This window comes from Ovis canadensis, chromosome 17 (genome assembly GCF_042477335.2).
Source record: "Ovis canadensis isolate MfBH-ARS-UI-01 breed Bighorn chromosome 17, ARS-UI_OviCan_v2, whole genome shotgun sequence".
In the NCBI taxonomy this organism is placed as follows: Eukaryota; Metazoa; Chordata; class Mammalia; order Artiodactyla; family Bovidae; genus Ovis; species Ovis canadensis.
In genome coordinates, this window is record NC_091261.1 from 81,495,784 (window position 1) to 81,627,899 (window position 132,116).

General features: G+C 61.3%; 6 protein-coding genes and 3 long non-coding RNA genes across 21 annotated transcripts; 8 read left to right on the plus strand and 1 right to left on the minus strand.

Moving 5' to 3' along the window:
* The first annotated feature begins 1,417 nt into the window (after positions 1-1,417).
* Positions 1,418-6,974, plus strand: LOC138422841 (glutathione S-transferase theta-4). 2 transcript variants are annotated; one of them, XM_069558364.1, is made up of 6 exons: positions 1,418-1,768; positions 1,849-2,894; positions 3,785-3,872; positions 4,378-4,528; positions 5,441-5,617; positions 6,671-6,974. In XM_069558364.1, exons 2-6 carry the CDS (start codon positions 2,783-2,785, stop codon positions 6,866-6,868), a joined length of 726 nt encoding a protein of 241 aa, XP_069414465.1. In that variant the 5' UTR covers positions 1,418-1,768; positions 1,849-2,782; the 3' UTR covers positions 6,869-6,974. The 2 variants fall into 2 exon arrangements, with proteins under 2 accessions (XP_069414465.1, XP_069414466.1); XM_069558365.1 differs by having other exon boundaries at positions 1,608-1,768; positions 4,414-4,528.
* A 657-nt stretch (positions 6,975-7,631) lies between these two features.
* Positions 7,632-17,324, plus strand: LOC138422838 (glutathione S-transferase theta-1). 3 transcript variants are annotated; one of them, XM_069558361.1, is made up of 5 exons: positions 7,632-9,890; positions 12,057-12,144; positions 13,326-13,476; positions 16,507-16,683; positions 16,868-17,324. In XM_069558361.1, the coding sequence occupies exons 1-5, from the start codon at positions 9,674-9,676 to the stop codon at positions 17,060-17,062; spliced, it is 828 nt and encodes a 275-aa protein (XP_069414462.1). In that variant the 5' UTR covers positions 7,632-9,673; the 3' UTR covers positions 17,063-17,324. The 3 variants fall into 3 exon arrangements, with proteins under 3 accessions (XP_069414462.1, XP_069414464.1, XP_069414463.1); XM_069558362.1 differs by having other exon boundaries at positions 9,516-9,924; XM_069558363.1 differs by lacking the exons at positions 13,326-13,476; positions 16,507-16,683.
* Positions 8,609-10,521, minus strand: LOC138422844 (uncharacterized). The gene is made up of 2 exons (XR_011250037.1): positions 10,347-10,521; positions 8,609-10,043 (listed from the first exon to the last, which is right to left on the minus strand). It is a non-coding gene; the product is annotated as an uncharacterized lncRNA (long non-coding RNA).
* Positions 17,325-17,763: 439 nt separating the features above from the next.
* Positions 17,764-24,571, plus strand: LOC138422842 (glutathione S-transferase theta-3-like). 6 transcript variants are annotated; one of them, XM_069558369.1, is made up of 7 exons: positions 17,764-17,963; positions 18,897-18,935; positions 19,224-19,628; positions 20,997-21,084; positions 21,561-21,711; positions 23,679-23,855; positions 24,157-24,571. In XM_069558369.1, the coding sequence occupies exons 3-7, from the start codon at positions 19,517-19,519 to the stop codon at positions 24,346-24,348; spliced, it is 720 nt and encodes a 239-aa protein (XP_069414470.1). In that variant the 5' UTR covers positions 17,764-17,963; positions 18,897-18,935; positions 19,224-19,516; the 3' UTR covers positions 24,349-24,571. The 6 variants fall into 6 exon arrangements, with proteins under 6 accessions (XP_069414470.1, XP_069414468.1, XP_069414472.1 ...); XM_069558371.1 differs by having other exon boundaries at positions 17,769-17,824; XM_069558370.1 differs by lacking the exon at positions 17,764-17,963 and adding an exon at positions 18,676-18,804.
* A 546-nt stretch (positions 24,572-25,117) lies between these two features.
* On the plus strand, positions 25,118-28,206 carry LOC138422843 (D-dopachrome decarboxylase). 2 transcript variants are annotated; one of them, XM_069558374.1, is made up of 3 exons: positions 25,118-25,692; positions 26,046-26,221; positions 27,981-28,206. In XM_069558374.1, exons 1-3 carry the CDS (start codon positions 25,462-25,464, stop codon positions 28,051-28,053), a joined length of 480 nt encoding a protein of 159 aa, XP_069414475.1. In that variant the 5' UTR covers positions 25,118-25,461; the 3' UTR covers positions 28,054-28,206. The 2 variants fall into 2 exon arrangements, with proteins under 2 accessions (XP_069414475.1, XP_069414474.1); XM_069558373.1 differs by having other exon boundaries at positions 25,383-25,710.
* A 2,694-nt stretch (positions 28,207-30,900) lies between these two features.
* Positions 30,901-105,444, plus strand: CABIN1 (calcineurin binding protein 1). 3 transcript variants are annotated; one of them, XM_069558376.1, is made up of 37 exons: positions 30,901-30,965; positions 37,668-37,725; positions 38,188-38,280; positions 38,647-38,760; positions 39,163-39,297; positions 39,450-39,630; positions 41,438-41,567; positions 42,587-42,736; positions 43,818-44,104; positions 44,943-45,111; positions 46,747-46,883; positions 47,476-47,693; positions 48,379-48,457; positions 48,879-49,066; positions 49,703-49,843; positions 50,665-50,859; positions 56,319-56,555; positions 56,684-56,840; positions 59,675-59,790; positions 61,375-61,536; positions 62,224-62,430; positions 62,519-62,664; positions 64,186-64,447; positions 65,333-65,593; positions 66,620-66,771; positions 67,969-68,144; positions 73,852-74,034; positions 75,376-75,707; positions 80,932-81,045; positions 98,079-98,242; positions 98,465-98,561; positions 98,961-99,635; positions 101,208-101,282; positions 102,521-102,767; positions 103,954-104,097; positions 104,806-105,032; positions 105,122-105,444. In XM_069558376.1, the coding sequence occupies exons 2-37, from the start codon at positions 37,723-37,725 to the stop codon at positions 105,263-105,265; spliced, it is 6,498 nt and encodes a 2,165-aa protein (XP_069414477.1). In that variant the 5' UTR covers positions 30,901-30,965; positions 37,668-37,722; the 3' UTR covers positions 105,266-105,444. The 3 variants fall into 3 exon arrangements, with proteins under 3 accessions (XP_069414477.1, XP_069414479.1, XP_069414478.1); XM_069558378.1 differs by having other exon boundaries at positions 67,969-68,057; XM_069558377.1 differs by having other exon boundaries at positions 48,903-49,066.
* Positions 93,686-96,276, plus strand: LOC138422847 (uncharacterized). The gene is made up of 2 exons (XR_011250039.1): positions 93,686-94,252; positions 95,260-96,276. It is a non-coding gene; the product is annotated as an uncharacterized lncRNA (long non-coding RNA).
* Positions 105,445-110,703: 5,259 nt separating the features above from the next.
* On the plus strand, positions 110,704-114,876 carry LOC138422846 (uncharacterized). Its single transcript, XR_011250038.1, has 2 exons — positions 110,704-111,264; positions 113,240-114,876. It is a non-coding gene; the product is annotated as an uncharacterized lncRNA (long non-coding RNA).
* Positions 114,877-116,121: 1,245 nt separating this feature from the next.
* Positions 116,122-123,463, plus strand: SUSD2 (sushi domain containing 2). 2 transcript variants are annotated; one of them, XM_069558380.1, is made up of 16 exons: positions 116,172-116,288; positions 117,970-118,177; positions 118,353-118,504; positions 118,935-119,102; positions 119,556-119,730; positions 119,873-120,074; positions 120,285-120,370; positions 120,467-120,735; positions 120,809-120,952; positions 121,048-121,206; positions 121,504-121,752; positions 121,864-121,939; positions 122,042-122,136; positions 122,271-122,447; positions 122,640-122,742; positions 122,878-123,463. In XM_069558380.1, the coding sequence occupies exons 1-16, from the start codon at positions 116,213-116,215 to the stop codon at positions 122,900-122,902; spliced, it is 2,364 nt and encodes a 787-aa protein (XP_069414481.1). In that variant the 5' UTR covers positions 116,172-116,212; the 3' UTR covers positions 122,903-123,463. The 2 variants fall into 2 exon arrangements, with proteins under 2 accessions (XP_069414480.1, XP_069414481.1); XM_069558379.1 differs by having other exon boundaries at positions 116,122-116,288; positions 121,864-122,136.
* Positions 123,464-132,116: the final 8,653 nt, after the last annotated feature.

Below are 132,116 nucleotides of genomic sequence, written 5' to 3' on the forward strand. Positions count from 1 at the left end.
GCCCAGGAAAGGAATAAGGCGTGCGTGGCTGGTCTGCCTCACCCGCCTGAGAAGGGCCCCTGACCCAGAGAGCTGGGCCCTGAGGCAGAGAACAGGCTGGAGTCGTGGCAGGGCTTGCTAAGCATCCTAAGTCACTTCAGTCTGGTCCCACTCTTTTCGACCCCATGGAGTATAGCTCCTCTGTCCATGGGATTCTCCACGCAAGAATACTGGAGTGGGTTGCCATGCCCTCTTCCAGAGGATCTTCCCGACCCAGGGATTGAACTCGCGTCTCCTACACTTCAGGCAGATTCTTGACTGGCTGAGCCGCGGGGGAAGCCGTCATGGCAGGGAGATCTCTGGCGCCCCTTGCCCGCAGTGTGGCCATCCTTTTATACCCGAGCCTCAAATACCAGATGGAGGCACGCCGGTACCTGCCCAAACTGCAGGCCCGCGCCCTTGTGGATGAGTGCTGGCCCGGCAGCACACGGCCATCCAGCAGCCCGCCACCAACAGCGACCTGCGCAAGGGGAGCCTCCGTGCCGCAGCCTGCAGGCTTGGGCAGGAGCTGTTTTTTTGGGGGGCTCTACAATCACTGTAGCTGGTGACTGCAACCCTGAAAGTGGCTCTTCCAAGGAGACGCTAGCTCCTTGGAAGAAAAGTTACCTAGACAGCATCTTAATAAGGAGAGACGTTACTTTGCCAACAAAGGTCTGTCTAGTCAAAGCTATGGTTTTTCCAGTGGTCATGGATTGATGTGAGAGTTGGACTATAAAGAAAGCTGAGCACCAAATAATTGGTGCTTTTGAACTGTGGGGTTGGAGAAGACTCTTGAGAGTCCCTTGGACTGCAAGGAGATCCAGCCAGTCAGTCCATCCTGAAGGCAATCAGTCCTGAATATTCACTGGAAGGACGGATGCTGAAGCTGAAACTCCAGTACTTTGGCCACCTCATGCGAAGAGCTGACTCATTGGAAAAGACCCTGATGCTGGGAAAGATTGAAGGCGGGAGGAGAAGGGGACAACAGAGGATGAGATGGCTGGATGGCATCACCGACTCGATGGATGTGAGTCTGAGTGAACTCCGGGAGTTGGTGATGGACAGGGAGGCCTGGCATGCTGCGATTCATGGGGTCGCAAAGAGTCGGACACGACTGAGAGACGGAACTGAACTGAGGACCCCCAGGGGGGTCCTGTCTTCTTCCCCAGGCAGACATCACTAATTTATGACGTTTCATTATGTCCTTTCCACACGGAGCAGCAACGTCACTATTATATGCCCTTTGGATCTTATCTTGGTGTATTATTATTCTGTCTTATTGGCAGTTTCAGACAGCTCCACAGTGTGGGTTAAACCCTCTCCACCCAGTCACCAGTCTCAGAAATACCAATGCGTTCATTTAAGAGTACTGCCAGCATCTTTCTGGCCTTTCCAACTTGCCAGAGATGGAGTGAAATGCATAGCTTTTCTCAGAGCCTGAATGAAACCTTGGAATCCTGAACACAAAGCCCCAGAGGGCCTCGCTGATAAGTGGCTGCCAAGGGAGGGGTGGAAAAGAGCTGGGAGGCTTCCAGGGCCCTGAGATAAGCCGCCTCCCCTCTTCCTGGCCCAGTGTCTCCTGCCCCTCTTCTCCTAGCAGCCCGTGGATGCTGTGCAGGTGGAGCAGCTGCTGGGGAAGCTGACGCCCGCTCTGGGACACCTCGATCAGGAGCTCCTGGCAGCCAGGCCCTTGCTGGCCCCTGGGCAGGTCTCCCTGGAAGATCTGATGGCATTCACGGAGCTGATGCAGGTGAGGTTCTCCTGCCCACTTGCCCCGGGGGTGCTATGGGCGCAGGCTGAGCCCAAGCCCCAGCTGCCCTGTTTCCCCAGCCCGCTGCCATCGGCTGCGACCTCTTCCGAGACTGGCCCCGGCTTGCCGCGTGGCGGGCCCGTGTGGAGGCTGCCCTGGGTCCCGAGCTCGTCCAGGAGGCCCACAGTCGTGTGCTTCAGCCTCAGGAGACCCAGGGGGACCCCCAGATGGCCCAGAAGCTGGCGCAGCAGGTGAAGGAGCAGCTCCGCTGAGGGCCGGCCATGCCCCTGTGGTTTGCGGGCTGCAGTAAGCGTGCTGTGTGCCCGTCACTAGTCTCCAGCCTTGCTCTGCTCTAGTCAGTGGGCTCTCCCGGTTTCTAAACGGTCTGGGAATCTCCCCAAGTCGAGCAGCTCAGAGACAGCAGCACTCAGGCCCCCCGCGTGACCCTCCTCTGCCTCCAGGTGCTGGGTCCAGGTGCCTGGCTCTCGGGCGCGGCTGGTCCCAATCCAGGCTGGAAGCTTCTGAGCTCCTCTGTGACCCCTTGAGTCCCCGCTGGTGTCACCCAGTGCCCTGACAACCCACCAGCTTTTGGTTTCTTTCTCTGCACCCATTTCTAGCCACAGTTCAGGCTAGACACCCCGCAACCCCCCCACCACCACTTCTGGAACCTATAATGCCCCTTTGGTCACTTTCTGCCGTAAAGGCCTGGCCCCAGGAGTTCCTACACGGAAGCCCCTCTCAGACACGGGCCAGGGGCACACACATGCATGCCCCCAGGGAAGGGAAGGGCAAGTTCACAGCCACCCCGGGGGTGGCTGTGGGTCTGTTGCTGAGTGTCCTCACAATCCTTCCCGCTGTGAGCATTCCAGGCTTCTGGGCCTCATGGCGACACCAAGAGAACAATGAGCTCCGGAATGCAGGGCGCCGGGCCCGGGTGGGCGGGCACGGGGCCAGGGCACAGGCTGCAGTGGGCTGCGTGCGGCTGGGCGTCTGCCAGCCGCGGTGGGGCCCAGCATGGGCCTGGAGCTCTACCTGGACCTGCTGTCCGCGTCCTGCCGCGCCGTCTACATCTTCGCCAGGAAGAACAGCATCCCGTTCGACTTCCAGTTTGTGGATCTGCTGAAAGGTGGGCACCTGCGGCTGCCCGGGTGGGCTGGGTGCTAGGGCAGACAGGATGCTAGGTCAGGGGTTCACAGAAGTGGAGGCCGAGGAGACCCGCCCCGCACGCACCCACGCCATGCCCCACCCAAGTGCACAGAGGGAAGAAAAGCTTCCTGGTGGGGGCAGCCGTCCGCTCTGTGTCTGCCCCGCCCGCCTTTGCCGTTCCCCCGCAGAGTCTTCCTCACTGTGATGAACGGGGGCAGGGTGTGGGGCGCAGTGGGAGCAAGAGGGGTCCCCGGGCTCTCGCCCAGCGCACCCGCCTTCTCCGCTGCCCAAGCAACTGCCGATCAGGGCGGCCGGGGTCACAGGAGCATGAGTACTTATTCCTCACCCACCGGCGCCCGCACCTGTTCCCTAGCCCCCCACCCCCGCCCCACCCCACCCTGACCCCCGCCAAGTGTTCAAACCTGCCCAGGGCGACTCCCCAGGGCCCGGGTGAGGGTCATGGCCCGGGTCTCCATCACCGCCCCGACCTCAGAGGGGGCTGCAGAATCTCCGCTTGCAGAGCCTGGAGGGGGCGGGAGGCCTGGAGCTGGGATCCAGGCCCCCAGGGCTTCTGTGGACTCACAGGCTGTGGCTTTGGGCCCAGAGCTGAGGGTGAGGGCTGGAGGCCTCCAGCTTCCTGGAGCCAAAGGGCCGCCCTGGCCGCAGGGCCTGGGAGGGCGGCAGCGCGCCGGCCTGGCCCCTGTTAGGCTCCCTGGTGTGCCTCCTCACCTGGGGGCGGCGTGCTTCTCCTCTGGGGCGCAGCGTCCCCTTCTTGGGAAGATGCACCAAGAGGCACTGTTTCTGTCTTGGGGGGCCCCGGTCTCTCGTCCCTGGGGTCTCAGCAGCCTCAGAGCCTCCTGCCCCGCTCAGGTCACCACCACAGCAGGGAGTACATCGAGATCAACCCCCTGAGGAAGCTGCCCAGCCTCAGAGACGGGAAGTTCATCTTGTCCGAAAGGTAACTGTCTTCCCGGCGCTCGCACCCTGAGTCTCCGCTCCTCCTGGGGGAGTTTCCCACCCGGCCCACCTGCGCTGCTGATTGCTGGCTTCCTTTTACGCGGGACAGTTCACACGCAGCGAGGTAGAGCAAGCACTAGAGAACCAGGGGCGTAAGGAACCCAGGACCCACCCCGGCTCCATCAGCGGTCCCCTTGGGCTCATTGTACATCACCTGGACCCCGCTCAGCTCCCCTGCCTCCCGGCCACCCCATCCTTCACCTGCAAACGTTTAGGAATGACCTCCCCAGGGACTTCCCCACGTGCTCTGCCCTGTCTGAGGCCACCCACCAATACCCCCTTTCCCCGCAGGGCCCTCGCTGCTGGGGGTGGGCTTGACTGCCTTTCCCGAGGCCTCTGGGCTCAGCCCCCTCCAGGAGGGAAGCTGGGGGCCTCTGGGCGGCGCCGGGTGGCCGTCGAGCAAGGGTGGGCCAGCCTGGGGAGCGCCCTGACCGCCCTCTCCGCAGCGTGGCCATCCTTTTCTACCTGTGCCGCAAGTACAGCACCCCCTCTCACTGGTACCCGCCGGACCTGCACATGCGCGCCCGTGTGGACGAGTTCATGGCCTGGCAGCACACGGCCATTCAGCTGCCCATGAACAAGATACTCTGGTTGAAGGTGAGGGGGCCACGACCGGGGCTCAGGCAAGCATCCCCCCCCACCCCGCTCTGAGCCTCATTTCCGCAGCGCCCTCTCCTGCCCACCTTACAGAGCTGTGGGGGGGTATGACACGGACCACTGGGTAAGAAAGAGCCTTATAGGGACGAGGGGAAGGGCACCCGGGAGGGGCTGATGTCACTCAAGCCAGGATAGGATTCAAGACATTTCATTCTGAACTGGAGGGATCAGAGCTGGGAATTCCCCTGCGGTCCAGTGGTTAGGACTCGGTGCTGTCACTGCCGGGGCCCGGGTTCAGACCCTGGTTGGGGAACTAACATCCTGCAAGCCTCGAGCTGTGCAGTGGGAGAAAAAAAAAAAAAAAGTGAAAGGGCCCGTAAAGACCGTCATATTTGAAGATGACAAATAAGCAGTCCACGTGCCCCTACTTCTTACGCTACACCTGTGGCAGACATGACCTATCAGTCACAGGACTCTTTCCTGCTGGGACCTCGAGTCCTTCCTTTCAGTTTTTTAATCTTTTATTAATTAACCTTTTGGAGCTGTGCTGGGTCTTAGCTGGAGCATGCAAGGTCTTCGATCTCTGTGGCAGCGTGGGGATATTTAGTCGTGGCACACGAACTCTTAGACGCAGCATGTGGGATCTAGTTCCCTGACCCGAGATCGAACCTGGGCCCTCTCTTCATTGGGAGCTCAGCGTCTTAGCCGCTGGACCAGGGAAGTCCCTCACATCCTTCTGAACAAGGGCCCTAGGCGACTTCTACCCACTGGAACTGCCAACGGAGGCGATACCACTTTACGTCCTTGGTACTGTCCACCACCTCTCTCAGCAGGCAAGGGTCAGACGGGGCCTCCAGAGGCCTGGAGGGTCAGACGGGGCCTCCTCTCCCTCCCCTCCCCCACCCTGGGCAGCTGCTGATCCCGATGATCACGGGTGACGAGGTCCCAGCTGAGAAGACGGAGCAGATGCTGGCGGAGGTGAAGAGCAACCTGAAGCTCTTTGAGGAAAAGTTTCTGCAAGACAAGATGTTCATCACTGGGGACAACATCTCCCTGGCCGACCTGGTAGCCCTGGTGGAGATGATGCAGGTTTGCAGCGGGGGCAGGCAGACAGAGCAGACGAGGGACTCCCCTGCAACCGTAACTTGCAGAGAGGCTGGAGAAGGGGGAGCCACGCCTGGGTGCCTGGCCTTGACCCGGGGCGAACCACAGGAAGCCCACGTGTTGAGCCAGGGAGGATGGTGGTCGTTAGTGCTTCAGGAAGAGTCCTACATGGGGATGGGAGCTGGAGGGTGAGCCTGCTCAGTCAGCCGGGATCCCAGGGGCCTCCTCCTCCCAAAGGACCCTCCAGGAAGAGTCCAGAGGCTTCCAAAGTGTCCTTCTGACCAAAGTGCCCCTCTTTTCCAGAGCTCCAGTCAGGGCAGTTGGACAGGGCCGCTCCCTGGCTTTGGGCCTAAGGGTCCATCTGCTCTGCAGGGGGGGGACACTTCTGGGTGGGGGACATTCACGCAGCTTCTGTGTGCCGGGGAGGGTGGGCTCTTCTGACCAAGCTGGTGTGCAGGATGGAGTTGAGACCCTGGCCAGTATGAACAGTGGCCACTTGGGTCCTTGGTCAGTGGCAGTACAGACCAGTACAGGGAGGAAAGAAAGTCCCAGTCTTCCTGTCCCACGTGGTGCAGTCCCCTACGCTTCAGCCCACACCCACCCCAGACATCGTGGGCTCATGTTTCTTAGGCTGCGGCTGGGTCTCTCATCGCAGTTCCTGTGCTTGATCACAGAGGGAGGTTCAACACAGGGAGAAATAACTGAATTCCTCCCGCCTCCGTCTGGGGGCAGGGGGTTTCCATGGAAGAAGGCAAGACCCCTGGGAGGTTTCACACTGGAGAAGTGGGAACCCCTGGGTCACGGGCCCCTCTGAGAGGGACTCAGGAGCCGTGGAGCAAGACCAGCGACAAGAGAGCCACTCAAGGTCCTCCACCCCCGCCTCCATCTGTTACATGACCTGTGAGCCCTGGCCAGGCCTCGGAGGTCAGCAGGCTCACTGGCCGCAGGGGCAAATAGGGAGAGCCTTGCGGCTGTAGGCGGGGCCCAGGTGGGGCTGGTCCACAGGCTGACCATGCCTTCCTCTCCGTCTGTCCACAGCCCATGGCCAGCAACCATAACGTCTTCCTCAGCAGCGCCAAGCTGGCCGAGTGGCGCATGAGGGTGGAGCTGGCCATCGGCTCCAGCCTCTTCTGCGAGGCCCACGACCGGCTGGTGAAGTTGGCGGAATGGGACTGCTCCACGCTGGACCCGATGGTCAAGGAGAGGATCGGCAATTTGCTGCAGAAGTTCAAGTAGAGGCGGCCCACCCTGCGGGCCTGGCCTGCTCAGCCCCCGGAACCGCTTTCCTTAAGGGAGACGCTGAAATTCACTGCTTCTTTGCCTAATAAAGAACTGAAACAACCCCCGTGGCTCCCGAGCCCAAGACGCGCCTGGGGCTGGGTGGCAGTCGCGAGTCCCCTCAGCTTCCAGAAAGAACTGGAGGATGAAAGGCTACACACGAGTAAACTGTCAGTGTGACAGCTGATGACTTTAGTGATCACCTTCACTAATGGATAGAATAACGAGATCGGGGATCCTGCAGGAAATGGCGGTTTTAGCCACATTCTGACATTATCGGGGAACTTCCCTGGTGGCCCCGTGGCTAAGACTCCATGCTCCCGACACAGGGAACCCAGGTTCCATCCCTGGCCCGGGACCTAGATCCCACGTGCCACAACTAAGAGTTTGCTTGCCCAGACTAAAGACCCCTCATGCCACAATGAAGATCGGAGATCCCACTTGCTGCAACTAAGCAATAAATATTTACCTTGCTGCAGCCAAGTAAGTAATACAGTTTTAAAAAATAAACCCATCGGCCTGCCGGCTACACGCAGCACAGCACCCGCAACATAAGATGCATGATCTTCTAGAGAGTGCATGCAGTAGTCTTCAGGACAGACCCTGGGTGAGGTCATAAAATAAATCCCGAGAAATTTAAACTGACTGAAATCATATGATGTGTGTTTTCTGAACACCGTGGAATGCAATGAGAAGTCAATAACAGGAGGACAACTAGGAAATGAAATGCTTTTAAAAATGCATTTAAACAACCAATGAATCAAAGAAGAAATCACAAGGGAAATTAGAAAGTACCTTAAAGAATTAAGCACACAGCAGACCCAAACTTAGGGGAGGAAACAGGGCTGAGAGGCCACTGAATAGCTGTGAACACATACGGGTCTCACCCGCTCCAGCACTCTTGCCTGGAGAATCCCATGGACGGAGGAGCCTGGTGGGCTGCAGTCCATGGGGTTGCTAAGAGTCAGACACGACTGAGCAACTTTACTTTCACTTTTTGCTTTCATGCATTGGAGAAGGAAATGGCAACCCATTCCAGCGTTCTTGCCTGGAGAGTCCCAGGGACGGAGGGGCCTGGTGGGCTGCCATCTATGGGGTCGCACAGAGTCGGACACGACTGAAGCGACTTAGCAGCAGCAGCAGCATACAGATCTCAAATCAACAACCTAACTTACACCTGGAGGAAGTAGAAAAAGAAAGGCAAACTAAACCTATAGCCAACAGGAGAAAAGAAATAAAAAAGATTTGAGTGGAGACAGAGGATAGAAAAACGAGAGAAGATCAGCGAATCAAAAAAAAAAAATGGATTTTTGAAAAGGCTGCCATTCTCCGCAAGACCCTGGATCAAACTTCACTCACAGCATGTAGGCTGTGCTTTTCTCAGTAGACAGGTGCTATTTTTTTTGTTGTTCCTGGTAAGAATAATTAACTACTCAGCAAACTGCGCGTGTGCCACGTGGTCCCGTTAACTATAGTCACCACGCTCCATAACTTATTCATCTTGGGTACTCAAAGCTTTCTACTCTCTAACCAGTGTGTTGCCAAACCCTGTCTCACCCCAGCCCCTGGTAACCACCGTTCTAACCCCTGCTTGTAAGAGTCCCACTTTTTAAGATTCCACACAAGTAAGATCAGGCAGTATTTGCCTTTTTGTGTCTGACCTTTCACTTAGCATAATAACCTCCAGGTCCATCCATGTTGTTGCAAATGACAAGATTTCCTTTCTTAAAGCTGAGTACAAGAGTCCTCGATACGTGTGTGTGCTCAGCCACGCAGTCACGCCCGACTCTGCGACCCCGTGGACTGCAGCCCGCCAGACTCCTCTGTCCGTGGGGATTCTCCAGGCAGGAATCCTGAAGTGGGCTGCCATCTTCCTTCTCCATCTCAACACGCGTCCGTGAGTAATCTCCAGATTTTCTCCATCCACTCACCCCTTAACCGACACTTAGGTTGTTAGTCTAGCTTGGCCGCAGTGAACATGGGGTTGGAGGTGTCTGTCTCTTGGAGATCCTGTTTTCATTTTCTTTGGATATATGCCCAGAATCAGGCTTGCTGGATCTTTCCCATCATTTTCAAAGATGGAGAAACAGAGGCCCAGAGGAGGAAGAAACACACTCAGAGAATGAGACGGAGGCACTGTGCTGGGGGCAGGAAGACCTGTGTCAAATTCCAGGGGTGCGCTGGGGCAAGGGAGTGAGTGCTGAGGCTTTGCCTCTTGGTCATATCAGGCCTGAGTGTTCATTGGAAGGACTGATGCTGAAGCTGAAACTCCAGTACTTTGGCCACCTGATGTGAAGAACTGACTCCTTGGAAAAGACCCCGATGCTGAGAAAGATTGAAGGCAGGAGGAGAAGGGGATGACAGAGGTTGAGATGGTTGGATGGCATCACCGACTTGATGGACATGAGTTTGAGTAAGCTCCGGGAGTTGGTTGATGGACAGGGAGGCCTGGTGTGCTGCAGTCCATAGGGTCACAAAGAGTCGGACACGACTGAGCGCCTGAACTGAACTTGCCTCTTGATGGCGCCGGATGTCTGCAGCTTGGGGCCAAGATCGTGGATGCTGGAGTCGGACTTTCTGGACCCCCTTCGATGTCTTCATCCCTAAGGCAGGAACTTCTGACACACGCCGCAGCCGGCACGAGCCCTGAGGAGGTTCTGCTCTGTGACCGGCCCGCCTCCCCCAGGGGGACCTTCCGGAGCCCCCGCCCCGCAGACCCGCCGGGCGCCGGCGATTGGACCCGAGCGCGCGGCCCGAGCGCCTATGGGGAGCGGCGCGTGGGGGGCGGGCCGAGCGCGGCCCTGCGGTCTGGGCCCCGGGCCGCTGAGTCCCGTGTCCCCTGCGTGGCGAGGCCGGTCAGCCCCCGCCATGGGCCTGGAGCTCTACCTGGACCTGCTGTCCCAGCCCTGCCGCGCCGTCTACATCTTCGCCAAGAAGAACCGCATCCCCTTCGAGCTGCGCACCGTGGACCTGCGCAAAGGTGGACGCCCGGCCGGGGTTTGCGCGAGCGAGAGGTGGGCGTGGGGAGGGGAGGTCGAACGCTGCGCAGGGCAGCCCCTCCCGAGCCCCACCCGGCCTGCGGCGGCCGCCAGGAAGAGCGGAGATTCGGGGATCCCCAGACCTGGCTGGGTCCCTGCAACGAACGAGAGGAGTGGAGGGCTCAGTTGAAGCAGAGTAGAAGAGCCGGGGCGGGGTTGGGGGCGCGCGGCGCATGAGGAATGGAGGAACCTGGCGAACAGGGGCTGCCGCTAGGCGCAGGGACAGGGGCTGGGTGAAGAGACAGGGGCGCGAGGAGAGGAACGGGGGCGCTTGGCGGGTGAGGCAGAGCGGGTCCCTCCACTGTGGCCCAGCTGCTCTTGCTCTGGCCCCGCTGCCCTGGGGGCACCCCCGCCCCCCGCCCCCCCTTCCTTCCTCCTCCTGCTTTGCCTGAGCCTACCTTATCCTCTGTCTCACTCGTTCTTAGAAGGCGCAGCCGACGCTGGGGATGCGGAGAGCAGGAGGGGGACTGCGGGGGGCGGGGGGGAGGGCATTGATGAGCCCTGCACACTTTGTACTTTCTCTGGCAGATCCCCAGAGTCCCAAGGGCACAGCTGGCATGCCAGGGCAGCTGAGGGTAGGGAAGGCAGTGCTCCCGCGTTGCTAGTGCGGGGCGGGGGGTGGGGGTGGGGGGTGGGGGGTGGGGGCGTGTGGGGGGCGCACAGAACAAATCTGGCAACTCTGCAGGGCTGAGCCTTCCACCCAGCGCCCCCAGCTGGGTGAGGCTCGCCTGCCGTTCTGCCTTTGTGCCAGCTTGTCCCGAGGCCTGAATCGCCATCTCGTCCAGCCTCCTCAGGGGACGGGCCCCCTGGCTTGCCCAGCGGTCACCTCTGCAGAGTGTGGGGTAGGGGAGACGGAGTGGGCACAAAGAGGCGTCCCAGCCAGGCTGTCCCACAGAGGGTACTGCAGGAGGTGTGTTTCGCCAGGAGAGGAGGGGAGGGTCCTGGTGAAGGGACAGTCTGAAGGGTGGGGGGAAAGGGAGGAGAGAGGCTGGAGAGGTGAGGCCGTGGGGGACAGCAGATGGCTTTGAGCAGCTTTGCCCGCTCCTGGGGTTCTGGGGAGCCCCTGAAAGCTGTTGAGCAGGGGCAGCAGTGATGACCCGTGCCCCCCAGAAGTTTCTCTCTGGCTGCATCTGAAGGGGCCAAAATCACTCACTCGAGCTCAAGCAGAGGCCAGGGTCCCAGGGGACTCTGGGCTGCACCTTTCCGGGGAGCTTCAGTGGGACCCTAAGAACAGGGCCAGCTTTGTTCCTGGTGCCCAGGGCGGAGTGAGCAAGGGGACGCACAGGGTCCAGGGGACGTTGGCTGCAAGTAAATGGACACCCCCTCATAGCTCAGTTGGTGAGAAATCCGCCTGCAATGCGGGAGAGCCCGGTTTGATTCCTGGGTCAGGAAGATCCCCTGGAGAAGGGATAGGCTACGCACTCCAGTATTCCTGGGCTTCCCTGGTGGCTCAGCTCGTAAAGAATCCGCCTGCAATGCGGGAGACCTGGGTTTGAACCCTGGGTTGGGAAGATCCCCTGAGAAGGGAAGGGCTACCCACTCCAGTATTCTGGCTACTGTGTAGTCCATGGGGTCACAAAGAGTCGGACACGATTCAGCAACTTTCACTTTTCAAGTGGACGCTAGGAAGAGGCCACTTGTCTGTGTTTGGGAACCTATCCTTAGGGTCCACAGGGAAAGTGGCATTGAGAGGGCCAGTCTCCCAGTCCCTGCAGCTGGGACACCCCCAGACCCCATGCGGGAGCCAGTGATGCTGGCGATGGTGAAAAGGCAGAGGGTGGGAGTCTGCGGGCTTGAGCAAGGACAGGCCCTGCCCTGGATGGAGCTCCTTAAGCTCTGTTTTAGGGGGGCTCCTAGTGGGGGAGGTTGTGCCCACAGGAACTTGGCAAGGGGTGTCGAGCTCTCTTTTGCACCAGCTGGCAGAACCTCCCAATTCTCCCACAGCAGCCCCCGCCAGCCTTTCCCGCACCAAGAGCGGCCAGGGGCTGGAGAAGGGCCATGAAATTGTGGTTGGGGCCTTTTGAGGGGGGTGGGTGCAACAGGTGGACACAGCCAGGCAGGGCGGGGCATTTTCCTCCCCACTATGCACCACGCTGGGCTCTCCGCAGGCCAGCACCTCAGTGATGCCTTTGCCCAGGTGAACCCCCTGCAGAAGGTGCCAGTCTTGAAGGACGGGGACTTCGTCTTAACCGAGAGGTAACTGGGGCCCCAAGGTTGCTGGCAGACCCCACTGGAACCGTCTCGTCCCTCCGAGGTGAAGGGCCCTCGGTCCAATATCCCTCAGAGGGTCAGGGCTGGACTCCTGGCTCCTGCCTGCCCACAGTTTCAGTTCGCAGAGACGGTTGGGAAAGCAGGCACCTTACGAGTCATGTGGTGGTTGGTGAGAGGGGATTCCCGGGCAGGGGGGCAAGGCAGGGCAGGGCGGTTCATCTCCCAAAGGGCTGCCCCCTGGCCAAACTTGTACTGAAGTCTCCCGGCGGTCCCATCTCTGGGCTGCCCTTCCCTGGGAGGACCACCAGTCACATGGACATTTGCCGTCACAGCAGGGACCCTCGTCTTCCTCGGAACTCCCCTGCTGGGAACAAAAGGAGAAAAAAAAAAAAGTGAACCGTTTAGCTCAGTGCGGCAGCAGGATTCCCAGTAGGGAGCTTGGTCCGGGAGCAGATACAGAGGTTTTCCGCTCCTTTGGCTGGGGTGCCCAGCCCCCGGGGTACCCCGAGTTCCTGAAGGCCTTCCCAGTGGCCCCGAATTCCCACATTCACTGTCCTTCCGGATCAGCCCTGCCATCCCAACACCAAGGCAGCCCAGCTAACCCAGGGCAGGAGGGGGGCTGCAGGAGCCTTGTCTGTCCCTCTTGTCCAAGATCTCACAGCTCCCACACCCTCCTGTGTTTCCGGCAGGATGCTTCAGGGAGGACAGAGGGGCGACAAACGATGAAGGGATGGCAGGAAAGCCTTTCTGAAGCATCAGGCCTCCTGGGGGTCTGAATGTGGGATGATGAGAGTGGATGCAGGCTGGAAGGAACTGGAAGCAATTGAGCTTCTGCAATGCTTTGCTTTGGTGCTGACTCCTCCAGGAAGCTCTCTCTGGTCCTCCCGTCAGAAACTGTGCTCCGAACTTGTGGCAGGACTCACCGCGGAATTTAGCCCGGTGATAGGAGCTTGCCTGTTAGCCTCAGGGAGACTCTCAGCTCAGCCTCCAAAGACTGTGTGCCCTGGGCAAGTCCCATCCTTGTTCTAAAGCCTGGCTTCCTATTCTGGAAACAGAAAATAGCCTGGTGTGTGGTCAGGAATATTCAGGAAGGGACTCTGTATCAAGCCCCGGCTCAGTGGGGCCCCTGCCCGCCGCCCTCCAACACGTCCTCCCCTCACCCGCAGCGTGGCCATCCTGCTCTACCTGGCCCGCAAGTATAAGGTCCCCGACCACTGGTACCCTCAGGACCCGCAGGCCTGTGCCCGTGTGGACGAGTACCTGGCCTGGCAGCACACAGCCCTGCGGAGAAACTGCCTCCGAGCCCTGTGGCATAAGGTGAGATGCTCTCCCCGGGGAGGGGGGCCGGTGAGGGCATCACCCCACAAGGGCACGGAAACCTCACATTCTTCCTTTCAGTTTAAGTAGCTTCTGTTGACCTGGCTTTGACTTCCCAGTTCTTTCCTCTGTTTGCCCAAGCTGCCATTAAGCCCGCCTAGTACATTCTTTGTATTTGAAATAAGTGTTTTTTTCAGTTCTAGAGATTCCATGTGGTTCTTTTTTAGAGTTTCCATTTCTCTGGTGAAATCCAACCTCTGCTCACCCGCTTGGTCTACCTTTTCTTCTAAATTCTTTAACGTATTGATTCTTATAATAGTTACTTTAAAGTTTTTGTGAGCTAATTTCAGCCCCTGGGTTTTCTGTGGGTTTGTTTCTATTGGTTGTCTTTTGCCATCTGGATTAGGGGTCACATTCTCCTCTTTTCCTCTTTTTCTTTTATATTTTGGCCACACCATGAAGCTCATGGGATCTCAGTTTCCTGACCAGGGATTGAACCTGGACCACATCAGTGACGTCGAATCCTAACCGCCAGGCCACCAGGGAACACCTACATTTTCCTCTTTCTTTACTTGTCTTATAATTTCTTATTTCTTCACACAGTAATTTCTTGCTGTGTGCTGCGTGTTATCTAAAAGGAGAGTGGACACGGAGTGTGCTATAAATGCCTGACGCGGGGCTTGCACTTTCTTCTATCAGGCATCCCCGGTGGGAGGTTCGTCTCTTCCAGCTAATAGTCAGGATTGGGGCTGGGATGTGGCTTCAGTTACAGTTCAGTTTCTCTCTGGTTTCAGAAATGTCTTGAGGGTGGAATCAGGTTGCTCATTTTCCTCCAGCAAGGATTTGGAATCTAAGCTCCAACTACAAGCAAGAGATCGCTCTGCTTCTCAGCCCTGCCCCAAGTTCCCCACGTGGCTGCTTCATCAGAAAACTCCCAGACAGATGGCAGGCTTGCACCGCGACCTGCTTGGACCCCAGGGATGAACGTGGCTTACCTTGGGAGGGTTCATGCCCTCTGGAATTTAGCTCATTTTGTCCAGTGCTGCCCAAAAGTAAAGAGTGAGACACATATGTAGTTTAAAATTTTCCAGTAACCATAATTAAAAAGTAAAAAGAAACAGTTTAATATATTTTACTTAACCCAAAATACTCAGAGTATCAGTGGTATGATTTTGGCTAATAAACACGTGAAAATACGTTCAGTATTACTAATCCTTAGGAAAATGCAAATTAAAACTATAATGAGGGGACCTCCCTGAGGTCCAGTGTTTAGGACTTGGCCATCCAGTGCAGGGGGTGAGGGCAGGTTCGCTCTCTGGTTGGGGCGCTAAGATCCAGTATGGTTTGCGGCCAAAAAACCAAAACACAGAACAGAAGCAGTATTGTAATAAATTCAGTAAAGATTTTTTTTTAATGTCTATAATGAAATACCACTTCCTCCCTGTTGGGATGGCTGTTGCAGATAGATAGGTAGGTCAAGGATTGCTTGCTCGGTCGTGTCTGACTCTTTGTGACCCCGTGGACTGCAGCCCACCAGGCTCCTCCGTCCATGGGATTTTCCAGGCTGGAGTGGGTTGCCATTCCCTCCTCCTTCCTGACTCAGGGTCGAACCTGTCTCTTGCATTAGCAGGTGGCTTCTTTCACCCCTGCACCACGTGGGAAGCCCAGACAGATAGACAGATAAGCAAAATAACAAGTGTTAGGGAGGATAAGAAGAAATCGAAACTCCCGTGTGCTTTTGATGGGAATGGAAAGGGGAATCGCTTCTGTGGACAAGGCATGGTGGTTCCTCAAGAAAATTAAAAATGCAATTGCCATATGACCCAGCAGTTCCACTTCTGGGCGGATACCCAGAATAACTGAAAGCGGGATCTCAAAGAGATGCTTGTACCCACGTTCACAACAGCGTCATTCACAGTAGCCAGAATGTGGCGGCAACACCGGTGTCCATCAGCAGTGACGCCTGAGTGCCCCTCAGGGCTTCCACTCATGTTTTCTGCCAGGAGTTTTACTGTTTCCGGTCCTATGTTTAAGTCTTTAGTTCATTTTGAGTTTATCTCTATGGTCTTAGAGAATGCTCTGATTTCATTTGTCTTCATGTAGCTGCCCAGTCCTCTCTGCACCACGGATGGAAGAAACTGTCTTTTCGCCCTTGTATATTCCTGTGTCCTTGGTGCTGGATTAGTTGGCCAGAAGCGTGTGGGTTTATTTCTGGGCTCGCTGTCCCTTCCATTGATGTGTGTCTGTTTCCTGGTGTGTATTTTACATTTCACGGCACATTTCATCTCAGACCAGTCCTACTTTAAGAGCTCGGGAACCTCTGTGGCTGGTGGTTTCCATATCAGACAGGCAGGTTTAGGCTTTACTCTTTTCTACTTTTTGCACTTTCTTTTATTTTTCCTTTTTCTTTTAAAGTTCTGTATTCTTTTATGACTTAAAAAAAACACACACAAGGTTATTTTCTTTCTAGCGTCATCATGGTGGGTTTTCCGTGTTCTTCTCAGAGGTGCCCTCCTCCTTTCTGAAAGTATATCTTCAATTCTGGGTCACCAGTTTCATTGTTGTGTCTTCTATCATTTGTGATATATATAAGAAAAGAAACATTAGGGAACAAAAACCAACTGACCTCTTTGTCGCCCGTTCCCTTCCTGAAGTCCGCCCCCGCTGCCTGCCCCTTGCGATCTGGTTCAAGTCCTTTCAGTTCATGACCTTGTACATTATCGCGTTTATGTGTAGCCCCAAAACAGCGCTTCGCTTTGAGTGCTTACAGTTTTACATAAACTCTCTCAGGTCATTCTGCAGTTTGCATTTTCCCACGGTGGTGCAGGCGGATGTAATGCATTTTTTTCTAACTACTCTATAGCGTTTCCTGACATGAATAAATCAGAATTACCCTCTGATGGTCCTTTATAGTTAAAGACCTTATAGTTATATTTAAGGACCGTTTACATCTAAAGTCTCAGGTGCTGCCCTGGAGGTCAGGTAGGAATGCCGGCCCCTAAGCCCCCACTCTGCCTGCCTGCCCATCAGGTGATGCTCCCTGTTTTCCTGGGTGAGCTGGTCTCTCCTGAGACGCTGGCGGCCACACTGGCAGAGTTGGATATGGCCCTGCAGGTGCTTGAGGGCAAGTTCCTCCAGGACAAAGCCTTTCTCACCGGGCCCCACGTCTCTCTGGCTGACCTGGTAGCCATCACGGAGCTGATGCATGTGAGTGGTGTGGGTGGTTGGGGGGAGGATGAGGCAGGGGGGTCCTGGGTGGCGCTGAAGTCCTGCTCACACCATGCCCCTGGCTGTGGGACCCTGTGGAGACACTTTCTGGAGTTCCATGGCCTCCAGACCAGATTGGTGTTGCGATATGTGGTCACCCATCCCGCCCCCTCTCTCCCTACAGCCCGTGGGTGCCGGCTGCCAAGTCTTCAAAGGCCGACCCAAGCTGGCCGCGTGGCGCCAGCGCGTGGAGGCAGCGGTGGGGGAGGCCCTCTTCCAGGAGGCCCATGAGGTCATCCTGAAGGCCAAGGACTCTCAGCCTGCAGACCCCACCTTGAAGCAGAAGATGCTGCCCAAAGTGCTGGCCATGATCCAGTAACCCAGGGAGCTGCGCCTCTGCTCTGCCCTTGGCAGTTCACGGAGCAGCTTCATTTCTGCTGTCCCTTGGGAGGCAGACCTGGAGAACAGGCGTGGCTTGCCTGCCTGAGTCCTCTGCTCCTGGGGCCAGGTTCCCACCCATCTGTCGCTGGGGCTGCAGAGCCACAAGGAGAATGGCACACCCAGACCTCGTCTCCTTTCATCTGCATTTTCTTTCCAGTCTGGGAAATAAACCTGGGCTCAGCCTGAGCCTTTGCTTCTAACTCCGAGGTGTGCTTTATTTGACCTTCCATCTGTCCTGGCTGCGGTTTTGGCCTCTCTTTGAGAGACAGCCGGCTGCGCAGGCCCGGTGGATTAGCTTTCCGCAGACCGGTTGTCCAGAGTGAAATTAACCAATGCCCTGCCCTCCACTGGTTCTTCGACGAGGACAGTAGAGGTAGCAGGTCTCCAGGTGTGTTGGGTGCAGAGTCGCCTACACTCTCTTCGCAGGGCCAGTCATCCTTTCAGCACCAAGCATTGTGAATCACGAGTCCTGCTCCGACCCTGAGAGGGTGGTGGGAGGAGACGTCAAACAGCAGCTCCCCCGGTCAGGACTCGGTCAAGTGGGGCCTGAATTGCCACACCTCGGAGCTGCAGAACCTGAACACGAACGGAATGCTCAGATTGCATTTTAGAAAAACATTCTGACTGGTGGTGGGGGTTGGACTGGAGGGTGGCCAGGGAGGAAGCAGGGAGATTGGATATCGAAGTAGTGCGGCCAAACGTGAGTTATGGTGGAGGTCAGTCCCCTGGAGGGGGTGGAGAACATGGCCCCATCCAACCTGGAGAAAGTTCTCTCCTGATGGGATAGATCGTTCTTAAACTGGGAGCCAAGGGCCCAGGAAGGCCAAGCTATTCTCAAGGTTTGTTTGTTTTTTTTTTCTTTCCCCCAGTTGGGCTTTCTCTGAATCTTGGGTTTGGGGAATAGGTTTGGGAATAGTTTTTTTTTTTTAAGTTATTTATTTGGCTGCCCTAGGTCTTAGTAGGTCTGCAATACAGGAGATGTGGGCTCAATCCCTGGGTCAGGAAGAGCCACTGGAGGAGGAAATGGCAACCTGCTCCAGTATTCTTATCAGGAAAATCCCATGGACAGAGGAGCCTCTCAGGCTACACAGTCCATGGGGGTCTCAAAAAGTCAGACCCGACCAGCACAGGCACTCACAAGTCTTAACTGCATCTCGCAAGATCTTCAGTTGTGGTATGTGGGAGCCAGTTCTGTGATCAGGAGTGCAACCTGGGTGCCCTGCCTTGAGAGCAAAGAGTCTTAGCCGCTGGACCACTGGGGAAGCCCCTGGAAGTGGAGTGAAGCGAAGGCCACTCAGTCGCGTCCGACGCTTTGCGGCCCCATGGACTAGCCCATGGAATTTTCCTGGCCAGAATACTGGAGTGGGTAGCCTTTGCCTTCTCCAGGGGATCTTCCCAATCCAGGGACTGAACCCAGGTCTCTCGCATTGTAAGCAGATTCTTTACCAGCTGAGCCACAAGGGAAGCCTAAGAATACTGGAATGGGTAGCCTATCCCTTTTCCAGGGGACCTTCCCAACCCAGAATTGAACTGGGGTCTCCTGCATTGCAGGCAGACTCTTTACCAACTGAGCTATCAGGGAAGCCTGAAGTCCCTGGGGACACGGGTTTTTTCACCTAGGAGACTTGCTTAGAGGAAGAAGGCATCACAGCCAAAGACCTCAGGAGCCCCAGGCTTGAGGTTGGAGGGGTTTGGCCCTACAAAGGAAGTGGGAAGATTCCGGGCCCACCCACAAACCTCATAGATGGGTCTCACGAGGCTCTGTTTTGCAGGAGGGAGACGAAGATTAGCCGGGAGCGTAAGGAAGCTCGGTGAGGGGCGGCTTCCTGAGGTGGCGATCTGGTCTTTGCTGGGTGCGGAGGACCACACGCCCTCCCCCGCCTCCACCCTGGGCCGTGGGCCCCCCGGGAGGCTGCGGCATCTTCCACTCCTCTCTGTGTTCCTGGGGACTCTGACGTCCCTCCTCTTTCAGCCCCCGCTCTGAGGGAGGAGGTGGCCTGGGCTAACCCTTTGACCCTAAATTCACCGAGTGTCTGCTCTGGAAGCGCCCTTGATCTCGTTCCCCCAGTACCCCTCCCGTCCTGTTCCATTTGACGCAGGTTAGACACTGCTGTTCAGGTGAGGGGACTGACACGGCGGAGAGACACAGAGTCTGTCTCCTTGAACCCTGCCGGGCAGGAAACGGAGCCCAGCTCAGAACCCCGCAGAGGGAAGGCGGGAGAGCGAGGCCGCCGCTGATTGGCCCGAAGTTCTCCGGCGCCGTCCAATGGGCGGGTAGGGTGTGGCCGGGCTCGGGTACCAGGAGCTGCGCACATCCCTCGGCTGGGTGACCGGTGGAACCTGCCCGCCGCCGTTCCTGTCGTGGGTCCTGCCCGCCGTTCCCGCCCCCGCCATGGGCCTGGAGCTCTACCTGGACCTGCTGTCCCAGCCCTGCCGCGCCGTCTACATCTTCGCCAAGAAGAACCGCATCCCCTTCGAGCTGCGCACCGTGGACCTGCTCCAAGGTGGGCCGGACAAGCAAGCAGGCCCGGGAGCTGGGTGTCCCTGTGGCCCCCGAGTCGGGGGGCCGGTGCAGACGGACTCCCGTCGGAAACCGTGGCTTCGGCCATCGGTTGTGTATTGTCCGTCTTTCCCTTGCCTAGTGAATACCAACCGTTCTTCACACCCAGGCTAAGGGGGGACAGAGCAGGTACATAGCAGTGCCGGGTGCGGCCGGGGTTGGGGCGCGGCGAAGCAGTGGAGGAAAGTGGAGAGACGGCTCTCCATATCACGGCTCGGAGAAAACAGGACGCGGCCTCCTGGTTCTCAGCAGCCGCAGCCCCCATGCGTGACTGCCCAGAAGATTGTTCGCCTGTATCTGGCCTCCGCTTTACTCCTTCCTACCTGTGCCAGCCTAGGTCCCCTCCACTTGGGCAGAATCCCGCGGAGGGAGCAGGGCTGTCACCGGACCTTAGCAGGAGCTCTGGATTCAGAGCCCCTCGGGGCAGGCTGGGAGCGACACCGTGCTTGGCTGAGTCTGCCCGCCTTCTGCCTCTGGCGCCCCAGCCTGAGCCACCTACTGCTCTGGTGCCACCTTGCTCTGCCTTCTCAGTGATCCTTGGGATGAGGGCCAAGCACAGAGGCTGTTTCTGGAGGGAGAATAGATCGTGGTGATCCTGCCCACAAGGGAGAAGGAGCAGAAAGGCCCGCAGGTGGTCTTGTAACCAGGCTGGGGTCCTGTGACCAGGCTGGAGCCCCGCTCCGCTAAAGCCTCCGGCTTCGCACTCACTACTGGGCGTCCCCTCCACACAGGCCTGAGCTGGTAGTGGTAGTGGAAGGCCTGCAGTATGCAGAAGTGAGCCAGACCAGGGGGCCCTAGTGGGGAAGGAGTCTGGAAGGTTTGGCACAAGAAGGAAAGAGGAGCAACCTGCAGGAGGCTGAGTGGCTGAGCAGGTCAGGCATTGCTGGTGAGAGTGAGGTTTGCTCAGATCTGGGAACAGCTGTGTGGACAGGTCACCCAGTTAGCACAGAGAGGTGGGGCTCTGCAGGGGACAAGCCTAGAGCCCAAGGAGGGGGCTGGAGGGCCTGATGCAGGGATGGAGTTGACCGGGGCTGGGGGTTTGCGGCTGCAGAAACCCACCCTCCCGTCACTCTGCCCAAGCCCAAGTTGGGATGCTCCTTGGCCCAGGTCCAGAGCAGGTGGACACGGGAACAGGAACCTCTGGTGGGCTCAGGGGATGTCACCCCCTGACCAGCGGAGTGGCCTCCTCTTTCCTGATTCCCCACCAGGACAGGGACCCCAGAAAGTTGGTGGCTAGTTGTTGGGGTGGGAGTGGACAGAGATCTTAGAGGCCTCACAGTTCTCCCCACCTGCCTCACCGGTCACTCCACAGGCCAGAACCACAGCGATGAGTTTGTCCAGGTGAACCCCCTGAGGAAGGTGCCAGCCCTGAAGGATGGGGACTTCACCTTGGCTGAGAGGTAAAGGGCCCCTGGGCCCCACCTGTCGGCCATCTGTGTGTCCACCGTTGATGGCTTGGCTCATGGCTTGCGTGTCCCAAGTCCCTGTTCCGGCCCAAAGGGTGGAGAGTGGTTTGAAGTGGGCAGAGGTGCCCAGGGCTCGGAGGGGTGCCTGGCCTCTCCTGGCACTGCCTGAGCTCCGGAGACTGGGGGGATGGCACTGGAGCCCTCTGCAGCCCCACGACACTTTGTTTTCCCCTCGGTGCCGGAGACGCTAGATGGCCCAGTGTAGGCCTGAATGGCCCTGGCTGCCACCTGACCCCTCTGGGCCTCGCATTCCTGCTTGTGTAACAACCAGGAAGACGCTGAGATGCTCCACCCACAGGATCTAGGGAAAGACGTGTGAGGTCAGGGCCAGGCCTCACCCAGGGCCTGGTCCCTGTGGAACGGCGGATGAGTGACTGGGGCATGTCCTCTGCACCCCCCGTTTCCCCCAGTGTGGCCATCCTGCTGTATCTGGCCCGCAAGTATGAGGCCCCTGACCACTGGTACCCCCAAGACCTGCAGGCCCGAGCCCGCGTGGATGAGTACCTGTCGTGGCAGCACACGGCCCTCCGGATGAGCTGCACCCGGGCCATGTGGCAGAAGGTGAGCCCTGGGGCAGGGAGCCCTCCAGGATGATCAAGGAGCCAGGCTCTCTGTTGAAGCTGAGAACACTAAATCCTAGAATGCCAGAGAGGCTCCAGGGCAACGGACTTGTTTCCCAGAGAGGAAACTGAGGTACAGAGCCCGGGAATGACTCCCCCAAGGTGTCTTATCAAAAACACATTTATTTGTTGAGTTGTTTTCGGCTCCGCTAGATCTTCCTTGCTGGGAGCAGACTCAGGGGCACGGGCTCCAGGACTCGCGGCTCGCAGGCTGAATGGCCCTGAGGCACGTGGAGTCTTCCGGGACTGGGGATGGAAGCCGTGTCCTCCCCTGCACTGGCAGGTGGATACTAAACCAGGGCTTTCCTGAGCCACCAGGAAAGCCCGCCGCCCTCAGGTCTTGATTGCCGAGTTGCTGGAAATGAACCCTCTGCTTTCCCGCACATGTCACACTGCCTAGGAATGTTGCCTCTTGTGGGAAAAGCATCAAGCCCTCGCTTTGCCACACATGTACCTTTCAGATGGAGAGATGTTAAGTGACAAACCTCAAAGTAGGAAGAAATGAGATCGTCACTAAATGTTGATCTAATTTCTGGGTATGCAAAGATTGATAAGCCTAATAACAGTGAGAGACTTAAAGAAAAGACTTTTCAATTTTATACAGTGAAATCTGTAGACGAAGTGGAAAAAAAAGAATTAAAGCCAGCAAAAAAAAAACCAAAACAACACTGGGGAAAATCTTGGCAAAGATATGTTAGAAAGAAGTAACATTCTTGATATTTAAGATGCTCTTAGAAGCCCATCAGACAAAGACAGGAGAAAAACGGGCAGAGGAAACCAGCAGAGATGTAGCTGAAGGACAGAGAGAAAGGGGCAGTAAGTGGATGAAAACATTTAACTTCAGTAAAAACCAAGCAAATGCGCGTGAAAGGAGCATGCAGATACCATTTTTGCTTATCAAATGTGCAGAGGCCTTTGCCATGAGCCCTGAGCCATGATCAGCACCCAGTACCCAGCGGTCCTCCTGTGTGTGTGAGGGGCTGAGCACTGCGCCTGGGCCCTCAGCAGCGCACTGAGAGCTTGCAGTCCTAGCACCGCGCCGCCAGGGAGTTCCATCTTGGGGCCCATTTGGCCCAAAGAAAGTTTCCATAGCTTTAAAAGCCATGGGCTTCCCTGGTGGCTCAGTGGTAAAGAATCTGCCGGCCAGTGCAGGAGACTCGGGTTCAGTCCCTGGGTCGGGAAGATCCCCTGGAGGAGGAAAGGGGAACCCACTCTTACAATCTTGCCTGGGAAATCCCATGCACAGAGGAACCTGGCCGCTGCCTACAGCCCATGGGGTCGAAAGACTTGGACACGACTTAGGGACTCAACAATGACAATAAAAGCTGTGGCTGGGGAGGCAGCCTGGTGCATTTGAGGGCCGAATGGAGAGAAGCTGAGGAGAGTGAGTGTAGATCTTTGCTATTGAGTGTGGTCCATGGGCCGGGAGCAAGACGGTCATCTGGGAGCTTGGCAATGCAGAGGCTGACCCCACCCAGGTGCACTGATTAGGAGCATACACCTGAAGCACATCCTAGAGGGATCTGCAGGCCCATTCCCACAGACTCCCATCTGAGAGGCCTGGGGTGGAGTCGGGGGTGGTGGGAGCGTGGGAGAGGATGGCTGCTGCTGTGTGTTGAGACCTTTGCGGGGAGGGGGCAGTAGGGAGTCATGGCAGGCTTTACGCAGGGAGAAGCTACAGGCAAACTGGGATTGCAGAGGGGTCCCTTGGCTGCCTGATGTGAGGACCCAGGGAGAGGTGGAGGCTGGCCATGCGTGAGTCAGCGATGAGGCCCGGGCTGGTGGTGGCCGTGGGCGGGAAGGGGTGACGGGAGTGAGGAGAAATGCCCAGGATGGCTGGCCAACAGGATGAGAGCCGGAACCAGGCCGGGCCCTAGGCAGACGCTGAGCCCTCTCTCTGCCTGCCAGATGATGTTCCCCGTGTTCCTGGGCCAACGGGTGCCCCCTGAGACACTGGCAAACACTCTGGCCGAGCTGGACCGGTGCCTGCAGCTGCTTGAGGACAAGTTCCTGAAGGACCAGGACTTCCTGGCCGGGCCCCACATCTCAGTGGCGGACTTGGTGGCCATCACCGAGCTGATGCATGTGAGTGCTATGGGGCAGGGGGGCTGCTGCGCAGCGGGGTACCCTGGGAGGGAGCCCGTGCACCAGCTCACATTGCTCTTTCTGGCTGGGGGCCCTGGGTGGGTCACGTCCCCTCTGAGCCTCAGGGTCCTCATCTGTAAAAAGGGGCCTAAAACCCCACCCTACAGGGATATTGAGCAGTTTCCTGGTGTTTTCTCTAGTGGCAGAGGCGGGGAAATCCACCCAGGGGATCCCTAGGCCAGGGGCGGCCTTCTGCTTCCCCTGGGCACCTCCCCCCTCCAGTCAGCTCCCTCTCCTGCAGCCCGTCAGTGCCGGCTGTGACATCTTCAAAAGCCGGCCTAAGCTGGCCGCATGGCGCCAGCGCGTGGAAGCTGCGGTGGGGGAGGACCTCTTCCGAGAGGCCCACGCGGTCCTCATGAAGGCCAAGGACCTGCCTCCAGCAGACACTGCCGTGAAGGAGAGGCTGAAGCCCTTAGCGCAACTGTTCTTGTAGTGGGTCCCGGCGAGCCTGCCACGGCACTCTAAGAAATGGCGCTCCCTCCCCTCGGCTGTGGGCCAAAACACGGCTCCGCTCAGAGTCCGGGCCACAGTGCTCTCCACACACCAGCCCCACATGCCTTCCTCTGTCCATCCGCTAACTTCACCCTTACCCCTTGCACGCTGACTTCCATGTGAACTCTGGAAAGAGCTCCAGTAAACACAAAAGTGACCCTGGCCCTCTCTTGTTTGAAAATTTTCCCTGGTTTCTGCCCTGAGGCTAAAGGACAAAGGGTGAGTGCTTTAATATGCCCACTTACATAAAGTTTTAGGTATGTAGTTGGAATCGTTCATATACACCCACGCAAGTTCAACGACCTTTGCTATTTACAGTTCTAACAGCTTTCCAACGCTGATGAAAGTACCACGTTTGGCCACATCAACAGACATCCACATGCTCAATAACAGCTTTTGTTTCACCTCTAAAAAATACAGGGTCCCGTAAACATTGCTGGTAATTCGACCGGGGCTTTGGCTGGCTATCACCACCCCCTGGTGGGCGATCCTTCACCGTGAGGCAAAGTTGCCACAGGCACAAGAAGCCACAAGGGTGTTTTTGTCCGTGGGTACCAGGCAGGGATGCAGTGAACCCGAGGGTCTCTGCCCAGCCCCACTCGAGCCCCCAGGCTTCACCTGGTCTGATCAAAAGAAGAGCGTTTTAGCACGTCGAACGTGAGTTGCCCGACGCAGAGACAACTCATTCAAAAAAATTTTAATACTCCGTGACGATGTAGCATTGTTAGCGTGGAGCCTGGGGATAGCCCCTCCGGGTGTGTGTATTTGGGCGTGTTCAGACCTCCACCTAAATATTAGCCAAAGCGCTGGAAAGCCACAGGGGACAGGAAACCGCGGCCAGCACCGCCGGAGCGGGGCGCGGGCGGGGCCTGGTGTGTGGGCGGGGCTCGGCACGGCCAATACCTCGTTGGGGGCGGGGTCACAAGGAGGGGGCCGGGCTACCACACTTCCGGAACTCAGCGCCAGCCCTGGCGGCGGCTCTCTGCTGAGACCCGGGGGGGGGGGGATGTAGCCCAGACAGCCAATCAGGGGGCGCTGAGTTTCTGTCCAGCCAATGAGGAGAGCAGGTTTCCGTGGCGCCCCGCCCCCCCTCCCCGACGCCCGACCCTCAAGAACACAGACCCGGACCCCGCGCCTCGTTTCTCCCCGGCGACCGTTCGCACCCTTCCCGCTGGACATGCCGTTCGTAGAGCTGGACACGAGCTTGCCCGCCGGCCGCGTGCCCGCGGGGCTGGAGAAGCGGCTCTGCGCGGCCACTGCCGCCATCCTGAGCAAGCCTGAGGACGTGAGCCTGCGCTGGGGAGTACGGGGCGGGGAGGAGGCTGGCGGACCGGGCTCGGGCTCTATCTGCGACCCCGCTTCCCCAGCGTGACCCCGACTCTTCCGCGCCCGCCCGCCGCCAACTCGGTCCTCCCGCACTCCAGGGCCCTGCGGCCCCGTCCGCAACACGTGCTCCGTGTCGGCTTGGCCAGCCGTGACCCCGAAGTGACCTCCAAGGACCCCGACCCGTGCCCCCAGCCCTGACCCCCGTGGAGCTCGCGCGTCTGCACCCCGCGCTCCCTCACCCCGCGCTCCCCAGGTCCTCAGCACGATCCCCGCCTAACGCCGGCTTCAGGCTAAACTCCCGTGTCCCCGCAGCGCGTGAACGTGACGGTGCGGTCCGGCCTGGCCATGGTGGTGAACGGCTCGGCGGAGCCCGGCGCCCAGCTGCTCGTCTCCTCCATCGGTGTGGTGGGGACGGCCGAGGAGAACCGCGGCCACAGCGCTCGCTTCTTCGAGTTCCTCACCAAGGAGCTGGACCTGGCCGAGGACCGGTGCGTAGGGGGGGCAGGGAGAGGACCCTCTTGGGACTGCTGTGCCACTGGGGGCCGGGATCCCACCTCAGGCCCCTCCTAAGTTTGGGGGGAAAATTAATTCCTCACGCTGGACAAGAAGGATCTGGTGCCGCCTGGGCCCTTGACCCCATGGGCTGGTGGACGGCCCACCTTGAGAGTGGTAGTGGAATTGAATGAATTCCTGGCTCTGCAGTGGTGCCTGTGACACCTGGGCAAGGTATGGCCTCTTGGACCTCCGTGTTTCCATCTGTGAAATGGGAAGGCTCCCCTTTAACCACTCCTGGGGGCACTGCATGGGACAACACTACTGTACCTGCCTTGGCACCTGACAGGGCAGAATGTTGCCACCCCGGCAGAATCAAAGCCACTTATCATCTGCCCTCAGGTTTTTCCATATGTTGGGAAAACAGGAGTAATCTTCTAGAACTTCTCTAAGCTGGACCGGAGGAATTCTGGGTCTGTCCTGAGGCTGTGACCTTTGGGTCCCATGCAGGTGGGGGAATCCAAACAAACCTGGAATCAAACCATGTCTGGTCTGTAACCTCTTCTCTGAATAGAGAGGCATGGATCAATGGTTCCCAAGAAGCCCTCGGTGACTGTTTTCCAGTCACTCAGTTGTGTCCAACTCTTTGCGACCCCATGGACTGCAGCACACCAGGCTTCCAGGCCCTTCACCAGCTCCTGGGGCTTGCTCAAACTCATGTCCATTGAGTTGGTGATGCTGTCCAATCATCTAGTCCTCTGTCATCCCCTTCTCCTGCCTTCAATCTTTCCCAGCATTAGGGTCTTTTCTAATAAGTCGGCTTCTAATAAGAAGGCCCCGTGGCTCCCAAACCTGGGATTCCGTGGCAAGGTCATGGTTTCTTCTTGGGTGAAAAATATTCCCAAGCCGAGTCTATGCCTATGAGGAACTAACTGCATAAGAATCTTGAAAGAACCTTTCAGAATGGAGCCTTTGTTAGCCCAGAAAGAGTGGGTGAAGAATGGTCACTTCTGGGGGTGCTTAGACCTGGTCCTTAATCTGGGGAGCCATAAGAATTCTAACAATGATAAGCAACCTGTAATTTACCACATACCAGAGATTTGATAGGTAATTCACATGCATGACCCCATTTGATCCTTAGAAGTTTTGTGCCTCTGTCTATAGCCCCCATGTGGACATGCCATCCCATTATGGGGACATCTCATCCCACAATGGAGATAGCTCCATTATGCCCATTTACAGATGGGACGGGATGACTGAGGTTGTCACATATACCTCCTTGGCCCTAGGTTATCCCAAGTATCCTGTTTCTGCACAAGGAACTTCCTGTCACTTCTGGGAGAGGAGCTCATTCACTCATTCCACAGATAATGTGGGGAGGGAGGTGGTTATGCCTGGACCCCTTGAGCCAGGCTTTGCAAAAACAGGGGCTGGGATACTGCACATGTGTGCTCCTGGGGGCCTGCAGTTTGGGAGAGAGAAGGCTCCCCGTGAACCCACATACAGTGACCACAGAGGCTGCCTGTCTGTCCCGGGTGGGTGATGACGGTGTGCAGCCACCATTCCACCCGACATGCCCACTGCCCTGTCCGGGGTTTGCGGAGAGTGTTCATGGGGTGAGACAGGCTTGCAAAATGCCTGGTGGGGCTAAGGCAGGCTCTTTGGAGCCCACAGTGGGTATGTCTGGCTGGGGGATGTTAGAATGTAAGGCGTTAGCCGAGGAGCTGATGACATGTTTCTCTCCATCTCCTGAAGGATAATGATCCGCTTTTTCCCCTTGGAGCGCTGGCAGATTGGCAAGAAGGGGACAGTCATGACCTTTTTATGATTGGCGTGTAGGGCATCCAGGGCCTCTGAGCTGACAGCCCTTCCAGAGAGGCCTCCTGGCAGTGAGGGCCTGGTGGACACCAGCTTCTGGCACCTCCGTGTGGTTCTCTTCCCCATCCTCACAGCAAATAAATTAAGAGAGCTTTGTCTCAAACCTGACTTCTCTACTTCCCTTTGCCACTGCCTTCCCCCACCCACGCCCCCTGGCATTCTGGGTCACTCTGGACAGCAGGTTGGTTTATGAGGTGGGGACCTTAAGGGAACCTGGGAGGTGGGATGTTCCTGTCCTCAGGGGCTGTGTTTCATGTCTTGTATTTGGCTGCTGGAATCAGGGTGGAGGGCTTCTTGGAGTCGCTCCTCTTCATGCCCCTGTTCAGGCTGGTGGGGAGCGGCAGGCAACTGGTCCAGCCTAGGCCTTCCTGCAGACTCTGCTGACCCGACATTCCTGTCCTCAGCCTGGGCTTCAGGGCCCTTCCCAGGGCATTGCCAGACTCCCATTGTCTCTTGTGAGTCTTGCTGAGAATTCTCTGTAGCAGTGTACCTTGTAAGATCCACATGCCAAATGGCAAACCCAGAAATGCAGCCTCTGCTTCTGGAAATGGAATGAATCGAATCTTGTTACTGCCCCGGCCCCTGCTGCCAATCTAAAGCCCATATCATGCTTCTGTGTTGCAGAGGATGCGGGGGTGGGGTTGGGGTGGGGGGTGGAGGTGTGGCATGGAAGCCTCCTTTTCAGCTTTCTTCCAGATGCAGAGTTCACATCTCTGGGCGATACTTTCCCTGACCCCTTAAAGCTTTGATCATTCTTGTGCACCAATGAAATACCAAACTGATTTGCAGTCTGCCTGGTTAATAAGTTTCCTAAGGAATGTGCCTGAGCCTACTGAGCCCACCGTGTTTACCTGGCCACCGCTGTTGTTCAGTGGCTCAGCTGCGTCCAACTCTTCGCGACTGCGGCCCGCCAGGCTTTCCTGTCCTTCACCATCTCCTGGAGCTTGCTCAGATTCATGCCCACTGAGTCCGTGATGCCATCCAACCATCTAGTCCCCTGTCATCTCCTTCTCTTCCTGCCTTCAATCTTTCGCAGTATCAAGGTCTTTTCTAATGAGTCAGCTCTTCTCACCAGGTGGCCAAAGTACTGGAGCTTCAGCCACAGCGGTCCTTCCCAGTGAATATTCAGGGTTGGCTTCCTTTAGGATGGACTGGTTTGATCTCCTTGCAGTCCAAGGGACTCTCAAGAGTCTTCTTCAGCACAATTCAAAAGCATCAGTTCTTCGGCCCTCAGCCTTCTTTATGGTCTAACTCTCACATTCATACTTGACTACTAGAAAAACCGTAGCTTTGACCACCACTGAGAACTTGTTAAAAGCTACAGTTTGGAGGTCCTACCCTTGGCTCCCTGTCCCAGCTGTCCCTGCACTCGCTCCTCCTGCCAGCATGGATGTCCTGCTTCCCAAAGGGGCTCAGGGAATGTTTGTGGGTTGGAGGTAAATGAGTGGTTGAAGCACTCAAGGAGGGATTCAGGCCTAAAACCTTTCCAGGACCACAAGGTAACAGCATCCAATCTGGTCTCCTCATCAGTCTCATCCCCATCAGTGAGTGAGGTCATCTGTTTGCAGTGAGGACTGGCCCCTCCACCCATTTGGGCATCAGGACCCCCCATTTTGCCCCTTGATAACACGGTCCTGCATGAGACTCCTACATAGCCTGCACTGTTTCTCAGCACAAACCTTTGCTACACAGCTCCCTGCTGCTTGGATCACCCTCCCCACTTTTATTCAACTTTCTCTTCAGAACATCTTTCATGATACAACTCCAGGGGTGAGAGCTGTATCCAAGGTTGCAAGTTATCTCTGAAAGTTTGAAACCATCTGTTTATGGCCTATTTAAACCCTCCCACTACCACCACCTCCCACCAGGTTATGCCCAAAATTAAGGTTGGTAATTATTTTTGTACTTCCTGGCATATCAATAAAGCTTTATTATACCTAACTGTCTACGAGTTCTTCACCATGATTTTACTGAAGTCAAAGCGAAAGCCATAACATTCGTACTTTAAATCCTTCTTGCTGGACTCAGGCCTCTGTGAATGTCAACCAGTGTGAAGCCCCTTCCTAAAACACGGAGCTGCCAAGACTGTTGCCCCCTAAGTCCCAGGCCCCGTGTCGGAAACCCTTCAGATCTGCTTGTATATTGCGGAAACGGATCCTTGGTCAGTTTCATTTGTTGTTATTCTCTCCCATTCTGAGGGCTGTCTTTTCACCTTGCTTATCGTTTCCTTTGCTGTGCAAAAACATTTAAGTTTGATCAGGTCCCACTTGTTTACTTTTGTTTTTATTTCCCGTGAATCTAGGAGGTGGGTCAGGGAGGATCTTGCTTTGATTTATGTCATCAAGGGTTCTGCTTGTGTTTTCCTCTAAGAGTTTTATAGTTTCTGGCCTTACATTTAGGTCTGCCCTTTTATCTTCTGCGTCAAGAGTTGCTTGTATCTGTGCCTCTTAGGCTTCGGGTAACGTCAATGAGGATGCTCTTCCTTCCCCTGTTCGCTCTAAGTGTCCCCACGTCGCCGCGGTCTCCACAGCACCTGTCCGAAGTCTGAAACAGTAGTGCGTTACTGTTCCTACTGCGCAGGGTAGTTACTGTGCAGGGCCGCGCGCCTGGCCCCTCCAACCGGGCGCCTCCTAGGTAACAGGACTGATGGGAGCTGGCGCCGAGTCCGCAGCCGCGCTCGGAGCTCTGCGCAGGGCCCCGTCCGCAGGCAGCTGGGGCCCCGCGCGCCGGACGGCGCGTGCGCGCTCTGTGATTGGCCGGCGCAGCCGGCACCTGAGCCAATGGGAGCGCACCTTGTTGTCAGGCGCGCAGCCGGCCGGCGCTGGGGGTCGGCCGCCCTGGCGGTTGCTGTGGAGACGGCTGGTGAGCCCGCGGGCGACGGGGTTGGGGCGCGACTCTAAGGGCTGGGGTGGGGGCGGAAGCCTGAGGGGCGGCGGGCGCGGGGCCCGGCCGGGCTGGCGCCAGGGCTCCCCGAGGAGAGACCGAGGCCGGGAGCCGGAGCGGCCCGGCGGGGGCCTCTTGTCAGCTCCCTGCTCAGTCCGGCGGCCTGAGAGTGGGGGGCCTCGCCCGGGGACGGCGGTCGCGGCGCAGGGCCCCGCGCTGAGCCCCCGCCTCGCGTCCTTCCATTCCACCTTCGCGGCGGTGCTGCGCGGTGAGCGCCCCTTGCGGGTGGTGTCGCGCGTCCCCGGCTCCCCCCGCGGCCCGGCGGCTCCAGGCTGCAAGCCGCGGCCGCCCCGCCGCCCCTGGGCCCGATCGAGTCTCCGCACCGTGGCGGGGGGCGCTGCGCAGGCGGCTCTGGGGCCTCTCACTTCTCGGGCGCCTGGGTCACTGCAGGGCGTGCTGTGTATGCGGCTTCCACGCGGCTGGGCTTCCCTCCGTGTTGACCCTTCTTTTGGTTGTTGCTTAAGCCGTGTCCGACGCTTTGCGACCCCATGACTGCAGCACGCCAGGCCTTCCTGTCCATCGCCAACTCCCGGAGTTCACCCAAACCCATGTCCATTTGAATCGGTGATGGCATCCACCATCTCATCCTCTGTCGTCCCCTTTTCCAGTTAGCCGGCCTCTCTTTGCGTTTTTATAATATTATTATTTCTTGTGACTATGTGTATACTTACAATGATATAAGTACTTGGGGGCTCTACGTTGTCTAGTACTTGGGACACAGCCAAAGACAGTATGTAAGAGCGGGACAGTGTTTCTATAACATTTTATTTAAGGACACTGAAGTTTGAGTCTTATGTAAGTTTTTCCCGAAGTTTTTCAACCATTTGAAAATGTAGAAATCATTCTTTGCTCACTAGCCCACTGTTTTGCTACAGCCCAAGAGCAGAGAATGGTTTTTACATTTTTAAATAGTTGAAAAGCAGACTCAAATTAGGTCCATCGCCCCCCGCCACCCCCCATCCCTAAGACTGGGAATGCAAGATCATGTGGTAGCTCTCTCTTTAGTGTTTTAAGGAACCTCCTTACTGTTCTCCATAGTGGCTGCACCAGTTTGCATTCCCGCCAACAGGGTAAGAGGATTTTCTTTTCTCCATGCCCTCCAGCATTTGTTGTTTGTAGACTTTTTAATGATGGCCGTTCTGATTGGCAAGTAGATGGGGAAACAATGGAAACAGTGAGAGGCTTTGGTTTGGGGGGGCCTCCAAAATTACTGCAGATGGTGACTGCACCCATGAAATTAAAAGATACTTGTTCCTTGGAAGAGAAGCTATGACCAACCTAGGTAGCATTTTAAAAAGGAGAGACATTACTTTGGCAACAAAGGTCCATCTAGTCAAAGCTGTGGTTTTCCCAGTAGTCATGTATGGATGTGAGAGTTGGACTATAAAGAAAGCTGTGCGCCAAAGAATTGATGCTTTTGAACTGTGATGTTGGAGAAGACTCTTGAGAGTCCCTTGGACTGCAGGGAGATCAAACCAGTCCATCCTGAAGGCAATCAGTCCTGAATATTCATTGGAAGGACCGATGCTGAAGCTGAAGCTCCAATACTTTGGCCACCTGATGCGAAAAACTGACTCATTGGGAAAGACCTCGATGCTGGGAAAGATTAAAGGCAGGAGGAGAAGGGGACGACAGAGGATGAGATGGTTGGGTGGCATCACCAACTCTATGGACATGAGTTTAAGTAAGCTCTGGGAGTTGGTGATGGACAGGGAAGTCTGGTGTGCTGCAGTCCATGGGGTTGCAAAGAGTTGGACACGACTGAGCGACTGAACTGACTGAATAATTAGTGATGTTAAAGATACTTTCATGTCTCTTTTGCACGCTTAGTCCCATCCGACTCTAGGACCCCACACTAGGCTCCTCTTTCCACGGGGATTCCACAGGCAGGGATACTGGAGGGAGTCACCATGCCCTCCGCCACGGGATCTTCCCAACCCAGGGATGTAACCCAGGTCTCCTGCATTGCAGGCGGATTCTTCACGGTCTGAGCCACCAGGGAAGCCCCATGTGTCTTTTGGCCGCCTGTAGTTTTATTTCTGGCTGTGCTGGGTCTTTGTTGCTGTGTGGCTACTTTCTATTTGCTGTGCACAGGCTTCTCGCTGTGGTGGCTTCTCTTGTTTTGGAGCGTGGTCTCTAGGTGCCTGGGCTTCAGCAGTTGCGGGCTGAGGACGCCATGGCACAGGCTCGGTCGTTCTGGCACGCGGGCTCAGTTGCCCCGTGGCATGTGGCATCTCCCCCACCGAGGACTGAACCTGTGTCCTTGTTTTGGAAGCATGGAGTCTTAACCACTGGGAGATGTGTCCAGCAAGTCCTGTATGTTTTCTTCGGAGGAGTGTCTATTTAGAACTTATACCTATTTTTTCATTGTGTATTTTTCGATATTGAGCTGTGTGAGGAGTATTTGTATATTTTGGAAATTAATTCGTTGTCAGTTGCACCGTTTGCAAATATTTTCTCCCATTCTGTAGGTTGTCTTTTAAACTGCACTTAGACTCGGAGAAGGCAATGGCACCCCACTCCAGTACTCTTGCCTAGAAAATCCCACGGACGGAGGAGTCTGGTAGGCTGCAGTCCATGAGGTCGCTAAGAGTTGGGCATGACTGAGCGACTTCACTTTCACTTTTCACTTTCATGGATTGGAGAAGGAAATGGCTACCCACTCCAGTGTGGAAAATTGCAACGATGATACAATGAGTTTCCAAATTCCTCCCCCTCCCCCCCCCGCCCCCCCCCCCACCTTCCCTAACTTTCACATCTTATATAACCCTAGTGCAATTGTCAGTAAAAGGAAACTCATCCTGATACAATATTATTAACTCAGCTGTCACTTTTCTATGTAGTTGCAACCCTAGTCCTTAAAGTTCAGTTCAGTTCAGTCGCTCAGTCGTGTCCGACTCTCTGCGACCCGATGAATCGCAGCACGACAGGCCTCCCTGTCCATCACCATCTCCCGGAGTTCACTCAGACTCACGTCCATCGAGTCAGTGATGCCATCCAGCCATCTCATCCTGGGTCGTCCCCTTCTCCTCCTGCCCTCAATCCCTCCCAGCATCAGAGTCTTTTCCAGTGAGTCAACTCTTTGCATGAGGTGGCCAAAGTACTGGAGTTTCAGCTTCAGCATCATTCCTTCCAAAGAAATCCCAGGGCTGATCTCCTTCAGAATGGACTGGTTGGATCTCCTTGCAGTCCAAGGGACTCTCAAGAGTCTTCTCCAACACCACAGTGCAAAAGCATCAATTCTTCAGCACTCAGCTTTCTTCACAGTCCAACTCTTACATCCATACATGACCACAGGAAAAACCATAAAAGAATGCTCAAGCTATCACACAATTGCACTCATCTCACATGCTAGTAAAGTAATGCTCAAAATTCTCCAAGCCAGGCTTCAACAATACGTGAACCGTGAACTCCCTGATGTTCAAGCTGGTTTTAGAAAAGGCAGAGCAGCCAGAGATCAAATTGCCAACATCCGCTGGATCGTGGAAAAAGCAAGAGAGTTCCAGAAAAACATCTATTTCTGCTTGATTGACTATGCCAAAGCCTTTGACTGTGTGGATCACAGTCAGCTGTGGAAAATTCTGAAAGAAATGGGAATACCAGACCACCTAACCTGCCTCTTGAGAAATCTGGATGCAGGTCAGGAAGCAACAGTTAGAACTGGACATGGAACAACAGACTGGTTCCAAATAGGAAAAGGAGGACGTCAAGGCTGTATATTGTCACCCTGCTTATTGAACTTCTATGCAGAGTACATCATGAGAAACGCTGGACTGGAAGAAACACAAGCTGGAATCAAGATTCCCGGGAGAAATATCAATAACCTCAGATATGCAGATGACACCACCCTTATGGCAGAAAGTGAAGAGGAACTAAAAAGCCTCTTGATGAAAGTGAAAGAGGAGAGCGAAAAAGTTGGCTTAAAGCTCAACATTCAGAAAACGAAGATCATGGCTTCCGGTCCCATCACTTCATGGGAAATAGATGTGGAAACAGTGTCAGACAGTATTTTTCTGGGTTCCAAATCACTGCAGATGGTGATTACAGCCATGAAATTAAAAGACGCTTACTTCTTGGAAGAAAGGTTATGACTAACCTAGATAGCATATTCAAAAGCAGAGACATTACTTTGCCGACTAAGGTCTGTCTAGTCAAGGCTATGGTTTTCCCTGTCCTTAAAGTTATTCAGTGTTTTATTAACTTCTTGGCCATGCTGCTGCTGCTAAGTCGCTTCAGTCGTGTCCGACTCTGTGCGACCCCATAGACGGCCGCCCACCAGGCGCCCCACCCCGTCCCTGGGATTCTCCAGGCAAGAACACTGGAGTGGGTTGCCATTTCCTTCTCCAGTGCATGAAAGTGAAAAGTGAAAGTGAAGTTGCTCAGTCGTGTCCGACTCATAGCGACCCCATGGACTGCAGCCCACCAGGCTCCTCCGTCCATGGGATTTTCCAGGCAAGAGTGCTGGAGTGGGGTGCCTACTGTTTGTCTAATATTGCTCATTTTAGGCTTGTCTGCTGTTTTCTCGTGATTAGAGAGAAGTTATGCATTTTAGGCCAAAATAACACAAGCATGTTCTACCTATGGGGTAAGATTTTAGAAATGTTCATATTTTGAATTCTTTATTTTCCACTACGAATATATTCTGTTACCTGTATACATTTTGTAGAGACAGGCATAGGTATTCTAATGAAGTTTCCTTCTATTTGGCCACATGAAATGTCCATTTCTCCCTTACGTGTCCACTGAATCGGTAGATATGTTATATTCCCAAATAAGATGCGTATAAAGTTCCTAGAATTTGAAGAAGAAATGTCAGTGTTCTCCCAGATACCCTGGGATGCCAGGCTCTATGAGGTTAACTCCTCGGATGATTTTCGTATTGATGCAAAAATAAATAGTTGGATTTAAAAAGATCTGTGTTCTGGGCGATAAAAATCCCTCTGCACGTGCTCCGGTTTCTCCTCTGCTCTTGCTCCCTACCACGCCCCTCCCCCCGCCCCTCCCCCCGCCCCCAGGCCTTTTGGTGATCACAGTGTCCATCACAGCGTAGTTTATGGTGAAGCCACCGTTTCCAGAGCTAATGAGCAGCGTGCTTTACTTGTTTAAATGTAGAAACCAGGAGATGAGATAGCTATCGAGCTAGTGGGGCGGTCTCCCTTGCCTGTGAAGGAGATTGTCCTTCCTCCTTCCTTGTAAGGGCCCTGGAGACCACAGAGCCCATGTGGAGGTCGCAGCTGTGAGCTCTGCTGGCGGGAGTCGTGGTCACGCATTCAGTCCCTGCCCAGGCTCAGTTACACTGCCTGCTGGGCCCACGTGGGGCTCTGTGCTGACCCCCGGGTGGGCCGTTTCCTGGCGCCTCGCTCTGCCCTCCCTGGAGCGTTTGGTGGTGCTGCATCGGCTGGAGCCCGGTGTTGCCCGGCACCCTGCTGCCCGCTGGAGGCCCCTGAGGGCTCAGTTCTGTGGGCTTCCCCCTGGGGCGTGCCCTCGGCACCCCTGCCGCAGTTAGCCTCCTGCCCTGTCTTCCTTTAGCAGACCCCACAGGTCCGCGAGTGTGGGCGTGTCCACCCAGCTGTGCACCCCCCAGCTCTGTCCCCTCCCCCTGAAGGGGCCCTGTTCCGGCAGGAGCCACCCCGCCAGGCCCTCTCCCTGGCCCCGCCTCTCTCCCGCTGCTGTGGCCTGGTGGCGTCTGCACGGGCACATGAGTGGGCTCGGCAGCCTGTGGCCTCGGTGGCGGCTTTTTTCGGTGGCTGTGCCCTCACGGTGCCCGCGGGGGGCAGCAAGTGCTGCACTGTGGTCTGTTTCACGACTGAACAATGACCCAGTGGCTGTCCGGGCAGCCCACATCTTCTGTGTCCATTCGTCAGCTGCTGGGCCTGTTTTAGGACCGAATGATAACCCAGTGGCTGTCCGGGCAGCCCACATCTTCTGTGTCCATTCGTCAGCTGCTGGGCGTTTGAGTTGCCCCCACCTGGAGTCCGCCGTGCAGAACGCTGCTGTGCGCATTCGAGGGCGCGCTTTGCTGTGGACGCATCTCCGTTTCCCTTGGGAGTGGCCCCTGGCACTCTGAGCAGCTGCCGCTGCCAGTAGGCTTCGCTGCTCTCGTTCCCATCTGCAGGGTGTGAGGGTCAGATTTCGCCACGTCCTCACCAGTCTGTGAAATTTCTGCAGATTTCATACTGGTCTGCCTGCCTCTAAGTTTTTCCTTTGTATTCTGCATGGTTTTTTCTTTCACATTCCCCTCTCGCCCTCCAGGCCCCTGCCTCCCCACCCTACCCCACCCCCGCCTGCACCCCAGTCTCATCGCAGGCCTTCCTCCTTCACCTTCCCCATCTGGGCGGCTGACCTGGTCTCTACCTGCTGCCTGTGTTTCCATTTTATTCACCTTTTGAAGAAATAACTGTTTGTCAGTCTACTACTGTGCTGAGCTGTGAGCCCCGGGGTTGTGTCAGGCTCTCTCCGCCGTGTCCCCAATTGTCTGGCCAGGGCGGGCGCTCTGTCCCTAGGCCAGGGGCTCCCCAGGTGGCAGACTGCTGAGCCGTCCGAGGCACGCTCGCCTGTGTGCCCGGTCCCCGGGCCCGGCTCTTCCTGGCCCCCTTCAGCCTGTCCTGCTCCCTCCCCCAGGAGCCGAGTGGGCTGGCCCTGCCCACCTCCGCTGCCTGTGCCAGAGGCTCCAACCATGGTATGTGCTGGTGCTCGGCCTCCCTCCGGGGGGAGGGGCGGGTTCTTGGGGGCCCTGAAGGCTGTCCGAGTAGGGCTGTGGGCACCTTCGAGGGTGTGGGTGTCCGCCCTCCTGTGGGTGGTCGGCAGGACCGCATCTCTGTGGCAGAGAGACACAGCCCGTGTCATTGGAGGCTGTTTTTCTGGTGCCTGGGTCTTCTGCTGCGTCAGGCCTTTCTTGGGTGTCCCCAGCCTGGCCCTTCTGTAGTGGACACATTCCCTAAGCAGGTTGGCGTGGTCCCTTCAGAATGCTCCAGGTCCCCTTTTCCCTGGGTGGCCACCTGCCATTCAGCCCCACATCTGGGTAGGCCTAGCTGTTTGAGGCCGAGTATGCTACAGAGAGCTGTGCGCCTTGTAGGTTATTGATGAGATGAGCCATGTTTTATCTAAAAGCAGCTCTTCTCCCTCACACCTCTGCCTCTAGATTCGAATCGCAGCCTTGAATGCCAGCTCCACGGTCGAAGATGATCATGAAGGAAGCTTTAAAAGTCACAAGACCCAGACAAAGGAGGCACAGGTATGTGGTCACGGGCTCCTCTGCAGCTGGCCCTGGAGTCTCCTTTCCCTCCTGGGCTCTGGGCTGTTCTGGCTGACGTGGCCACCCCCCAGAAGGTGTCAGCGGGGCTCCTGGAACCTTGGCCTTGCTCAGGCCGAGCCCTCGGCTTGCTGCCTGCTGGTGCCCGGACTCAGCTGAGCCCACCTTGCTTGTGTCCACCTGGGGGGCCGCTGAGCAGTGAGCCCCTGGGAGGGTGGGGCCTCAGGACCGTCTCCACCGCAGCGAGACCGGCTCACACGGTCTGGAGTGCAGCCCCCACACGCACGGTCGGCTTGAAGAGACACACCTCTGCGCTCTCGGAAAACGCTTCCCGTCTTGGCTTTTCAGGAAGCAGAGGCTTTTGCCTTGTACCACAAGGCCCTGGACCTGCAGAAGCACGACCGATTTGAGGAGTCCGCCAAGGCCTACCACGAGCTGCTGGAGGCGCGCCTGCTGAGGGAGGTGAGTGCGCCGGGCTTTCCCACGTGCGGAACGCCCTCCTTGCTGTGGTGCTCCAAGGTTGGGCGAGTCCAGAGACGCGCGCGTCACAGTCTGCCAGCTGCTGCGCTCTGTCCGCTCTCAGCTCTCAGCGTGGAGGCGGCCGTGTGGATGGCTCAGGGCCTCCTGTTTTGGGAAGCGGCAGAGCACATGTAATGTGGGCAGGGGTCTGGCCTTTCTCGTCTGTGTGCTCAGAGCTGGGGTGGGGGTGGGGCTGTCCTTGAAAGACCCCCAGGGCCACACTGTTCTCCAGTGGAGGGTGGTTCCGGACTGGCCCCAGGCCTGCACAGAGGCCGGGGCCCTGCTGATGGCCTGCGGAGGCTTAAGGCCTGGCTCTCACTTTGTGCCTCTCTGCCGCGTTCCCAGGCGGTTCCGTCTGGCGATGAGAAGGAGGGGCTGAAGCACCCTGGGCTGATGCTGAAGTACTCCACGTACAAGAACCTGGCGCAGCTGGCCGCCCAGCGGGAGGACCTGGAGACGGCCATGGAGTTCTACCTGGAGGTGCTCCCCGCGGGCCTCAGGCAGCCCCTGGTGGCCGCGTGGCTCCCCAGTCATCCCTGGGCACTCTGGGCAGCGGGGATGGTGCTGTCCCCTCGGACGCCTGCTGGTGAGGGCGGGGTTCACTGAGCACGCGTCTGCGGCGCTGCTTGCAGGCGGTCATGCTGGACTCCACGGATGTCAACCTCTGGTATAAGATTGGACACGTGGCCCTGAGGCTCATCCGGGTGCCCCTGGCTCGCCATGCGTTTGAGGAAGGGCTGCGGTGCAACCCTGACCACTGGCCCTGCCTGGACAACCTCATCACTGTCCTGTACACCCTCAGCGACTACACCAGTGAGTGGGGCACGGCTGAGTTCTCCTGCGCGCTGCGTCGGCATGCGGGCGGGTGGGCGGCTTGGCTGAGCTCGGGGCCTGCGCTGACGCGCAAGGGCTGTCTGCCCAGCGTTCAGGGGAAATGGAGGTGCGTTTGCTTCCCCGCTGTGCTCTGCTCGCTCTCCTCCTCAGTCGTGGTCTGCCGCTGGCGCCATGGTGGGAAGACGGCTCCCTTCAGCCTTCCCTCCAGCGCCGCTGCTCCTGCCCCAGGCCTGCTCTGCCATTTGCTAATGGGCGGTCTGGTGGCTGCAGTCTCGCTCCCAGTGCCGGAAGCTCGCTTCCTCCTCCTCGCGGCTTAGCATCCCCCCCAGAGCAGCGTGGCTGCTGGAAACACCTGTGCCAGGTGGAGCCCCGTCTGCCTTGTGGCGGCGCCCCTCGCTGCTCTGCCTGGCCCTCTGCTCTGCAGGGCACACATGGCCCCTTGTGGGCCATCCCGAGGCGGGCGCTGACGGGGTCCTGGGCCTCATGGCGGCTATGCAGGAGGGCCCTGGGCAGGACAGGGTGCAGGGTGGCTGGCCTTGGGCACAGACGCACACCAGCGCCCAGCCTGGGTGAAGGTTTCAGCCGGGAGCTCCTGGCTCTGACGGCTCTTCCTTCCCTTTCCAGGTGTGGGTGGGGCAGGACAGGGTGGCGGAGGCTGGGAGGCTGGGCCTGCACCGCTCCCTGGCTCCGTGTGCTCGAGCCTGGTGGCAGGGGCCAGCTGCTGCTCCCTTCCCTGTGGTCACTGCCCAAGGCAGCCCCAGCCTCTCTCTGGGTCCCCAGAGCCCGCTCAGCCACCCCTGCCCCTCCAGGCAGGGCCGGCATGTCTTCGCGGCCCCCGCTGTGGGCCTCTGCTGTCCTCTCCTCTGCGCGGCCCGCGGCCTCCGCCTTTGGGCCTCTGCTGTCTGTCCTCTTCTCTGTGCGTCTGGCACCGCCCGCTCGCTCACAGGCTCTCCTCCGGCCGCGGACCCTCGCGTCGCAGAGTGTGTGTGCGTCTGTGGCCCTCTGTGCGCTGCCCGTTTCCCCGTTTTGACTCTGGCGCTTGCATCTTCCCTGTCTCCCTGGGCTCGTCCTGGAGCTCGAGCGCCCCCTGGAGGCCCGGCCTTCAGTATCTTGCCATCTCTGCGCCCCGGCTCAGGCTCTGCACTTGGTAAACCCATCTTGAGCGGAAGACGGCCCTGGGCACTGAGTGGTGTGTGTGCCTGTGAGGGCCGATGGGCATCCCTGAGCCGAGGAGGCAGGCCTCCCTCTGCTGCGGGCACAGCAGCAGAGGGCCTCTGTCTTTCTCTCTGCTCCCAGCCTTGCCCTGGGAGCCGGGCTCTCCTTCAGGGGGTGGCTGGCAAGGGGGCCCGGCTCTGTCCTCCCTCCGGCCCTCCATCCTGGCTTTCCTCCCCTCTCCCCGCTCTGTCCTCCTCTGCTCATTCCTGATTAAGTGCCTTACAACCGCACGCAGCCTGGGGAGCTGGGCCGGGCCCTGAGCCATCCAGTCCAGAGCGGAGCGAGCTGGCAGTCGTTTGCAGGCAGCTGGCCCCCTAGGGTGGGTTTGCTAGATCGAAGGTCTGTGTGTGACGCCCCCCTGTTCCCCAGAGAGGTTGCCCAGCCTGTCCTCCCCTTCCGGCAGCCTCGGGGTTACTGTTTTCGGAACTGGTTCCTGATCGGACGGGTCCGGGTTCTGCCGCATCCTTGTCCTCCCGGCGTCTCTTGGCCCCCAGAGCAGGGCCCCTGCCCTGGCGTCGCTGGCGCGGCCGGGGCGCCGGTGCAGCCTGAGGCCGTGCCTGTCTCTCCGCAGCGTGCCTGTACTTCATCTGCAAGGCCTTGGAGAAGGACTGCCGCTACAGCAAGGGGCTGGTGCTCAAGGAGCAGATCTTCCAGGAGCAGCCGCGCCTGCGCCAGGACTCCCTCCGCATGCTGCTCCAGTGGTGGGCCGCTCACGCTCTGTCCTGCCCGCGCCCCTGCTCCGCGTGCTCAGGGCCGGCTCTGTCCAGCTCGTGCCCGCCTTCCCCTCTCTGAGGCTGGGCTTTCCGCGCTGCCCAGCCCGCCTCTGACCCTCCCTGCTTGCCTCTGGGAGGGGCCCATGCTCAGTAGCGTTGCCCGGGGGGGGCCCTTTGCAGCCTGACCACCCGGTCCTCCTGTCTGCCTCCCCGGGAGGAGAGCGGGCCCGGGCCCGGCAGCTCTGGGCCGGCCCTGCTGGCCCTGCCCTGTCCGCCTCCCTGGCTCCAAGGCGCCCTCGCTGGGGTCGCCGCCCCTCCCTGGCCTGCTTGCCCGCCTCTGCCGAGCTCTGGCTCCCAGGCCCCCCTTGGCAGCTTGCCGAGCTCGGGCTGCCTCCGTTGCCACTGTCCCCGCCCGTGGCGCCAGCTTGGCCCCACTAGGGGTTAGCGGTCTTTTGTCCCAGTGTTTATGCCTCAGGAGACCACGTCTCTTATTCCCATCCATCCCGAGAGGCTGCCCTTCTTTGGGGAGGTGGGTGATGAGCGCACGAGTGCGGGGGAGCCCTGCAGGGAGGGGCCTCCGCTGGCAGAGGTGTGTCTCTGGGAGGCATGCCAGGCCTCAAGCTCCTGCCCTTGCTGTTGACTTCTGTCGGCTTTGGTGAGCTTGGCTGCTCTGAGGGCTGTTTTCAGGTGGGCAGTATGGGGTAGTGAAATCCTTATAAGCTTTTCAGCAAAGGATGAGAGGAGCGTGTGGTTTTTCTGCCGTCAGCGTCGTCCTGCTGATGCGGGTGAAGGCCCGCTGCCCAGTAGTGAGCAGATTAAAGGGCGTTAGTCATGCTGTGTACGTGGGTGTTGAGAACGCTAATTACTGCCCTTTGCAGCCCAAGTGCTAATTTTGTTTGTGGGAAGAATTAATACAGATTGCAGGGTATTAACTGCGTGCCGGTGTGTAGGATTTGCACCGTGGCTCTGATGTGCCCCGGTCACGCCTCTGTCCCTCACACTCTCAGTGACATGTCCATCCACGAGGTGTCAGTGAGCGCAGCTGAGTCGCAGGCCATCGTGGATGAGGCCCTGGGGCTGCGCAGGAGGCGGCAGGCGCTGACGGTGCGTGAGAAGGAGCCGGACCTAAAGCTGGTGCAGCCCATCCCCTTCCTCACGTAGGTTGTCCGGGGTACCAGGCGGCCGCTGGGCCCTGCATGGGTGGAGATACGGGGCACACGGGCAGGTGACCGCAGGACACGGGCTGGGCCTCCCTTGCTGGGGTTCCCTCTCTCCATGCTGTCCTTGATCCACCGCCTGCCACACTCCTGCCAGCCCCTCTCACCGCCCACCCGAGGGGAGAGGGAAGGTGGACGGGGGCCATCAGGGCTCTGAGGGGCCAAGAGTGGGTGGGGAGCCCACCCCCCCAGGGCCTGGCATCCTGCTTGTGAGTCCATGTTCATGACGGGGTCACGCTGCTGCATGGGTTGGAGAGGGTTTAGGGCCAGAGCTGGAGTCCAGGGAGGAGTGGGCGTGGGTCAGGCAGAGGGAAGCCTGTGCAAAGGCCCTGCAGCGTGCGGGCTGCGGCTTTGTTTGCAGAACTGAGCGAAGCTACGCAGGTGAGGGTGTGTTGGGCAGGGTGAGGCAGTGAGGTGGGGCAGGCAGCACCCTGGTGACAGGTGGAGGCCTTGGTTTTTAGTCAAAGGGCCTGGGAAGCTGGTCAGGGATGGGTGGGTGGGTACCTTACGCCACACGGCGTCATACTGCAACACAGCATGGCACGCAACACAACACGGGACACGCAGAGCACAGAGCAGCAGACAGTGAGCAGCGCAGCCCAGGCCGCGCCTCAGCACAACACGACACACGGCACGGCTCCTGCACGAGACACACGCGTGCTCGGGCTGTGCCCAGCGGGCTCCGGCCCAGCAGCTGTGGGGCCCCTTTGGAGCACACCCCTGTCAGTAGCCCTCCCCCAGGAAGTCAGACGAGTGGCCGCAGGGCGAGGCCACCAGGCGGTAAAGGCGGGACCTTGCTCAGAAGGGGTTATCACTTGAGCCCGCAGCTGCCCCTGCCTGGTGGGGCTGAGATGCCTTGGGGCTCTTGCGGGCAGTGTGGAGGGTGTGGGCTCCGCTCCAGCCCAGCGGCTCCACCTCGGCGGTCAGTCACCCCAGCCCCCCGCCCTCATGGGGACGGCGGCCTGGGCTCTGGGCTCCCTGTGGTGGGTGCTGAGCCCGCGTGGTGACCTTCTCCCTGCAGCTGGAAGTGCCTCGGTGAGAGCCTGCTGGCCACATACCACCACCTCACCACGTGCGAGCCCCCGCGGCCCAGCCTGGGCAAGAGGATCGACCTGTCTGACTATCAGGACCCCAGACAGCGTCCCGCGTCCCCCGAGGAGGCAGTGCCTGTCAGTGTGCTCCAGCCAAGCCCTGCCAGTGCCAGCCCTGCAGCCTCCGTGCCAGAGCCCGTGCTGGCATTCACCCCCGTGGCCACGGCCAGCTTCCCGCTGCACAGCCCCAGCCTGCTGGAGACGGGCGTCCCCACCGGTGAGCGGGCCCCGGGGAGGGCTTCAGGGGGCCCTTCTGCTGAGCGGCAGTGGGAGCTGGAGAGCCCCGCCCTCTCCAAAGGCCGGGTCCTGCCGCCGCCCGGCCCGTAGCAGAACTCGGGGCTGCTGGTCAGCCTCCCTCAACAATGGGGCCCTGGGGGCAGGGCTGGCCTCAGGTGCAGCTCCTCAGGCCCCCTGCCCTGCCCACTGTGCTGCTGGGCACTGACACTCCCGGCTTAAGCAGCAGCCAGCAGTCACCACTGTCTGTGGTCATGTCCCTTGGAATGGCATTACTGATTTTTATCATCATTGGAGCCTTCCAAAAACACTTTGGACCAAAGCTTCTGAGCCTTTCCTTGATTTCTGAGTCGCTGATAAAGCCTGCGCGGCGGCTAAAGAAGGTCCTGAATGAACACGTATGTAACGGTGTCCAACTGTTTACCTCCATCACCAGTGACACCTGTCTGCTATGAATCACGTGACCCTCTTGCCCATATCCTGTCACTGGGCCTCGGGCCTGGGCAGAGTCAGGGTCCCTGCTGCTTGCTTAGCCCCATCCCAGGACAGCCGGTGGGGGGGCTTTGACCCTGAGATCCTGGCATTCTGTGGCTATGGAAAGTAGTCTTGAGGCCTGGCCTGTGGGTGAGAAAGGGGTGAGATTAAGGGATTTGAAATGGTCTTTTCTTAGGCTCTTTTTTGCTAGAGGGGATGGAAAATTTCTTGAATGTCTGAGAAGCCTTAAGTTAAACGTGCAGGCAGGTTATAAGAGGACTGAGTGCCTTGAGGTGTGTTTCCCTGGCCCAAGTCTCCTGAGCTTTCGACTTGCTCTCTTTGTAAAGGTGATGTCTCCGGGGGAGATAAATCCAAGAAAGGGGTCAAACGGAAGAAGATTTCCGAGGAGAGCGGGGAGACGGCGAAGCGGCGGTCTGCCCGCGTCCGAAACACCAAGTGCAAGAAGGAAGAGAAGGTGGACTTCCAGGAGCTGCTGCTGAAATTCCTGCCGTCCAGGTGCGGCGCTGTCGGTCTCAGCAGAGGAGGCCCACAGCCTCCCGCCTCCCTCCCACCTCTGGTTCTGGGGCCGCCCTCCCCTGTGGGTGCCTCCTCCGCCAACCCCGGACTGGGGCCTCCGAACGTCCTGAAGGCAGGAAGCGGAACTCGCGTGTCTTCAGAGCTGGGGCTGCCTGCTCACACCTCACGCCTGGGCCTCCCGTTGTCAGGCGCAGATGCCGGGACAGCCCGTGGGAGGGGCCCGTGCTCAGGGAGGTGCCTGCTTGGCTTCTCCGGGCTCCGCAGGGTCCCTGGAGCTTGAGAAAGTGGATGGCGGGTTTGGGAGTCCCCTGTTTCTCGGGATCCCCAGAGAAGCCTCCCAGGAGGAGGTGGGCCCGGCTGCCCGGGGAAGGGGGTCTGCGCCCCCGTGCTTGTCCCCAGGGTCTTCTCCGGCCCCTGCGTCTTGCCCTGTCCCCTCCCTCAGACGCTTTGGGGCCTGGTGCCAGACTTCCTACCGCCTTTGCCTGAGTGCAGAGAGCAGGCGGGTTCTCTCTGCCCACCGACATTTGAGGGGCACGTCCTGTGAGCCGGGGCGTCCTCTCCCGTGCCCTGTGTGTTTGTGTTTTCGAGGCTGTGCACCGTTTTCTCCCTTCTGTGGCTCTGGGGTCTGGGGGGCGGCCGTGTCTCTGTGAGCACCCTTCTGGGGTCCTCGGCTGGTTCTGTCTCCTGACGGTCTGCTCCGGGGTGGTGCATCCAAGCCGACGAGGGCGGGGTGGCCAGGAGCTCCCGGTGGCTCGTGAATCTCTGGCCGCGGGATTTGGCATTCCTAGTTCCCTGCCTTTCTGTTTCTGAGGGGAGAGGGACGTGCCTGAGTGGAGCCGTTCTCAGCGGGAGCAGGACGTGGGCTCTCTGGTGGCTCCCTCCCGAGCCACGCCTCCTCGAGCAGGCCTGCCGGTGGGAGCCCTGGGGGGCCACTTCCCACCCTGCCCCCTCCCGCTGCCCCGCTTGGGTCCTTGTTCCCCAGCCCTGCTGGTGGGGAACGGCGTCTTCCTTCTCTTTTACCTTTGTTTCAACTGCTGGTTTCCTGTGTGGTTTTCGCGTCAGCTTCCTCGAATGGCTGGCAGGGGCTCGTAGTGGCTTGCTGGGTGCAGTCCCCAGAGGGGGCGGGGGATGCGTTTGTGCACCGTGAGGTCAGGAGGCACCACCTGTCCATCCTTGGGGGGGTGGCGGGAACAACTAAAAGCGGAGTCCCTGGGGGTCTTCCGGGAGCGGCCGCCTCTCCCCCAAGCCCACAGCACTGTGAGGCATCGTGGAGGTGCCACCTGGCCCCCCTGCCTTCACCCCCCAGCCCATTTTGGGCCTCAGCATGTGGAGGCTTGGCCGACTGCTGTCTAGGCAAAATCCTGCGGCCGCTGTCTCCAGCTCCCTGTGGGCATCAGTCTCTATGTGGGTCCTTTCTGTGTTTCCCACTTGAAGGTCAGCTTCCTGTGGACAGGGCTCGCTGATCCCTGGCTGTACGGCCCCATGCCTGGTGACCACCTGATGGGATGGGTAGAGGCAAGGCACCGGCCAGACCCGGCCATGAAGGCCTGCAGAGGCGGAGCCTCCTTGCCTGGGGCCAGCCGGGCTGGTGTGAGTCTCGTGTGTTCCTTGCAGGTTGAGAAAGCTGGACCCTGAGGAGGAAGATGACCCCTTTAACAGCTATGAAGTCCCGCCAGAGGCCAAGCTGGAGAGCTTCCCCAGCACGGGGGCCCACAGGCTGTCCTCCGACTCGGCTACGTTCATGGAGTCTGGTAGGAGTGGGCACCGTGGGCGCTGCTGGGGCCATGTCTGGGTGGTGGTCCAGGGCTGGCCCAGGGCTGCCTGGCTCTGTCCCGCCTGAGCTCTGAGCTCTGCCGAGTGAGGCGCTGGGCCGTCCTGGCACGGGCCTTGCTGGCCCAAAGGTGCGTCTCACTGTTGGGTGTGCTGAGTGCTGGGTGCTGTGCTGCTGCGTGAGACTGTACCCCCCAGCCGGGAGGCTTGGACAGGTGGCGTCCGCAGCTGTGGGGGGCGCAGGCTCTCCACACTGCCGCCCTCTTCTCCCGAAGGAGGCAGGCCTGGCATGGAGGTCCCTCCTCCCGTCGGCGCCCCCCGCTCACATCAGGCCTCCCCCCTCACGTCAGGTCCCCTTTGTGTTGGGCCCCCCCACATTGGGCCCCCCCACATCCGGCCCCCCTCATGTCTGGTCCCCCTCATGTCGGGCCCCCCTCACGTCTGGTCCCCCTCACGTCCGGCCCCCCTCAAGTCAGGTCCCCTTTGTGTCGGGCCCCCCTCACGTCTGGTCCCCCCTCACATCGGGCCCCCCTCACGTCGGGCCCCCCTCACGTCGGGACGTCTCTCCGGCAGAGAAGCAGGATGTGCACGCCTTCCTGCTGGGGAACCTGAGCAACGGGGGAGTCCTGGAGCTGATGGTGCGCTTCCTGAAGAGCATGGGCCTCAGGTTCCTGCTGCGCTGGCCGCCGGGCCTGGCGGAGGTCGTGCTTAGCACCTACCACAGCTGGCGGAGGCACAGCGCCAGCCTGCCCAACCCGCTGCTCAGGGACTGCAGCAACCGGCACATCCAGGTGGGTCTGCAGGGCACTCTGGCCCCTCTTCCCCGGAGGAGGGCGGCTGCTTCTAGGGGCAGCGTTGGGGGCGTCCAGGGCTCCCAGAGGTGGAGGAGCCCCGGGTTCACAGGTGCTCAGGGCTGTGTGGGTCAGGGGCCCCTGGGCAGGCAGCCTCTGCTGGGACACGTGTTGGACTGCCTCCCGGCGGCGTCTGCCCGGGTCCGCCCCCCCGAGGCAGGGTGGAGTGGTGGTGGGGCCGAGCTTTGGTCCCCGGACAGACCGCTGGGTCAGTTGTCAGTTGTGCCCCCTTGGCTGGGCCGGAGCCCCCTTACTGCTGAGCCTCAGCTTCCTGGTATGCGGGGGAGCCATGCACCCACCCCGGGCGCTGTCAGGGCTGAGGGCCTGCGCTTGGCGGGGGGCAGGGCTGCCTCTTGCATGGGACGGTCCCCAGGACAGGGGGCGGGTGGGTCTCACCGGTGTTCCTGAGTCCATCCCGGGGAGGCCCATCTGTCCTTAGGTCCTGGCAGCAGCCGCTGGTTATGACTCAGGGAGTGGATGGTAGAGGGCAGAGAGGCGCCCCCGTCGGAGTCGAGTCTAGCTGAGGCTCCTTGTGTCCCCACCCTCGGCCCCTGGGCCCCCTCACGTCGGGTCCCCTTGGCGTCGGGGCCCTGCTGACCCTGCTGACCCCGCGCCTGTGCTGCAGGAGATGATGCTGATGTCTCTTTCCTGCATGGAGCTGCAGCTGGACCAGTGGCTGCTGACCAAGGGCCGGAGCTCTGCAGGTAGGCCCCGTCCGTGTTCCATGGGGGCCCACTTTCTGGAGGGGGCAGGAGCCGGGGCCAAGTCCCTCCTCCAGGGGCACATTTCCTAGGCCGCCTCGTGAGGCCAGGAAAGGCCCGGGCCTCTGAGAAGCGGTTGAGCCCCATGGGAGCCACCTGCCTGCTGGTAACTCGGGATGAGGGCCAGGGCACCTCTGTTTCCTCAGGTCATCACTGGACACTTTGCGTGTCCCCAGATACGCTCAGCGCAGTCTGCTTGGTGAGGGCTGCGAGCCCCAGGGTTTCTGCATCCTTGTTGGGCCCGTCGGGCTCTGACGCTGGCCACTTGGGACCATGGAGCTCCGAGGGCTCAGTGCCTCGGGGAGCAGGAGGGCATCTGGGCCTCACTCATGAGGTTGACTCCTTCCGGCCTGACGGTTTTCAGTGTCTCCTCGGAACTGCCCCGCAGGCGTGTTGAATGGCAGGTTCGGCCCCGACTTCCCAGGGGCCCACTTCCTGGGGGACCTCCTGCAGCTGTCGTTTGCCTCATCCCAACGGGACCTGTTTGAGGATGGCTGGTTGGAGTTTGTGGTCCGCGTGTACTGGTTGAAGGCTCGATTCCTGGCGCTGCAGGTTGGTCTGGGGGCAGCTGCTTGGGGAGGAAGCCTGGGCACCCAGCACGGAGGGGAGGGCTGGTCACATGATGGAGCGTGTGTGTGCATGCCTGATAGCACCTGGGCACTGGGCTCGGCGTCAGGAAGCGTGGTGTGGGGGGGATCTTCAGGGTCCTGGAGCCAGCGTGCCCACCACCCACTTAGCCACAGCACCGGGAGGGTCTCGTGGGCCCCACAGACCCAGAGAGGTTGCCTTGTGGCCTTGGCCCTTTGCTTGTGTTTACTGAGAGCCGTGGGGAGGACTGGGGCGGGCTGGCTGGCCCCCAGCCCCCTGAACACCGTGGCACCCTTCAGTTGGTTAGTTGGTTCCAGAGTGGGCCGGCCCAGTCAAGTCACAGCTCTGCCACCTCCGCTTGAGCCCTGGACAGGTTCTGGGCCATGCGCCCCTGCCGCAGGGGTCACCGCGCTCCCCTGGGGGCCGTGGCGTGGCATTTGTTCGTCCGTCTGTTCAGTAGATGCGTGCTGAGCCTCCATTCTGGCCAGCTGCTGTGTAGGGGGGAGGTGGGGATCGGCCAGCCCACCCCCATGGTGCCCCCCGTGTGAGGGGCTTGGGAGGCAGCCCTGGCAAGTCGGTGAGCGCACCTCCTCTGCCCAGGGAGACATGGAGCAGGCCCTGGAGAACTACGACATCTGCACGGAGATGCTGCAGAGCTCAGCCGCCGCGGGGGCTGAGCAGAGAGACGTGGTCATCCGCCTGCCCAACCTCCACAACGACTCGGTGGTCTCCCTGGAGGAGGTGAGCAGAGCTTCCTCAACGGTGTTTTCCTGTCAAAGGCCCGACCTGTCCATACGGACTAGGAGACAGGGCGGGAGGGGGCCCGGGAGAAGCTGCCCTGGCGTTCAGGGTGCCGTGGACTTGAAGGCTCAGCCCTGATGGAGCACCTGCCGGGGGCCAGGGATGGGAGCCGGCTGGGAACGGGGCGTGGGGGGTGGGGAGGGGTCTTGCTTGGCTCCCAGGCCCGTGTGGCGGGGCAGCTCCAGCAGGATGAAGGGAACCTCCCCAGAAGCAGACCAGCATTGCTCTGGCCCTGGGCTGGCCAGCGGCCTGTGGCTCTCCTCCTGGCCTCACCGTGCAGCCCCCAACCCCCACCCACAGCTCCGTGTCTGTGACATGTCCTTGGGCTGAGAGTGGCCGTCAGGCTCTGCAGAGTGGCTTCAGGCCCAGGCCCGGTGCAGCAGCCTGCTACCCGTGTCTGGCAGGCCTCCTGGCAGAGAGGACTCCAGGGGTCGGTGGTGGGTTCCTGCCTCTGGCCAGGGCCTGCTTGATCTCTGCAGCCTCGTACCCCAGCCCAGGAGGCTGGGTTGCTGGAGTGTGGCTGGGAGGCGGGCTAACTGTTTTAGCATCCTCTGTCTGGAGCCTGTGCTTTGGGGGTAGTTGTGATTTTTGGTGTATTTGTTCTTTGAAGACTGGCACGCCTTGACCCTCACAGAGGTGCTGTCTGTAAAGCAGTCGCTTGCTGTGAATGCGTCTCGTCTGGGTCTGATAAGGGCAGAACCCTGGCCGCCCCAGGGGGCCCGTGATGGCTTGGTCAGCCAGCGATCCTGGGCCTTTTCCAGATTGACAAGAACCTGCGGTCGCTGGAGCGCTGCCAGTCTCTGGAGGAGACGCAGCGGCTGTACGAGGCCGGCGACCACCGCGCTGTCGTGCGCCTGCTGCGCCCCACCTTGTGTACCAGCGGCTGTGACCGCGCCAGGCACCTGCAGTTCATGACCTCCGTGCCCGAGAGGCCGGCCCAGCTGCTGCTGCTGCAGGTGAGCGCACCCGCCTCGCCTGCGCCCCTCACCGTCTCCTCTGAGGGAAGCAGAACGAAAGCCTCCCCGTGGCGGCGCTCACGGGAAGCCCGCCTCCGGCTCTGGACCTCGTGTGGCTAGGCGGGCGCAGCCATCCACCCACCTGATGGTCCGCCTGCCTCTTTCGCTTTTTATTTTCTTTTTTTCTAAATGCATTTTTCTACTTTATCGCTTGGTCTTCTCTTTCACTGGTTCTAAAAGTAACTGTTGAGCACGTATAAAACTAGATGAAGTACACGTACACCGCAAAACAGGAGCGCGGTGAGCTAACCGGCCCGGAGGCCCAGCCTTGGCGGGGAGGAGCAAGGGTGCGCGAGGCTCGCGTGCCCTCTTGGCCCCTGAGGGCCTGTCTCCTGCAGCTGAGCCCGCCCCCACCCCCAGTGCCCAGGGGCTCGCCAGGCTTGGCGTCTGCGGGGCGGGGCATTCCCGCCTCTCATCCCAGGGCACGGATGCGCGCCCTTGCCCTAGAGGCCTGCCATGGGGCCTCACGAGCTCTTGCGTGTGGGCATGGAGGAGGATGCCTGGGGCATGCTGGGCGGTGCGGGCTAGGCTGCCAGCTGGTCCCTCAGACTCATTACCTCCCTGGGGCCTTCCACTTGAGTTTGGGAAGGAAGCCCTGGCTTCTCTCAGGCTTCGTGAACTGGAAAACAGGTAAGAGGTGTGGTTGGGAGCAAGTGGAACCGGAAGGGAAGGCAGGGGTGAGGAGGCGGGGAAGGAGGTCAGGCAGCCCTGTATGAGGGCGGGGAGGAGCTGCGATGCCCTCAGTGCCCTTGGCTGGGGGTAGGGGGCAGCCGAGGAGCTCAGGCGCTCCTGCTCTGTGGACTGGAGCTTCTGGGTGAGAGGACAGCACCACCCGCTCCCGCCCCCGACCCCAGAGGGATGGGCACCTGCTGAGGAGGCACCCCGCCATGCTGAGCCTGAGACGAGGCCGCCCTGCTGCCAGGGGAGCTGCTGCTGCTTGTGCAGGAGTGACTGGATCTTTGCCCAGCTTCCTGTTGGCAGAACGTGTTTTCTTATTGATTTGGAATGCTTTTTATATGTTAAAGGTCTTAACCATACTCACAGAAAACTAGTCAGTCTAATCACACTAGGACCACAGCCTTGTCTAACTCAGTGAAACCAAGCTATGCCTGCGGGACAACCCAAGACGGGCGGGTCATGGTGGAGAGGTCTGACAGAATGTGGTCCGCTGGAGAAGGGAATGGCAAACCACTTCAGTATTCTTGCCTTGAGAACCCCATGAACAGTATGAAAAGGCAACGTGAGAGGATACCAAAAGAGGAGCTCCCCAGGTCAGTAGGTGCCCAATATGCTACTGGAGATCAGTGGAGAAGTAACTCCAGAAAGAATGAAGGGATGGAGCCAAAGCAAAAACAATATCCAGTTGTGGATGTGACTGGTGATAGAAGCAAGGTCCCATGCTGTAAAGAGCAATACTGCATAGGAACCTGGAATGTCAGGTCCGTGAATCAAGGCAAATTGGAAGTGGTCAAACAAGAGATGGCAAGAGTGAACGTCAACATTCTAGGAATCAGGGAACTAAAATGGACTGGAATGGGTGAATTTAACTCAGATGACCATTATATCTACTACTGCGGGCAGGAATCCCTCAGAAGAAATGGAGTAGCCATCATGGTCAACAAAAGAGTCCGAAATGCAGTACTTGGATGCAATCTCAAAAATGACAGAATGATCTCTGTTCGTCTCCAAGGCAAACCATTTAGTATCACAGTAATCCAAGTCTATGCCCTGACCAGTAATGCTGAAGAAGCTGAAGTTGAACAGTTCTGTGAAGACCTACAAGACCTTGTAGAACTAACACCCAAAAAAGATGTCCTCTTCATTATAGGGGACTGGAATGCAAAAATAGGAAGTCGAAACACCTGGAGTAACAGGCAGATTTGGCCTTGGAATGCGGAATGAAGCAGGGCAAAGACTAATAGAGTTCTGCCAAGAAAATGCACTGGTCATAGCAAACACCCTCTTCCAACAACACAAGAGAAGACTCTACACATGGACATCACCAGATGGTCAACACCGGAATCAGGTTGATTATACTCTTTGCAGCCAAAGATGGAGAAGCTCTATGGAGTCAGCAAGAACAAGACCGGGAGCTGACTGTGGCTCAGATCATGAACTCCTTATTACCAAATTCAGACTGAAATTGAAGAAAGTAGGGAAAACCACTAGACCATTCAGGTATGACCTAAATCAAATCCCTTATGATTATACAGTGGAAGTGAGAAATAGATTTAAGGGCCTAGATCTGATAGAGTGCCTGATGAACTATGGACTGAGGTTCGTGACATCGTACAGGAGACAGGGATCAAGACCATCCCCATGGAAAAGAAATGCAACAAAGCAAAATGGCTGTCTGGGGAGGCCTTACAAATAGCTGTGAAAAGAAGAGAGGCGAAAAGCAAAGGAGAAAAGGAAAGATATAAGCATCTGAATGCAGAGTTCCAGAGAATAGCAAGAAGAGATAAGAAAGCCTTCTTCAGCGATCAATGCAAAGAAATAGAAGAAAACAACAGAATGGGAAAGTCTAGAGATCTCTTCAAGAAAATTAGAGATACCAAGGGAACAGGTCATGCAAAGATGGGCTCGATAAAGGACAGAAATGGTCTGGACCTAACAGAAGCAGAAGATATTAAGAAGAGCTGGCAAGAATACACAGAAGAACTGTACAAAAAAGGTCTTCATGACCCAAATAGTCATGATGATGTGATCACACTAATCTAGAGCCAGACATCCTGGAATGTGAAGTCAGGTAGGCCTTAGAAAGCATCACTGTGAACAAAGCTAGTGGAGGTGATGGAATTCCAGTTGAGCTGTTTCAAATCCTGAAAGATGATGCTGTGAAAGTGCTGCACTCGATATGCCAGCAAATTTGGAAAACTCAGCAGTGGCCACAGGACTGGAAAAGGTCAGTTTTCATTCCAATTCCAAAGAAAGGCAATGCCAAAGAATGCTCAAACTACCGCACAATTGCACTCATCTCACATGCTAGTAAAGTAATACTCAAAATTCTCCAAGCCAGGCTTCAGCAATACGTGAACCGTGAGCTCCCTGATGTTCAAGCTGGTTTGAGAAAAGGCAGAGGAACCAGAGATCAAATTGCCAACATCTGCTGGATCGTGGAAAAAGCAAGAGAGTTCCAGAAAAACATCTATTTCTGCTTGATTGACTATGCCAAAGCCTTTGACTGTGTGGATCACAATCAACTGTGGAAAATTCTGAAAGAGATGGGAATACCAGACCACCTGACCTGCCTCTTGAGAAATCTGTATGCAGGTCAGGAAGCAGCAGTTAGAACTGGACGTGGAACAACAGACTGGTTCCAAATAGGAAAAGGAGTACATCAAGGCTGTATATTGTCACCCTGCTTATTGAACTTATATGCAGAGTACATCACGAGAAACGCTGGACTGGAAGAAACACAAGCTGGAATCAAGATTGCTGGGAGAAATATCAATAACCTCAGATATGCAGATGACACCACCCTTATGGCAGAAAGTGAAGAGGAACTAAAGAGCCTCTTGATGAAAGTGAAAGAGGAGAGCGAAAAAGTTGGCTTAAAACTCAACATTCAGAAAATGAAGATCATGGCATCCGGTCCCATCACTTCATGGGAAATAGATGGGGAAACAGTGTCTGACTTTATTTTGAGGGGCTCGAAAATCACTGCAGATGGTGACTCCAGCCATGAAATTAAAAGACGCTTACTCCTTGGAAGAAAAGTTATGACCATCCTAGATAGTATATTCAAAAGCAGAGACATTACTTTGCCGACTAAGGTCCATCTAGTCAAGGCTATGGTTTTTCCTGTGGTCATGTATGGATGTGAGAGTTGGACTGTGAAGAAGGCTGAGCGCCGAAGAATTGATGCTTTTGAACTGTGGTGTTGGAGGAGACTCTTGAGAGTCCCTTGGACTGCAAGGAGATCCAACCAGTCCATTCTGAAGGGGATCAGCCCTGGGATTTCTTTGGAAGGAATGATGCTAAAGCTGAAGCTCCAGTACTTTTGCCACCTCATGTGAAGAGTTGACTCATTGGAAAAGACTCTGATGCTGGGAGGGATTGGGGGCAGGGGGAGAAGGGGACGACAGAGGATGAGATGGCTGGATGGCATTGCCGACTTGATGGACGGGAGTCTGAGTGAACTCCGGGAGATGGTGATGGACAGGGAGGCCTGGCGTGCTGCGATTCATGGGGTTGCAAAGTGTCGGACACGACTGAGCGACTGAACTGAACTGAAATGAATCTTCTTCCCCCTCAAATGCTTTTGTCAGTTTTTTGTCTGAGTTTAAATTGCAGCTTCTGTTTTCTTTGACATACAGAAGTTTTGAATTTTTAGTGCATCAAATATCTTGATGTTTTCAAATGGTGGTGCGTTTGTTCGTTATGCTTGAAAGCCTTTCCGAGGCTCGAGCAGCCTTCGTCCTGTGGTTGCAGACTCGGGATGGAGCTCCTGCAGTGCGCCTGGCACAAGGCAGGCAGGCACCCCTGACGGAGGCTGCTCGCCACAGGGAGGCTGGCAGGCGGCGACAGTGGACAGACGGGGGTCCGTGCGCTGGGCTTCTCCCAGCCATGGTAGGCATGGGGTTCGTGCTTGCTTGTAGCCCACTTCTCTGAGCATTTGTAGGGCGGGGGCCTGGCTTGGAGCCCACTCTGGGACACGCGGGAGGCTCGGTCGCTCCGTGTAAATGAGCTGCCTGCCGCGATCTTCAGCATAAGGGTGCCGTTTCCTCACGGTCGTGTGGATTCCTGTCGTGATATCTTGGGTTGCTGTTTTAGCAAGACGTTACTGCTGGTCGTTATATCTTCTGGCTGTGCGTTTCTGGTTTATAGGCACCCTGGTGAGTTTTGCGTGTTAGCTTCAGGTGTAGCCCCTTGGCTGCGTTCCCGTTCCCTCTGACGGCCTGTTCTGGGGGACGGTCTGTCGCCCCAGGCAGGGGGGGTCCTGCTGGCCTTGGGCGCTAGCAGCCAGTCTCCTGCTTCCTGGCTCTTTCTGGCCTGGAGCACCGGCAGTGGCCTTCTGTGAGGGTGATGCTGGGGGCCCCAGTCTTTTCCTTGACTTTCTCGCAGCCGCGCCTGCTGTGTGTTCTCACCGAGAGGGCTTGGCTCTGGCTGCGGCTTCCACCTCTGCCCGCGGGGCTCAGCTCACCTCAGTGGCTCCTGCTCCATGCGCCAAGAAACAGGGGGCCCTGCCGTCCCTGCCCCGGGGCCCGAGTGGGGAGCGTGGCCGCGTGTCCCCTCACCCTCTCCTCCCTCACAGGGGGCCCTGCCGTCCCCGGGGCCCGAGTGGGAGCCTGGCCGCGTGTCCCCTCACCCTCTCCTCCCTCACAGGGGGCCCTGCCGTCCCCGGGGCCCGAGTGGGAGCCTGGCCGCGTGTCCCCTCAGCCTCTCCTCCCTCACAGGACTCCCTGCTCCGGCTGGGGGACCACCGGCAGTGCTTCGAGTGCTCCGACGTGGCCCTGAACGAGGCAGTCCAGCAGATGGTCAGCGCCACTGAGGTTGCTGCCAAGGAGGAGTGGGTGGCCACAGTGACCCAGCTGCTGCAGGGCATGGAGCAGGCTCTGTCGGCGGATGGCAGCATCCTGCGGGACTTGTCCTCTGCCGGTGGCCTCACCCGACTCACCAGCAACCTCATTCAGGTAACCCGGCTGCTCCCCGCCCCCTCCGCCCCTCCCCCCCGCCTGTCCCCCACCCCCCACCCCCCCCCCCCGCCCCTGGCCAGAGCCCGCAGCCTGGCGAGCTGCCCGCCATGACGCCCCGCCCGCAGGTCATCGACTGCAGCATGGCTGTGCAGGAGGAGCCCAAGGAGCCCCACGTGGGCTCGGTGCTGCCCTGGGTCATCCTGTTCCGGGTCGTCCGGCAGGAGGAGGACGCCTTCCGCTCCCTCTGCCACCAGCAGCAGCTCCAGAGCCCGGCGGATGAAGGTGCGGGGGCACGGGGGCGCCTCTCACCCGTCTGCATCAGGCTACAGGCGCGCGAGGGCTCGGGCGCCAGAAGTTTTCTGGAAGGAGGCAGTGGCAGTGTCTGTGTGGGCTGGGTGGCGGGGCAGGGCCGTGGACCGCGCCGTGCTCCCCATCGAGTGCGGGGGGCTAGCCCCGTGCGGAGTGGGGCCCCGGAGCCTCAAGCCACTGGCCTCTCCTGGCTGGGGGCCTGGGCGGCACGGGGCAGGCGGGCACAGGCTCCACTGTGCAGCTGTGACCATGGGCCAGGCAGGCGGCCTCACCCGCTCTGGGGACAGTGGTGCGTCTCAGGGTCGCCGGAGGGCAGCCGGAGCATTGGAGTCGCAGCCGCCGCGAGGGCTGGGCCGGGCCGGCTCGGGCGGCGCTCAGGGCGGGCCTGCGGGGTGAGCAGGGCCTTCACGGGCTGGTGCTGGAGCCTGGGCAGCTCCTGCGGACCCGTGCTCAGCGGGCGAGACTAGAGCAGAACAGCAGCTCAGTGACCTTCGGCCAAGACTGTCTGTTCCTCTACCAGGTGGACTGTATCCTTCGGTTTCCTTGACGAAGACACACGCTTTCCATGCAGCTGTGACTGCCACACACGCATTCATGGGTTTACTCAGCCTCCTTAAGAGTGCATTCATTGGGGCTTTCCGCTCGCCCCTCGACGGGTGAGCCGAGTGCGCCAGCAGCGCAGGCAGCCATGTTGGGGCGACCGCAGAGCCCCTGCACGCTCCTGCTCGGAGGGCTGCACCCGCAGCCATCTGTCAGCGGCTCTCTGCTTGTCAGGCCTCTGCGAACGAGAACTTCTGTCCCTGATGGTTCATGGTCGGGGGGGAGAAGCAGGCCCCCCAGCAGCATCCACAGAGCCAGACTATGGATGGCCAGTCTGAGGCCTGATGGATGGCCGTGGGGCAGCTGGGCAGGGCCCCGGAGAGCCGGGCGTGTGGGCGGGCTTGGGGAGGAGCCAGGCGGAGGAGGGCGCCGCCCGTCTGCTGGCAGGGAGCGCCCTGCGTGGTCCAGCCTCCAGGGCGGCCGTGCTGCTGTCTACTGGGTCATTCTGGGCTCAGCATCTCATGCTCACCTTTTTGCTTCTGCTAAATTGACTTTTTTGGATAAATTTTTAGAACAGATTATCTTTAGAACTCTTGACAAATAGAGCCTCTGTGTTTTCAAAAAAAGTTTTAGTGGTGAAAAAAAGGTTTATACCTATAAACATGCATTATTTTTCTTATAAAAATAATACAAAAAGTTTTGTGGATTAAGAGTCTCCTCTTAATTATGTAAACACAATGTAGTATTTTGTAAAAACTGCCAATAAGCAAGCAAGGAAAGGAAGACAGTCCAATGCCATAAACCTTGGACGGGTGGGCGGGGAGACAGGGATCTCAGTGGGCTGGCTGCCCATGTAAACCAGAACAGTCAGGAGCCTACGACCGGACCCGCGGAGGGTGGAGAGTTCACGGTGCTGGAAAAGGTGGAAGACGTGGAGGACAGAGGTGTGGGGGTGAGGGAGCCCCCACGGCCGCAGGGAGCCCAGCGTCAAGTACCAGAATAGGTCCCTGAGTTGCAGCTTTAACGCCGAGCCTGCAGATTGAAAGCGTGTGGTGTGTCCCCGGAAGGCTGCTACCCAGCTGTCCGTATCCAGGCACCTCGTGGCGAAGGGGGTCTTTCAAGGACAAGCGGATGCCAGCTTTCTAAACTGAAGAAGCAGTTGAAGCGAGGCTCGTCTCAGAGTCTTCTGGCGCGGGTCAGCGCCATCGGGGAGACGCCCATGCGTCGACGAGGCTCTCACGGCAGGTGCATGTGGGCCGAGGCGCACAGCCGGCCATTTGTGATCACAGTGGACTCCAGCTCCTTGAGGGCGTCTCAGGAGCATTGCTGGAGGACAGTCAGTAAGGCAGCGGGAGGCAGGAAGGGAGAGCGCCGGGAGGGAATGTGCGTTGGGAGGGAGCCAGCGGCCAGGCTGAGCGTAGGCGCAGAGCGGGACGTCTGCGTCATCCGGGCGGCACCGGAGCAGCGTGCGCAAGCCGGCAGACTGGGAGCCGGGCCGTGCCGTCACCGACGCAGGTGGCAGCCGCCCGATGCTGCTGCAGGTGGAGACGGACACGAAGCGCGCGAGCAGCCAGAAGGGCTTGAACTTACTCGCGTTCTGACTGCTTCAAGCAGTGCTTCTCAAACCTTTTCTGGCCGGGACTGACCAGTAACGAAAAGCATGCCACAGGTGTCATGAAGGAGCCCTGGTTCTGCTGGGCGGGGTTCGCTCTAGTGCTCTGTCCCGAGACCGATGGGCCTTGGATCAGAGTCTGAAGCACACCAAGGTGTCTAGGGCAGCTAGCGGCACTGCCAGCGGCGCTCGGACGTTTGATCGAGATTGGGCTGTTCTTCCTCCTGCGATAGTTAAATAGACCTGCATGTGGGGAGTTTGAAGTTGAGCGGTGGTGTGTGCAGTCTGGGCCCTACCGTTGTGAACGACTTACCTGTGTCTTTCAAAGTGTCTCGCGCGCATGGAGAGATGCTTCCCGGGATGTTCACCAGATGTCAGCCCCGGTTATGGGCGGGGTGGGGGGTGCCCTGCTGCCTGGGGATGGGCCCTCCCTGCTGTATACTTCCCTGTGTGAGCTGAGCTGTTTTCTGATAAGCGCCTTCTACGGTAGTAAAGCCAGACGCGTCATCACTGATTTAAAAAGGGAAAAACAGATGAGAAAGGAAAGGGGGGCAAGCAGGGGGCCCACTGTGGGGGCCGTTGGTAAAGACGGGGCAGGGGCCCGCTGCTCCCCGCTGTGTGCATGCTGACACCCCGTCGCCCAATCTCTCCCCAGCGTCGGCCGAACCGCCCACGCTCCCCTCGTCCCTCATGCTGCTCAACACGGCCCACGAGTACCTGGGCCGGCGGGGCTGGTGCTGTAACTCGGACGGGGCCCTGCTGCGATTCTACGTAAGTGCCCCCCCCGCCCCCCCCGCCCCCCCCGCCCCCCCCCCCCCCCCCCCCGCCTGCCATCAGCCCTGGTCTGGAATGTGCGCGCACGTCCTGTGTGGCTCTCTGCCCTCTCCGCCTCTCTCTCTCTCTCAGTAACACTTAAACTTGTTGACTCTGTTTCTTTGGTGATTACAGATTCACTCAGACTATTTTCTCAAGGCAGTTCTGGTTTTCAGTAGGGTTCACGTAAGCATGACATTGTTCAGGCGTTTGCTTCGGATTTTACGGCCTCTGCAGTGCCCCTAACCACCCCAGTGTTCTTGCCTGGAGAATCCCAGGGACGGCGGAGCCTGGTGGGCTGCCGTCTATGGGGTCGCACGGAGTCGGACACGACTGAAGCAGCAGCGGCGGCGGCGCCTGGTCCCGCCCCTTTGTCCCGCCAGCGTCCCTCTTCTGCGCTTCCTTGTCCTTCGTTGAGAAGTGTTGCGTGTGGTTGGTTGAAATTAGTTTCTTCACCTAAACCAGCTGTTGGTTGACCAATATTAGCCAGCTACTGACCTGCTTTCTTTTTGCTTCTAGGTCACTAAGTAGTACTTTAGCATTTAATGCTTTTTACTTTGTGTGGGTTTGCTCTGTGTTCCTAACTTACTAAAGTAAGTGCTTACGTTGGCGATCACTTTCTAATACACCTGTGTTAAAGATTATAGCTTTTCCCCAAGCACATTTTCAGCTGCATGCCATAAGTTTTGATATTCGCTGTCTTTATATAACCCATTCCTAGCTCTACTGAGTTAGGTTTAGAAGATCTGGTCTGCACTGTGCCTAGTATCTGCTGCTGCTGCCAAGTCGCTTCAGTCGTGTCCGACTCTGTGCGACCCCATAGACGGCAGCCCACCAGGCTCCCCTGTCCCTGGGATTCTCCAGGCAAGAGCACTGGAGTGGGTTGCCATTTCCTCCTCCAGTGCGTGAAAGTGAAGTCGCTCAGTCATGTCCGACTCCTAGCGACCCCATGGACTGCAGCCTACCAGGCTCCTCCGTCCCTGGGATTTGCCAGGCAAGAGTACTGGAGTGGGGTGCCTGTGGAGACTCGCTTTTTGTTTCTAGTCTTGGTGGAAAATGCCACAGATACTTGAAGAGGGCGTGCGTTTGCTAACAGCAGGGCATAACGATGGCGGTGGCTCCGCCTCCACAGATTCACCCATTGGCTGTGTCCATCCCCTCCTCTGAGGGCCTCGCTGGTGTCTGCCACAGGTCCCCGCCACCCTAACGGGACTCACCATCTGCCGCGTGACTGACTCTCTAATTCACACCCCTCCGGGGGAGTCTGAGGGTCCCAAGGGCAGGGACGGTGTCTCCCTGTGCCCAGCATGAGATGGTGCTCGTGTAGATGCCTGGGGGGCAGGCGAACGGCGAAATGAACTCGTGTAGCTAGAAGCCGCCTGGGTGCTGGCAGCAGGGAGGCTGGGCGGGCCTTCCTCGGGCCTGCGGAGCGGCTGCAGGGCTGGCGGCCCATCCTGGGCCCTGGGCCCAGACACGCCCCCCAGGTCCGCGGAGCTGGTGGGCCTGCCCCCAGGCGCCTCTTCCCACCTGCCCTCCTGCCAGGTGCGCGTCCTCCAGAAGGAGCTGGCTGCGCCCACCGCTGAGGACACGCACCCGCACAAGGAGGAGCTGGAGACGGCCCTGGAGCAGTGCTTCTACTGCCTGTACAGCTACCCCAGCAAGAAGAGCAAGGCCCGGTACCTGGAGGAGCACGCAGCCCAGCAGGTGAGCGGCTGCGGCATCAGGCGCACGAGGCCCGTGGGGGGGGTCTCCCTGCGGGAGCTGGGTGCGCGGCTGAGCCAGTCGCCCACGCGCAGCAGCGCGGCACTCCTGCAGTAGGTGTTTCCCCCTGGGTGGAGTCCTACAGGTGATCCCTTAGAGAGTTCCCATTCGTTTGGTGTTGGGTTTTCAGACTGCAAGCGGGTGTTAGCTCATGGCTCCTGAACACGGTCAGTGGGGCTTTGATCTGAGGGAGCCCACCCGGAAGTGTGCACTCCTGTGGGCAGAGTCCTGCTGTTTCCCCTTCGGGGTGCAAGCTGCCCCGGCCCAGAGCAGGCCCTTGCTCCGCGTTTGGCAGCCAGGTGACTGGCCCGCTAGCGTGGCGGTGTGGGCTCGCAGAGGGGGCGTGGCGGTGTGGGCTTGCAGAGGGGGCATGGTGGTGTGGGCTCGAAGAGGGGGCGTGGCGGTGTGGGCTCGCAGAGGGGCCCTCAGCCCCAGAGTCTGTCTGTCTAGAGGCCAGGCTTGTGTTGGCTCGAGTTCTCCCCGCCGCACGAGTGGGTTTGGGGGTTGCCGTCTGTGAGTGGGTGCGTCACGTGCGGTGGCCTTGCTGCCAGGGGCCGCCGAGAGTGCTTGCGTGGAGCCCTCCCCGTGCGCGCCCCAGGCTGCGCTCCGACCGCCTCTGTCTGCCTGCAGGTGGATCTGCTGTGGGAGGACGCCCTGTTCATGTTCGAGTACTTCAAGCCCAAGACCCTTCCCGAGTTTGACAGCTACAAGACCAGCACCGTGTCCGCCGACCTGGCCAACCTCCTGAGGAGGATCGCCACCATCGTGCCCCGCACCGAGCGGCCCGCCCTGAGCCTGGACAGACTGTCCACCTACATCGAGGGCACCTCTCTCGAGGTTGGGGCTGGCTGCCGGCCGGGGCCCGTCTCGCGCCCCCCAGCGCCTGTGTGCCTCGGCCCCTCACGCCTGCCCTCTCACCTGCCAGGTGCCCTGCCTCCCTGAAGGGGCCGACCCCTCCCCTCCAGTGGTCAACGAGCTTTACTACCTCCTGGCCGATTACCACTTCAAGAACAAGGAGCAGTCGAAGGCCATCAAGTTCTACATGCACGACATCTGCGTCTGCCCCGACAGGTGAGCCGCGGGCTGTGGGAGGGCGGGCCCCGGGAAGGAGGAAGACGAGCGCGCCGAGCCCTCTTCCCCGGTCTCGGGCGGCCCTCTGCTCCCGGCCTGCGGTGTGGGGGTGCCGCCTGGCTCCAGCCTGCTGGGGCGCAGCCTCCGCTCCTGGTCCCGGCCCCCCGCCCCGGGGAGTCGGCTGGATGCCTGCCTCCTCCAAGGCCACACCTCTTATCGTGGCTATTTTCCTCCTTGGGGCGGGGCTGCCATGCTGGCGCAGACCTGCGAGCCAGTTGTCCCGGAGGCCCAGGCTTTCTTCCAGTGAGCAGGCCCTGGTGGCCTCTGCCTGAAACGCAGGGACTGGCCTGCCCCTCCCGAAGGGCTGGCTCAGGCGTGAGGTCCGGCTCGCTGGACTGAGAGCCAGCCATGCCTTGGAGAGCCAAGGTCGAGAGAAGCCCCTCTGCGAGTGACCTGTGCCTGAAGTCTCCGAGGGGCGCTCGTGGGCAGCCTTCCTGGGTGTTCTCGGGGATGGGGAGGTCTGCCTCGTCAGACCTCCGGGCCAGGGAGTGGGGGTCTGGGGTCTGAGGGGAGAAGCCAGCATGTGCCTCTCACCGCTGAGGGAGAAGCCGCCTAGAGGAGCCCTTGGAGGCCTGTGAGCCCGCGTCCGTCCTGCGCGCTCGTGTTGGTGGCCAGGGCGGGAGATCCTTCTGGCTGCACGCAGGCCCGTGGGTGCTGCTGTGGCAGGGTATGGAAGGAACTGCCCAGGCGGAAGGCCCCCAGCTAATCCCACCATGCTCCCCCCAGCCCCCTCTCCGGGGAGAAAGGCTGCTCACCACCCGCTCAGGCCTCCCCTTCCCTCATTCCTGGGCCCGGGGGGTGGAAGTACCCAGGAGAGAGCCAGGGAGCTTTGTGAGCTGGCGGGCTCCCCGACGTGGCGTGGTCCGGGGACGCCAGGGGCCAGCTTTATGGCTCTGCTCGGATGGGGGGAGACTGGCAGCTACCGGAGGGCAGTGTGTCCGTGTGGATGCTGCTTCTCTGTGCTGTGCGCTGAGAACGCTGGACTCTGAGGGCCCACGTGTGGCCTCGGATCTCAGAGAGGCCCCTGCGCTCTCCCCTGCAGCCCCTCTGGGGTGGTCTCAGGATGCTGGGTCTCAGGCATCGCGTGGTCCCCTCGCTGTCATCTGGCTGCTGGGCCCTGCCCTGGGTCCCGGGGACAGCTGGTGGAAGCTGGGTGACGGGGGTCTCAGGGTCTGAGCTGCCCCAAGCTGAGGCTCAGGGAGGCTGCAGGGCACGAGGTCACAGCTGCAGGACAGCCCCTGTGCACCCCCGGAGCCCCCCTGTGGGGCCGCCCTCCAGGCAGGGAGGCGGAGGGCAGCAGGGTGGCAGGCCTGCCCGTGCCAGGGCTGTCCCGTCCGCGTAGTGCCCGGGCACTGGTGAGGGGCCTGGAGACCTGTGCCCTGCGCTCCCCTCGGGGTGGCTCTCCGGCTCAGGGGTGCCTGTGGCAGCAGTGTTCTGAGCCACGCTCCATCGTGGCTGCAGGTTCGACTCCTGGGCGGGCATGGCTCTGGCCCGGGCCAGCCGCATCCAAGACAAGCTGAACTCCAACGAGCTGAAGAGCGACGGGCCCATCTGGAAGCACGCCACACCTGTGCTCAGCTGCTTCCGGCGGGCGCTCGAGATCGACAGCTCGAACCTGTCCCTGTGGATCGAGTTCGGCACCATGTCCTACGCCCTGCACTCGTTTGCCTCGCGCCAGCTGAAGCAGTGGAGGCCCGAGCTGCCCGCTGAGCTCGTGCAGCAGGTGAGGGCGGCAGGAGGGGCTCGGCCCTGCCAGCTGGGCGCCCGCCGCCCGCACACCCCGGCTGGGCGGTGAGCTCCGGTCAGCACAGGCCTCCGGGCCACGGCAGAACCGCTGTCCCCTCCCTCTCCCTTCTGAGGGGCTTGCTGAGCCCTTGGGGGGCTGTCAGCGCTGCTGGGGTGTGGTGTGGGTGTGCAGGGGCTCCCTCGGCTCCTTGAGGGGACGCAGAGGGGCTCCGTGGTGTGCCCAGGCGCGTGTGGCAGGACACCTTTGTCTGGGGAGGCTTCCCTGGAGAGCAGGCACGAAGGGGCCTGCATGTGGACCGTCTGTGGTCAAGGCCGTTGATGGTCGTGGGGCCGCAGGGAGGCCTGGGGACAGCAGTTGCTTAGCCAGTGGGACCCTCGCCCCGGGCGAGCACCATCAGCCTGCGCTTGAGCGAGGTTTCTGTCTCCAGGCCGAGGACCCCCCCCCCCCAGCACCCTGCAGAGCAGCACATGGGCTCGCGGGGCCCTCGGCCTCGTGCCTCCCCGACTCCGTGCAGCGCGCTGAGTGGGGGCGGCCCGGGCCTGCGGAGCCGTGAGGAGCGCACGGTGTAGGGAGCTGAACTGAGGCGGGAGCGCCTGCGGGAGAGGCTAGCATAGAGCCCCGGGGCTGTCCCAGGGACTCTTGGGGGCTGGTGCGGGTCCCAGAGTCAGACGAGGGCCCAGGGGGGTCCGGGGGCCATCTCAGGGCTGTTGGGGGTCCCAGAGTTAGATCAGGGGTCCAGGGGCCACCCTCAGGGCTGCTGCGGACCCTGCAGTCAGACGAGGGACTCGGGGGGGTCTGGGGGCTGCCCTCAGGGCTGTTGCGGACCCCAAGTCAGACGAGGGCGGGGCGTGTCCCCTGCAGTTGGAGGAGCGGCGAGACAGCATGCTGGAGACGGCCCAGCACTGCTTCACGTCGGCAGCACGCTGTGAGGGCGATGGGGATGAGGAGGAGTGGCTCATTCACTACATGCTGGGCAAGGTGGCCGAGAAGCAGCAGCAGCCGCCCACCGTGTACCTGCGGCACTACCGGCAGGCCAGCCACCTCCTGCACGAGGAGGCGGCCCGCTACCCCAAGAAGATCCACTACCACAACCCCCCTGAGCTGGCCATGGAGGCCCTGGAGGTGAGGCTGCGCTGGCCGCGGGGTGGGGGTGGGCGCACGCTCCTGAGACGGGCCTGCGGCCACCCCGTGGCACCGTGTGCGCTCCTGCTCCAGCGGCCGGTCCCCTTCAGGGGTGCTCACTGTCCCTTCTCGGGGGGAGCGTCAGCCCCCAGCACTGCAGCTCTGGGCCCTTGCACCTGCAGCCTGCTCCCTAGGTGCTCGGGGGGGGCGTCGCTCCCAGCTGGGGGACGGGGGAGCCGAGGAGCCACGACCCTCTGGACCCCCGGGTCACAGTCTCGCATGCTCCTCCCGAGCAGACTGTGTGCCTGCCTGGGTGTGCGTGTGGGTTCAGGCGGCATGCTCGGGGTCCTCCCTGGCGCACACGTGGTCCACGAGGCGGGTTCCAAGGACACGGTGCAGGCCTGGGGGCTCCTGGCTTCCTGGGACCTGGGGCTTGTCAGCGTCGCCCTTTGCAGGCCGCGCGTCCACCCCACCATTCCTCTGCCAGAAAGCCGCTGGGAATTTGGGGCCGAGTCTACGTGTTTACTCCTTTTTTGTGTTTACATATTTGCTCCTGTTGATTGTTAACGATCATTAGTGGTTAAGGAAGCCGTAAGAATGGAATCGTTCAAAAGTGTTTAAACTGAAAAATTGAAAGTCCCCAGCGATCCCAGCTCCCTGGTTGCAGTACTCTGTGTTAAAATCTGGGCCCTGTCCTTTCTGGACGTGTTTCCTGTTAACACGCAGACACAAAGTGACATGCTCAGCACCTGTTACACGGTTTTTTTTCCCTGCCGAGACGTAGTGGGAGGGGCTGGCAGGCCCCCTCCGCCATAGGCACCCAGCCCTTCTCCGGTGTGGCCTCCCCTCTTGGGGCCCACGGTGCGGGGATGCACGTGCAGGCACTGCCCACTCTCCGTGGTGCCAGGGCAGGAGGGGGGTGCAGGGAGGGCGGTGCTGGGTGAGCCCCTGGGGGAGGGGGTCGGGGACAGGCAGCCTCGCTCGGCCTCTGGGGCTGCCGCTCACGCCGTGTCGCCCTTGTCCCAGGTGTACTTCCGGCTCCACGCATCCATCCTGAAGCTCCTGGGGAGGCCAGATTCTGGGGTCAGTGCAGAGGTCCTGGTGAGCTTCATGAAGGAGGCTGCAGAAGGGCCCTTTGCCAGGGGCGAGGAGAAGAACGCACCCAAAGCCTCAGAGAAGTGAGTGGGGTGCTCCTGGCGGCTGGGAGGGGCGGGGTCTGCTGAGCCGTCATGAGCTCAGGAGTCAGGCCAGGCCCCAGGCTCCCAGTGGCGGCCGGGGTCCTTCTGTTGAACCCCAGATGCAGAGGGTGCGTGAGCGCCCTGCGCCACCCTGTCACCTCCCAGCACAGCTCTGCCTGCGTGGACGCTGCTCACTGCAGCCTCCTGCCCCAGACCCAGGCAAGGGTCCTCTCAGCCTCGCTGAGCTCGGGGCACTGGGGCTGTGATGTGGTTGCCTGGCGGGCCTTCCTGGGGTGTGGGTCACCCGGTGTCCACGTCCTGGAGCTTTGACTCAGCTCGCCCCATCTCTGGGCCATGCCCAGCCGGGCTCCGTGCTGTTAGCTTGTGGGACAGGTGGGCACACGTGTGGACATCACCCAGGTGGGACGCAGTGTGCCCAGAGATCATCGTCAGAAAGGGCCCTCCAGACGCAGCAGGAATGGGCTTTGTGTGATTATAAGTCTTTCTTTTTTTACTTGAAAATTATATAAGTGACGCACACGGACGCTAGATGTAGGAGACTCTGGCAGGCGTGAGCGTGGACTGGCGCGTGGCAACCCACCCGTCTGCTCCCCGCTGCTCCCCAGAGCGTTTACGTGCTCCAGCGGCGCACTCAGCTCCCGGCTCCTGTGCTCTATGGAAACGCCCTCCCGCATGAGCTGGAGGTCGGCGGTCCCGGCGGTGGGCCTGGGGCTGCCTCTGAGACGCTCCCCACCCGCTCGCACGTGCTACTCCCGAGCGGAGCTCAGGGCGCCGTGCTTTCTGCGGCCTTTTCCTTCTGCACGTGTGAGCGTGGCCACACACTGACCAGGATGAGATCCCTCAGGCCCCGGGTGTCACACGAGGTGCTGGGGGTGTGGGGTGGGTGCCTCCAGGGAGGCGTCTGCCTGCTGTGAGACTTGAGCTGGCCGCAGGCACAGCTGTAAAGATTGGGCAGTGACTGGCTAGGGCTGGAGCCCAAGTAGGGCCCCTGGGGCCACCCCTTCAGCCCTGGGACGGTGTCACCCAAGGAGACGAGTGCCACCCGAGGGGACAGTTGCCACCTGGGGACGGGGTCACCCGAGGGGACGGTGCCACCAAAGGGGAAGGGTGCCACCAGAGGCACTGGCCCCGCCTCAGGGGAGATGGACCCTGACGCACCCGCCCTCTGGCCCGCAGGGAGAAGGCCTGCCTGGCGGACGAGGACTCCCGCTCTTCAGCTGGGACGCTGCCGGGCCCCGGAGCCCCCCTCCCCTCCTCTGGCCCAGGTCTGACTTCCCCACCTTACACAGCCACTCCGGTTGACCACGATTACGTCAAATGTAAAAAACCCCACCAGCAGGCCACGCCGGACGGTACAGTCCCTGTTCCCCCTCCCGCCAGCCCAGGGCGGCACGCCAGTCCCGGGGGGGCGCTGCGGGCAACGAGTTGCTTTGCTGTGTGAGGGGGTGCCGGGTGTGGGCTGACACGGGCAATGTTGCGGTCTTCATTAACCTCATGGACTCACCGTTGACCCTCTGCCCCCACATGCTCAGGGCCGCCACCTGCCCCGCCCCCGGGGGCCTCCGCGAGTCCGCCTTGCCCACTGCGGGCCGGGGACCTGAGAGGCCGTGGGGATTAGACGAGCTGGCGGGGAATCGGCCGGCTCCCCGTGCGGGCCGGGCAGGCGGCGGCCGGTCACCACATCCTCACTAACACCTTGGGCCTGCATGCCGGCCTCGCAGTCGGTCTCCTCGCGCTCCCCTCTGGCGCACCAGGACGCAGGCCGGGCCCTGAGGGCAGGCGTGGGAGCAGGGCCCCGCAGAGCCGCGGGGGTCCCGGGCCCCGAGGGCAGGCGTGGGGGCAGGGCCCCGCAGAGCCGCGGGGGTCCCGGGCCCCGAGGGCAGGCGTGGGGGCAGGGCCCCGCAGAGCCGCGGGGGTCCCGGGCACGCGACTCCCTGGGCTGCCGTCTGCACCCTGAGGGGAGCGCGTGCTGGCTGGGCCCCCCGGCTGTGGGTGTGAGTGTGCAGACCTACGTGGGCCGTCTGAGCGTGTGCTGTGTGTCTCCGTCCCAGCCTGCCCGCCCGCCCCGAGCAGGGAGCACAGACCCGGAGCTGGGAGGCCTGTCCCCCCACTATGACCCCATAGACGTGCCCCAAGCAGGCCTTTCCCCACCCCACACCTCAGGGTGAGCCCTCTTGGGACCTTTCATCTTGAGGACACTGAGGAAACACTGGAAACGAGTTCCTACTCGGGAAGTCCTTTCTGCCAGGCGCTCTCTGGAGGACTTGGGGCCAGGCCAGCCTCAGGGTTGGGAGCACCGCTCGGGGTCCCGCCCTGGCACACACGTGTGCATGGCGCTGGGAAGCAGAGCACTGCAGACGGGTGCTGGTGTCATGTGTGCTGGGCGCCTGGCTCCGGAGGCATGTGCAGGGAGCCGCGCGCACAGCCAGGTGCCACCTCAGCCCTGCAGGCAACCTGCTGCCCTCTGGATGGGCCGCTGAGCGCCGGGTCCACCTCAGGCCGCGCTGCTCCTGAGGACGCCTCCGCCTCAGCCCCAGAGTGCGCCCTGGTCAGCTCTTATCCAGAGAGACTGGGAGAGGTTCCGGAAGGCGGCCAGGGCCTGTGTAGGGAGCTTGACGCCTGCTCACCGTCTTCATGATCACTCAGCGTAGCGTCAAAGGCCTGGGTGCTCTCTGAGCCACCCACACCAGGGTGGGGAGCTTTCTGCCGCCCGCCCGCAGCCCTGGGGAGAGTGCCTGGAACCAAGCAGTCCCCGGGCAGCGGGAGGTGCACATGGCTGACGGAGGGCCCCGGCTGGACCAAGAGGGAAGACAGCGCGAAGCCTCTGCTCTGCAGCCCTGCAGCCTCACCTCTCAGTTCGCCCGTCTCGGGAGATGCTGTTGAGGATTTCAGTGCCAGAGTGTGTTGGCGCCTTCAGGGAGCTTCCAGAGATGGCTGTTGACACGGGCTTGACCCAGCAGGATGAGAGCCCGGAGCAGGCCCTGTGCTCCCCGCGCTGCGGTGTGCAGCGCGTGGGCGTGTGCGCGTCCAGGTCCCTGCAGGAAGCTCTGTGCGGGGGCTCCGGGCCGGGTCCCGGGTCTGGGTCCCTGCAGGAAGCTCTGTGCGGGGGCTCCGGGCCGGGTCTGGGTCCCTGCAGGAAGCTCTGTGTGGGGGCTCCGGGCCGGGTCCCGGGTCTGGGTCCCTGCAGGAAGCTCTGTGTGGTGGCTCCGGGCCGGGTCCCGGGTGCGGCACCAGGCGCCCGTGCTTGCGGCAAACTGGCGGGCTTGGCCGTGGGTCCTGTCCCCTCTGAGGGAGCAGGCTGAGGGCAGGAGGCTGCAGGGCTAGTTGGGGCTGGGCAGAGGGCAGCTGGAGTCTCAGGTGGGCAGTGGGGAGCCCCCCCTGGGAGGCCCCTGCAGGCCGAGGGTGCTGGGTGTGTATGTCTCCCTGGTGGGGGGTCGCTGCCGGCCGGGTCCAGGGAGTAGGCCTGACAGAGCGGCCTGGCCCTGGAATGGACTGGCCAGGCCCCTCACTGTCTCCTGATGTCCTCCATGTCATCTCAGAGTCCCGGAGCGGGCGGGGGCCTTGGGGTGGGCCCTCCAGGCAACCTGTGGCCTTGCCTTCTGGGCGAAGCTCAGCCAGGACAGGGGTGTGGGGGTCAGGAGGGCGGGGCCGCCGGGCTGCGGGGTGCCTGTGGGCCCATGTGCAGCAGGAGCCCCGGGGTTGGTGAGCCATGCAGGTCCTCGGGGAGCCCCGTAGCATCCATCGCCACTGCCACGCTGCCATCCCCCACCTGTGTCGTGTACACCTGTGCCCGTCCCCACGGTCACCCACGCTGCCTCCACCAGCATTGCCCGTGCCGCCCCTAACCCTGAGCGCACCGCCCTGGCCGTCCTGCTTGCGCTGCCCCGGCTCGCTTCAGGGACCAAGCTGACGCATGCTGCCCCTCAGTCCAGCTCCCTGCTGCCCGTGGCCAGGGCGCCTCCGCGTCGCTGTGCGGTGTTTGGAGAGTGTATGTCTGACGCGCTTGGCTTCCGTCCCAGCTCCGGCCAGACGCGCTGCAGCCCCGGCCTCCCTGTGCCCCCCGCCTGCCTGGCAGGCCCCTCCGTCTGGACTCCTGTCGCTTTGTTGCTTTTCACTTAAAAAGGTCGCAGAGGCGGCAGACTCTTGCATGCTCTCTGAAGGACAGGGCCCGGGCACGTCCGGGCGGGGCGGGGCAGTGTCCTCAAGAACAGATGGACGCAGGGCAGGCTGTGTTCTGGGCACAGCCCTGCCCACGGTGCCCGGGCGCTCCTGCATCCCCACAGGGCGGGCCCAGCGTCAGGCTAGGGTGGGGAGCCGGGAGAGGGCCGGCCCGTGAGCCTCCTCTTCCTCCCCTCCCTGGTCTTCAGGCTGCAGCTCTTCATGGTGTCTGGGGAGTGCCTGGTGGGTGCTCAGCCTGGGAGAGGGCGCCGTTGGGATAGCCTAGATGAGGCCTTGGTTGGGTCTGTGTGTCCCTGGGGCGGCGCTTGGTGCCCCAAGGGAGCGTCGTGAGCTGCCTCTGGGGTTTGGTGGGTCGAGAGGACTTCCTGGAGGAGGGCCATTTCAGGCAAGGGACCATGGGAGCAAAGACATGGAGCTTGGAGACGTCATGGTGTTCGGACGCTGAGTGACCAGGTGGGAGAAGAGAGACCCTGAGGGGAGGCTGCTGCTGCCTTTCTGGGGAGTGTGGAGTGGGTTCCTGGTGTTTCTTCTCTGGGGCCTCTGTCCAGTCTGCAGGGCCTGTAGCAGGGGACCCCATTCCACGGCCAGCTCTGCCCCCAGTGGACGGGTCCTTTCCTGGTGGTCATCGGCCCAACTGGGGCAGACCTTGCCAGTGTAAAGAGTTCTGAAAACATTGACCACTCAGGCTGACTTTTCTTAGAACCTGTTGTTTTCTGGCCAGCGGAATGGGGGTCACCCTCTTGGGGTTCAGCAGCCAGAGTGGCCACGGTTCTGACCACACGGGCATACAGTTCTTTCCTTGAGCCTTCATGTAGCCGAGCTAACAGACTGGATGGCCGTGGGCCATTTCTAGTCATCCTGCCGGAGCAAACAGAAAACACAGCAGGGACTGCATGTCTTGTCACCAGAGCTCTTTCGGGCTGGCCTGGGAGCCCTCAGAGTCCAGGGGGTGTGGGCTGAGTGAGACCTGCCTGGAGAGAGCCGCAGGGGACGGCCCGCCCTAAGTCAGCCGGCTGGGCCCTGCTCCCTGCACCTCCAGCTCTGTCCCCTTGCCCTGGGCCTTGGGCGTCCCCTGGAGGTGGGGGAGGGGTGCCTGCGTGGTGGGTGGTCCCCAGGGTCCACCGTGTGCCTTTGCCTGGAAGGCCCTCCAGTCCAGCCCTGTGGGTCTCCCAGCTCTCCGCTGGGTCTGGCCCTGCCTTAGGACTGGGGCCTGGAAGCCCCCAGCACAACCCCTGCAAAGGCCTCACGGGGGCTTGACTGGCTTCTTAGTGTGAAACCTTGCTTGCTTCGTAGTACTGAAAATCAGGATCGTTCTCAGCAGCCTCACGCTGACCCTCTTAGACACACACAGAAGATAGGAAAGACCTGTCCCAGGGCCCTTAGTCCCCATTGGTGGCCATCTTTGGAGCGACACGCGTGTCCTCTGGTTCCCGGGCATGAGTGCTCACACGCTCTTGCTCCCCAGGGCCCCTCTTCCCTAGAACTGCAGGGCGCTGTCTGACGGTGGCCCTGCAGGCTTCAGGCCCTTTCCCTGTGGAGCTGCAGCCTCTTGTGATGGTCATATGTTATCTCTCCAATTGGTTTATTCACAAGTCTTTTTACAGAGTAACTTAGCATCTGCACTGGGGTTGAGACGTCTTCAGGGACTGAAGTCTGTCCTCGGGTGACATGGTCCCGTGGCATGGGCTGCGCGCCCCTCCCCCCGTTGGGCTCCTGCCTCGAGCGCGGTCAGCCCACGCTGCGTGGCTGCTGCTCTCCTGTGGGCAGTGACAGTGGAGGGACAGTGAGCTTGGAGGAGGGGCGGGCGTCTCTGCCATGGCCGTGCCAACCGCTTTGTCTCTTGACAGTGCTCTTCTGCTTGTGTGTGTGTGTCTGAGATTTCTCGTGGGCTCGGGACAGCACATGCAGGACAGAGGACGCTGAAGGGAGTGAGGCTCACGCCCAGAGCGGGCTTCGCTCTGTGCTCCCGGGCGCCAGGCGGGGGCAGAGGCAGACGAGGCGGGGGCCGGGCCCTGCCGTTGCCGGGCCTCCTCAGGGCCCCCCGCCCTGGATTCCAGTTCCCCTGACACTGCCTGCTGCTTAGGGCTGGCTGGTCGGCCGGAAGGCTTCTCAGGGTCCGTCTCTGCCTGCCACTCACTCCGCGCCTCTGTGTGCCCCTCAGGGGGGTTCCTCTGCATCCTCACCCCTCTGCCTGCAGCAGAGTTCTTGTCCTGGAGTCGGCACCTGCCGGCCTGGGCCGGGCCCTGCTGGTCCTCTGTGGTCTGGGTGCCGCTGCACAGCCAGAGGGCCGGGTCCCTGCATCTTGGGGTGGGAGCGCTGGGGCCTGGGGCCGTGTTTCCCGCGGGCTTCACCTGCCCTGCGTGGCCTGGTGCCTTTGGCTTTGCTCCCTTGGGGAAAAGGTCCCGCCAGGGCTTCACGCCCTTCCCCCAGCTGTGGCCGCACCCTGTGGGTGAGCCCAGGCGCCTGCACTGTCAGTGCAGGCCCAGCGCACGTTTAACGGCCAAGCCCTGACCCTCTCGGGCGCGTGGGCCTGTTACGGTGGGGACGCCCTGCGGTGGGCCACTACCGCACGTCTCCTCCCAGCCCCACGTTCCGACGGATCGCGCTGGCGACTGGCGGTCAGCCGCGGCGGGAGCGTTCATGATGCAGGAGCCGGGGATGTTACAAGCGCAAGCTTGTCCCCCAGAGCCTGCTGTCAGACACGCACCAGAGCTCCGCTCCCCGGGGAAGGACGCCCCGGGAGACTGGTGCCTCGGCGGGGGGGCTCGATGCCTCCAGGGTGGTGGGCCGGGCAGTGAGCAGTGGCTGCAGGGGGCTCCCGGGGAGGCCCCTCTGGGCCCCGCTGCGTGGCTCACCCACCACTACTCTCCTCCTCCCCAGAGCGCAGCCAGGACAGCACGGCCGTGGCGCTCTCAGACTCGAGCTCCACCCAGGACTTCTTCAGCGAGCCTGCCAGCTCCCAGGAGGGCTCCCGGAGGTCCTGTGCAGAGAAGAGGCCGCCCGCTCCTGGCTCCCAACCAGGACTGCCTGGTAAAGAGCTTCCGGCGGCTACAGAGGAGAGAGGTATGGAGCCTTGACTCGGCGCGGCCGGTCGGCCAGGCGTCCTGGGAGTGGCTTGGCCTTTGCCCTGGCGCCTCCGCCAGTGCCCGGGACCGCGGTCAGCCGAGTCACTCACAGGCCGGGCCTCGGTGCTTCTCCCGAAGGGTGGGAATGACCCCAGGCCTGCTTGCAGGTCGTGGAGTTCAACGCAGCATCTCAGGAAGGTGCGTGACGCTCAGTGAGCGCTGGTGACGCTGTCCTTGTCAGACCCCCGGGCCGGTGCAGACGGCCACACGGTGTCCCGTGCATCACACGTGCTTGCTTTTTGGTCTGAACCCCCCGCCCCCGCCTTTCTTGGCAGGGCCCTGATCGGGCCCTGGGGTCTGCCCAGCTCCCCACTCCTGCGATCCCCAGGCCCCACTGTGGAAGCCAGTGGTCAGCTCCACTTCTGGCCTTGCTGGGAGGCTGCAGGCAGGCAAGCAGTCCTGGCCATGCTCTGAGGCCAAGGCTGGTGGGCCAGCCGTGGATTTTGAAAGCGTTTCCACGCTGGCCCGGCTGGGGCTCACAGCTGTTTGGCAGATAGCAGCAGCAACAGCCAAGCCTCCTAGCATCCTGGGAAAAGCACTGGCTGTTCCCATTTACTAGACAAGTACGTGAGGTCCAGAGGGCGAGTCTGCACCCTTATCTGCCCCCCACGATGCCTGTCTGGTGGGAGGGTGGTAACCTGCCCCTGGGGTCCAGGCCTGGCTCCAGAGTCACCACACAGGCCCTGGATGGGACAGTCTGGGCTCAGGGCTCACACGTGGGTGTGGGCATGTGGCCAGAGCTGTGCGTGCTGGGGAGGCCCCGGCTGTCTGCTCCCTGCCGCCTGTCCCTCACCCCTGTGGGCCGGAAAAGGTGTCCCCCGAAGGGTCAGGGGTGGGGCGTTGATCGGGGGCAGTGGGTGTGCTGGGCTGGCACCGAGTTCCTCTGGTCTTTCCCTAAGACGGAGAGGGAGGCTGGGGTGGGGGGCGCCGAGCCTGGAGCAGGTGGTGCCCGGGGTGGGGGCGCCTCGCCCGCCCTCTGTGGACCGTGTCTCGTGCCCCTGCCCTGCCTGGAGGTGGACAGCCTGCGCCCCATCTGCAGGGGCACCCCGTGCCCCGCTCGCAGCCCCACCTCTGCTGCACACCAGCTGGGTGGTCTGTGTTGTCAAGGAGGAGACGGGAGGCCACGGAGGCCTCAGTGGGGCCCTGGGGGCGGAGAGCCCTGCTGCGGGGTTGCCCCTGTCCCACCGTGCGGCTGTCACGAGGCGCTTCTGTCGCCGGTGCCGCCGGCCACGAGGAGGGCTCTAGAGCCGAGGTGACAGGCTCCTTGTTCTCAACGCAGGGAGAGCCGAGGAGTCCTCGGAGAGCAGCGAAGGCTCCCGGGCCACAGAGCAGGGCGGTCAGAAGCCTGCTGCCGACCCCCCGGGCCCCGCTGGCGGCCCCGCCAAGCCGCAGACGCCTGGGCCGGCCCCGGGGGATGGAAGGAGGCGGGCGGACGCGCCCGCGGAGCCGCCGGCCTTCCCGCAGGGGCTGCCCAGCGGGGCGGAGGAGCAGCGGCAGTTCCTCACGGAGCAGTGTGTGGCCTCGTTGCACCTCTGCCTCGGCCGCTTCCCACAGCACTACAAGAGCCTCTACCGGCTGGCCTTCCTCTACACGCACAGCAGGACCCACCGGGTGAGCGCCATGGGCGGGGCAGCTGGAAGGGGGCGCGGCTCGCGTGGGCGGGGCGACTGGGAGGGGCGCAGCTCGAGTGGACCTCCTGGCCTTGGCGGCCTCCTCCAGCTCAGCCGACGGACCATGTAGACTCAGCAGGGGCCCTGGACATCGGGGCTCCCGTGCTTCCCACCAGGCCTCTCTTGCGGGCGCTTAGTGTTGGTGGGGGGAGTGGGGTCCGTCTGTGTCCTTTTCTGGGCTCCCGACTTGCCCGGAGGAGCTGGGGAGACAGTCGCCCCAGAGCTGCATTCACACGGGGCAGATCTGCAGTGCACCAGTGAGCCGGTGAGGCGAGTCCCGCTGTGATGGGTCCCACAGGGAAAGTAGTGGGGCCCAGGCAGGCTGGGGCGCTGCTGAGGCTAGAGGAAGGCACCGCTCTCGGAGCCCGAGTGTGGAGGAGCTGTGGTGGCTGCAGGGAGAGGAGGGCATTGCCCAGGCGGGCAAGGGGCTGGCGGGGTGGCCTTGGGGTCTGGCTGTGGCCTCCACTCTTGTCTGGCTCCCCCGCTTAGTAAGGCCTGGGCTCAGGAGCCGCTACCCCCAGAGGCCCGTGCTGGGGGCCTGAAGAGACAGGGAGGGGCAGACAGCCTGAGACGGAGCTGGCTGCGGCAGGAAGCCCCCTGACGGGTGCTGTGGGGGGGTGGCGCGGTGCGGCATGGCTGTGCACGTGGCAGGCTGGCTCCCCAGGGCAGGGCACACGGGCACTGTAGCCTGGTAGGGGCTGCGGGCTGTCCGGCTCTCCTGGCCCCCGCTGTGCGTCCCCGCCTGCCTGGCTGCGTCCGGCCGTGCCCGGGCCTTCTGCATCCGGCAGACCTGGGTTTGAATGAAGCCCCTCAGGAGTAGTCTGTGGGGCCTGCGAGTGCTCTCCCCTCCTCCAGAAGCAGAGCCGAGGCAGGACCTGGGGGGTGAGATGCCCTGAGAATGGGGCGGCAGCCACCGGCTGCTGGAGGGAGAGCAGGGCTGCATCGCAGGCCCCAGGGGGCCCCGGGCGCCTCTGCACTCCCACAGATGGCTTTAGCCTGGGCCTGGGGTTGGGCCGCGCGGGCTCCTCAGCCTGTGTTTTTGCTGGGAGGGTCTTCGAAAAGCGGGACCCACGCTCACGTCAGCTAGAGAACTTGGGGGCGCTGTCCACGGTTTTGCTGGCGTGAGACAAAGGCCGCCGCCTGTGTATCTGCCTGCACGGCAGTGACCGTCGGGGGTCACGTCCTCTCTGCTCGACGTCAGGCAGCCCAGCTCCCGGGGCCCAGCCGTCTCCACCGTGCCCCCTACACTGCTCACTGTTGGCCCTGTGCTTTTCTGCAAATTAGCCCAGGTCGTTTGGGTCCCCCGTGCTGGGCTGATGGGCTGGGGGACCTGTGGGGTGGGCGTGGGCCCAGCGGCAGGGACGAGGCCGCCCAGCTGTCTGCTATGCGGGGCCACACCGCGCGTCTGCGGCGCCTCGGTCCCTGCATGTAGCCTGATGGCCTGCTTCTCCAAGATGGAGGCCCCTTTCTGCAGCAGCCGGGGGCCCACAGGCTGCTCTTCATTCTGCACAGAGGCCTTGCTGGGTGGCTTTCAGACACCTCGCTGCCTCGTGGGCTGAGTGCCGGGCCCGGTCGAGCAGCCTGCCGTCCTGGGGCCCAGCCAGAGCTCTTGGTGGCCTGTCTCTGACCAGCGGTAACCACCTCCCACGCAGCTGTTGGGTAACAGACGCCTCCTGCTGCGCAGGCTCAGCAGCAGTCCGTTTCCTTGTCGAGTCTGCCTGGGCGTGGCGGTGGCATCTCCGTGCTCCCTGCTTATGGCTCTGTGGCTGCCCAGGGCAGAGCGGCCCCAGCGGAGCCAGCCTCAGACCCCTCAGGTCCTGCCCAAGGGCCCCACTCGAGGACCACAGCCCGTCTCCTCTGTGTGGGCACCGCCCAGGGTTGCAGCCCTCCTATCCCTTCTGGAGTCGTCCGCCCCTGGGGACCCTTGACCTCCCCCAAGGCTGCCCTCCAGCCCAGGGTCAGCTTTGCTGTACACCAGACTCCCGCCTTGGGGCCCCCCAAGGTGTGTGTCCTGCTGGCCCGCGGTGGGGGGGCACGCCTGAGGACACAGGCTCCCAGGTGCTCCCACACTTCGGGGAAGGCCGCCGCACCCGAGTCCAGTGCTCGCTGCTCTGTGATTCCCCAAGGGCTTGGTCTTGGCAGGAGTGTGAGTCCTAGGCTGTGGCATTACAAAAATTGTGGTTCCCACTGTCCACATGGGCCACTCAGAAGCCTTTCAGCACAGGGGCCCTGGAGCTCGCTGGAGAGTGACTCTGCGTGGCTCCGCCAGCCTGCTGCCTCTGGCTCACCTGGGGAACCGGCGACCCTACCTGCCACGAGGATCAGGACTGAGTGGGTTACAATGTGCTCCTGGAGCCAGACAGTCTTGGAAAGGGACAGACCTGGAAAACTCACACGTCCCAGTATCGGAGCTCACTGCAAATCTCCAGTAATCAAAGCAGAGTGGAATATTATTCAGCCTTCAAAAGAAAGGACATGCTGATGTCTGCTCCAACACGGGTGTCCTCAGTGAGATTGTTCAGACGCAAAGAAAGGATGCGTCCAGCAGGACTCTGCGCATGTGTGGTCCCAGGAGCTGCTGCTGAATGGGCGGGGCTCAGACTGGCAAGGTGCAGAGCCCCAGCGGGGCTCGAGACGTGGTTGCACAGCGGTGTGCGCGCACGGCACTGTGAGCCGCTCACTGGACAGCGGCTCCTCTGGCAGAGTTTACGTCGTGCGTCGCATCACAGCCAAAAGGAGAGCCGGATTGGCACCACGCTCAGGGTCAACACACGCCAGCGCAGGCGAGTCGGGAGTCCAGCATTGAACGGGTGCGTCTGTGGTCACTAGAGTTTCAGCGGGGCTGCCACAATCCTCTCGTGGCAGAAGAGGACAGTATCCTCTCAGCAGACGGTGCTAGATAACTGGGCGGCCAGAGTGAAGCTGGAGGCCTGCCTGTGCGCTCAGCTGCGTCTGGCTCCTTGCGACCCCGTGGACTGCAGCGCGCCAGGCCTCCCTGTCCATCACCAACCCCCAGAGTTTGCTCAAACTCACTTCCATGGAGTAGGTGATGCCATCTCAGTGTATACAGAAATTAACTTGAAATGGATTGAAGACCTCAGTTTCAGAGCTGAACCTACAAGACGCCTAGAAGAAAACACGCGTGTAAATCTTAGGGGATCTCGGATTAGACGACGATTCCATAGATAGAACGCTAAAAGCACGGGCGACCAAAGATAGGTGAGTGAGCCAGACACGACCGAAGTGGAGAACGCCTGTGCTTCAGGGGGCACTGCCGCAGTGAGAAGAGGACCGGCAAGGTAGGGGAGAGGCGTGCAGACCCCACACCCGACGAGAGGCTCGTGTCCAGAAGACACAGAGCACGCTCACAACTCGTCAATTAAAACCCAGCTCAACCTGAAAACGGGCAAACGGCCTGAATAGACATCTCTCCAAGAAGACACACACAGGGCCAGCAGCGGCAGCAGAGACGCCCCAGCGATGGCCTGTGAGGGAGGTGCAGCCCAAGCCACACCGGGACGCCGGCGCCCCCGGCGGGCGCCCAGGTGCTGCCTGCCTGGAGGCGCCTGCGGCCCCCACGGAGCTGCAGAGCCAGAGGCCACGAGCAGCATGCTTCCCCGGGTGGGCTCCCTGCTTCTCCCCGCGTGGCGCGGAGTCCCCGCGTGGCGCGGAGTCCCCGCGCCAGGCTGCTCTCGCCATCCTCTGCCTGCTCTGGCCCTCCCAGGTCACGGGTGTCTGGAGAGAAAGAAGCCGAGCCTGGGCCAGGCATGGAGATGGCTGGGCCCCTCCCTGTACCCCACCCAGAAGCAGGGGCTCATCTGGGCCTCCCGGTGAGGACAGAGAGAGGAGGGCCTGCTTGGCCCGGCCCTGCCCGTGCTCCACCGTGAGGCCTTCCCCACGCCCCCCAGCCTTCCTGATCCTTGCCCACTTCGGAGATCCTCCCCTCTGGGCCGTGGCGGCTCCCTGACAGCAGCTCCCACCGGCGTGTCACCAGGAGGCAATGCCCAGTGACAGAGGGTGAGGCTGGCAGAGGGGCCTGAGCCACGTGAGGTGAGGGAGGGGCCTCAGCCCCCCCAAGCACAGGCCAGTGCTCCCCCTCAGGCTCAGCTGGTGCAGCCCACGCAGGTCCTCGGGGGCGGGGTGGGGCCCGAGGCCTCTCTGCTCCAGGTGTGTGAGGACAGGCAAGTTCATGCTGCCCGCCAGGTAGGGACGTGCAACCGGCCTTGTGAGCCCTGAGGCAACCCCACGCCGAGGGAACTCAGGGGAGACACTGGCGTCACGCCCACCCCAGCCTCCTGCCTCCCAGGGACGCCTCCCTGAGAGCTTGGCAGGGGGGAGGGCGTGGCAGGATGGAGGCTCCAGTCGCCAAGGTCAGGGCAGGCCAGCTTCTGGGAGGAGGAGTGGGTGTGCAGACAGCAGCTTTCCTGTTGGCATCCTGGCCCGAGGAGTGGCCCAGTGGTCACCGCCATCCTCCACATGGGCACCGGAGGCCTGGAGAGGGTGGTCTAGTCCCCAAGGCTGCGGGGCGCCCCCACACGGACCGGCACGGGCATGTACCTCTGCCACAGACCCGGGCCCCCGCAAGCCTGTTTGGGAGGCAGCGGGGTGTTTCTAACAGCCCCCAGGCTGATGGACCAGCCCAGTCTGCGCTCCGCGAGGGCCTGGCATTCAGGCCTCGCTGTCCCTGCTTCCGCCAAGAGGTGCCGTGGCCAGAGAGCAGCGGCCTGAGCCGCGGACAGAGCCCCTCCCACCAACGCGCTTCCCCTGGCGTCCTTTAGCGCCGGCTCCCCCGGGCTCAGGGCTGTCTCCCACAGCCTGACAAGTCAACCCGGACCCTTTGGGCTGCTGGGGGACTCCGGCCAACAGTGGGGTGCTGGGTCCCTGCAGTATCTTGTGCATCTGGGCAGGGCCAGGCATCCCTGTCTGTGCCCTCCCCAGGCAGTCTGTGGCCGCGCTCTCCTAGCTCAGCTGTGCAGGGCACGAGACCAGCTCAGAAATGCACTCGCGGCTGGGCGATCAAGCCCGGGCCGTGAGCGCCACAGGACGGCTGTCTGCGGGCACTGCTGCTTGGCTGGCGCAGCCTGGAAGGAGGGGACCGCCCCCCTCCCCGTGGGTGCCCGACGCTGCCCACACACTCACTCCCAACCTACTTCTTGCTTCCCCAGAACCTCCGGTGGGCCCGCGACGTGTTGCTAGGCAGTGGTGTCCCGTGGCAACAGCTGCAGCACATGCCGGCACAGGGGCTCTTCTGCGAGAGGAACAAGACCAATTTCTTCAACGTGAGTACTGAGCCTTGTTGATTTCCGCAGCTGCGGGCTGCCAGCGCCCGTCACGGGTGGCGGGCGCGGGAAATGACCCTGGGGTGGGCGGGAGGGCGGCGTCCTTGGAGGCCTTGCGGGGTGGCACAGGCGAGAGCGCGCCAGGCTGGGGAGCGGGCCCTGCTTGCTGAGAGGCTCCTGGCAGGTGGCTGCCCCTCTTGGCACCTGTGGGAGAGGCCTGCGGAGCTTGGCAGGGACCCAGGGCCGTGCAGGGGGCTCCATGCGAGGGGCCCCAGGCCTGCGCCCTGCTCCCCCCGAGGGGGCCTGGGCGCCAAGGTTGGCTGGGGCCACGCTGCTGCAGAGAGAGCTAGTGTGGTCAGTGCTGGGCTCTGAGTGCTGGTGCTCCGCACAGGGCGGGGCCGCGCCTGGGGCCCTGGGAGCGCACGGCTGCCCCTCGGCCGGGCCTCGCTGCCTCGCCCCGCTAGCACGGAGACCGCTGGTCTGCGCTCCCGCCGCCTCACCTCTGGGTCCCTGGCCTGCCCCCGTCCTCGGGGGGTGCTTTGGCATGTGGCACAGATCCTCTGAGCGTTGCTTTCTCTTGTGTTTCCCTCGGTTCCCTGTGCGCCTTGGGAAAGCAGATGGCAGGACTGGCCTGGGCCGGAGCAGGGCGGGGCGGGTCTTGGGTCTAGAAGGCTGTGGCAGATGCTGGCTCTCAAGCTGAGAGGCGGCCGGATGCGGGCGTCTGGGTCCACGGCGCCTCCCCTCCTACTCAGGCGTGACCAGGGGTCAAGCAGGGCTCTGGAGCTGGGGGCATGTCCCTGCCAGCCTCTCCCTGGGAGTGTTCACAGGCAGGTGGGGGACTGGACCCGCAGTCAGTCTGGGTGGAACTGGGAGTTTGCAGCGCACGAGGGCCTCCCTCCCGCCCAGATGCCCAGGCTGCAGCCACCACCCCTCGCCATGTGGGTGTCCTTCCGTGGCCTGCCCACTGCGGAGCCCGCTGACGGGCCTGGGGGTTCAGGACAACCCCTCTTCTCCTTCCCAGTGCGCTGGGGTTGCCGCCTTGGCCTGGTGTGGGGCGGAGGCCTGGGGGCTGGCCCTAAGGAGGCGCTGGCAGGGCCTCGGGGCTGGGGCTGGGAGACCCACCTCCCGCTTGTCACAGGCAGTGTCTGACAGCCGTGGAGCGCCATGGGGCCATGCCGTGGCTGCCAACAGCTGAGTCGCACGGCCGAGCCCAGCCGCACCCCCAGCCCCGGGCGCCCTGCCCTCCGCAGCGGCATTGTGGGGAGCAGCCGCCGTTCCTTTCAAGTGTTCTTGTGCAGAGTCAGGCCTGCCGTCCACCTTTAGAAGATACGCCTGTGTGTCTGTGGCGGGGGGTGTTTTTTGGTGGTGGTGTTTTGACTCTGAGTCTTGGGGACTTTCCCCGAGGGCTGCAGGCCACCCGTGGCCGTGTGTGCGTGCTGGCTGCAGAGCTGGGGACCTGACATGACGCGCCCCTGGTGCGGCCCCGCCCGGACGCGGGTAGGAGGGCGGCCAGGGCATAGGCGGCACCTGGCCCTCCTCGGGGTGTGAGGAGGCTGGGGGCCCACGGCAGAGACCACGTGCGGCGTCTGAGGGAGAGGCATGGACTTGGCGCATGTCCAGCCCCCCGACCCCCACCCCCAGCCTGACCAAGGCCCCGGCTCCCACCCACCCCTCCACTGCCCTGCCAAGTCCCATCTGTGGACTGAGCCCAGGTGGGCTGGGTCTCGGCCCAGGCTTGTCTCTGGGGCAGCCGTGGCCCCAGCACCCCCCACCCCCTACAGCAGGCTGGCCCGCCTTCGGCGGAGCAGACCCAGGGCTGCTGCGTGGCACTGGCTGAGGCCGCGGCCCTGTCTGCCTGGCATGGTCTGGCCTGGGCCCCAGGGAGGGACGGGCAGACGGCGTGTGGCCGCGTGACTCGATGGTGGCGCCTCAGGACGACCGTGCAGGGGGCGGGGAACCCAGCATGGGCACACAGGCTGGCGGGAGGCAGTGAGGCGGGGCTGGGCCTGCAAGTGGTGCCCTCCTGAGCCAGTGTCAGCCTTGAGGGGCCGCAGAGCAGACCAGGGCGCAAAGGCCAGGGGCGCGTCTCTGAGGCCCAGAAGCTTCCAGGGCTTCTTGGGCAGGCGTGTGCGCGTCTGGTGGTAGGCCTGTGGCGGCTGGAGCTGTCCAGGGCGCACCTCTCTCCCCTGGTAGTCGATCCAGAAACATTCCCATGGTAACAAGACCAGAGACGGCTCTCCTTTCTTCCCCAAAACGCTCACTGATTTTAGCAAGCAGGTTCTTTTCCTGTTTCAACCCAGTTTCCAGGCTGAGTGAAAGAAGCGACTGGAGCGCCCCAGCGGGCACTTTTCCCGTGTTCTGGGCTGTGCCAGCAGCGAGGCAGGGTCCCGAGCAGGAGGGAGCGGAGCAGAGCCGTGGGCTACCCCTGCCCTTGGGCCTGCCCCACCTCAGGCTGCAGGGACCCGCAGCACCCTTGGCCTGGCGGGCTGGGCTCCCACCGCTACACTCCACACAAGGCCCACACCCGGTATAGCACGGCCCCCGGCAGGTGATCACGACAGGTGGGTGGGAGCCCTCGGCACGCTCTGGGCCCTGAGGACTGGAAGGCGGCCTGCTCAGGGCTTGACGGTGGGTGCAGTGGGGGGCCTGGTCCCAGACGGGCCTGGCTAGAGGGTGGAGGCCTTGCCAGGCTCAGGTGGGGCAGCCTGAGATGCGAACGGCGCTGTGTACATGCAGCCCTGGGCCCACCAGTGCGGCGCGGTGCCTGCGCCTGCCCTCTCCCCGCGGTCCGAGGCCGCGGCTCTGCTGGTGCGGCGGCACACCCTACCCATCTGCCCTGCCGCCCGCGCTCTCAGAACCAAAGCGACTTCCATCTCGGCCTGCCCGTGGGGTACCCAGGGCGACGGGTCCCTTCCCATGCCCTGGCCTGTCCCTTTGCCCCAGAGGCCCTGGCACACTCAGCAGGCACCACGCCTGGGGTCCTGTCTGTCCCAGCTCCACGCTGCTTAAACCGACAGGAGAAACGGTTGTCAGGGGTCGCCTCTGTGTCGTGACGTGTCTGTGCCCTGGAGCCGAGTGCTCCCCGAGGCCCTGGTGGGAGGAAGGCCCCTGCTCGGGAGCCTGCAGGTGCAGCTGCCGGGCGGGCAGAGCAGGGAGAGGTGTCCCTCCGTCCCTGGCGCCCGCGCTTCTTGGCAGGTGTCCGTCCCATCCTGACCGCCTCCAGTGGTGGGTGACAGGGTCTGCCAGCCCCGCCCAGCTGCAGAGGCAGGTGCTAGGGAGGGCCAGGCCCAGCTCCCAGCCAGGGGCCCCTGAGGTCAGAGACGGTGCCCAGCGTGCAAGCCAGGCCTCGGCCAGCACCCGCTCCCCCGGGGAGAGTGCTACTGTGCTGGCTAAAGGCGGCCTCCAGGGCTCGGAGCTCCCCGGCAGTCCCTGGTGGGCAAATGTGACCCCCTCCTACCCTTGAGAGCCCCGGGGGTCTCTGCCAGAGCCGGCCGCAACAGCAAGCTTGGCCGCCCTCCCCGTGCCCTCTCCCTGCTCCACGCCTGGGGGCTGGTGGGCAGCCCCGCGTCGCAGGCTCGCATCTGCCCCTGCCGCTGAGTCACCACACCGCCCCCGACAGCAGCCCCAAATGCAGGCCCTTCGCAGGCTCAGCCCAGGGAAGAGGCGCTGCTCTGCACACGCCGCGTGTTCCCGCCCCTCCCCCTGCACTGGCGCCCGCTGGAGCCGGGGCCAGGCCGGTCTGGAGGGGACGCTGCCGCTGGCAGCAGCCCATGGCTTGACCGAGGCTGGGCCCACCACGCCCGCGTCCCTTGGCTTGGCCGGCTGTGACCAGTTCCTCTGCCCACACCTCGAGGCGCATGTCGCTGAGTGTGGAGCCAGGCCAGGGCCAGCTGGGCTGAGAGAGGTCCCAGGGCCCCAGGCCCACGCACGGCGGGACAGGCAGTCCCGTCTCACGGCGGCGCCAGCAGGGGAGGCGCCCAGGCTGGGGCTCCACTCCCGGTCGGGCTGGAGGAGGGACTGGGGCTTCGCGCTGTCTCGTGCTGAAGCGTGGCTGGCGGGAGGGTGAGACTGGTGCTGGCCCCACGCTGAGGTCGGCCCGCTGGTGATGAGGGGCACGCGTGGCCTGGGCAGGAGACCACGGCTTCCCTGGGCACGGGCCTGAGGGCACACGGCCACAGGGGGCAGGTGTGTCCCTCCCCACAGCCTGCACCGCTCCCTGAGCCGCTGTAAGGGAGGCGGGGGGCCGCGAGCGCAGCAGCATCGTCCTGACGTCGGGGTGAAGGACCCCAGTCAGGCCAGAGGGGACTAGGGTACACGAGAGAAGGGGGCATTCAAACCGAGGATACCCCGTCCCGGGCTGTAGTACACCCGCCCGCCGCGGTGTTATTTTTAGCGTTGTTGGAATGATCGATGGCTGGCTGCAGAAGAAGGGTAAACAAAAGAGTCGCTCCGAGCTCTCCAGGGAAGACAGGCCCCGCTTTTAAGGGCCTTTAAAAGGTTAGCACACTTGTGATTTCTTAGCTGCGCCGAGGTCTCCTTCCTTCCCATGCCCCCGGTTCTGCAAGCTTGGCAGATTTTGTGGCCTTTTCGCACTGGGCCCGGTTCGGTCTGGAGCAGATGCCTAAGGCCTTCAGGTGCACAGGCTGCCCAGGCCTCGCCCAGACAGGAGCACGGCGGTCATAGATCTCTGCACGGCAGGGCCGGGAAACCCCACTCCAGGTGGGCTGCCCCCACCTGCATGCTTACCTGGCCCCTGGAGGCCAGTGTGGGCTCACTGTAGTGCCCCCTGCCAGGATGCTTGGGCAGAAACAGGCAGCGGGGGGGCTTTAGCCCCTGGCATCCTTGAACCCACTGTGACGGCCCACCGGGGGGGTGCGGAACGCAGCCCGGGGCCCACGTCCTGCGGGCTGCCTCCACGCCAGAGTTTCTGGCCAGCCCAGGCCAGCAGCCGGGAGCTTGCCCTGTCACCTTCCTGAGAGCAGTCTCCAGCAGGGACACCTTTCCTACAGCGAGTCCTTTGTCAGAAGCCGGCTCCCAGGACCAGTGGCCCCGCTGAGGCTTTCTGAGGCAGGCACGTAGCAGGCTCAGCTCCGTCCCCTGGGATGCCTCCCCAGGCCAGGCGCCGTCTGGAGGACCGCAGGGGGGCAACTTCCGGAGGAGGCCCAGGGTTTGGAGCTGCTCAGACCAATGATGGAGAGGGCTGGGGGTGGGGTGTGTCTGCTGGGGCCGCGGGAGCAGGACCTGGTGGGGCTCCCCAAGGCCCTGGCTGGGGCGGTGGTGCCTCAGGGACCTGTCCTGGGGGAGGGAGGCAGGGCTGCGCCAGTCTGCTTGGTCCTCTGGGCCCACAGGGCACCTAGCTCACTCCAGATCCAGGCCCTCCCCGCGGCGCCCAGCCTGTGGGCGGGTAGTGGCCTGCGAGCCCAGGCGCAGGGTAGGCGGATCCCTCAGGGTGTGGAGCCGACGCGCAGTTGTTCCCTGAGCTCAGGAGTGTCCCGCGTGGTGGCCACCAGGGCTGGGCCTGCGGTCCGCCTCCCTTGCCGTGCTGGTTGCCCTGTGAGACCTCAGTCCACGCACTGCGCTTGTGGATGCCCCGTCCATGCCAGGCCCGACCTCGGGCCTCCTGTGCGCCCGCGGGGGGCCCAGCACGTCGCCCTGCCTGTGGGTTCACCCTGCTGTTGACTTCCAGGTCCAACCCCTCTGAGCTCAGTTTCCCCATGTCCAAAGGCCGGCCAGCTGGATGAGGTCAGTGGTTTTCCAGCCCTTTTTCCAAAAGCGCCTTCTCACACACCCGTTGGCAAACATGAAAGGGCAGCAGCTCCCAGAGTCAGGAAGGGCTGGGCCCACCTGCTCCAGCCACTCGCTCCCTGGAGGAGGGGGCCTGGACCCGGGGGAGATCTGGGGTCCCCGCCCCGCCACCCCTCTGCCCGCCAGCCAGGGCTTCCCCGCTCGGGTGCCAGGCTCCCTTTCCTTCCACTTTTCCTACTTGGAAAGTTTGGCCGAGTGGGTTCTGAGAGAGTGGCATTGAGTTTGAAATCCAAACTAGAGCGGCAAGCTCTAGGGGGCCACGCCTGGTTTCCAGGGCGACAGGCTACGGCCCCCACACGCCCCTGAGGGTGGAGCACAGGCCTCACTGGCCTGGCCAGGGACACACGCACACACGTGTGTCCTCGTCCCCAGCCAGCCCCGGGCCTGCCCCACACCTCGCCCCAGCTGCAGCTGACGGTTTTGGACAAGCTGGTCAGCGTTGGTTAGACTCAGCTTCTTGTCTGCAAATGGGCCTTCCCAGAGCCACCTCAGGGCATTATCGAGGACCACGTGTGTCTTGGGGCCACCGCGTCCAGGAGCGGGTGCAGGGAGGCCCCGTGGGCGGGGGCAGCCGCAGCTGGGATAGGGCCTTCGTGGACCAGAGCTCACCAGCCCACTGGGAGGGGGTGCGGGCGCTTGGGGCCAGTTGGGAAGGATGTTGCAGGAATGTGATCGATTAAAAACAAATTCTGAAACGTCGACCCCAGATCACACGTAGAAAGTTGGAAACGAGGGCATGCCAGAGCAGGTGGGGCTTCCCCAGCAGGCCCAGCCCGTCAGCAGGCCAGCACAGGGTCGGGTTCCGTCCCATGCTCCGCCCCGGCCCCGGCCCCGGCCCCGGCCCCAGCAGCACTGGCCTGGGCTTCATTTCCTCCTCAGGTGGGCTGGGGCGCCCTGGGCTCCAGAACCCCCGTGGGCGGGGATGACACCGCACACCTGTTGGGGGGGGCCAGGCTCCGCGAGCCAAGCCTGTTCCCCTCCGGCCATTCTGCAGGAGATGCTGGCTGTGTCTGTGGTCTGTGCTTGACCCCTGCCACCCTGGCACCCACGGTGCGGAGGGCCCTCTGTCAGTCGTCCAGGAGAGACACCAGGCACGGGCCGAGGCACAGACGCCCCCAAGCCCACGCAGGCCCGCGTTGGGAGCCAGGGTCAGCGGGTGGAGGGGTTGGCCTAGTTTTCTCCGTGTGCTTGTCAGACACGACTTTTCTAGGATGTGGCCCTTCCTGAGATGAAACCGGGTGGCTCAGCAGTCCCCCAGAGACAACCGCTCTTGTTCCCAAGCCCCTGACGTGGGGGGGTGCAGAGGAGCCGAGCCCTAGCACCCTCTCGTTCCGCGGAGGCCCTGGTGAGCCCTGGCCAGGTCACCGAGACCTCCAAGCCTGCCAGCCCCTTGCTCCAGGCTGCCTGCCCCCCAGGCCCCTGGCATTCCACCCACGTGGGCCCCCTGACCGTCCCCCCTCCATGTGAGGGGTCCTCGGCCATCAGCACCCAGCCCGGATGCCTGTCCCTTCTTCCTGAAGCCCCTCCGGCCCCCACCCCGTCCTGGACTCACCAGGTCAGCCGAGCTGGCCGTGGCCGTGGCTGAGCCTGCCCACGGCAGCCTTGGCACCCACGGGCAGGCTTGTGGGTCAGGCCCTGGTAGGCGTGCTTGTCCCCGCGGAGCTGAGTGTGGCTGCTGGAACAGCCGTCTGCTGAGGTGGATCCCGCCCCAGACCACAGGGACGGGGTCGTCCTTGCACACGGCCCTCCATTTCCCCGGGCAGGCCCCCCGTTCACGCCCATGTCCTCACTCATGGGTCAGACAAGCAAAGCAGCTGGACTCGGTGCTGCCCGCGACCCTCTGCAGAGTGCAGTCTGGGCTGCTCCCGAGCACCAGAGGCTCTAGTGGGAACACGGTGGGGCGGCAGCTGGGGTCTGTGCGCCCAGGGGGGAAGGCAAGTGCCTTTCCCAGCCACTGGGGGAAGGAGAGGGCTGGCACGCTCCCAGAAGAGAGGCTGCCTGGGTGCACGACAGTCGGAGCTGGCACCCCACATTGGGGAGGTCCGCGCCTCCACACCAGCTGGCTGTGTGAAGGTCCCGCGCTGAGAGCGTGAGCTGTGAGCTCCAAGGTGCATTCCTGCCACCTCGGGCAGCACTGGACTCAGCCCCAGGAAAACGGGGGTTAGGTCAGGGGGAAAGGGCTGGGTTAACGGCCCGCAGGGAGGAACCAGGAGCAGTCTGCAGGCCTGTGTCGGCTCAGGTCCTACGGGGTGGCTGCGCGGGGCCCCTGGGCCACGTGGTCCCTGTGGTCAGCACGGCCGGGGGGCCTGGGCAGCAGCCAGCCCTGAGTCTGGGGGCACGGGCCTCAGGCGTGCATGGCGAAGCACGGGTGCGTGTTTCCAGGAGGGGGTGGCCACTGGAGAGGCCTGCGCTGCCCAGCGAGCACGAGGGGTCCAGAGAGGTGTGCGCAGGCCTGCTATGTGCCCCGCCGGGCGCAGGCCTGGGGCTTGCCCGTGTTTGTCTGGGTTCCACACCCCAGGCCACCACACGCCTCTTGGCTTTGGGGTCTTCCTTTCCATTCGCACATAGATGACAGTCTCCACCCCAAGGCCTCTGTTCGTTCTCTGCTGCTCATTTGACACAAACACCTGGAGACTCCTGGACTTTGCCTCTGATCCTCTCCAGGCTCCTGTCTGCCCCGTCAGGGTTACTCACGCAGACAGGCCAGAGTCGTTCAGTCTCACCTCCTGTGGCTCCCTCTGGCTTTTGGTGGCCACCTCTGGGCTCCCAGCCCCCACAGGGGTGACGTGCTTCACCCAAGAGGTGGTGGGGAGCAGAGAGCGAACAGGGATGGCCAGGTGGGGCCGCACGAGGACGGACAGCTGGTGGCCCGAGCTCCCGGCAGGTGACAAAACGAGTGTGGACAGGCGTGGCTGTTGCGACCTGAGGACATGCGGCCCAGGCTCTCCTGGCCTGAGACCCAGCGCCGTGGGCACAGTCTTGAGGTGGCCAGTCTCCCTGCAGGTCTGCGGTCTCTCTGTGGTCTCTGGGAGCCCAGCCCAGGTCCTTCCAATGCCAGGCGGAGTCCTGATCCTCCAGGGGGCTGCCAGACTGCTGCTGTGGCCCTGGACACAGGGTGGCCCAGGAGTGCAAAAGCTGCCGGCTGAAGGCTGGCCTTGGGCCTGTTTAGATCAGGGGCACGTGGCGAGCCTGGGAAAGCTGGTGGGCAGGAGCCAGCCTGGGCAGGACAAGAGGAGGAAGCTGCTTGGCTTGGGGGCTGTCACCAGGATGGGCCAGGCGGCCCTGAGGCCTCTGGGTGTCGGTCAGAGGAGAGCGGGTCAGTCATGGTGGTGCTGGGCTGGGGGAGAAATGGTGAGGGAGCCGGTGCCCAGCCTGGGCTGGGGGCAGCGTCTCTCCATCAGCCCTGTCCCCGTCGCTGCTGCGCCTCTCAGCCAGGGTGGGAGAAGCAACCAGGGCCTGGGGGGTGCCTCCACAGGGTTGCTCCACAGGAAACCGCTGGGGAAGGCGCCATGCGCTCCCTGGGGCTTTGGCTGCCCTGCCAGGAGGGACGCCCACTCTTCATCCCTGAGCACCCGTGGAGTTCTGCAGAGGGGTCCTGAGCCTGCGGGGCCTCTTGCCCAGCCCCATCGCTCCCCCCAGTCTCATCTATTCCTGGGACTCACAGCCCAGCTGGAGAAGCCACCCCTCCCAGCTGGAAAGCCCCCTGCAGGGCGCAGTGGCCTCTGTCCTGCCCTCCCTGCTGGAGGAGGGTCCTGGGAGAGTCGGCATTCCAGCTCCCACCGGCCACTGGGTCAGCAAGGACAAGCCCCCACTCACCCAGGCCTCTGCCCTGCACAGGTCACAACTCCAGGGCCCTGGGCACACAGCTGCGCCGGTGCAGGGTGTGGACGGCCTGGCCCGGCGCACCGCTGGCTCCTGTTGCTCTGCCGTCCACCTCCTGGACGTCCCTGCCCCGCTGGGCCTGGGACGCCCGGTCCCACAGCCTCCCGTGGCAAGGGCTATGCCCCCCGGTACCGCCGGGGGCCCGGCCCGGAATCTGCTCGGATTGGCCGGCCAAGTCAGTCGTGCCGCTGGGCCTGCTTCCAGGCCGAGCAGCGAGCGCCCGCGCCCCGTCCGGCCCCGCCGCCCCGCCCCGGCCCGCCGAGCGAGCCTCCGCGCCATGGCCCGGCGCCCGCCCTAGCTCCCTGCACAGATGCCACGGCGGAGCCGGCGGGTAGGAACTTGCCTGGGGCGGGCCGCGGCCGCCTCGCCCCTCTGCCCGCGGGCTCCCCGCGCTCCGGAGCTTTGGCTCAGTCCCCTGGGCCGGCTCGCGCGCCCGACCCCCCGCCCGCCCACCCGCCCGGAGCGGCAGGAAGCCCGCGGGCCGCGCTTTCCCGGGCGCCGCGGCGGAGGAAGTCGGCAGGCAGCGGGGCCGCGGCGCCCCCTGCCCCCGGCCGGGGCCCGCACAGCGCCAGGTGGGCGGCGGGCGGGCGGGCGCGCGCGCGGGGGCGGCGGGGGCCGGGCGAGAAGCCCGCCCGCGAACCCCAGGCGAGCCCAGCCGGCCGGCGGATGCCGCGAGTGGGCTCGGGGGTGTGCGCTGCGCCAGCCGCCCGAAAGCGAAAGCCGCCCAACCGCCGCCGACCCGGCAACTTCGCGGCGGGCGGCGCGGGCCCGGAGCTGCGCGGGCCGCTCCCGGGGCTGGTGAGCCGGCCGGCGGGTGGGCAGCGGCGCCCGGCGCGGTGCTTCCCCGGCTATAAATAGCTGCTGTGCGGGGGCGGGAAGCTGGTGCCGGGTCCGGCGAGCGCAGGGCCTACTCCCCGCGCCGGGCCGGGCCGCTGCCCCGCCGCGAGTGGGCGGGAGGGCGCGGGCGGGGCCCCGGCGCAGTTGCCGGGTGGGCTGCCTCCGCGCACTTCGTTGTTTGTCGTTTCTGCTTCTCCCCAGAGGGGGAGGGGACGAACAGTCTGGCAGTTCTGGGGACCCAGTGTTGTGCGACGTCTCGTCTGGCAGAAGAGCCTGGAAACGGGCGGGCGCTGGCTGCAGGCAAATGGCAGGCTTCCCCAGCCCCTGCCCGCGCGGGGGACTCTACCCGGTGGACGGCGAGGGGACTCCCTTGCCCTTCTCGGCCCAGCCTGGAGAGCTCCCGGGACCAGGGCAAGGACCCTCCTGGCGGCCTCTGTGCGACCCTACGGCCAGAGGCGGCCCTCAGGGGTTTGCAGAGGAGGCCTCAGGACTTCCTGCCCCCAGGGGTGCTCAACTTAGCCGGGCTCTGGCACGCCCTTAACCCAGGGCCTGGAGCCAGCTGGTGGCCCTGACTGCTGAGGGGGGCGCCCGGCCCGTGGCTCAGCAGGGCTTCAGGGCGATGAGGAGCCCACAAGCTGGACATCCATCCTACTCCACCGGGGCGGTTCCTAGAGGAGAGGGAACCGCCCGGCCTGCGAGGGGAGAGGCGGTGCCCAGCTGGCCGGCCCGGCTGTGCCGCTGCCCCCAGTTGGGGACAGGCGGGGTGGACGCCGGGGGCGGGGCGGGAAGTAAGCTGAGTTCTGCCATGGGTCCTGGAGCTGGTCTCTCCGGGGGAGGTGTGAGCAGGGCGTGAGATGGTGGGGGGTTGGCCTTGTGGGCAGCGTGTGCAGCCTTGCACAGCCCTGCCTCTTCCTCTCCAGGTCGTGCTGTTGGGGAGGTTTGCATGGGTTCCAGGTAACAGGTATCTCCCTAAGACATTGGAGGACGCTGGTATCCTCCTCTGCTCCTGACCTCAGAGCCTCACTGTCCAGATACTGACCTCTTCCTGGCACCGCTCGGGGTCGGCCTGCAGCACCGAGGCAGTCCTGGAAGCAAAGTCTTCATGTTTCTCTGGGGGAAAGGCCCCTGCTCTCCTACCCTGACACCCACCTGCGCCCAGGCACTGCTGAGGGCTCCCCCTAGGCCCCTGCTGCGCAGAGTGGGGCGGCAGCGGCAGCGGGCTCTCCTGGCCTCTCCTGCTGGGAGCGCTGAGTCACTGCTGCGCCCTTGCCAAGGGGGGGCAGGAATCCCTCTGTTGGGGAGGCGGGTTCTCCCTCGGGCACTCTGTGAACAGGGAGCTTGGACTGAGCAGCTCTGGGAAGGGGGCTGGCTGGGGGCTGGGGGCTGGACTGGCCTGGACCCCGCAGCTCTGGGCAGGCAGCCTCAGCCTCTGTGGGAGGGGTCCAGTCCCAGGGGAGGGAGAAGAGCTCTTACCTGGCCTCCTTCCTGATGAGGGTGAGGATGCCTCCCTGGAGGGGACTTGGGGGAGTTGGCGCTCCCCTGCGGGGTGATGTGCTGGGGTCTCTTGAAGTGACAGGGAGTTTGTGATGATGTAAGAGAGTCTCACGTGGGCTCCGTTACTGAGTTAAATACTAGAACGAGAACTCCGCGTTCCTCCACGCCATCTGCTCAGGACTCCTGGGTCACAAGGCCAGCCCTAGGGGGCCGGCCCCCCACCCCACCACCCCGGGCTGAGGCTCCTGATACAGGGCTTCCTCCCTGGCCTTTCCTGAACCACCCCCTCCCCAGGGTCCTGGCTCTCTCCCCACTTCCTCCTCAGCCCAGCCTCTCTTGTCCCCTCTCCCTGCGGCACAGACCACTCCTCCAGGGGAGCGTCGGACCCGTCAGTGTGATTGCCCAGGTCCTGGGATGCACTTGGCTTTCTGTGCAGTTGCCCAGCCAAGCTGCCCTGGGGGACCCAGGGGCCCCCCCTCACACCAGCGGGGCTCCACCCAGGGCACAAACCGCCCAGGCCTGCCACCCGTGAGCTGCCCCAAGGTGGAGGGCACGCGGAGCAGGGTGTGCGGCCTTGACCCGGAACGTTCCTGTTCTGGAGGGTCTTGTAGGCCGGCCGGATAGCCCCCCAGAAGGTCACCTCTGTGCAGACAGCAGCAGGCCTACTGACCGAGACACACGCAGAAGAGCTCAGAGTCTCGGGGGCCGCGGGGTTGGCCCTTGACACCGCCCTGGAGCCCCTGCTCAGGGGGGCTGGGCTTGGGAGGCCCCAAGTGGACGTGGGCCCTCGGGGGTCGCCTGCCCTGCCACCCGCTCCTGCCTCTTTCCACCCGAGACCCCTGGGCCCCGCGGCCCCGCCCTCCTCACTCCCTCCCCCAGGCCCCAGGCGAGCTCTTCTCGGCCTTCCTGGTGCTCCCAGTGCGGCTCCTCTCCCCCACCCACCTGTTAGAGCCGCGCGGGTGCCCGGGGCACAGCCGCATCCCGTGCATGCGGCAGCGGGGCCAGTGGGAGGAGCCAGCAGCCTGAGCTGGAGGACCGGCCCGCACCGGGGCCCCGGGGCTTGGTCAGGAAGCCTCTGAGGCTCTCGGGGCGCTGCGGAGGCCCCTGGCTTCCCCACACGCTGTCCGCCCCGGCCGGAGACTGAAGTGACTGGGTGTCACTGCCTGGTTCCCCGCGGCCCCGATTCTCTGTAAGTCACAGGCCGCGCTGCTGACTTCTTGGTCCTTTGTGAGCGTCCAGGGCAGGCGCGCAGAGCCCGGGCCAGGAATCTGGCCCCAGCGCCCCGGTCCCAATCCCACCCCAGGGTCCTGGGCCACCTTGCACACGGTTGGTTACGTACTCCGACTGTCCCTGCTGGTGTGGACACGGGACGAGTCTGGGTCTCCACTCAGCCCCCCACGGCCTGAGCCTCGCTATGCCCCCCTCGCAGAGGAGCCTGGCCCCCGGGGCTGAGCTCGGCTCGGGCTGTGTGTCAAGCGGCCTGCTCTCCTGCCCTGGCGTTTCCCGGCTGCCTGCTTTCCCAGGGGAGGCTCTGTCTCCACCCTTGGAGTGGAGGGGCCTTGACTGAAGGACAGGGTCCGTGAAGGCAACAGGTGGGCCCGGGGCCCCGGAATGACCCCGAGGCCTGGGATCCTGAGTGGCGGCCCAGCTGGTGGGTCTGCTGTGAGGGCCGGGACAGGTCTCAGTTGCTGCCTCCCGTCTGTCTGGCTCAGAGCCGGCCCTGGGCCCTATGGAGAGGCCGTTCCGGCCACCCTCCTCTGCCCAGGGAGCTGCACTCCTCAGTGGCCCACGCTGAGGCATCTAGGGAGGTGTGGACCGGCCAGCCAGCCAGGAACTCCGGGGTGGGGGTAGAGGAACCCGGCCCCTCCAGGAAGAGGCTCTCCTCAGACCCTGGTGTGCTGGTCTCAGGCTGAGCTGTGGGCTTCAGCAGTGCCCCATGCCCAGGGGGGCCTCTCCCGTCCGTCTCCTCCCGGAGACCCACCTCCAGGCCTCGCTTCCCAGCAGCCCTTGAGAGCGGACTGCCTGTCCGTGGTCAGCTGCTTCAGCCCACTTTCCTCAAGAGCAGCAGGAAGGTGCCCAGCTCTGGGCTACAGGGAGGGTTCAGGAGCTCGTGTTAAGCGCCTGGGGCTTCCCTGGTAGCTCAGCTGGTAAAGAATCCGCCTGCAATGCAGGAAAACCTCAGTTTCTTATTCCTAGGTGGGCAAGATTCCTTGGAAAGGAGATGACCCACGCCAGTATTCTTGGGCTTCCCTGGTGGCTGAGACAGGAAAGAAGCCGCCTGCAATGTGGGAGACCGGGGTTCAGTCCCTGGGTCGGGAAGATCCTCTGGAGGAGGGCATGGCAACCCACTCCAGTATTCCTGCCTGGAGAATCCTCACGGACAGAGGAGCCTGGCGGGCTGCAGCCCATGGGGTCGCAAAGATTCGGACACGACTAAACTGCTAAGCACATGCATTACGCCAGGCCTAGAATCCGGGGATCCATGAATTATCCAGTAGGCGGTTGTGGTCGGTCTCAGTGACCTCATCTGCCCGCCGGCAGCCTGGAGCCTCAGCGGTGGGCAGCAGGGTCAGCTGAGATCCCGCAGAGGAGCTGCCGGACACATGGGCGAGCTCTGGGCACGCTGAGGCCGCCGCTGAACCCCCTACCCCCACTCCTCAGTGCCCACACGGGGCGAGCCGTGGCCTCCAGCCCCACCAGCGCCGCCACCCTTGCTGGGGGTCTGGCTCCCCGCCGTCCTGCTCCAGCCTGTCCCTTGGGCCCCCAAGCGCATCCGGGTCTTCTGTCAGGCCCTGCTGCGCACACCCTTCCCTTGGTCCCAGCGTGCCCCCTGCCTCCCCGGGGCCTGCATGCAGCCCTCTCTGGGTGGGTCCGGGGGCCTCCGCTGCGGGAGAGGCGAGACGTGGCCGCTTCCCTCCCCCCCTGCACGTGGCGTCCTCGCCTGGTGCCCGGTCACTTGGGGGCTCCCCATCTCTCAGGGGCTCCCGTGGGAGGCGCTCCCGCCCCGCCCTGGGAAGCTCATCCTTCCCAGATGCGCAGCTCAGCATAGCCCATGGAGGCGGAGGCGGGCCTGTGGGCTTGCTCACCACCTGCCCGCCTGAGGCCCCACAATCTGCCCAGGGCTTGCGGTAGCTGCTTTCCTCCTGACCTTCTGTGCACTCTGCCTGACTTGTTTTTACCTCCTGACTTTCTAAAGTTGCTGGTCTTAACGTACCGCCTGCGTGTCCTTATCCAGCGTGGGGTTAGTAGGGAAGAGCCTTTGTATGAGGGGAGGGGAATCAGGCCTGTCCCGGGGGGGCTGCCCCCACCCCAGAAAGCTGGGTCAGGGCTGTGGCCTCCAGGCTGCCTGCCCCTTGCTGACCTCGGCTCCCCGCCACCACCGAGAGCAGGTCCAGCCAAGCCGTGCGCCCAGAGTCGTGATGGTGACGGCCCAGACTGGGCAGGCCCCGCTAGGAGGAGCAGCGTGTGGGAAGCGGGAGAGGGGAGGGCAGCCTGGGAGGGCAGCCTGGGAGGGCGAGATGGGCAGTCACCGCCACCACGTGACCAGGTGGGCGGCAGGCGACTGCTTGGTGCCACCTGGCAAGTGTCCTCATCGAGGCCCTCACTGCCTGCGATGACCCCGTGGGCTGGCAGCAGTGGCAGGAGGCCAACCCCACCCCCCGTGATGCTGTGCCCTCCACGGAGCGTCTGCGCGCGTCCTGGCTCACCTCGCACACCTCTCTCCCCCCACCCCAAGTGTGTCTCCATCACTGGCCCCGTGCAGACTGCAGCAGGGACCACCGGGATGCCTGCAGGGGGATGGGGGGGCACGGGCCCTTCCTGGGTCTCACGCGGGTGCCCGCGATGCCCTTCTAGCCCCTGCTGTTGCACCTCAGGGGCACTGCTCCCCGGAGCTGCTGCAGAAGCTGCGCCCGCTGGTAGGAAACGCAGCATCGGGACCCCGGCCCCATGTTGGCCGATGGTGCTTGTCAGGCGGCTCAGGGCTGGCCACTCGGCCTTCTCCGGAAGGACCCCCCACGTCCACTGAGGGCCGGTGGCCAGGCTGCAGGGTGCAGGACTCGGCCCTGAGGGTGTGGAGCTCTTTGCTTGCCTAGAAGGCTCGGGGTGGGGGGTAGCCTGGCTTTCCCCCAACCCGGCCCCGGGACTGCTGGAGCAGGACGGGGTGCCGTGGGCAGTCGCCCGGTTCCCCGGGACACGGCACCTTGGGCCCCACACACAGGAGGCAGCACTGGGGTTCATGGTGCCATCCTTCCTGGGCAGGAGTTTCTCCAGGGTGTTGGCCGTGGGGCCGGCCTGGGAGCCTGCCCCAGAGACGCAGTTCCTAAGGTCCAGCACAGCCCGGGGCAGCTCAGAGGCGTGCGCTTTTTCTGTTCACTGCACCCCCTCAGCTGTGCTGGCCATCGTCCCCCCTTGACTGTGGGGGGACGTCCCCCGTGCTGGTGGGGGGTCGCCATGGGAGCAACACTGGGGGTGCTGGCTCTGCTCCGGGTGTTGCCTGGGGCCAAGCACAGCACAGGGTCTGCGGGGGCGCTCCCACCCAGCCGGCAGACAGTGGGGTCAGCCAGGAGGGAAGTGGAAGGGGTCCCAGCTGCACCAGAACACTGGGCAGACGTGTTGAGGGAAGACGGCATCCAGCATCCCCGGGAGCGGCCTGTCACTCTTGGGGGGCCCTCGAGAGTCTCCAGGCACTGCTGGACGGAGCACTGTGGACGGCCAGGCCTGGGGCTTGCCTGGCCTGCCCACCTGCCACGGTTCACGGCGGTTTCCCGCTAGGAGCAGGTCCCCCCCGCGCCGTCCGCTCCTATGTGGTCAGCACCCGTGGGGAGCCTCGTGGGCCCGGGCGTCTCCCCGTCCTGCCATTGGACATGGGCGCACCCTGCGTGCTTCCCTGGGGGGATGACTGGGTCAGCAGAGAGCTGGTGCCAGCTCTCCAAAGAGGGGGCACAGAACCGTGTGCGTGTCCTCCGCCCCATCCGCGGGGCCCTCCTCTCACGCCCGCCCGGTCCGCTCCTCAGGGCATCTGGCGGATCCCCGTGGACGAGATCGACCGGCCGGGCAGCTTCGCCTGGCACATGAACCGCTCCGTCGTGCTGCTGCTCAAGGTGCTGGCCCAGCTGCGGGACCACGGCACCCTGCTCAAGGTCTCCTCCATGCTGCAGCGCACCCCGGACCAGGGCAAGTGAGTGCAGCCCCGCCGCGGTCGGCCAGAGTCCCGGGTGACGGCCAAGAGTGGCGGGCCGAGCCCACCCCCACCCCTGGGGCTCAGAGCCTCAGCCCCAGGCACCCGGGACACACAGTGCCGGGTGTGCGGAAGGAGGCCCCGGGAACACTTTGGGAGCAGAGGGGCACGGACTGCCCTTGCTGCGTGGCTGTGACACGTGGCCTCCCCCGCACACTGCAGGAAGTATCTGCGAGATGCTGACCGCCAGGTCCTGGCACAGCGGGCCTTCATCCTCACGGTGAAGGTGCTGGAGGACACGCTGAGCGAGCTCACGGAGGTACGCACCCTGCCCACCAACGCCATCCAAGGGACCCTCAGCCCACGCCCTCACCCAGCCAGCCCCCCTCCAGGAGCTGTGCTCACCGTCTCTTCATGGCTGGGCACCCGGAGGCCAGTGGCCACCCTAGCATGGGGGTGGCCGTGAGCCAGGGCCTGCCCAGCGAGCCTGGCTGGGCCCTGGTGGGGGCCCTGGGTGGGCTCGTCTCTGCAGCCAGCACACCTGCCGGCAGGGCAGGGCGGCTGCTCCTCAGTGGCAGGGCCCCTGCAGGCAGTGCTGTGGCCCCAGCCCTGATCAGCGGGCAGATGGGCAGGACCGGAGTGGCCTCGGTGGGCACAGCCGGTGTGTGGGGGCAGGGAACACCAGAGACTGCGCCTCTAACCATCGCTTTCCTCGTAGGGGTCGGAACGCCTCGGGCCCAAGGCCTGCGGCTTCCCTGGAGCCAGGATGACCACAGACGCCTCCCACAGGGCCAGTCCCGAGGACGACAAGGAGGGTCTCCCGCACCCCAAGAAGCCCCCTCTGGCCGACGGCTCAGGGCCAGGTGCCGAGCCAGGGGGCAAAGCAGGCCCCCTCAACCACCGGCCCATGGCCACGGACGCGGGGGAGGGCGCAGACCAGGCCGGGGAGCGCAAGGACAAGGAGAGCCCCCGGGCCGGCCCCGCCGAGCCCATGGACACGGGGGACGCCACCGCCCGAGGTGTGGACTCCGAGCGGGGGCCGCCACCCCTGCAGCCAGGCTGCCCCCCAAGGGACCGGGGCCCCGAGAGCCGGCCCACCGAGCTGTCCCTGGAGGAGCTCAGCATCAGCGCCCGGCCGCCCGGCCCGCCTGCCCCAGCCCCGCCCGCCGCCGCCCAGGCCCCCGCTCCCGCCCCCGGGCCCAGGCCAGGCACCCACCCCGAGGAGGCGCCCCCACGGCCCAGCCGCAAGAGGAAGCTCCTGGAGGACACGGAGTCCGGCAAGACGCTCCTGCTGGACGCCTACCGCGTGTGGCAGCAGGGCCAGAAAGGCGTGGCCTGCGACCTGGGCCGCATCGAGAGGGTCATGTCAGAGACCTACATGCTCCTCAAGCAGGTGGGTGGCCGCGGGCGGGCCCCCGGAGGCCTCAGGGTGCTCGTCAGGCGGTGCCCCGCGGTCCCTGCTGGTGGCGCCATCCTTGGTGCCCCACGGGCGGGCGTCCGGTCATTCCCCGCCAGGCCCCAAGGGTGGGCGTCCAGTCAATCCCTGCAGGCCCTGCAGGTGGGCATCCAGTCATTCCCGGAGGCCCCGAGGGTGGGCATCCAGTCATTCCCCACCAGGCCCCGAGGGTGGGCGTCCAGTCAATCCCTGCAGGCCCCACGGGTGTGCATCTGGTCAGGCCCCACGGGTGGGCACCTGGTCATTCCCTGCCAGGCCCCAAGGGTGGGCGTCCGGTTGTTCCCCGCCAGGCCCCGCAGGTGGGCGTCCAGTCAATCCCTGCAGGCCCCACGGGTGGGCGTCCAGTCAATCCCTGCAGGCCCCACGGGTGGGCATCCGGTCATTCCCCGCCAGGCCCCGAGGGTGGGCGTCCGGTCAGGCCCCATGGGTGGGCGTCCAGTCATTCCCTGCCAGGCCCCGAGGGTGGGCGTCCGGTCGTCCCCGGCCACCCGAGGTGTCCTACTCTGAACCCCAGAGAGTTCACGTTACTGCTGCTGAGTCGCTTCAGTCGTGTCCGACTCTGTGCAGCCCCATAGACGGCAGCCCACCAGGCTGCTCCATCCATGGGGTTTTCCAGGCAAGAACACTGGAGTGGGGTACCATTGCCTTTTCCACAAACATGTTACAGTTTTACTTAACTGTACCTCGGGAAAGCAGGGGAAAGGTGTACTGGAAAAGACAACGCTGTTCTGAACGTCTGTAACTATTCTCAAAGGAGAGGAGACCGCCTTGCGGAAGCCTCGTCAGGCCTGGTGTGGGGAGGCCCTGCCACCTCTCTCTTTCTGCTGTCTGCTGTGTTTTTTAGTCCCTCAGGCATAGGTTTTTATTTTCCCTCTAATTAGAGAAAAATAAGTTCTTTCCACAGGAAGAACCCCAGGCAGTGTCAGGTGGGCACAGGGTGAGCTCCCAGACAGCCCCCTCCAGGGCTGTGTCCACCTCCCTCCTGCCTCGGGTCCGCCCCCCTCCTGGGTCGGGTCCGCCCCGCTCCGGGGTCCTGTCCACGTGTACGGCGCTGGTGAAACTGTTTTATCATCCCCTCTCAAGCATCAGCAGTGACTTTTTTGTTGTTGCTGATAAACTAGGAAACATAAGCCCTGGATTTCCTGCAAGCAAGGGCGGGCCCTTTCCCCACCCCAGGCTGGTGTCTCCTCCACCCAGGGCCACCCCCAGGCCCGCCCCCCTCTGCCTCTCGCCCACCTCACTGTCCCCTGGGCTCCCTCAGCCCGGCCCACCACCCACATTCCAGGGGGTCGAGGGGGCAGCTTGTCTCCCAGGCCCCCCTCAGTCTCCGCCCCCGAGGGTGAAGTCCCGCGGCCACAGACGTGAACGCGGCGTGGCCAGCTGGTCCCCGAGCAGCCGCCCTGGGGGCTGGGGCCCGGGGTGGGGCTGGGGTCCCCCGGGAGCAGTGTGGGGGGCTCGTCCTGGGAGCTGTCATCGAGGCCTGCTGACCACGGGCGTGTCTTTGCTCAGGTGGACGAGGAGGCCGCCCTGGAGCAGGCCGTGAAGTTCTGTCAGGCCCACCTCGGGGCCGCCGCCCAGAGGCAGGTAAGCGTGGCCCCACCCGTGCCAGCCGCCTGGTGCGGGGTGCGAGGCCCCAGGCTGCAGGACAGGACTGTCCCCATGGTTGGGGGCCCCAGGGCAGGCGGGTGGCAGGCAGCTGAGCCTTGGGCCCTGAGGGAGGGACCCAGGGTGGGGCCCAGACCCCAGCGCTGAGTGCGGGCAGCGTGAGGGTCCCATCACCCCCGCAGCTTCGCCTGCAGAGGCGGCTCCTTGGCACGGAGGTGGCCCTGGGGTGGGCCGGCAGGCACCCACAGGCGGGGCCCAGCCTCTGTCCAGCCTCCTCCCTTTGTCTGGGAAGACCCCCGCAGCTGGCTGGGGGGCTGCCGGGCTGGGGCAGGGCCAGCTCAGGTGACCCCGGAAGGTGGAGCTGGCCACAGGCTGGTCGCCGGGTCCAGGGTCGGGTACTTGTCGTGGGGTCGGTGTGGCCTCTCAGTCCCCAGGGCTGGCCTGGCCACCCCACCCCGCCCCAGCAGCAGGAGGGTGGGGACTGCACTCTCACCTTCTGCCCTCAGAAGACAGGTCCTGTCTCGCCTGTCCTCCCACTGGAGGTCCACTGGAGTGGCAGGGCATCCACCCCCATGGACCCAGGGACGGGGCATCTCCTGGGGAGCAGATATCAGGAGAGATGGGGTCAGGGTGGGGTGCCAGGTGCCCCCAGGAGGCTTGAAGCTCCTGCAGCCTTGGGCCAGCTTCCCCCCCGCCCCCGCCCTGTTGATTCAGAGAGGACGGTGGGCCCGGGGCCGGGGCTCTGCCGCTGGGCACCGTGCGGGGCCCCGCCCTACCTCGCAGCTGCCTGCGCAGAGCTGTGGCTGTCACCCCCGAAGTGGGGGGCTTCAGACGAGCAGGGAGCTGTGTGCCCGTGGGCGGGAGGCCCCGGAGGGCCGAAGGGCTGTGCAGGGGGCTCTGGGGCCACAGCCTTGAGCCCGGGAGCCGCCTCCAGCAGAGCCCGCGTCACCCCCGCACTCAGGCCCTTCCCGCCAGTGGCCTCGGGAGGTCACCCTCCAGGCCTGGCCGGTGCTGCAGCCGCCGCCTGGGGTGCCTCTGTGCCCCGGCTCGCGGCTGCACGGTCCTCCCGGCTGGCACCCAGCAATGGCAGGGTGCAGGTCCCGGCCAGCCTGGGGCCCCTCTGCCGTGCCCTGGATGTCCTCAGGCGCAGCCCTGGGCCCCCAGCAGCCCCCGACACCGGCAGGGTGTGCCCCCTCACCCCCACTCTGCCCCCCCAGGCGGCAGGGGACATGCCCACCACCCCGAAGCATCCCAAGGACACCCGAGAGAATGTCTTCGCCGCGGCCACAGCCCCCGCAGCCCCTGAATCAACGCCAGCGGATGCCCCGCCGCGGCCCAGCGACGGCCACGCCAAGCCTCGGCCCGCATCGGCCACTGCCTCCACCCCAGACCCGGCCAAAGACCCCGGGCCCCCGCGGCCGCACAGGCCTGAGGCCGCCCCCAGCACGTCCTCCCTGCGCCCAGGTGAGTCCGTGCCCTCCACCCAGGGGCCACAGCGGGCCCGGTCCCCACGGCAGGCCTGTCGCTGCACAGAGATGTGGGCGCCTCCCGTCCAGTGACCCCCGAGCGCCGTCTCCACCCCCTGCCCGCCGTGTTCCTCCTCCCACGGAGGCTCAGCGGAGTGCAGGGTCCAGGCCCCAGATTCACATGCCCTCTCGGCGGTCTGCGCCCCCGAAGACGAGCCACGGGCTGGGGGACGCGGGGCTGGGGCTCCGCGGGCAGGAGGAAGCCCCAGTTCCTTCCATACTCAGGTGCCCCTGGGAAGCGCCACCCACGGCGGGCAGGGGAGCCCGGCCGGCCAGGACGCGTGCGCACACGCTTGCGCCTGTCCCTGCCGGCTCCGCAGCCGGCTCCGCACACCTGGGCCGGCGCCTGGAGGCGGCAGTCAGCTAGGAAGCCCCCGCCCCTGACGGAGCAGCTCCGCGGGTCGCTGGCCAGGCCCCTGGGACAGCTGTGTGAGGACGGGTGTGCCCAGCCTGGCGGGGACAGCTCAGCACGGGGCCACTGCGGAAGGGCCCAGAGCAGACGCCCCCGGGCCCGCGTCATGGCTCTGCCGCCTGCTCCTGCCCCTGGCTGCAGGGTGCCTGCCACCCCGCCTGCCCTGCGAGGCCCAGCAGGGTGGCTCCGGGCGCCCCAGGGGTCGTGCCTGCCTCTGCCACGTGTGGACTAGGCCCTGGAACCCAGAAACAGCCGGGCAATCAGAGCGAGAGGCAGGGCCGGCCCGTCGTTCAGGAGCTGGAGCCGAGGGCTGGGCGAGCGGCAGCTGGCCACCCCCGCTCCTGGGGACGTGGCGGGCGTGGCAGGGACATCCGGAGGAGAAGGAGGAGGAGGACAGGAGGTCCCGGCTGGGGGCCTGGGGGCACACTCCCAGCCTCCTCCTTGTCCGAAAGGTGTAGCCTAGCAGGAGGGCCCACTTAGCCCACTCCATCCTCAGCTGGGTCGTTCGGGTCCAGCAGCCACTCCTGGGCACTGGGGTGGGGCCCTGTGGTGTCGGGCTCACTGGGTGTCCATGTCCGGGCGAGCAGCTAACAGCCTGGCGCCGCCCGGGCCATTGTGTCGGAAGAGGTCACGGTCACGGGCGCAGTACGGGTGGGGAGCCCTGTCCTGAGGGGGGGCGCACGTCCCCCACGGCTGCTCTGTGTCCCCCCAGGGGCAGAAGAGCCAGCAGGAGGCACAGAGGGCCCAGGCTTCCCGCCCCAGGAGCCTCGGGGCAGCGAGCATGTGAAGACGGCCCCTGAGGGCCCCGAGGCAGAGGCCACCCCCCGAACTGGCACCCAGCCCGCCTGCAGCCAGGGTAAGGCCCGGCACCGCCCCGGGGCCAGCAGGTGACGGGGGCGTCCCAGCAGAGGGCCCTGGAGACGGCGAGGGCAGGGGTAGATGAGAAAGGCAGGGGTGCCCGAGCCCCCTCCCCAACGCTCCGCGTCGCAGACAGGAGTGGTTTGGGTGGTGCGGAGCCCAAGCCGAGGCCACCTGGCCCAGACGGAGCTGGAGGGCGGCCGGGGGGCCAGGCTGGGCAGGGCATGCGGCATCGCGTCCACGGCCCTGCCTGAATCAGAGCCAGTTCTCAGCAGCCAGGCCCCCGGGGACTCCACGGGGCGGGGCCTCTCTCAAACCCTTCTTGGGACAGCAGGGCTGCTCCCTCTCCTTTTAAAGCAGCAGGGCGGTGGATGGGCGTGGACACCAGCCAGCCTACGGCTCCTGGGCGCACGCGGATGTGGACGCGGGCCGGGGCGGGCTCTGGGACGTGAGAGCAGATGAGGTCTGGGTGGCTCGGGGCTCCCCTCCACCCTGGGACCCCCAGTGGACACCCTGCTCCTGGGGGCCCCCGTCTCCGCTTCTGCCTGCCAGAGCCAGGCCCTCGGCGGGGGGCAGGGAGACAGGAAGCGGCCTGGGAGCCTGGGAGCCAGCACCCTGCGGTCTAACACGGCCAGAGGGGAGCAAAGGACAGGGGCTGGCCTGTGAGGCCGCGGACCCCACTCAGCCTTTTGGGTCTGCCCTGCAGTGGCCAGCTCCGAGGCGCCCGGCGGCGGGAGTGCCCCGTGCCCTGAGGGCCCCCCCGGCAAGGCTGAGCCTGGCCGGGCCAAGTCACGCCTGCTGCCCAGCATGCCGAAGTTGGTCATCCCCTCGTCCACCGCCAAGTTCCCTCCTGAGATCACCGTCACACCGCCCACCCCGACCCTGCTCTCGCCCAAAGGCAGCATCTCGGAGGAGACCAAGCAGAAGCTGAAGGTGATGGCGGGTCCTGGGGGCCCTGGGTGGGGGGTGCGGGTGGGCTGAGGCTGGGCCGCCGCTGACCCCGGCCCGCCTGGCCGGTGCAGTCGGCTATCCTGTCTGCACAGTCGGCCGCCACAGTGCGGAAGGAGAGCCTGTGCCAGCCGGCGCTGGAGGTGCTGGAGACGTCGAGCCAGGAGTCCTCGCTGGAGAGCGAGACGGACGAGGATGAGGACTACATGGATATCTGAGGCCCGGCCCCGGCCCCACCCTGGAGCTCCGCAGGGCCTTTTTTATGGCCTGTCGACTTTGTAAACGTGCCCCTCCCCGCCCGGGCGGCCGTGTCCACGCTCTGCGGGCTCTGCCCGGGTCACGGCGGCAGAGGACCCTTTTCTTTTTGGTTGCTTTTCTAATAAAGATGAAACGGTCACCTCAGCCTCTTTGTCCCTCAGGGCGGGGTCCCCGTCCAGGGCTTCTGGGCCCTCTCTCCCGGGGACCGTCGAGGCAGGGCAGCCCCCCACCCCTGGACAGGGCACAGGGCTGAGGCCATGTGCTCCAGGGCCGGGGTGCAGGAAGGTCCGGCCGGGCACAGGGGCTGGCCTGCACCCCTGCGTGGCGGGAACCCAGAGCGCGGGTCTGCACTGACCACCCCCCACACTGCACGTCCCGTCCGACGGGACCAGCCCCGTGCGCTGTGGCCTGAATGTGAGTCAGCAGCGTGGGGCCCCTCGTTACAGAGGGAAGCGTCTGTAACTCGGCAGCAGGGTGGCGCTGGCCGTATCCTCCCGCCCTGAGCCCGTCCGTCTTGGGGACGTACACGCTGGAGGGGCCCGGCCTGCCCCGGGGCCTCGTCTGGAGCACAGAGACCCTCCCTGCTGCCTGCTGCCCCCTCCCTCTCGGGGGCCACTCCGTGCCCCTCCCCCAGCCTGAGAAGACAGACACCCAAGAATCTGGGCACTGCCAGGGTCCGCAGCCCAGTGCAGGCAGAGCCACGTGGGGACCCAGGGCGCTGGGCTGGCCCTGACTCGGGCCCCTTCCCGGGGCCGCAGGGCTCTGCTGCTTCCCCTCCCTGGCACCCCCACCGTGCACTCCTGGCCTCCCCTGGCCCTCCCCTCCAGCTCTCCTCTCTGTGCAGCCAGAGCGCCCCCTCCGCTCGTCCACAGACCCCCGTCCTGGAGTCAGCTACACGCGGGCATGCTGGGGTGGGGGTCTGGCTGAAAGACACCAGGGGATACCTACCCAGTGCCGAGAATACACGCCCCACTCCACGCAGCTGCGTGAAAAGGACTGGTGAGGGCTGGTTAACAGGTACCAGGGCGGCTCAGCTGCAGGAAACTTGTGTGGTTAGCTAAGAGGCTAACCCGGTGCCTCTGTTAACACAAGGAGCACACCTACTTAACTGGGGAAGTTGTGCTTAAAGGAGATTCCCAACCTAAAACAAGCAGATTGGGCTTCCTTTAATATTCCAAAATTTATATTCTTGCAGTTAGAAAAAGCTGGCCACAAGATCAAACAGACAATGGATGACAGGTATCTAGAAACTTCTCTTGAAACTATATCAGAACCGAAAAAGGCTGCTAACGGTCTGTCACTGACTCCCTCTACATGTGTCTTCTCTCTGAATTGCTTGGTCAGATGCTGTCTCTCCTTTTTTTCCTTTCTTTCCCGACTCTTCCACCTCCTGCTGTTTGCCTTTGCCCAGCAAAGGAGAAAGAGAGAGAGAGAAAAAAAAAAACCTTCTAAGAAATACTCTGGCTTGACACCCAAATCATCATTCTCTAATCACCACAATCATCCTTTGCTTGACTCCACCTTTTAGAAGGGTTAGATGAGGACGTAGCTGCGCTGGTCAGAAAGACGGTCTAGGTTGATCCGAGTTACACAGTTAACGCTTGTTAAACTGCTTGACCAACTTTTCAGAACCACTAAAAGAAAGAAAAGGCGGTGCCTACGAAAATTTATGAACGTTCCGTTGTGCCAGCTGAGTACACCATGCCAGCTGGACGGGAACCGACTCCCAACCAGTTTAATTCCAACCAGTAGAGAAACTTAGCTTGAAAACAGGAGTCCCGAGGAAATAAGTCCTAATGAGAACCTGATTTTCCATCCCTGTTGCCTTGAGATCAGAGCTCCCAGGACCACTTACCTTATCGTGAAACTGAAGAAAGAAAGACAGGGAATGAAGCCTTTAAAAATACTTCTTACATACTGGTGAGTTTCGTATTGAGATACCTGATTCATGACTAAGCTGAGCAAGCGAGGCTAGATCTCTTGCTGTGTCTGAATGTATGGCTCAGAATTCTAATGAAGTTTAATTTGTAAGTGAGCTCTAATTTAATTGGCCTAAAGAAAAGTAAGCGCCTACAAATCAGAAAATTCTAATTTCAAGAGAAATTAAGCTAAGTGAATTTCAGGTTCACAGGAACTGGGAAATATTCAATATTAAATTATACCTGGTATTTAATGGTGAAGTTTGTTGGCCTAATTAATATAGAAATGTATACATTCATCAACATCAAATATAAAATTAAGTATCTCCAAGCCAGGCTTCAGCAATACGTGAACCATGAACTTCCTGATGTTCAAGCTGGTTTGAGAAAAGGCAGAGGAACCAGAGATCAAATTGCCAGCATCCTCTGGATCATGGAAAAAGCAAGAGAGTTCCAGAAAAACATCTATTTCTGCTTTATTGACTATGCCAAAGCCTTTGACTGTGTGGATCACAATAAACTGTGGAAAATTCTGAAAGAGATGGGAATACCAGACCACCTGACCTGCATCGGGAAATCTGTATGCAGGTCAGGAAGCAGCAGTTAGAAATGGACATGGAACAACAGACTGGTTCCAAATAGGAAAAGGAGTATGTCAAGGCTGTATATTGTCACCCTGCTTATTGAAGTTCTATGCAGAGTACATCATGAGAAATGCTGGACTGGAAGAAACACAGCTGGAATCAAGATTGCCGGGAGAAATATCAATCACCTCAGATATGCAGATGACACCACCCTTATGGCAGAAAGTGAAGAGGAGCTAAAGAGCCTCTTGATGAAAGTGAAAGAGGAGAGTGAAAAAGTTGGCTTAAAGCTCAACATTCAGAAAACGAAGATCATGGCATCCGGTCCCATCACTTCATGGGAAATAGATGGGGAAACAGTGTCAGACTTTATTTTTTTGGGCTCCAAAATCACTGCAGATGGTGATTGCAGCCATGAAATTAAAAGACACTTACTCCTTGGAAGAAAAGTTATGACCAATCTAGATAGCATATTGAAAAGCAGAGACATTACTTTGCCGACTAAGGTCCGTCTAGTCAAGGCTTTGGTTTTTCCAGTAGTCATGTATGGATGTGAGAGTTGGACTGTGAAGAAGTCATTGTGAAGAATTGATGCTTTTGAAGTGTGGTGTTGGAGAAGACTCTTGAGAGTCCCTTGGACTGCAAGGAGATCCAACCAGTCCATTCTGAAGGAGATCAGCCCTGGGATTTCTTTGGAAGGAATGATGCTAGAGCTGAAGCTCCAGTATTTTGGCCACCTCATGCGAAGAGTTGACTCATTGGAAAAGACTCTGATGCTGGGAGGGATTGGGGGCAGGAGAAGAAGGGGACGACCGAGGATGAGATGGCTGGATGGCATCACAGACTCGATGGACGTGAGTCTGAGTGAACTCCAGGAGTTGGTGATGGACAAGGAGGCCTGGCGTGGACAGGGAGGCCTGGCGTGCTGCGATTCCTGGGGTCGCAAAGAGTCGGACACGACTGAGCGACTGAACTGAACTGATACTCGTATCATCTGGCCTAGGTTTATTTTAATATAAGCTAAGTAAAATAATATTATAGCTGTTACAACTTTGTCAGCAAGGAAATTTACTTGATATGAAGAAACTTTTTAGGAAAGAAAATGTAAATGGGTTAAAGCTTTTCACTAAACTCTGTTAAGAGTAATTATGTTTTAGTCTGTCCAGATTTTGGTAAATTGAATTTCTAGGGTTCTGCTAAATTAAGTGATGGAAGTTTACTTAATGGGTAGGGTACTCCCAAATAAAATGATAACAGCAACATTAATTACTGATAACTGGCTTTCTCTTGCAGAGAAACTAAAGGTGTCTTGGACTGTTAATGAATGTTTGAAGCCATCTTGAGATGTTCTCTATAAGAAAGCAAATGTTTTTTAGAAACTATCGTTGGTATTTGTGCTCACCAATCTACAGAATGCTAATATAAAGGTCAGTTCATGGTTGCCTAAGGAGAGTAAGATATGTGTTTTCAGTAAAGAGGCGTGAGGAATGGGGTTACATTTTATTATGGGAAAAGGAAGGATGTCTGACCTAAGAGGTGTTTGTTTTTGAATGGGCAAATTAAGTGATATCTGCAGAAAAGTTTTGGAAAGTGGACTCCAATAGAAGAATTTTGTGCATGATACAAGTTTTCTTAACAGGTTGAACTGCCCTTGATAACAGATTGTAATTTCTTTACTTTTAGATAATCTGCTCTGTATTTACCTTTGAAATCTTTTATTGTTACTTTGGTTAAGTGATGACTTGTTTCACAATGACCTGTGATTATCTCTGAGTGTTTTAAACCCCTTTGATATTCTTTGCAAAGTTTCCTAAGTCTTTTTGACCTCTCCCTAACTTTGAGTGCTTCGAAGAGCCTCCTGAAACATCCCAAAAAGAGATACAAACTAGCTTCATCTGATATGTTACATTGCATGGGAAGTAGTGTCAAATGAGCAATAAGTCTTCTCCGGCCATCAGTTCAGTTCAGTCGCTCAGTCGTGTCCGACTCTTTGCGACCCCAGGAATCGCAGCACGCCAGGCCTCCCTGTCCATCACCATCTCCCGGAGTTCACTCAGACCCACGTCCATCGAGTCAGTGATGCCATCCAGCCATCTCATCCTCGGTCGTCCCCTTCTCCTCCTGCCCCCAATCCCTCCCAGCATCAGAGTCTTTTCCAATGAGTCAACTCTTCGCATGAGGTGGCCAAAGTACTGGAGTTTCAGCTTTAGCATCATTCCTCCCAAAGAAATCCCAGGGCTGATCTCCTTTAGGATGGACTAGTTGGATCTCCTTGCAGTCCAAGGGACTCTCAACAGTCTTCTCAGGTTATAGTGTATGGCAAATGTTACTAATATAGATATTTTAAAATTTATGTGGAGTTCCTAAAATTCTGACAGGTGTGGTCAAATGTCAGTCATAATCCTAGTTATTGTCTGCAAGTGAGGTATGGCACAGCAGTAACCCAGTTACTTTATCAATTCTAATCAGAAGTTACTGGGCCGAATCTGTTTTACAGGTGTAAGGAAAACCTTCCCTTCAAACTAATTATGACTTATAGTAATTTGGTAAATTAAACTTTTGTAAGTAGAATTGAAATATTTAACTTTTTTTTCCTCTATTGGCTCCCTCCAGAGTTTGTAAACTCTCAGGTTTCCAGCAGCTTTAACAGACAGATTAGGTAAGCTACCTCACCATCAGGTATAAAAATCTCAGGGTATTTTGGCAACCTTGTAAAAGAAGGAATTCACCTAGATCTGTAGGTGAGACATGTGATAAGCTCTTGGCCTGACCTTCCTGGCCCTGAGAGGGTTTGTTTTTTTTTTTTTTCAGAAGTTCAGTCTGACAGTCCTTATAAAAAATTTCAGTAAAGCAAAACCCTATGATCAATTATAGTTATATAAAATTTCAGGCCAAGGTTTTTTTGTTTTTTTTTAGATCAGACTTATTTTTTTTCTTTTTTTTTTCAGACTTATTTTTGCGAACAAATTAGTTTGAATGTGAATATATTTGGTAGAAATGAGAATAATTTTAGAGAGAAAAAGATAACATTTCAATGAATGTTAAATCCCAGTTTTGTTAACAGAGGTCTGTAGTTACTGACTCACTTCCCAGATAAGTTCCTTGCTGTTATGCTATATTAATGGAAAGTTAATTGAATGATTAAAAGGACATTCTAAATTTTATTTCTGAAGTTTATCTCAGTAATCTCAATTCCCACAACCTCCAAACGGGATTATGTACACCAGAAAGGACTGTCTCCAACCTGGGTGGAAGGGCTTTCGATCAGTTACTCTTAACTAGCTTATGTGCGGTGAAAATGAAGGGAAATTGACCCTTGGATTAATTGCCTCTTCTACAGGCCCTTGCAGCGGACTGGTCTATAGACAGGACTGCTGATGGTAAACTCACCTTAAAAGGATGCTCAAACAGAGGAACTCACAGTTAGACCAGGACGAAAAGAAGGTGACATCAGAGGTAGGCAGCTTACCCAAGACGCTGGACCTGACTTGTATGACCATTTATAATGTTGTCTTGACTTCTTAGACCTTTGCATATAAATCAAACGCTTTTCTATCTCGAACACGATCCTATGCTAGTTATAAAAAGTCAATCCAAGTATTGGGTTGTGGCCAATCACCTGTGTCTAGTACTTCTAGGCTACCTTGGTGGGTTTCTCTACTCCAAGGCTCTAACTGGATGACCCTTAGAAATTTTTTCTAGAAGAAAGAAAGTTCAGTCCCCTGTGGGCTACTCTTGATATCACTAGGTGGGATTCTCTCAGCTGGCCAATTAAGAATGCCTGCTCTGACCCCAGCCATAATATGAATCTTCCTCTAAGTCACTCAAGCTCAGTCGGAGCAACAAGCAAATTTAGCCAAGGAATGAAACAGCCAGGCTGTGGTCATTTCGGATTTAGGGCCTCCTTTATCTTGGAAGCAGTTAGGTTATACTAAGGATAGCCAGCCTGGTAACACTAGGAAGCTGGGCTGGGAGCCTGAGGCTAACACCCCTGAATGATAAAGAGCCTAACTATGTCAGAGGGCCTGAGAGTATACTGGGCTACACCTAATGGAAGTTCCTGGCTTAATTCTTACTTATCCCTTTAAAATACTGCCAGCCACGTTAGTTGTTCTTTGCCCGTTCTACAAGATAACTGTCTCTTGTGTTAATATTACCAAATGTGTGACTGAACCTCCAGCAAAAATAATGACCAGCTGACCTGAAGCAGTTGATCGAATATATGGTTCCGTATGCGCTCAGTGACTGCGATAGTGTAACTCTAGATATGGGAAGATAGAACAGGCGGGGATTTTCCCGGACCTTCACACGCTGAGGAAGACAGCTGGCCCAGAGCCCTCTGGTTGCTGTCGATGAACTTACTCCAGTAACAGCTCACCTAGGAATGAGCCTTTCTAGCAGAGTGGGACAAAATGATCACAAAGTGCCTGCGAAATGCCTCCCAAAGTACGGTCAAGTTTATCACCGTGAGGGCCCTGCCTACTTCACAGTGGTCCTCGCCAACGGTGCTCGCATCTGCCTCCACGAGGGTTAAGCCGTGCGCCCCAGCAGCAGCTGACCTCCAACACCCGCTGAAGGAGCTCAGGGTGGAGCGCAGGAGCCAGGCCCTCTGTGCTCCAGGAAACCGGCTGGACAGGTCTTCAGAGAGTTAGGGATTCAGGAGCTGACTTTATAAGCCCAGTTCTTATACCTCCTCATATCTAGAAAAGCTCTAAACCCTTCATGGTGACGACTCTTCCTTGTGACCAGCAAAGGCTTCACGAGACTAGTAAAAAAGCCTCTGTAAAAATACGTTCTTGATTGCACGAGCCTACCCTTCCCCAAGTCACACACACGGTGGCCTCCCCGCGGCTGCTTTGGAGCGGTCTCTCAGAGCCGTGTGAGGGGCTGCCTCCTGGGCTGCAGGCCTCTGCTGTTGTTCACTGGCTCCACCGTGTCCGACTCTTTGTGACCCCGTGGACTGCAGCATGCCAGGCCTCCCTGTCCTTCACCATCCGTGTTGTAGCCACGCGTTCCAGGAAACAAACTCACTCAGAAGGACAGTGCAGATAGTAAAGTGCGGTTTATTACACCGGCGGCCCGAGGCAGAGTCTCCTCTTAGCCAAGGACCCCAACCAGCATTTGTGGAAATCTTTTATACCCCATGTGTACATGTCTGAACCCACCACCCCAAATTCCTTGAGATTTACATAAGCCAAGGAAAATACAATCCCAAGAACCCCATCATTCACGTGCTCTGTGCTCAAGTGCTCAATTAGCCAATAATCAATAAACCTGAGGTTACACTCCGATAGATACAGAAAACGTTACGGCCTGTCTGGAGGAAGGGGTCATTAGTGTGTGTTTTCTCTTAGGCGATGAGTAACCTACAACGATCTTCAAGGTTCCCCTGCCTGGAGGGGGTCTTACCCTTCTGTTGTTGTCTTCATAGGCACTAAACACGGAGTTCAGAGCCTATTGGAAAGGTGGCTGAGCATAATCAGCATGAACAGGCCTCAGATGGAGTCCAGGCCCTATGAATCCCTTCTTCACCAGAGTTTGCTCAGACTCACATCTGTCGAGTCGTTGATGCCATCCAGCCATCCTATCCTCTGTCGTCCCCTTCTCCTCCCGCCTTCAATCTTTCCCAGCATCAGGGTCATTTCCAATGGCTCTTCCCATCAGGTGGCCAAAGTATTGGAGCTTTAGCTTCAGCATCAGTCCTTCCAGTGAATACTGAGGACTGATCTCCTTTAGGATGGACTGGTTGGAGCTCCTTGCACTCCAAGGGACTCTACAGTTCAAAAGCACCAGTTCTTCGGTGCTCAGCCTTCTTTATGGTCCAATTCTCACATCCATATGTGACAACTGGAAAAAGTCTTTCAGTCAGCTCAGTTCAGTCGCTCAGTTGTGTCCGACTCTTTGCGACCCCAGGAATTGCAGCACGTCAGGCCTCCCTGTCCATCACCAGCTCCCGAAGTTCACTCAGACTCAGGTCCATCGAGTCCGTGATGCCATCCAGCCATCTCATCCTCGGTCGTCCCTTTCTTCTCCTGTCCCCAATCCCTCCCAGCATCAGAGTCTTTTCCAATGAGTCAACTCTTCGCATGAGGTGGCCAAAATACTGGAATTTCAGCTTTAGCATCATTCCTTCCAAAGAAATCCCAGGGCTGATCTCCTTCAGAATGGACTGGTTGGATCTCCTTGCAGTCCAAGGGACTCTCAAGAGTCTTCTCCAACACCACACTTCAAAAGCATCAATTCTTCGGCACTCAGCCTTCTTCACAGACCAACTCTCGAATCCATACATGACCACAGGAAAAACCATAGCCTTGACTAGATGGACCTTAGTCGGCAAAATAATGTCTCTGCTTTTCAATATGCTGTCTAGGTTGGTCATAACTTTTCTTCCATGGAGTAAGCGTCTTTTAATTTCATGGCTGCAGTCACCATCTGCAGTGATTTTGGAGCCCAAAAAAATAAAGTCTGACACTGTTTCCACTGTTTCCCCATCTATTTCCCATGAAGTGACGGGACCAGATGCCATGATCTTCGTTTTCTGAATGTTGAGCTTTAAGCCAACTTTTTCACTCTCCTCTTTCACTTTCATCAAGAGGCTCTTTAGCTCCTCTTCACTTTCTGCCATAAGGGTGGTGTCATCTGCATATCTGAGGTGATTGACATTTCTCCCGGCAATCTTGATTCCAGCCTGTGCTTCTTCCAGCCCAGCGTTTCTCATGATGTACTCTGCATATAAGTTAAATAAGCAGGGTGACAATATACAGCCTTGACGTACTCCTTTTCCTATTTGGAACCAGTCTGTTGTTCCATGTCCAGTTCTAACTGCTGCTTCCTGACCTGCACACAGATTTCTCGACACAAGTCAGGTGGTGTGGTATTCCCATCTCTTTCAGAATTTTCCACAGTTTATTGTGATCCACACAGTCAAAGGCTTTGGCATAGTCAATAAAGCAGAAATAGATGTTTTTCTGGAACTCTCTCGCTTTTTCCATGATCCAGTGGATGTTGGCAATTTGATCTCTGGTTCCTCTGCCTTTTTATTTTGCCCCAAATAAAACTTAACTCTCACGCTGTGCATTTTTTCAAGTCCATGCTCCCTAAGCCGTGGTCAGGGCCCTGGAGCAAGTCCCAGTACCAGCCCCCCAGGCTGGCTTGGGGACCGGAGGACCACACCCAGGGCAGCTGGCCCCAGAAGTGCTCTGAGTGCCCAGCATCTGCTTAGCAGCTGTGGCTACACCCCCCTCCCCGACCCCGCCGGCTCTCTGGATCACAGCGGGGTAGTAGGGGGGAGCGGGCAGTGACCAGGGAACCAGGCTGGCTGACCCCCCCAGGGCCCCGAGGCCTCTCACAGCCCAGGGGCCCCCGCTAGCTTCAGTTCCCTAAGGGGTCCAGGGCCCTGTCCCCTTCGGTTGCCTTGAGAAGCCACCACTGTCTAGACCTGGCCCAGTTGGGAGGGCCCGAGTGAGTCTCCGACCTGGGTCCTCCCCGCCTAACCTGTCCGCGGAGGCTCCGGGAAACCACCTCTCCCAGGGACCTGGCTGCCTCTCCCGGTCTGGGCCTCAGTTTCCACACCTGCATAAACAGAAGAGAAGTGTGGAACAAGGAAGAGATTATGCAAACGCAGAGTGACAGGGCGGGGGCAGGCCGGGCTGGGCGGCTCCCATCTGGCCCCCAGCTCGGGGCAGAGGCGCTTCAGGAGAGCACAGATAATCCCGTTTCTTCCCGGAACCCCGTCAGGAGCCCAGCGAGCCGAGCAGAGAGGAGACCAGGGTCCGGGCCGCAGCCCCCCACCCTGCCCCCAGGGTTCACCTGCCGGGGGCTCCCGGCCCCGCCCCTCCGCCCACCGGGGGTATCTCCGCCCTCGCCCAGTCGGGGCGTGCCCCAGCGCCTACACAGCAGGCTGCAGGCAGGCACCAGCAGGAAGGTGCCAGCTCCCGCACCCCACCCCGGCTGTGGGGAGGACCTGGGAAGTCCAGCTCCCTGTGGGGCAGCTGAGGTTCGAGGCCCGTGGCCCCAAGGCCCAGGGCTGGAATCCCTGGATGGCAGGGACCACTTGTGCCTTCTCCCCTCCGCAGCATCATCCCTTCCCAGGCGAGAGCGCGGCCCTGCGGAGCAGGCCTGGGGGCGGGGGGTGGGGACTGGGATCCGGGGTCTGAGCGGCCGCCCCCGGACGTCCGGCTTCAGGATGCCGGTCCCCTCCCCTGGGTCAGGGGCCGGAGGGCCAGGAATGTGCTAACGGGGCAGCTTGAGCCCTGCGGGCGCTTCGGGCACCTGTGGACTTTGAGAGGGGACCGGGCGGGGCGGGGCGGGGCGGGGCGGCAGCGCGGGGCGGGGCCGGGCTTGGGGAATATTTGACCCGCCACCTCCGGCCCCTGCTGCGCCGTCTGCAGACGCGGGCCGCACCATGAAGCCGTCCCTGCTGCCCTGGGCCTTGCTGCTGCTGGCGACTGTCCCCGGCCCGGGCCTCCGGCCTGCAGCAGGTATGCCCCCGCCCTGCCCTGCCGTCCCCCTGTCTGCCCGCTGCAGTCAGACCCAGCGCAGAACCTCCCTGGGCTTGGACTCCTGTCCATCCGTCTGGCGGTCCGTGACCACACTGGGGGCTGATGTGTTCAGTCGCTCGGTCGTGTCTGACTCTGCGACCCCATGCGTGGCAGCGTGCCAGGCTTCCCCGTCCTTCAGCATCTCCTGGAGTTTGCTCAGATTCATGTCCATCCTGGAGGGTGCTAAGAGGAAGAAGAAATTCTGGGGAGCCCAGGGCCAAGGGGCTGCTGGTCGGGATTGGGGTGAGGGTGTTCTGGGCTATGCCTACTCTAAGCTAGCTGGGAGCTGGAAGGCGGTCGCAGCCGGGAGGGAGGTCGCCGGGGAGGGGGAGCGCAGCCAAGCCCTTGGACTGAGACCCGAGCCTTGATGGAGGAGCCCTCAGCCCCACTGGGCCCCCTGGCCGGCTGGAGGCAGGACCACGGGTCCCTCTCAGGGGGGCTGAGCCCGAGCAAGTCCTGGGAAAGGCCCTGCGCTCCGGAGCCAGGCCCCTGACCCCCGCCGGGCCAGGCCAGGCTGGTTTTCACCCATTCCCCAGCCCCCTCCAGCTTCCCATCCTAGGAAGCACCACATCCCCCTGCCGCTTGTCTTACTTAGAGCTTCACTCAGCCTCCTGCTCCACCCCTCAGGCCATCACAACCTCGGTCAATAAATATTTATTGACGCTCCTGAGTGCCAGGCCCTGCACTGCGTGAGGCAGGGCTGCAGCGGTGGCTCAGGCCCAGGCTTGGCCCTTGACCAGCCCCGGGGTGGGGGTGGGGGCGGCTGGGACGGGCCAGATGGGACAGGGGCCTGCAGCGTCCCCCGGTCTCCACCCTCCAAGCTGCGTGGCCAGGCCAGCCCCAGCGGGACGGCTCCCCACAGCACCCCCCCCCAACCAAACTGCCCTCTGCCCTCTCCTGGCCTGGCTGAGTCCTCTGCTGGAAATGTCCCCTAAAAGGAGGGGAGCACCCCTCACCTTCTCCCCCGAGGGTGGGGTGGGCTCCCTTCAGGGCTTAACCCGTGGTGGGCAAGCCCGCGATGCCCAGCAGAGAGATGGGACCAGTTCAGCCGGCACCAGCCCCTAGTGGGCCTCCAAGGGGACTCTTGGCAGCCACATCCCCAGACCCCAGGCTGGGTGAGCCAGGGAGGTCCTTTTCCAGGCTCCGGTCCACTGATGCTTTAGGAAGTGGAGGCAGCTCCCCGGCCCACATCGGGGCGGGGGGAGAGGTGGGGGTCAGGCACGCGTGGCCATCAAGCACACCGACTTGGTTGCTGAGAGTCAGTCTGCCCAGGCAGGGAGGGGGAAGGAAATGGCACCCCACTCCAGTCCTCTCGCCTGGAAAATCCCACGGACGGAGAAGCCTGGTGGGCTATACAGTCCATGCGGTTGCGAAGAGTCAGGCACGACTGAGTGATTTCACGTGTCCCCAGATCTCCCCCAATTCCAGCCAGTCATTCAGGCCAACGAACTAAGAATTAACCGCCATCCCTGACTCCGAGCCCTGCGGGGTTTCTGCTGTCTCCTCATGGTGGTCAGCGCTGTTCCCAGCCAGCTGTCTCCTGGGGCTGCTTGTAAGGGGCTCCCAGGGAGAGTGAGACAGGCACCCTGTGCTACGTGGCCCTGCGCGCCCTCTCCTCCAGGTGCCCAGGGGAGCTGCTCCCAGCGCTGCGGAGACCAGAGCGGGCCATGTTCCTGCCACCCGACCTGCTTTGGCCTGGCCAGCTGCTGCGTGGATGTCCGGGATTTCTGCCTGGAGATCTCACCCTACTCTGGCTCCATGATGGGAGGCAAGGACTTTGTGGTCCAGCATCTCAACTGGTCCAACCCCGCTGACAGTGTGATCTGCAGGTGGGAGGCCCCCGAGGGGGCACGCTGGGGCCCAGACCCCCTGGTGGGCTGGGTGGGGCCCCAGGACCGAGGGCTGGGGCTACTGGCCCGATGGGTTCCCTGGGAGGAGGCTGGGAGCCTCGGAGAGGGTCGGCCCCCGCCGGCCCAGCCTGTCCACCCCCTCTGCCCCTCGCAGCTTTAAGGAGAGCATCCAGACCCGCGGCTACGTGGACGCCTCCGGCCGAGTGCACTGTGTGTCTCCCCTGCTCTACGAGTCCGGCCGCATCCCGTTCACGCTCTCCATGGACAACGGCCGCTCCTTCCCGCGCTCGGGCACCTGGCTCTCCGGTGAGCCCGACGGTGACGGCCGGATGGTGGGGGAGGAGGACACCGGGCCGCACCCTCCCGGGCCCAGTGCCCTCACAGGGACTCTCCCGGGCAATAATCTGGTTGAACCAGTCACTTTGGAGGCCTGCCCTGGGTGTGGGCTCCCCAGACTCCTTTCTCCACCCACTGGCATCCACGCGGGGATTCCAGCCCAGAGGGAGGAGGACTAGGGGGGAGTCGGCTCTGGCCAGGGCAGGGGAGGAGCCAGCCCGGGGGCAAAGATCAGGGCCCCTCCTGTCCCAGCCCCTGACCTTTCCTACTACAAGGGCACCGTGGCCCCCGAGGGACTGCCTTGGGAGGTCCCCACAGCTCAAGGAGCCCCGGACCTCCTCCCCGGACGCCCTGGGCCCCAGGCCTTCTTTCAGCCCTCACCTCCCCGCCCCCCGCCCAGTGCACCCCAGCAAAGTGTCGGACTCCGAAAAGAGCCAGCTGGTGAATGAGACCCGCTGGCAGTACTACGGCACTCCTGGCACGCAGGGCAACCTCACCCTGACCTGGAACACCTCGGCCCTGCCCTCGGACACCGTCACCATCGAGCTGTGGGGCTACGAGGAGACAGGTGAGGCCGGCAGCGGGCCCTCCGCGGCAGGGGTCGAGCCCCTGACCCCCACCGGGAACCTGGAGCTCACGGACATGGCAGAAAGGAGACTCCAGGTGGGGGGAATCCAGCCGGGGATTTCGAGCCGGAAGGTGTTGGCAGGAAAGGGCAACTGGCTGGAGCGGCACAGGGAGGCGGGTGGGGGGTGGCTGCCTGGGTACCGGGGCTGGAGGAGGTGCAGGCGTTTGCAGTTCCTGGATACACGGCTTGTCCTGGGAATAGGGACGATGTGCCCCACGCCATCCTCTCGGAGCCCCGGAGGACTAGCAGGCCTGGGCCCAGCCCCCTCCCCCAGCAGGGCAGGCCCGCGTGTGGGGGCCATCTGTCCGTGGCCCCCACCCCCACCTGCACCCCGGGGGTCCCAGGTCAGGCCCCGGGGCTGATGAGGCCTTCTCCCCCGCCCCCACCCCTCAGGGCAGCCGTATTCGCAGGAGTGGGCAGCAGCGTGGTTATACCTGTATCCCTTGGCTACCAACGTCCACAACTCCGGTTCCTTCACCTTCACGCCGAAACCTGCCCCGCAGAACTTCCAGAGATGGGAAGTGGGTTCCCTCCGCATTGTGGACAGCAGACACCGCGCGGGGGAGCAGTAAGGACCGCCCCGGAGGACGAGCCCTGGGCCTGTCTGTCGGCGGCGGGGGCGGGGGTGGGGGGGGGGCGGGGGTGGGGGGGGGGCGGGGCCAGGGCTGGGGCAGGGAGGGCAGCCCCGAGCGTGCGTGCGTCCCCCACAGGGATGTGCAAGCGCTCTGGAGCAACGAGCACGCGCTGGCCTGGCACCTGGGTGATGACTTCCGGATGGACCCTGTGGCCTGGGCCCGAAACCAGTGCCTGGCCTGGGAGGAGCTGGAGGACCAGCTGCCCACGTTCCTGGAGGAGCTGCCCGACTGCCCTTGCACCCTGGCCCAGGCCCGGGCTGACTCTGGCCGCTTCCACGTGAGCCCCCCACCCCAGACAGGGACTGGGAGTGGGCGAGGGGCAGGCTAGGGCTGGCTGCCCCCACCAGCAAGGGCCACGGTGCTCGAGGCATCACAGGGAAGGGAGGCGGAGGCCTGGGAGGTGAGGCTGGGGGTCTGAGGCCCCAGAGGGGTAGGGGATGGCGGAGGCCCGAGCCCGTGCAGGTGACAGCCGCCAGCCCCTCTGCAGACAGACTACGGCTGTGACCTGGAGCAGGGCAGCGTGTGCACCTACCACCCAGGCGCTGTGCACTGCGTGCGCTCGGTGCAAGCCAGGTGAGCCCGAGATGGAGGGCAGGGCGCGGGGAGGGGCAGGGTGCGGGGAGGGGCAGGGCCGGACCCAGGGCGGCCTGACCCTGTCTGTGCCCGCAGCCCCAAGTACGACTCCGGCCAGCAGTGCTGCTACACGGCGGATGGCACACAGCTCCTGACGGCTGACTCCACCGGGGGCAGCACCCCGGACCGCGGCCACGACTGGGGCTCACCCCCCTACCGCGTGCCGCCCCGCGTGCCCGGCCTCTCCCACTGGATCTACGACGTCATCAGCTTCTACCACTGCTGCCTCTGGGCACCTGAGTGCTTCCGCTACATGAACAGACGGCCCTCCAGCGACTGCCGCAGCTACCGGCCCCCTCGCCTGGGTGGGTGCTGGGACGGGCGGGCACCGCCCAGGGCAGAGTCAGGACAACCCACCTCACCTTCCGATCTTTCCAGCCTCCGCTTTCGGGGACCCACACTTCGTCACTTTCGACGGCACCAACTTCACATTCAATGGACGTGGCGAGTACGTGCTGCTGGAGGCCGCGCTGACCGACTTGCGGGTGCAGGCACGGGCCCAGACCAGGATGGCGCCCGAGGGTGAGGCCAGGCCCCGGGGGCTCTGGGTGGCTCAGGGTCATCCCTGGGGAGGGGAGCTGAGCCCGGTGGACCCCGTGTTGCACCCACCATCCCAGGCTCTCAGGACCGAGGCACGGGGCTGACGGCGGTGGCCATCCAGGAGGCCGACTCGGACGTGGTGGAGGTCCGGCTGGGGGACGGTGCGGGGGTCCTGCAGGTGCTGCTGAACCAGGAGGTGCTCAGCTTTGCGGAGCAGCGCTGGATGGACCTGAAGGGTGAGGGGGATGGTGGGGGCCCCATCTGGGGGTCCTAGCAGGAAGGGAAGGGGGACGCAGGGTGGAGTCAGGGTATGAGGGCCAACAGCCAGTCTCCCCCTTACAGGACCCTGGTGTGGGAGCTCCTTTCAGAGCCTGGGCACTCAGACCCGCTGCCCGGGGTGCGGGAGTGTCAAGGCAGGCTGGGCCCTGGGGACGCCCTCCTGGCCCTGAAGCCAGCCCACGCGTCCTGGGGCTGTGGGATCACAGCACAGCACCCACAGGGGCGACCCTGACCCCACCTCCACGTGTGCCCAGGCATGTTCCTGTCGGTAGCCGCTGGGGACAGAGTATCAGTTATGCTGACGTCAGAGGCCGGCCTGGAGATCAGCCTCCAAGGGCCGTTCCTGAGTGTGGCGGTCCTGCTGCCTGAGAAGTTCCTGACCCACACGCGGGGCCTGCTCGGGACGCTCAACGACAACCCGGCCGACGACTTCACCCTGCGCAGTGGGGAGGTCCTGCCGCCCAGCGCCAGTTCTCGAGAGCTGTTCCGGTTCGGGGCTGACTGTAAGAGGCCACAGGCAGGAGGGGAGGGGGCACGGCCCTGGGGAGGGCTCGGTGGAGGTGCGGGGAGCCCCCAGACCCTCCCACCCGCCAGGCCTGCTGCTATCTTCCCAGGGGCCGTGCAGAACGCCTCCTCCCTGCTCACCTACGACTCCAAGTTCCTGGTGGAACACTTCAAGGAACGGCCTAGGCATGACCCCACTTTCCTGCCCCTCCTCCCCGAGGAAAGCTCCGCGAGCCCCAGCCAGGCGAGTGCGGCAGCCGACCTGTGTGGGGACGACCGTTTCTGCAGATTCGACGTGGCGGCCACCGGGAGCCTGAGCGTGGGCAACGCCTCGCGAGTGGCCCACAGGCAACACCTGCTTCGCGTGCAGAGCCTGCAGCCCGGTGAGGGTGACGGGGCGGGGGGGGGGGGGGGGGAGGCGAGGGCGAGGGCGCCTGGCGCCGGGGCACGGCCCCCCAGGCTGGTGACAGCGGGCGGCGAGCTCAGGTCTGATGTCTGTGCCCGGCCCCCACCCCAGTGGTGTCCTGTGGCTGGCTGGCCCCTCCCGCCAACGGACACAAGCAGGGTGAGAGGTACCTGGTGGGCTCCACTGTCCGCTTCCGCTGCAACAACGGCTACAGCCTGGCTGGGGCAGAGGCCAGCACCTGCCAGGCTGACGGCACCTGGTCCTGGCCCACCCCCACGTGCCAACCAGGTGAGAACACCCCGCCCACCAGAAGCCCCGCCCACTAGTCCTCGCCCTACCCATACTGCCTAACCCCGCCCACCAGTCAGCCTAGCCCCGCCCACCGGCCCACGCGCCCGCGCCCCAAGTCCGCCCCACGCGCGCATGTGCGCACGCCTGCACCCGGTTGCTGGGCGCACTCACAGCCCACCGCCTCTCCAGGACGGAGCTACGCGGTGCTGCTGGGCATCATCTTTGGAGGCCTGGGGCTGGTGGCCCTGGTTGGGCTTGGCTACTGGTTCCTACGCCGCAGGAAGAGCAACACGTGAGTGAGACCCCTCTCTCCCAGGCCGGGTCCACTCCTCCTCGGTTCTCCTGGGCCCGCCCCCCGCACCCCCACCCCCACCCCGGGTCGCGCATGGGACCACCGTGCCTGCGCTAGACCACAACTCTGTTGCAGGGCCGTCTGGGGTTCGCAACCCTGAGCAAAGCATGCTCGGTCAGTGGCACAAGATGCACGGAGCCTCCCCGAGGCCAAAGCGCAGCCTCCCAAACTTCCAAGAGCCTGCACCCCAGTACTTGAATACTCGGGTTCCTAGCGCCAGACACGTGGAACCCGGACACCTGGTACCTGAGCTTGTCAAGCCAAGTGCCCTGCTCTGTCACCGAAGGCCCGAACCCCGAACTGTAACCGGGGAGCTCCTGTGGCTCTGTTCCCCGCATGCCCCAAACCCTAGTTCTCCAGGCCCGGGGCTCCGTACCGTTGAATCCCGAGGCCTGTCTCCCGAGCCCTGACATCCCAGTACCTGATGTGCAAAGGCCAGTACCTCAGATCCCCTGCCCGTGCCCCTGACCCCCAGGGTGAGCCTGCTGACCCAGCAGTGAGCCCCAGGGCCGAGCTGCCTTGATTCCCAGGCCCTGGGGGCTGGCTGCCAGAGACTGTGGCTGGGTCCAGCCTTGGGCATGGAGAGAGCCCTCCTAAGCTCCAGCCTTGTAACTCTGAGTCTTCTGGGATGGGGGCAGAAAACAAGCTCTGGTGCCCTCCATGGTGTCGATGCTTGTGGTGGTGTGCCTCGTTCCCGGGAGTCCAGTGGTCGCCCTGGGCAGTGCACGGCACCCAGAGTGACCGGCCCGTCCCCAGGCTCCGACTCTCCGCCTGTAAAGTGGGATCTAGAACGGTGACCGCGTCATGGGAGCGGAAGGGTGCACGAGGTGCTACACTGGGCACCCAGCTCTGGCCCAGCCCCAGAGGCAGTGTGGTAGCGCCACGTCCAGCTGGTCCAGGCCCCTGGGCCCTTTGCCCAGGACTGTCCAGAGGCGAGTGTACAGGGCCCAGGCCTCTCGTGAGGGTATTGAATGGGCACTCTGGGGGGCCTGGGTAGGATGGCGCTGGGTTTCCATCAGAGGTCTCAGACGGGGAAGTGCCGGGGCTTGTGGGTTGGAGGTGGGTGCCTGCTGCCCAGGGCTGGTGGCTCTGCCTGAGAGGATCGAGGGTCAGGGTGCAACCTGGAGACACCTGGGGCCCTGGGTAGGGCGCCCTCAGCAGCCTCGTCACGGCCGTGCTGAGACTGGCCACACGGGGGCAGCAGAGGGCGAGAATCGCGGAGGTGGACGCTGCCGGGGACCCAGGCCACCAGGGAGGGCCGGGCAGGCGCCCCAGCAGGCTTGCGGTCACCGCCTCGGCCAGGGCTCGTGCAGGCCCGCCTGGGGTGGGGGACGCCTCGAATCGCCAGTCTCGGAAGTCGTACAGGTTACCCACGGTCCAGCAGGCACTGACCTCCCTACCTCCTCAGCCCTGCCTTTGGCAGAGGGGCCCGGGCAGAGAGGCCCGGGCGGGGAGGGGGCGGGCAGCAGGTGCCCCTGCCGGGAGCCCTAGGGTGCTGCGTGTGGTGGGGCGTGTTTGAGGGAACACAGCAAAGGTGGGAGGGTCCCGGGGGTGGTGCCCAGTCAGTGCGTGTCCTTCCAGACCCCACCGGGCACCTGCCCACCCCTGGCTTCCAGCTCAGGACAGGGGGGCTGAGTGCCCACCCCTTGGCCCCTGGGCAGGTACTTTCCTCCCTGGGGATGAGGTCAGGCAGGGCTGGCCTCCCACCAGCCCGAGCCCCACGCCTCCCTGGCAGGGCCAGGCTGGGCACTTGTGGGTGAGCAATGTGGGGGCAGCCGCTGAGGCCCGAGAGGGAAGACTGGCCTCCTCCTGGCTCCCCACCCCACCCCGTCCCTCTGGGCCTGGGAGTCGCCCCCTCACCCCCACCCTGGGCAGGAGAAGGGATCCATTGTGGCCCCGGCCGCAGACGTCAGGCTTTCCCAGTGCCAGGGGCCGACCAGCCTGGGAAGCCCCAACACCTGGCAGAGGTTTTCCCGGGGCCCTGAGGGAGTTTGGGGGTGCGGCCAGGCCTGTGTGAGGCTGCAGGGTCCCAGGGCTGGGCACAGGGCCCTGGAAACATCAGTGGTGAGGACCCTGGCCTCAGAGAGGTGTCCTCCCCAAACCGTAGCCCCAGGGGATGACAGCCCCAGAGCCCAGTGCCAGAGGAGGGGAGGAGGCCACGGAGCCACGTGGGGGCCTGAGCCTCAGCAGCAAAGGCCCCTGACACCCCCAGCCTCCGAGGAAGGAGCCCTCACACTCCAGCCTCCCCCTTGGGCCTCCTATCGCTGATGTCGGGGCAGGAACCCCTCGGCAGGCTGCTCCCTCCCACAGAGCCCCAGGTGACCCAGTGCCTGCCCCGGGCCAGACCCTTGCTGGGAGACCCCCGTCCCCGTGGTCTGTCCTGCTCGGGAGGAAGGGGTGACCAGGCCCTGCACCGTGGGGGCGTGCGGCGCTTCCTCGGGGAGTCTGCCTCTGGGCAGAGGACGGAAGCCATTTATTTGAGTAGGGGCTCAGCAACCCCCAGTGCCCCGTGTGCCTGGAGCAGTCACATCACTGCCTGCCAGCAGAAGCGGGTGGGGAACTTTCCAGGCTGGGCCTTAACGCCTCCCCAGGCAAACCCCTCCACCTGCCCTTTCCCCTGCTCCCCCGGACTAGAAGCCATGCCAACCTGGGTGCCCAGCTTGTGGAAGGGGCCCCTGCCCCGACCTGTTCACCATATGCAGTCCTGCTTTGGGAACAAAAAATAAGCGTGCCTGTGAGTAAGCTGTGGCGCCGTTTGGGTCTGTGCGTTGCAGCCGTTGTTCCTGTGAACTAGGCACCAGGCCCAGAGATGCGGAAAAGATGACCTGACGTTTGTCACCAGTGTTGACAAACACTGTGTGCGCAAGGTTTTAAATCATTCAGACGGACCCTCCAGTGTTCACAGCGGCAGAGTTATTCATGACAGCCAGAAGGCGGAGGCAGCTTAAGGGTCCATCCGCAGATAGATGGGTGAACGGGTGCGGCGTGTCTGTACACAACGGGGTACCGCTGGGCCGTGAAAAGGCAGGGAACTCTGACACCTGTTACAGAGCAGGTGGACGCACCTTGAGGCCGTTGTGCTGAGCGCAATAGCCAGACACAAAAGGACCACGTACATGAGGGCCCCGGGGCCAATGCCTAGAGTCAGAGGGTGGAATAGAGATCTCCCAGGAAATAGGGAGCCGCTGTTTCCGGCCAGTTCCCCGACCCGCGCCCCAGCAGTGAAGGCGCCGAATCCTAACCGCTAGACCACCAGGGGACTCCCCAGAGCTGGAGGGCTTCAGCTTGGGGAGAGCACGGCGGTGATGTTTGTGCAGCCGCGTGCGTGTGCCCAGCGCCGCTGAGCGGGACCCTGAGAAATGGTGAAGACGGTCAGTTCTGTGTCGCGTGGGTCTTGCTGCTGCTGTTTATTTGCTGAGTCACGTCCGACTCTTTCGTGACCCCGTGGCTGTAGCCCACCAGGCTCCTCCGTCCATGAGGTTCTCCAGGCAGGAGTGCTGAAGTGGGTTGCCGTTTCCTCCTCCTGGGGGTCTTCCCGGACCCAGGGATGGAAACCCGTATCTCCTGCATTGGCAGGCAGAGTCTTTACCACTGAGCCACCAGGGAAGCCCCACCTGTATTTCACCACAATTAAAAATCTTAAAAGTCAAACAGGAGAATTTCCTTGCCTCTCAGTCCCCAGGCGGCGGACCGCGAGCTGCGCTCGGCGTTTTCTTTCTTCAGAATGCTGCTGCTCGGTGTAGGTTCATCGGGGCGGTTTCTGTTACACTCGGGGCTTTTTGCGTCCTGTTTGCCTCTCCCGGTCGCCGAGCTGCTCTGCGGCTCCGATGAAGGCGTTGTTGTGTCCGATTTTGTGATGAGATGCACCTGGAGTGGTGTCTGTGCCTTGTGTGGGGCAGGTCGGGACACGCCTGTCTCACGTGAATACCTGGTGGGCTCGGCTCTGTCTTTTGAAACACAGTCCCGGCCGCGTTGCACTGCCGTGTCTCCTCTGTCAGAGGTCAGGTGACTGTCCCGTCCCAGGGTCCAGCGTATCGCTGTGCTGGCGCCAGGTCGCCCAGTTACCGTGGCTTGCTCCCGACATCAGGTAGTGTGAGTCCTCTGTTACGCTCTTCCTTAAGACCGCCTGCAATGCGGGAGACCTGGGTTTGATCCCTGGGTTGGGAAGATCCCCTGGAGAAGGGAAAGACTACCCACTCCAGTATTCTAGCCTGGAGAACTCCATGGACTGAATAGTCCGGGGGGCTCACAGAGAGTCGGACACGACTGAGCGACTTCCACTTTCACTCAGCACTGCGGGGGCTGGCCCTAGTCCTTGGTGTTCCCACATGAGTTTTAACATCAGCTTACCAACTTACACACACAAAAGAAAAACCCACAAACAGACCCCCCCCCAAAAAAAGAGGATTTTTATTAGAATTGCATCGGATTTATGGGTGGATGTGGGGAGAACTGGTCTCTGCACCGTCCTAACTCTTTTCATCTGTGAACATAGTATAACCTTGTGTTTATTCAAGCCTTCTTCACATTTGGAGAGGGAAATGGCACCCACTCCAGTGCTCTTGCCTGGAGAATCCCAGGGACGGAGGAGCCTGGTGGGCTGCAGTCTTTGGGTCGCAAAGGGTTGGACACGACTGAGCGACTCCACTTTCACTTCCGCTTCTTCACATCCTGCCCTTATAGTTTGCAGCGCTGGTCAGCGTCGGGGTCTTGAATACCTGTTTCTTTTACTTCGAGGCTTGGGTTTTTTAAAATGCGATCATAAGTGGTTTCAGTCCAGAAAGAAATGCCTTCTGTTCGTGAGGGGCGCGTAGAGATAGCGGTGCTCTTTGTGCGCTTCCCTCGGCTCCGGCGGCCTTGCTCACCCCCCTGGGGTTTCTCTCAGCTTTCCTCTTAAGTACCTGCACGTAGGGACAGTTTTGTGTCCTCCTTGCCTGTTCTTTCACCTTTTGTCTGTTTTTCTCACCTGATTGGCTGGGCAAGGACTTCTCTTTCCGCATGGAAAGGAAACAGGGAAAGCCAGCAAACGCCGTGTGTCCTTCTCAGGAGAAGTTGGCCTCAGTCTCAAAAGGAAGGCTGGTAGGTTTCACCGTGAAGCATGGCGTTTCCAGTGGGCTTTCGTAGCCGCCGCTTACCAGGTTCAGCAAGTTTCCTTCTGTGTCTAGTTCCTCTGAGTTTTTGTCGTCAATGGAAGTTCGCAAAGTATCAGACGCCTTTCTGCATTTGTTGAGAGGGTGGGTGGTTTTTTTCCTCTCTGTTCTGTTAGTCCGTTAACACGGGGGATTGCATCGCTTGAGGGTTTGTTTTTGTTTGTTTGGCCGTGTTGCCGGGTTTGTGGGATCTTAATTCCCAGGCCAGGGATTGAACTCAGGCCCTTGGCGGTCCTAACCACTAGACTGCTAGGGAGTTCCCAGAATTGCTTGATTTTGTAATGTTCAACCGATCACGCATTCCCAGAATAAACCCAAATTGATAGTGGTGAATTCATATATCATTTAGGAATTTTTCACCTCTGCGAGTGAATGAAATCACCCTGTACTTTGCCTTCATGAGATGTCCTTGTCAAGTTTTGTTCTCAGGATTCTGCTGGCCTCATTAAAAGTTGGGCAATATTTTCTCTGTTCTGGGGAAGTTTGTGTAAGACTGTTTTTCTCCCCTGCTATCAGCGTTTGGAAGCATTCAGAGACGAAGCCTCTGGGCTGCAGCTGTTTGCTCTGTGGGATCTCGTTGTTTTAACTGGCACATTTATCAGTGAGGCTGAATGACTGTATACACTGGAGTAAGCATTTGCAGCTCTCTTCCCAGAGTCTCATGAGTCACGTCCTTGCGGGTCTTTCTAAGGGAGTCTTGGTCTTTGCTATTAAATATTTAAATACTAAAGAAAGCAGGCTCAGGTCACGTTATGTATTGAAACTATCTTTCCCCAAGGTTGTCATTGGTCTTTTAAAATATTTTCCACATCGACATTTTAAATGTCCATGTGTTCAGATCTTTCCTCTTTTGAAAACAGCTTTGACCATCCTGCTCAGTGTGTTGGGATCTTAGTTTCCTGACCGGGGATCAAACCCCACCCCCTGCATTAGAAGCACAGAGTCCCAACCGAGGTCCTAGTTTACCCTTTCTTTAAAAAAGAAAACAAAACCTTTTTATTTGTGACAGTTTCAGGTGACCAGTGAAGGGACTCAGCCACACACACACACACACATACAAGCATTCTGCCCCCAGGGTCCCTCCCATCCAGGCTGCCACATGGTATTGAGCAGAGTCCCATGTGCTGCACAGTAGTCCTTTCTGGTTATCCATTTCAAATAGAACAGGGTGTACATGTCCATCCCAATCTCCCCAGCATCCTTTTTAAAACAACAACAACAACAACATGGCTTCCTGATTTTATGTCATGCCCAATAAAGGACTTCCCTACTCAAAGATCATAGATAGAACATCCTCTCATTTTCTTACAATATCTGTATGGTGTTTTTTTGGGGGGGGTAGTTTCATTTCTAATGAAAAATTTTACTTTTGGGTTTTTTTTCCTTTTCTTTCCAGTTGCATTTTTAAATGGGTTTATTCTTAAATCTTGGTCCTACTGGAGTTAAATAAAAAGAGCAGGGGCCCTGCTTTACTCTCTCAGATGGCTACCTGCTTGCTCTCGTACTGATGGTTAACAATTCATCTTTTCCCTACTGCTCTGAAGTGCTCTTTTAGCAGAGACAGAAGTCCCATATATATTTGCGTTTCTTTGTGGACTTGGTGGCTGACGGATTTGAGGTTTCTTCCCATGCTCTTCTAGCCGGCTGCGTTTACGGTGTGTTTTAAAGTCTGATGGCTTGCTTCACTGGAGTTCTTGTCTGCTTCACAAAAGCACTGATACAATGTATCGAGAAAGTGAAGGTCTTTATAATCAGTGATGCTGGACCAGTTGCTGAGGCAATTATTTTATGACTTTTTCTTTCTCACTGGAGGTTAATTGGGTTACAACTTTGTGTCGGCTTCTGCTCTACAACAGCGTGAATCAGCCATGAGAAGTTTCTATATGTATCCCCCTCCTCTTGAGGTCTATCACCCCCCCACCCCTGCAACTATTTTAGATTTACCATTTAGGCCTAAGGTTCATCCCAAATTAATTTCTGTATGTGGTGTGAGGGAGGGGGTCCAGACTGCTTTACTCGGCCTGCCTCCCAGGTTTCCACCTCTGGCACTTACGCTCCAGCACCCTAGGAGCTTTGGGACTTCAGGATCCTCGACGTGGGCCTCCCAGGTGGCTCGGAGAAAGAATCCGCCCGCCAGTTTCAGGAGATGCAGGAGGCTCGGGTGCGATCCCTGGGTCGGGAAGATCTCCTGGAGAAGGAAACGGCAACCCACTCCAGTGTTCTTGCCTGGAGAATCCCACGGACAGCAGAGCCCGGCGGGCTGCAGACCAGGGGGGGCACAGAGTCGATATGACTGAGCGCGCGCTGTCTCTTTGTGAGATGGGGGTCATCATGGCTCCCTTCCACTGGGGAGGATTACACGGATTCATACATGGAAAGCGATAGCGTGGCTCCAGCCCGTGGTCAGTGTCCAGCAGATGTTATTGTTGTCTGGGACAGGTACTCATAGGATGCGAGTACCCATGTGTCCCTTGCAGTGTTTGGGGTGTCAGGTCTGTGGGTTGTTTTTTTCTTAATCCAGGAGGAGCGTTTGCTTCTGTCAGACGCCTCTCCGTGGAGATGGCTCTGGTTTTTCTCCTCTGCTGAGAGGGGAGTCCAGGCCCTCACAGACATTCCCGGCCGACCTGCTGTTGGGCCCGCTGGGGACATGCTGTCCTTTTGAATGTGTTGCTTGGAGTCTCCTTGCGAGTATTTTTTTTTTTTTTTTGAGGACTTTGTGTTGAGTTTCCTGAACACAATTGGCAGGAGAAGCCTCTGGTCCTAATGGCAGGACACTGGGGAACTTTCCAGAAGGGCGTTTGAGGTAGGCCACTGTTCCTGCAACGTTCTCAGCTTTTCTGTGTGATCCTTGACCCACCTAGATCTTTGCTCCTCCTGGGACCTGTAAGCCTGCCCAATTAAATCTGAGTTTCTGATAAACAGAGATGTTTTGTGTTAAGTACCGGAATCCTATTTATCCTAGAAAGGTTATTTCGTCAACTTTCCAAATTTATTTTTATTGAAATGAGTCATCTTTCCTAGGACTTTTAACTTCCTCCATAGCTTACGTTATTTCCCCATTCTCATTTCATTCTTTGTGTATTTACTCTTCCTTGATTTTTACTGATTGGCTAGCCGACAGCTGTATGTCTTTTGCAAGAGCCGACTGCAAATTCTCAATTTCTGCTTCAGTTGCTCCTAAAGTCTTCCTCTTGCTTTCCCTACTGTTCTGATTGTTCTTTTACTAACGTCTTACATGAGATGCTTTGATTATTTTAATGTAACTAGGACAGTGAATTTTCCTCTGAGCCCTGCGTGCATGCGTGCTCAACCATGTACTCTTTGCGACCCCCTGCACTGTGGCCCGCCAGGGTCCTCTGTCCATGGGATTTCCCAGGCAAGAATAATACCTGAGTGGGTTGCCATTTCCTACTCCAGGGGACCTTCCTAATCAAACCCACATCTCTTGCACCGACAGGCAGATTGTTTCACCTCTCACTCTGCTCGGTGGGGACTGATCTGTATACACGTGAATGTTGTTTTGACAATACTGCAGTCTTGGCTTTGGTTGCCTCTGTTTAACGAGATGTTTACAGAAGCTGTAAGAGTCGCCAACTGGGCTGGGAACGTGCCTGGTTGGCGTGGCTTGTGGTCCACGAGAGACATGGGTAGGGGCCAGCAAGTCTCGCAGGGTGGGATGAGCAGGGCGTGGGGACGGGGTTTCCTCCAGGGGCTCTGGAGGCCAAGGAGGACCCCCGTGTGGCCTCCTCGCAGGATGAGGTATGCATTTGAAGGGTCACGGCTATCTTGAGTGGGGAGTGGACTGAGATGGTGGCAGCGGCCAGGAGGCAGAGAGAGGGATAAAGATGGAACCAAGGCCAGGCCACGCAGATGGAGGGGGAGGCCTGGGTGACCGTCTCCGAGTGGGGAAAGGAGGCCACTGGAGAATGTGTGGCTGCCTCAGAGCTGGCTTCTGGTTTGGCGTGTTGAGTCTGAGGTAGGTTCCTGAGGGTCCAGGTGCTCAGGAGGTGGGAGGCAGGTGGGTCGGTGGGCATGTGAGTCTGATGTTCCAGAAAACTGGGCTAGAGCCTGGGCAGAGAGGGAACCCACCAGCTCACAGGGGGTAACTGAGCCCCCAGCGGGGGCAGGGGTGCGTCTGCGTCCAGGGACACAGCGATGAACGTG

What these genes read in the sequence shown, in the direction of transcription:
- LOC138422841 (XM_069558364.1), top strand. Translation starts at nt 2,783, where the DNA reads ATGGGCCTGGAGCTCTACCTGGACCTGCTGTCCGCGTCCTGCCGCGCC. An exon ending in GTTTGTGGATCTGCTGAAAG is followed by an intron (nt 2,895 to 3,784) that starts GTGGGCACCTGC and finishes TGCCCCGCTCAG; the next exon opens with GTCACCACCACAGCAGGGAG. An exon ending in AAGTTCATCTTGTCCGAAAG is followed by an intron (nt 3,873 to 4,377) that starts GTAACTGTCTTC and finishes CCCTCTCCGCAG; the next exon opens with CGTGGCCATCCTTTTCTACC.
- LOC138422838 (XM_069558361.1), top strand. Translation starts at nt 9,674, where the DNA reads ATGGGGAGCGGCGCGTGGGGGGCGGGCCGAGCGCGGCCCTGCGGTCTG. An exon ending in CACCGTGGACCTGCGCAAAG is followed by an intron (nt 9,891 to 12,056) that starts GTGGACGCCCGG and finishes GGCTCTCCGCAG; the next exon opens with GCCAGCACCTCAGTGATGCC. An exon ending in CCATCACGGAGCTGATGCAT is followed by an intron (nt 16,684 to 16,867) that starts GTGAGTGGTGTG and finishes CTCTCCCTACAG; the next exon opens with CCCGTGGGTGCCGGCTGCCA.
- LOC138422842 (XM_069558367.1), top strand. Translation starts at nt 19,517, where the DNA reads ATGGGCCTGGAGCTCTACCTGGACCTGCTGTCCCAGCCCTGCCGCGCC. An exon ending in GACTTCACCTTGGCTGAGAG is followed by an intron (nt 21,085 to 21,560) that starts GTAAAGGGCCCC and finishes CGTTTCCCCCAG; the next exon opens with TGTGGCCATCCTGCTGTATC. An exon ending in CCCGGGCCATGTGGCAGAAG is followed by an intron (nt 21,712 to 23,678) that starts GTGAGCCCTGGG and finishes TCTGCCTGCCAG; the next exon opens with ATGATGTTCCCCGTGTTCCT.
- LOC138422843 (XM_069558373.1), top strand. Translation starts at nt 25,462, where the DNA reads ATGAGGAGAGCAGGTTTCCGTGGCGCCCCGCCCCCCCTCCCCGACGCC. An exon ending in ACGTGAGCCTGCGCTGGGGA is followed by an intron (nt 25,711 to 26,045) that starts GTACGGGGCGGG and finishes GTGTCCCCGCAG; the next exon opens with CGCGTGAACGTGACGGTGCG. An exon ending in CTGGACCTGGCCGAGGACCG is followed by an intron (nt 26,222 to 27,980) that starts GTGCGTAGGGGG and finishes CATCTCCTGAAG; the next exon opens with GATAATGATCCGCTTTTTCC.
- CABIN1 (XM_069558376.1), top strand. An exon ending in GGGCCCTGCTGCGATTCTAC is followed by an intron (nt 59,791 to 61,374) that starts GTAAGTGCCCCC and finishes CCCTCCTGCCAG; the next exon opens with GTGCGCGTCCTCCAGAAGGA. An exon ending in TCGAGGGCACCTCTCTCGAG is followed by an intron (nt 62,431 to 62,518) that starts GTTGGGGCTGGC and finishes CTCACCTGCCAG; the next exon opens with GTGCCCTGCCTCCCTGAAGG.
- SUSD2 (XM_069558379.1), top strand. Translation starts at nt 116,213, where the DNA reads ATGAAGCCGTCCCTGCTGCCCTGGGCCTTGCTGCTGCTGGCGACTGTC. An exon ending in CTGACTCTGGCCGCTTCCAC is followed by an intron (nt 120,075 to 120,284) that starts GTGAGCCCCCCA and finishes GCCCCTCTGCAG; the next exon opens with ACAGACTACGGCTGTGACCT. An exon ending in GTGCGCTCGGTGCAAGCCAG is followed by an intron (nt 120,371 to 120,466) that starts GTGAGCCCGAGA and finishes CTGTGCCCGCAG; the next exon opens with CCCCAAGTACGACTCCGGCC.